Source organism: Topomyia yanbarensis, chromosome 2, assembly GCF_030247195.1.
Source record: "Topomyia yanbarensis strain Yona2022 chromosome 2, ASM3024719v1, whole genome shotgun sequence".
In the NCBI taxonomy this organism is placed as follows: domain Eukaryota; kingdom Metazoa; phylum Arthropoda; class Insecta; order Diptera; family Culicidae; genus Topomyia; species Topomyia yanbarensis.
In genome coordinates, this window is record NC_080671.1 from 350,637,142 (window position 1) to 350,781,320 (window position 144,179).

The following is a 144,179-nucleotide window of genomic DNA, read 5'->3' on the forward strand; positions in this document are numbered from 1 at the left end:
ATCATACATCATCATCAATTCTTGCCGAAGAAGACGCAAAGCAGTCTCGCCAAAGGTCACCCGACACTAATTATTTGTCCCATCTAGCGCGATTTTCATTTTCGCGTTAGTTTTTCACAAAAGTCTTGTCGCCAGTAACGTCATTTGTTTGCTTCAGACAAAATATTTACAATTTACTAAAGTCTGTTCAGGGTGTTACCACATGGTTGCCAATGTCCATTGCATTTACAGTAAATGTTACAAATTCTAAAAGGTTTGATGTTGTTGAGCGGCCTTTATAAAAGCCATGCTGCTTGCTTGTTATTTGATTTTTGATTTGCTAAAATATTTTGTCATTTACTATTTTTTCGAATGATTTTGGAATATATGAGATAATGGGAATTCCACGAAGGTTTCAGATGTCCGATTTATTGCCTAGTTTGAATATAGGCACTAAAAAGGATGATCCATTTTTCAGTGGCATGTTAAAAATACATAGTAATGTTAGAGTGAATTATTCTGCTAGATTATTAAAAATAAGGGTGCTATTCTACCAGATCTCTGTCTTTTGATGCGTCTAAGTTTTTTAGTGCAGTGGTAACTTCGTGTTCTAATAGTTCGTGGACGGAAATGTTATTTGAAAACTCAGATATAAATAAAAAGAAGTCGCGGTGGCGGTTTGTTTCGTAATATGACTTCTTGGAAGAATTTCCCAAATCAATTGAAGATTTGGGTATTGTTATTTCCTACATGCCCGTCAAAATGCATTTGGAATGGAAAGTTGCTACTTTTCAATTTTGTCTTCACGTAATTGAAGAAATTCTTTGGGCAAGTCTTGAGATCGTTTTCGATTTTACGATTATATTCTTCATGGACAGTGTTAATGGCTATGTCGAGTTGAGTGCAAATGTCCAAATAGTTTTGCCGATTTGTAATGCTGGGTTCTGTCTTGTACATTTTATGCGCCTTTTTTCTACTTTTTAAGTTTTTCAGATGTTGGTTGAACCACACAGGCTGTTAACTGTCATAAGTTTTTCTTTTTCTTTTTACTTGTACTGTTTCAGAGATTAAATTCTTACTTACCTTACCGTTCAGGCTAGAGTCTTGTGGTCTCTTGCTGTATGCAGAAACCGTCTCAACTCCACTCGGTCCATTGTTGCTTGTCGCCAGCCTCGCGGTCTTCAGAGGGTCCGCAGGTCTTCCTCTATCTGGTCGATCCACCGTGCTCGCTGTGCGCCCCGTCTTCTTGTTCCTGTAGGGTCGCCTTCAAGAACCATCTTCACCGGGTCGTCGTCGACGTGTCTATCCCTCCACAAATGTCCTATTTTTGCGGCATGCGCGATGGATGGTTCTTCCAGCAGCTGATGCAATTCATGGTTCATTCGCCTGCTCCACGTATCGTTTTCCATCCGTCGTTTCTAACGGTAAAGAGGGACAAGTCTGTCTTTGCCAAGAGACATGCTGGTGAATTCGAGTGAGTAGTTATGCAGCAGAAGACAAAAAATTAAGCCCGTAAGATATTAAGCCTGTTCTAATGACCCTGTCACTTCTAGTTTTCCGATCTGTATACTTCACATCCTTGCTCTCACTTAAGTACTATGGCTCTAATTTTCATAACATTCCCTACCCAGTAATCTCCAGCTAATTGAATGTCGTTAAAATGTAAAAAAGAAAATTTGAGTAACATAGTCGAAATAAAAAAGGAAAAAAAAATATAGATTGGCTTCACAACTTTTTGAAACAAACCGAAACTTCTCTAACATAGCTCAATCTCTTCGCCCCCCAAAATCTCCACCTAACGTCAGCCTTTCAGTAGACGTACACCCGTGCTTTCGAAATATGAAAATTATGTTGTGTCGATGGGCTCATTGCCCTACGTACCTACCAATTGAAAACATTTGACCATGCGAATTTCGCCTGTGTCAACCTAACGCACCGCACACATATCGCAAGCTGCAGCATTGAACTTAATCCAAACCCAGTCACTTTGCAAATCATCGACTTGAACCTATCGCAATTCCATACGCGCAGGGTAAAGAGCGCGCGATAAACTTTGCACGCCGCGGTGCAAGTTTTTCACAGTTTGACTGTGTGTGAGTGAATGCCACCACTGCCAAAAATCCATAGCGTCTACTATGGATTTTCAGCAGTGATGGCATTAACTCGCACACATTCAAACTGTATTAAACTTGCACCCATTTCCCTGCTATGTGCAAAGATTATTGTTTCACCCTGCTCGATTTGAAAATTTGCATGTATACTAAAGATTGTACCGTCCGATACGATATAGTAATAATGCTGCTCGTTTGGCAAGCGAGCGACGAATGATTGAACGGACACGCGGAACCTCTCTTTATAAACTCTCCGTATGTGATTTAGTCACATAGGTGCGAGTGTGTGCAAATGCAAGCGTTACTGATGTTGAACTTTTGGGCATATTAGTAACAACTGATTTAAACAGGCACGCGGCATCTCTATTTATAATTTTTGGTGTTTGATTGAGCCTTTTAGGTGCTTCCTGTTGACGGTTCTGATTCACGAATGGCAATTTTCTTTTTTTTTGTGAACAGTTCAATTTTATCGATTTTCACTAGACTACTTCCATTGCATAGATATTAAATTATTACCAAATATTTAAGTTAGACGTCTGAAACATTGTATAAATGATTAAATTCATTTAATAATAGCGGAGTTATAAGCGTACCAACATTCCACATTTACGTTACATAGGACATATTTTAGATTTGCCATTACAAACTCCTCGGAAAAAACCCATCTTCATAATATTGTGCGTGAAAAAAAACTATGCAATAAAAAATTAAAATCCTTAATAGACTTAAAAAATTAAAAATGATCTAAACACATTTGTTCGAGGTACGTTTTTAACCAGTTAAAAAAAGATTCCGAGGAACTGGAACTAGTAGAAGTCAAATCTTAAATCCGAAATATTATACATCTTACATGAAATGAAAAACTGGCTGGTTCCGATAGATGTCTTAGAAAGCAAGCATAGAAGTTAGGGTTTGCTGAGGAGAAAGCGAATTTCGAATAAATTTTTTGGAGATGCACTAGACAACAGAAAATTTTTGAATGCACCATTTATTTTGTATCATTTTGGGGCACAATAATTATCTTAAAAATATTTTCCAACGTTTTCAAAATTAAAAACGTTTCGGTTTTCGCTTTCAATTAACCAGAACTTCTATGCTTGCCTTCCGAGATATCACTCAGGGTTCAGTTCAGTTCAGTTCATGCAAGACGTATGACTTTATGATTTAGCGTCTAACTAGTGTCAATTTTAGTGCTAGTTTAGAATTATTGTATGACACCAAGATGGTGGTAGATACTGATGAGGAAAATCTGAAACGCTAAAAATTTATTTCATGTTAAGTATTGTGTCTCACACAAAAGAGAAAAAATGGAGCTTTAATTTTTTTGGGTGTATGGCCTATTGAATCAGTACCGTCCTAACGCATGAGCACACTGAGTCAGGGCCAGGGGCCCCGGGATTTTGGGAACCCCAAACTTAGGATGAATATAAAATCACTTTAAGGGTTATATTCCAAAAACTGTAGCACTCAATTGTTTATAAGACTGTAGCGTGTAGGTAAGAATAGATCGTTAACAGCTCGAATTCTCACTTTGAACCGTATCCGATGAGAACAAGGCGTTCAGATCAGCATCCGATAACCAAAAGGAGTGATAGTAGCGGCAGAAAACACGACATTGCATGCCCAGAACGGTATTGAACCAATTCAAACGTTAATCCAAATTGAAATTCACAAAATTTTACTATATTCTTTGTGTCATAATATTCGTTGCAACCAACATGTCCACTTTATGTTTTGTAAACATAATAATAATTATATTTATTCATTTGTTATTTTCATTATTTTAATTACATTGTATTTATTAAAGATTTTGTTAATTTCTCCTTTTTAACTAGGTATGTAGGCAATATTCATTCTTTTTCTTGATATTGAGTTATACGTTTACTATATGTAATATATTGCATCATATATACTAAATTTAATGCACTAAATACACTATATATCATTGAATACTGGGAGGGTCTGGGAGCACCAGGGTGTCATATGAATTAAGGACTAGAGGAAGGAACGTGGATAGCCAGCCTAAGTCACTTGAAGCAAACTTGTTTTCTTCAGAAGGTCTGATATGAGTGTGACGCACCCTTCTCAAAACAAACCATTATACGGGTAAAGCAGGTATAGCGAAATCCTTTGACTGGAGTATTATTGTTGGAATTCTTACTTTCCTGCGGGTGTTTCTGCTTACGGACCCGCTCAACCTTTTTGATTTCCCTTCATTTACAGCAATAATGTGAAGGTTTCACGATAAATTATTTTGGGGCTACCGTAAATCTACCCTCATACACTGGAAAAACCTTGAGCTGATGGTGGCTTCATATCACATCACACAATTCAAACGTCAATCCAACAATGCGATTTAAGTTTCAATTTATTTTCACCAAAAACAATGAAACGTTTAGGACAACACGTACATAAAGTTCGAAAGGCACCGAACAGGAGCGGCAAACAGAGTACGGTGTTAGAACGTGCACAAGGGAGGTGTACAGAAAGTGCAATATTTATATGAACATTCTTATATTGGAGGATGCTCCCACTCAAAAAAAATGTCTAAAACCTGTTTTTTGCCTGTATAAGTGAATTACCATATAAAAATTCAACATTTGAATAACATTTTCCTAATTTTTCATTGCGGAATGTTTGAAAATGGGCAAGATGCAAAATGCCTACCTTTTCTGCGGCTGTAATTCTTCTGCCTACATTCTCATTTCTCTTTCGACGCTGCTGTCGTTCGCTAGTGCAGGACGCCCAGCACTGTACAGCAGTCTGTAAGCAAAGCAGTAACATGACAAAAAATACTGCCCCCAGTACAATCACCAGACGCGAGCGGTTTGCTTCGTTTTCCTTATTTTAAACTTTTTAATATTTTTAATCTATTCAATATTTTTAATTATAAGCGCCATCTTCGAATCACCAATTTGTTGAATAGGTAAACTGCTATTTTTTGAGAGTTATCCTCCTGGAGCTGTGGAGCTGGGTTCTCGGAAGGGCTTCCTGTCAGAATCACTCACTACAATTGCAGACGAGACAGTAAATGTCACCCATTAAAACATTGCTTAAGGCCAATTGCTGCGGGCCATGATTCTGATTGTGATATTGAGCGTACGGTTTAGATGTGCAGGTGTAGGGACTGTACGATCGCATGGAAAAAGCCTTCATTTGTTTGCGCTTGAGGCCGCGCTGATCAGATTATAAGTTAGAGGGGGAGGGCAGGGTAGACATTTCCGGACAGACTGCCCTGAAGATTAATGAAAATTTCTGAATTCTGACGGTTAATTTTTAACTTTCTCTTATTATGTACAAAAGAAGCCTCAATTTATCCCTCAAAACTCTTGCGAAGTGGCCAAACAGTATAGATAAATGATTTAGACACATTAAGAGAAGATTAAAACAACATTGCGTATAATTGGACAACCAACAGCAGTGGTGCTAGAAAAATGAACATTTTATCAATCGTCGGAGCATCAATCGGTTTCTGCTCAATAACTGTTTTTCTCAAGCGTCAGATCGTTTCGTGGTTTTCGAGATTTTGTTTCTTTGTTAAATTTCCTATAAAAGCCACATAACGATTTATTTTTAGGAAGTAATGGGCGGAGAGTTAATTTTCCCATGCAAAATCCCATGTAAACTTTAAACAGTGGGCGCAAAAATATAGTTTCAGGGATCAAGCTAAGAATTTGCACAGTTATTCTAGGACCCAAATGGTACCTAAAAAGTATAGAATATATACAATTCAACAATATTGATATTTGTTACTACGTTTCCTTCTGCTGGTAGGAGTTGGGCTTTCCATCCAAGTCTACCGCATGGTCGTCGATAGAACATTACTCATCATCATGTTGTACTGCCGACGCCGGCGGTAAAATATGTCACGGTGTCTGTCGAACAACTTTATACACAAAAAATCGGCATCTGTGAAACTTCAGGATATGAAAGAGGGGCTGTTCCCTTTCATTTGCAATCAAACGCAAAATAATCGGTCGGGGGATCTAGCACATCTTTTTATTGCAAAGTTTTCTGTTTGAAAACTTAGTTTTTACAATGAACCTGGTTCACATTTTTGTCACTAGGTGCTGCCATAGACATTCAAATATTACTAAAAGTAAGTATTTGATGAAAAAATCTACTCTCTATGACTTTATAGAAAACTACAAATCATCCGAGGATGTTATTAAAACCTACTGGTTAAGATGTCGATTTACAAGAACTTGCAAAAAATTGAGTTTAGTTGGAAAGTGCATTCAGATGAATTTAAGTGTTTACAAATTCCCATTTTTAAACAGAAGAATTTTATTTTCAGATTCCACCGATTCTTGGGCACTAGGGTGGATGTACCAATAGTCGCATGCTTAAGGAAAACTTTTGTTAAAAAATCGACGTATTTAAAACCGCTTGTAAAACCACTTTAGGAACACATGTACCAATAGTGGTGCAATCGCTAATGTCGGTTCCCATTGTTGCAAATCCCACTGATTTCTTATGGGACTATAGGTACATTAGATAGGTGCAAGGGTGCCCAAATTTCGAAGAAAATCGATTTTTTCAATTGTTATTTGAGCAAATTTCAAGGATAACAGTTTTATTGTCGCATAATTTTAGTGTGATGAATCGATAAAAAATATTTGTTGATGGTTGGTACCTTAGTTAGGCGTATAACCCACTACTGCAACTATTGGTACACCTCAACTATAGGAGCACCCACCCTAATAATATTGTATCGACATGGAGGTATAGGTATAGTGTTGACGATACTCATATGATAATCTTACCTTTTTTGAGATGTTGATTAATATAGCAAACGGATCTTATTTTTTCTATCATATAATCAACATCTTCTTTTTAATTGTTTTTCTCATTCTGAAGGATGGCTAATGTAATCTAGAACTACCTTCCCTCCTGATCAGATCATGCTTGGTAAAATGCAGCTGGCTTGAATTGAAAACTTTCTATTTGAATGAGCTTAATTAAACAATTCGAGTCATTGTAATAAATGACAGATTTCATTGCCACTTTTAATTGAGAAACCTGTCTTTTCAACATTAAAACAAAGATGATTGAACATGAAGAAATTCTTTGAGTTGTAGGTTTGATTAATATCTGTTGAGGACGATTCAATTCAGCAGATGCCGAGTTTTTCTTGTGCTCAAGTCGTATTTTATTTCCAAAAATGACACATTTCACATAATCTTAGGAAAATGTATCAAAACCTAAATTCTCTTTAAAAAGGAATTCTGTAGTTGTTACTCGCTGAACACGGATCACATCAAAAAAACGAACTAGAAAACATCCCGCTAGGCCATACATTCAGTATATTCTCCAAGTAATTTATATCTGTCTATTGAATATTTCTCTCACAACAGAGGATAAAACAAAGACTATATATTAAGAAGACTTTCAACTATGTTCGAAATTTGGAGACAGTAACAGCCACACCTCTTTCGGGTAAAGGTGGCATTTCCTATATCTACTTCATTATAGAGCTCCCTACCCTCGTATAATAGACAAAACCTTCATTTCTCATTTAATATTACGATTTCTGTTCAGCATATAGCGATTCCGGTATTTCTTCTCAAAGAATATTAATACTTGTCAATGGCTTTGACGCCTTATTCCTAGATTATGTGAAATTTGTTTCTTTTGAATCCAAGGTGTGATTTGAGTACAAGAAAAACCTTGCATCTATATAGTTCGATGAAGTCCTCGAATTTATCCAAAAAGTTAATAAACTTTAACCCAAATCTCATAGAATTATTTTTCTATTCATCATCTTTATATTAATTTTGAAACGGTCCATCAGGATTCTCAATCGAAATCAAGTCAAAAGACTAAATATCTAATCAAGTTTGTTCAAATATTTAAATTGAAGCCAAATGTATCTTTCAAGATGCTGCAAGAACTGGGTTCAATTCCCAACCCTGCACATAGGGTTAGAGATTTTTCTAAAGAAATTTTTCTAACCCGCAAAAGAGCTGAATGACCCAAATGTTAAAACCAAATTAAAAAAAACGTTGCGTGTTTTTCAATTAAAGGAGTAAATCGTTCTATAAATTTCTTGCTGTTTGGTGGATCTACAGAATTTCGGATCAAGAAGAATTGATTTCTACAGTAATTATTTTAATTTATGATTTCTAATGACAAATATAAATTAAAGGTAATAAATTACATATTAGAAACTATTTTATGGCACTTGATTCTTTGGATTATTTTTTTTTGGTTACAGTTGAAGCAGTCTAGCGAGATACAGCATAGATTAATCACATTAAACGTCTATCCAAAATGTTAAGAACTATTTACACGGATCTGTGATAACAAATATTCTTATCTTTGCACATAATCTATGCAGCTATTATTCTGCCTCATCAACTGATGATGACTGGGACTAGGGGTGCCGTAGAATCCCTGATAATGACCACCGTATGCGGCTGTCGCTGCCACCGTGTGATTCGTATGATGCGGTGGCGTTGTCGGTACTATTTTGTATTTGTCGTATTTATCAAACGAACTCATATACGACCCATGGTGTGGGGAAAATGAACTGTGACCATGATGGTGATGGTGATAAATAGGTCCAAATCCGCTCGGTTCCGTCGCGTACGGTTGACCCAGCATTGCTGGGTTGTTGTGCGAACTTATGCTGTACGGGGAAAGACCGGTCGAGGGACTCACCAATGACGGCTGGAACATACTGGAACCGGTGTGACTGCTGGAGCTATTGGCCATAGGAGTGCCTCCGTTGCTACCGGTGGAGTTGGGGGATATCGCCGGGCCTGTCATCGCTGCTACCGACGTTGATGTCATCGTAGCAGAATTTGCTATTTCACTTTCCCCTGAAAATAAAGAAAAAATTGCAAAAGAAGTCATGCAGTTGCAGTTTCATTACCCATTAACCGACAGTAAAAGCAAGTCGCGTGCGTTAAACCGACCACATGGCGGCTTAAAAGATGAGAGAAATTCTCTTGAGTTGAAAAAATTACCATTTGTACAAAGTATTGTTGAATGATAGAAAGAAATAAAAATATGCATAGCTTTGAAACGGTTGGTGGTAGAGTGAGAATGAAGGTTTTATGTTTTCATCACAGAGGCACAAAAGAAGATGAAAAAGTATTCGAGAAAGCACTTAATAAAATCCTTACCACATTAAACGGATTATGGTCTGTCAACAAAGTGGTATAACATTAAATTTACGGTCTCCTTCAGTGACACGGCTCGCTGACTGCAGTAACTGTGAAAAGTAGCAGCAGTAGAGAACACTTCTAACAGTCTTTAAAATTCTCAATAAAAAGGTTCTACATATGTACTGTACAGTTTGTGGCGCTAATTTCGAAAATGTTTGAATCGAACTCCATGAACAGAGTAGTTTACTATGTCAATGAGGAGACCGTTAGTCACTGGAAACTTACTCTTGTAGTTCGTCCCACGATCACTTTTAATCCGTTCGTTCATGGAGGGAATCCGTTCCTGAGAGCTGGAAGGAGAGTAAAGAGAAAATGGAACCATTACTATTGTATCAATCTGTTTTGGTACTATTGTATTGTATGTTTCGGTCAAAATTTACCAACTAAACTGATATTATCTTTAATGAAGAATGCTATGCTAGATATAATCATGAACATACAAATTCAATTTATTACTGACATATTAACCCAGCCGAAAGCAATGTTTATTTTGTTTTGCTTTTGCATACTTACTAAAATCAGTGAGATTTTGCTGGCAAAAGATTTAGCTTTCGCTTTGCTTCTGGTATAATTACTCGTGTCATTTGCAATCGAATTAGAAATGTGATTATGTATATAGTGTTTTTAATTCATCATTAAGAATTTCATGGGTGGAAATAGAGGATTACATTTGGGGACAGAAACCCTTCTACACGTACCATAAAATCTCAATAATTATAGAGGTATAGGAATATTGCTTTTGTCTTGCTTGTTTTTGAGTGCCTCCAACTATAACATAACAACTATTGCTTTTATTTCACTTCTTTGAGAGACATTAGAATGTTGATAAACTTCCAACTGAACGATTTTTTATATCGTTCAGTTAAGGGACAGTGACAATGACTATCTTTAAGGTGTGAAGTAGCTTAGAAAACGGAAATCTTGATAAAGTTGTGCAGTGACGCCAATCGTGGTCCAAAATTAAATCGTTGATACAAACAATTTTCAACAGAAACTTAGGCAGAACTTGACAGCTATGCGTTTAGCAAGAACTAACCGACAAGAGAATACCAAAATTTCGATTCCTTGAGAAAGGTCCAATAAGGACCGAAACGTTGGAAGAAGATAACATACAGGAGTTCTTTATTAAAAACAGACTGAAACGCCGAATCCTAACCTAAAGAAATAAAACATAAACAGTCTAAAACACAGTAAACTGAGGTGAAAAGGAAATAACTAGTTCTGTTTTGGCGATACGGGGAGTGTTGGTTTGTTCGGTCGGTTTCCGTATAAAAGTGCAGCATTTCAAAAACATTTTTCTTGTTTTCGAAATGTTGGGGGTTGGGCGGATGATAGTGAGTCTTTGGGGGTACATCATAACTCAATAGGCGGACATAGTGCGGGTTGAAAGCAACCATGAGCATGAGTTGCAAGTTATGCGATTCTCCCGCCATTGGAATTGAGAGAATTGCATGCCGAGGCCGTTGCGGATCGCTTTACCACCGCAGTTGTATTCCTGGTATGCAGCGATCCGCACTAGACTTGTTGTTCAACTTCAACAAGAATCTGTACTGGTTGTGTGACGATTGTGTTTGCTGTTTCAACAAATGGGTGCAGTAATCCGATTCCGCTGCTCCTTGAGCTTGAGCTTGTGCGACCTCCCCTGGCTGCTACTCCGTTATCGATCTGGACTAGCTGAAGTTGAACAGAGAATAAGTAGGTAATTATGCTTGGGAATAGCGAAACATCTTTCAATGTGCAACTCCTGGTAGTCCTAAAATATTGATCAATACCGACGCCGGCCAGGCCCGAACGTAGATCGCGGAAGGAATGGTTAGTCCGATACATGCTTTTGCTAGAATCCGTATATACTACTGCGCACTCCACAAGTATCACAGGAGGATATTTTTGCTAGTAAGAGTATAGAAGTTGGATCACTTCTTCTGAGGCCACCTCAGAAAAATCTCAACGACCTCGGCTGGAACCCAGGCAAATTGGAATGAGTGGCGGTCACGCTTACCACTCAACCACCGGCGCCGTCTTGTTTTCTTTCTCGTTTCTTCTTGTTCTATTTTCTTTTCCCGTTCTTTCTTTTATTTATTTTATTTTTAACTTTTTTCCAATTTATTTTTTTCTATCTTTCCTTCCTCCTCTTCGTATTTTTTCACATTGAGACTCACTTTCTGACTAAATCTGGCTCTGTAGCTCAAAGGGTGCTGTTTGTCAAGCGGCTTCCGGGGGACCTGTCCACTCCAAAACGAAGTCGCGCGAATTATGCGCTACTTCCGCCGCTGTCTGTGGCACTAGAGCCATTTAACAAGAAATCAGACAAACAGAAACAGAAACAGTGTAGAAGATTGTTGCTGAGTAAAGCCATGTCAAGTGATCCTCGAATTTTTCGCAAAATCACCGATTTTCATGAGATACATTTTATTGTATAGGGATTATGGTAAATAGCTTTTGGTATAAATATTTCGTTAAAACTCCTTTTTTCCTTTGAGATATTAACCCTTAAACTTTATTGCATGATGAAATTGTAAAATTTATATCTCAAAACCTACTGAAGATAATTGAATGAATTTTTGTACACTTATGGAATGATATTTACACTATCTCATAAAAATAATTTTACAATATAATTATGTGAATAACGGTACTTTGCATCTACTTAAAAATTTCAATTGTATTTTTTCTTGTGTTCTTCACGCTAAAAAATTTCAAAAGGTATGTCAAATTACGCGTCAATCTCTCACCTTCAATAATCTGTATTGATAATTTTTCATTTTTGTTTCTATCGAGAGTTATGGATGATTTTGTAACGATGCGTACCTTCAACGCACGGCCCACTTTGATGCAGCCCGCGAGAACTTACATATTGGCAACGCCGCATGTAGCAACGTCCTACTGCGTATCGCTTTGGCAGAGCGTATCTTATGTCCAAAATTGCCATCTTCGATATTAGAGCAAAAAGATAAGCTTTTCTGTGCGGATGTTTAAAGGTGAACATATTCCGAGTAATTTGCATGATTTTTAGTGTTATATTTTTCAGGAATTATTTAATTTTCTGTCATTCAAACTCTCAAACCGGCGCGCTCGGATGTTGGCAGTTGCTGTGCAAACTTGAGCAATGGGCATTTTTGAATCTGCATGTATATGACTTTTTTTGCAAATTGACATATTTTACCACTCTTTATCGTCAGTTGGTTCTGTCTAGGTGTTAGCACAGTATATTTGCTCAAAAAACATTCTTTGTTTTTATGTTATAAATATGGTTCGACCAACCGAATACTGTATTTCGTTAAAAAAGTAATGAAGATTTTGAATTATAAATCGTTGATGATTTACTGAAATTTGATGAAGTAAATAATATCTTGCTAGAACTTGGAAAACCACTAATTAACAGAATTGACAGAAGCAATAGCGATAAAGAAAACACGCCAATGCGATTGAAAAACAGATTCAAAGTAATTTTTTTTTCGCAAGACACTTCGTAGTTTATAAGTAAGATCACTCAGTGGACATAAACAAGCGAAGTAAAATGCTGTTTTCATAAAATGTTCCATTTTCCTGTAAAATGCTGTAGACTAGTAATGAATTCGGACGAAACATCGACTAATAACGTTTTCGTTTTTAACCTGGTATACACCGGTATAGTGAAAAAAAGAGATAGACTGAAGTTTGAATGAGTATAGCCCCGACAATACTGGTGTACACTGTCAAAAACGAAAATGCCATAACAAAAGTGTCTTCGAAGATGGCAATAACATAAGCGTATTATATAAGTTATGTTTCTGTTCTTTGCGATACAGTTTAATTCCTAGTAACGTTAAATTATAATAAAAAAGTATTCATTAAACAAAATTGTTTTTGCTGTGCACTTCGGTCAAAAAAAATCTAAAAGTATCTCAAAATATCCAGAAAACATTAACCTTTGATAATCCGTATATAAAAGTTTGTTCTTTTGCACCAATCTAGAGATGTGATTTCATTTAGTCATGCGATGCACGTTTCCTACGCGATGCGCAGTAGGACGTTGGGACATGCGGCGTTGCCAATATGTAAGTTCTCGCGGGCTGCATCAAAGTGAGCCGTGCGTTGAAGGTACGCATCGTTACAAAATCATCCATAACTCTCGATAGAAACAAAAATGAAAAATTATCAATACAGATTATTGAAGGTGAGAGATTGACGCGTAATTTGACATACCTTTTGAAATTTTTTAGCGTGAAGAACACAAGAAAAAATACAATTGAAATTTTTAAGTAGATGCAAAGTACCGTTATTCACATAATTATATTGTAAAATTATTTTTATGAGATAGTGTAAATATCATTCCATAAGTGTACAAAAATTCATTCAATTATCTTCAGTAGGTTTTGAGATATAAATTTTACAATTTCATCATGCAATAAAGTTTAAGGGTTAATATCTCAAAGGAAAAAAGGAGTTTTAACGAAATATTTATACCAAAAGCTATTTACCATAATCCCTATACAATAAAATATATCTCATGAAAATCGGTGATTTTGCGAAAAATTCGAGGATCACTTGACATGGCTTTACTCTGCTATAACCCAAGAATGCCTGGAAATAAGCGACGTGCCCAAAGCAATTGTGTTGGTTAAAAAAGATTTCACGAAACTCAATTTCGTCTCGTTTCGAGTTGAGCTTCCGAGCTAACTAAAGGACACTACACTCAAAGCGTCTACTTGGCCGATTGGAGTACTCGTTCGGGAATTTGATTTCGACCAACCAAAGCTGGATAGATTTCTGCTAATAGGATACCAGGATGCACCACCGCTTGTATTATGGAAGCTTTCGATCCCCCCGTCACAGCCCAGCTACTGCAGCCAGTGTCCACCACTCGTCCCGGTCCTGTGTGAGGGAGCGGAAAAAGGGTCTTCCAAACTTCTTACCGCGGCAAGTATACATCCAGGACTGGTGGTATCCATTTCGAATAGGTTAAGCGCGGAAATGTTCACCGATTCCAGTTCACCATTAGTTGCTTCGTATCAGCACCAGATTCCGTTTTTCCTGCCAGCAACCCACAGCTGTTTACGAGAGGTACCTAGTCCAGCTGCATTGCATACATCCCACGAAATCTCGTCTCTTCGATCACCGGGACGCATATTTGCCACCAGTCGTGAGGAAGCCCTTAATTCCCCCATCACAGTCGAGCCCATCCAGCCAGCGACTAGCAGCCGTCCTGGTCCTGTGGTGGAGTAGGGACGAGGGGTCTTCTGCAAACCTGAAGCAGATACGTATAATGCATTTGTGAGCTATTGCTGACCTCAAAGCCCATCGATTTCCAGCCTTGGTCAACGACGGGTAAAGCTGCTGTTATACTACCAAAACGTTGGTGGTATTAATTCAACCATTGAGGAATTTCGACTTGCAGTCTCCGATAAGAGCTTTGACATTATCGTCTTCGTCGAAACGTGGTTAAACGATGACATGCTTTCTTGTCAAGTGTTCGGTATTCGATATGAGATTTTTCGTTGCGACCGGAACCATAAAATGGCTGAAAATCTACTGGAAGTAGTGCGTTAGTAGCAGTTAGTCGCAGTTTGAAGGCACGAGTTATCGAGAAAACTACCTGGGATTGTTCCGAGCAGGTCTGGACGATAATCGAGCTTGGCGACCGTAAGTTACACTTGCATGCGTTGTACGTTCCAGCCGATCGAGCCCGTGACATCAAATATGTGGACGCACACTGCAGCTCAGTTTTCATTATCCTCGAAGATGCTAAATCGGTTGACCAGATCATCATACTAGGAGATTTCAATCTTCCCAGTATTTCATGGAAATATTCCCACAATGGATGGATTCCGATCACTCCGTTCTTCACTCAGGGGCGGTGATGCTTCGTAACAGCTACAGTTCAGCAACTGCAAATTAATTTTATTGCCAACGAGAATAACCTTCATCTTGATCTTTATTTTGTCAGCGATCAGGTTTCTGCTACATCTGTAGTAATGGCTCCCTCTCCTCTAATGAAACCAGTTGCACATCATCCTCCATTGATCGCTACGATAGATCAAACCCTGGCGCACGATGTCGATGTTTCTCCGGTTCGTTTCATACGACTTCCATAAAGCTGATCATCGCAGTATCGATCCAGCCTCGATTGCCTAATATTCTGGACCCAGAAGATATTGATAGCGCAATTCAAGCATTTTCTAATGTTTTGAATGATGTAATTGACAGACACGTCCCAAAGAAAGTTAATCAACAAACCGGCCCTCCTTGGCAAACGAGCACGATTCGACGGCTGAAGTCTATTGATCGAGCTGCTTTGCGGAGGTTTACTTAGTATCGCACAATCCCACTTAGAAACTATTACGCCAGTCTCAACTGATATATATATATATATATGTGTACTAATACAGAACCCTATGATTATCTTGAAACAAAATGTTATATTATAAATTATTACTATTGTTAGTTGTTAAGTTGGTAGCGAACTAGTGTGTAAGGAAGTTTCCTGTAAACGATGCGTGAGTCAGTTCTCGAGAGACAGTCGTAGAATAAAGAGGTGGAAACTAAACTGTGCCTTTTAATTATTCGATACACAACAGATATTGGCGACGAGGTTAAGTAACCCACGTGTGTGCAAAAAAAACGTGATCGAGGAAAGTGTGGAAAATGTCCATCCCACAACATTCTAAAGCACAGACGTTGTTGGGAAGTAGTGAAACAAATTCCAGGATGACTTCGGTAGGAAGGATGGAGCCATTCAAACCAGGTGATGATTTCGAGGTGTACATTAAGCGTATTAAGATGTACTTCCTGGCCAACGGAATTCCAGAAAATCTGAAATCGGCTGTGTTCATAACGATCATGGGCAACGATACGTTCCAGATTTTGGACTCATTGTTTAGTCCAGAGGATCCCTGCGACAAGACTTTTGACGAAATCGTTGAAAAACTCCTTTACCAATTTAAACCTATGGTAATTGTTGGTGCTGAACGGTATAAGATGTACACGAGGAAACAGAAATTCAACGAGCCGGTTTCCGAATATGCAGTAGCACTTAAGCATTTAGCTCAAACCTGCAATTTTGGAAACTTCCTGTCGGATGCCCTCCGTGATGCATTCATCATAGGGATCAATAACGTCAAAATACGTAGGAGGCTTCTATCAGAAGATTTGAACTTCGACCAAGCTTTCAAAATTGCGGTAGGAATGGAATTAGCTGATACCGAAGAATCGCGCTTAAAAGGGAATCACAGTGTTAACTATGTGCAACCGAAAAGGCAGGGGGATAGTGAGCCCCTAGGGCACGCCTTATTGAATCGTAAAGCTAGCGGGAAGCAGCATACCAGAGAAATTGTTAAAAATTGTAACAAGTGCGGAAGATCTAACCATGTGCAAAATGAGTGTCCAGCGGCTCGAAGCACGTGCTATAAGTGTCAAAGGAAAGGCCATTTTGCAAACCAGTGTAGAACGAGAAGTGTTAACTTAGTAGAAGAGAGAGATAACGATGAGAGTAGTGAATATGACTCTAATTTGATTAGTAGCATTCATTGGGTAGGTGAAACTGAGACCCCTTTGACGCTATCGGTGCAAATTGAAGGCAAGAATGTGAGTATGGAAGTCGATAGTGGCGCATGTAAAACAATAATCGGGGAAGATGAATATCTTGAAAAATTTGGTTATATTGAGCTCAAACCTGAGTTGAGATCCTTTCAAGTGATTACTGGGCAAAAGTTTAGATCGTTGGGTGTGGGTAAATTCCGAGTGAACTTTCCTAACAGTGAGCGAATCGTTAGTTTAGAGATGAGTGTTATTAAATCAGAATACAAATTCAAAGCACTGTTTGGAAGATCTTGGTTAAATGTGTTATACCCAGGATGGAAGCAGAGATTGCTTAATATTGAAGAGGAACTCGGTTATGATAACGCAGTAAAGCAGAATAAGGTGGGATATACAAAATTGAATCTAGATTTCTTTACTGAACGCTTGGTAACTGAAAACACAAGTGAGTTCTTGAGAGCCTTAAGAGACTCATTTCCTAGGGCTTTAGATGAAGACATGAGTGCACCCATAAAAGACTTCAAAGTCGACATTGTAATGAAGGAGCATACTCCGGTATTTCATAAAGCTTACCAATTACCATTAAAAATGCGAGAGCCGGTTGAACAAGAAATTGATAAAATGGTAGCAGCGGGAATTTTGAAACAGGTTAAATATAGTAGGTATGCAAGCCCAATTGTGGTTGTTCCAAAATCGGATGGAAAGTCTGTGCGGGTCTGTGTCGATTGCAAAAGAACAATAAATGCATTTGTGGAGACTGAGCACTACCCCTTACCTCGGGTAGATGATATTTTAGCCAGCTTCTCGGGGTGTAAGGTATTCTGTGTTCTCGATCTTAGGGGTGCCTATCAGCAAATTGCATTGTCGGATAATTCGAAAAAGTATTTAACCATTAATACTCATAAGGGGTTGTACGAGTTTCAAAGATTGTGTTACGGTGTGAAAAGCGCACCATCCGCCTTTCAACAAGTCATTGATCAGGTATTAGGAGGATTAGAACATGTGAGATCATACATTGATGATACATTGATCGGAGGAAAAGATTTTCAAGAGTGTTTTGAGAATCTTAAAAAGGTATTACAACGACTGAATGATTACAACGTCCATGTGAATCTTAGCAAATGCAGTTTTTTTACGCCGAGTGTAAATTACCTCGGACACACGATGAGTGCAAACGGAGTTAGTCCATGTGCTGAGAAAGTGGAGGCTATTGTAAAAGCTCCTTCTCCATCTAATGTAACTCAACTACAATCATATTTGGGATTGCTGAATTACTATTCGAAGTTTTTACCAAATGTGAGCTCTCTTTTGAGACCACTATACGATCTCTTAAAGAAAGACGTTAAGTTCGAATGGTCAATTGAAGGTCAGCGTGCTTTTGAGCAGAGTAAAAAACTGCTGCTCTCTAATAAATTGCTTGAAATTTACGATCCTACGAAAAAGCTTATAGTATCATGTGACGCGTCTCCATACGGGGTAGGAGCAGTTCTCTCACATGAAGTAAACGGAGAGGAGAGGCCGATCATTTTTGCATCAAGCACTCTTTCTCCCTCAGAGAAAAACTACTCCCAATTGCATCGTGAAGCTTTAGCGATCATGTTTGCAATTAATCGATTCCATAAGTATATTTTTGGCTACTCTTTTGAGCTACACACCGATCATGAGCCACTCCAAGTGATTTTGAACCCAAGAAAATGTAAAAATGCAGTTGCGGCTGCACGACTGCAGCGATGGGCTGTTCAGTTAACTATGTACGATTACACTGTAAAATATAAGCCATCTTCCAGAATGAAGCATGCCGATGCATTATCTCGGTTACCTTTGGACGATACTACGGGAGTAGATCAAATTAAAACACTAAATTTAACAAATGAGTTACCCTTAGATATAGAAACGATAAAACAATGCTATCGAAGTGACGAGTTAACGAAAAAGCTTTTGGATTACTGCCAATCAGGGTGGCCCAAATTGAGCCGCTCGAATAACGAAATGAATTACTATATAAAACTTCAAACTAGCTTTTCAATTGAAAATGGCTGTTTAATGTACAGAGACAGATTAGTTGTTCCAGAAGTATTGCACGAAAGAGTACTAGAACTATTGCATGATGGTCACATTGGCATAGTTAGAATGAAAATATTAGCGAGACAGTATGTTTGGTGGAAAAAAGTTGATGATGATATTGAAACCTTTGTAAGCCGATGCTTAGCTTGCCAGCAAACGCAAAAGGCAAATTCTAAAACATTTGTTCCGTGGCCACAAACAAGGACCGTACTGGAACGGGTCCATCTTGATTTGTTTTACTTTGGAAAGTATACGTTTCTAATAATGGTTGATGCTTATAGTCGATGGATTGAAGTATGTCTATTAGCTTCATCTAAAGCTTTCACAGTGATAGAACATGTTCGAAGATTCATAATTACATTTGGGTTGCCACGAGAATTTGTTTCAGATAATGGGCCGCCATTTAATTCTGAAAACTTTATTCAATTTTGCTATAGACAGGGGATTAAAGTTACAAAAGCTCCTCCCTACCACCCGGAGTCAAATGGATTGGCGGAAAGAGGTGTCCAGACCGTCAAAAACTCATTGAAGCGTTTCTTACTGGATTCGAAATTCAACAAACTAACAATTCAAGAACAAATTGATAATTTTCTATTTAAATACCGTAATACCCCAAATGCTATATCTGGAATTTCTCCTTCCCATGCAGTGTTCCGGTTTACTCCAAACACCTTAATTGACAAACTTAAGGTTAGAAATGAAGTGCAAACATTTAGAACGAACGAAAATACAAAAAATATGTTTGACAGTGAGAAAACTACTTTAAACTCTGTAAGTATTTTTGAAAAAGGCGAGAAGGTATTATACAGAAATCACCACAAAACATTTTTTAAATGGATACCAGCCAGAATATTGGAGAAGATATCAAAAACGTTGTATAAAATTGAGATTAATGATTGTGTTAGAATAGTTCATATGTCAGCGCTAAGGAAATCTAATTTGAGTGATAAATTTCATCCTAATATAGCAGTTGTCCCCAGTACAGTGTTACCACCGAAAAACCAAGTCATCACGGGTGGAAATAGTCTTAATAGGAAAAGATACAATAGAAACAAATGGACCGGTTTCTCAAATTTAAGAAGATCGCAACGCAAACGTAAACAAACAGAATTTTTTAGCATGAGTCAAAAATCCAATCGAAGAAGAACAAATATCACTTATTAAATGTAAACAAATATTCAGCTAAAAGGGGAGAAATGATATATATGTGTACTAATACAGAACCCTATGATTATCTTGAAACAAAATGTTATATTATAAATTATTACTATTGTTAGTTGTTAAGTTGGTAGCGAACTAGTGTGTAAGGAAGTTTCCTGTAAACGATGCGTGAGTCAGTTCTCGAGAGACAGTCGTAGAATAAAGAGGTGGAAACTAAACTGTGCCTTTTAATTATTCGATACACAACACACAATGCTTATAAAAGAGCCAGTCAAGATTGTTTCTTTCGATATCAGGAAAACATTCAGCGAAATCTCAAGTCACATTGTTTCTGGAAATATGCGAATGAGCAGCGCAAGGAATCAGGATTGCCGTCGTCCATGACTTTCAATGGCCGGACAGCTACCACATTCCATGATATGTGCACACTATTTTCGGAAAAATTCGCGAATAGGTTTACAGATGAGACCTTGGCGGTTGATCAAATTAAACTTGCTGTTAGTCCAGTTCCGGCCGTGAGCCAAACTCTAAGTTGTTTTCGATGTCAATGAAATAATGATTACCAGAGCTTGTCGGCGGCTTAAATCGTCCTTCAATCCGGGACCCGACGGTTTCCCTTCAGTACTTTTGAAAAGGTACATCGACGTTTTAGTGGCTCCACTTGTTCACATCTTTAGAGCATCTATTACCAATGGCATTTTTCCATTTTGCTGGAAGTCCGCGAACATGTTACCAGTCCACAAAAAGGGAAATAAGCGAGACGCCAACAATAACCGCGGAATCACTTCATTGAGTGCTGTCTCGAAGTTGTTCGAGTTGGTGATTATGGAACCTCTTCAGGCTCACTGCAAGCAGTACCTAAGTGGCTTCACGTCTAGGCGTTCGACTGCGACTAACCTGTTATGCCTAACATCCTACATACAAGAGATATGGTATCAACGGTAGTTTTCTGCAGTTGTTTCGATCCTATCTTATAGATCGAGAAATTGTGATTGTCATAGGAGATTCTGAGGCACCCACATTTATTTCATCGTCCAGGGAAGTCACTTGGGACCGTTGATGTTTCTGCTTTACTTCAACGACGTTCATCTAGTTCAGAAGATTCCACGCCTGTCCTTCGCAGACGATCCCAAGATGTTTCTACTCATCCGCTCTACTGAACATTGCAGATTACTCCAACAAGAGTTTGAAACATTCGCTGATTGGTGTAGCACGAACCGCATGTGTGTAAATCTGAAGAAATGCTCGGTGATCTCATTCTTACGGAAAAAGACCCGATTTGTTTTAACTACCGTCTACTGGATACAGAAATTGAACCTTGTTAGTCACGTGAAGGATTTTGGCGTTAAATCAACGATTTTCATCAAACTCCCTCCTACACCAAATACTGTTTCAGGTAATCATTGAAAATATGCAAGCTTCGTTGCAGTCGACTGCAGATAATTCGACTCCTGTCTGTGGCAGAGATGCTAGTATCGTCATAGAAAAATGACTTTTTACAGTCTGCAGGTAGGTTTCAAAGATCAGAGGTAAAAATATTATATACGATTGGTTCGACGCTTGACCCTTGAGGGACGTCTTCTCTAACGGGTAGCTTATTAGGTTTACAATTCTGATAAGATACCTGTAGAGTACGGTTAGTAAGATAATTTTAATTTATCTTAGCTATGTAAATTGCAAAATTGAAATCCCACATATTGGCAATTAATTCTTTGTTCTAAACTCTGTCGAAAGCTCTTCCAATATCTAGAAGAGCAACTCTAGTGGAATAACCCTCTGAGATATTTGCCTTTATCATGTTAGTTACTCTAACAAGTTGATGAGTAGTTGAATGTCCAATATAAAATCCAAGCTGCTCGGGGAAAAATAGAATTCTCATTGACATATGACATCATTCTAGTTAGGATATTTTTTCGAAAAATTTACTGCTAGAAGAGAGTAAACTAATTGGTCGATAGCTAGATGCTTCTGCTGGATTTTTATCTGGCTTCAGAATAGGAATAACCTTGGCATTTTTCCGTCTCTCAGGGAAGTATGCTAATTCAAAACATTTGTTCAATATTTTGACCAAGTATCTCATGGTAATTTCGGGAAGGTTTTTAAGAAGAGTGTTAAAAGTTCTATCTTAACTATATTTAGTTTGAAACGTTTTTATATTTTTGTAAGACTTTGTTTTCAATAGGGTTCACAACGTTGAGATTAAAATTATGGACGCTCTCAAACTGCACATGCATTTTATGTATCCTCAAGAAGTTGAAAAATTCATATTTAATGAGCGAGCATTCCAATTTAAAAAATTAGATGATTATTTAAAGTCATTATTAAACTTTAAATTCATTAAAATTATGTTAGCTAATTCCCACCCAGTTTGAAAAGCTTCAACATGGAGGTAGAATTTAGCATTGCAGTTATCAATCGAAACATTGATTGCTGCAAGAAATTAAATTTTTCTTCCGTAATGCTACCCAGATCGGTTGAAGTAACGTGTGCGTTGTGTGAAAATGAAATTGGAGGCGTGTGTTAGTCATCGTTATTTTAACCGTGTTACCTGCACTTAAGCATAAAATGACACACCATTGTAGGTTGGTGTGACGGAGATAGAAAATTCTTTGTTTCTATTCATTCGGGAAAGTCGGATTGGACAAATTAGGGTACAATGAATTTACCGACACACGTGAGTCATCCATTCCCGGCCAGCATAGCATGATGAAAGTCTAACAGCATGCAATTGTCGTTAATGGTAAATACACAACATTTGTTGCATTTAGACGAGTTTGATTGCATGTTACATCGTCGCTGTTGTGCTATCTTATGACAAGCGCCATTTAGCACATTTCGAGAAAAACGATTTTTAAAGTTTGAGATTGAATATCTTGAGACTTGTAAATGCTATAAACAATCCAAAGAAGACAATTGATGCTTCTATCTATTCTGCATTAATCTCTCAAATATTACGAAGATCGGTTGACTATGTTGCGAGTTTTTACTATGAATGTAAACAAAAGTCGCACTCACACGTGTCATAGGCGTGTATTGATGACAAAAATTGTATGAGGTGTCATAATCGTGCATAGAAAATTTTCCATAGAAAAAAATCATCAATTTTTAACTTTTATTCATATTTTTGCGTTCATATGGTCTATAAACAATCGGTGAAATGCATTTTGAAGGAAATGAGTCAGGGAATCTAGAAAAAATTGTTATTTTTGGTTACAGTGTTGCCAAACATCCTTTATTTCCAATTTAAAACTAAAACTGTGTTTTTCTCACAACTCTTGTAATTTTCTTTTGAAAATGTTTATGCCATTGTGTTCCTCAGACATTTTCACACATAAAAACATCTAAAACTTCAATATAACTTGAGCAAATCCCTAGATACAGTGATTTGAAGCAAAAAACTCACAATTTCTCATTATGTTTCTCGCAATATCTAAGTAACCAAGTAGAATTTCAAAATTCTGAAATCGCCACTTTGTGGAGATTTTTCAAACAAGTAATGTGGCATATCTAACTCAGTTTACCCCAAAATGGCGTTTGTCATAAGATAGCACAACAGCGACGACATGTGTTTTTCTATTCTACTTCACTAGTCTGTTTCTTTTGCACGTCTATTAATTTGCTTTTCCATTGTTGATGTATACCAAAGTAGTATCGGTCAATTTATACACTTCTAATCAATCTCTGCATCTTTTTTCATTTATTCGGCATGTTATGATTCCTTTTATTAGTATATCTCTACTATACGCTATCTATACTCATATCGATAGAAACGCTCGTGGCCTTCGCGATAACACAAACCTGGTCACAAACGCGACCATGCAATTGCAATAATTCACACATACTTACGCCCGCGATTTCGCCTACATGAAAAAAACTCCGGTAATTAAGTAAACGTAGCATCTTTAAACTTCCAAACGCGGTCTCAAACATTAACCCACCACTCGCGCAATCATGAAACCGTCACGTCCGAAAGTCTTACCTCGGTCCTAGCAACACGTTCCATGGTGACATGACCTGGAACTCTAGTGATATGGGGAAACGGACTATCTTTTACCATCTGTACCATTTACTAAAAATTAGGCATCAGATTCACGGTGCTCTCGTGATCAAACAAGAATACATGCTGCATCATTATAAAATCGAAATTATACACGCGAAGTCACATACACGTGACAAGCACGTTAATATACAAATGCTTGAGCCCTTCACGACCATCCACGGCACCTACACCCGCGATCTCGTAAACATGATAACATCCCGGTGATAAAGTGAATGTCTCAGCTCCTATAAATTTTCAAACGCGGTCTCAAGCGTGAACCTAAAAACTCTCGCGGTCGCACGATCACGAATCGGTCACTTCCGGATGTTTCTATCCTTGATATCAGCAGACTAGGTCCATGCCTTCAATTGGATCAATTAAAAAAAGAAAGCTCATATCCACTGGACACCACGTTACATGGCGACATGACCGAGGACTCTAGTGATATGGGGTAACTCCCTCTCAGAATGTGAATTGTACACCGAAAACTAACTATCAGAACGAAGGTCCGCGTGACCATCCAAGAACGCACGCGTATATAGGAATGGCCACACGGTTACAAAATCCAGTCTTGTACATGCAAAGTCACATGAACGCGAGCACACGTGACGAACGCGTTAACATACGAACGCTTAAGCCCTTCGCGATTAACAACGCACTCCTACGTTCGCGATCGCGCAAACTTAATAGCACGCCGGTAATAAGGAGAACGATTTAGCACTTACGAAGTTTCAAACGCTCTCTCAAACGCAAATCTTCAAACATCCGTTTTCGCGCGCTCATGAATCGGTTACGTCCGGAAACCATTACTCTCTGTCCTAATAACTTAGGTCCATACATTCAGTAGGACCAATCAAAAAATAAAGCTCATATCCACTAGACAACACGTTCCATGGCGACATCACCGGGAACTCCAGTGATATGGAAGATCTCACTCTCTTTTAGCATTTTAGCCGTACACAAAAAATAAACTATTAGATCCGCGGTCCGCGCGAATATCCAAGAACACGCGAATATACGAAAGGCACACGGTTATAAAATAGAATTTATACACGCGAAGTTACATACACGTTAGCACACGCGACATTCAAACGCACAAGCGATCGAACACGTTAACACACAAATGCTCGAGCTCTTCGCGATGACACACGCGATCGCGAGTCCCTATGCCCGCATATACCTGAACCGTACAATGAATATCACATTCAGAATCACGGCCCGCTACAATTGGCCTAAAGCAGTGTTTTAGTGGGCGACACTGCCTGTCTCATCTGCAAATTGTAGTATGTGATTCTGACGGGGAGCTAATTTTTCGTCATTGTCCGAAAAACTAAATAATACACATTATTCCTGTGGTCGTTAAGAAGGGTGGTTTAATGATGTTTGACTATTTTCTGCACGATTTCCATATCTTTGCATTTGGCTTGAATGGGTTTTTCAATTTTTTATTTCTTATTTTTTTATTTCTATTTGTTATTTGACCTTTTTGACCCACATGAAGTGTTCAATGAGAAAAAGCCCATTTGATGATTTTGGAAGCGATTTTAAAATGCGCGTAGAAACTTCGTTAGCTGTTGACATCAGTGGTGCAAATTTTCATTTTCAAATGCCAACTTTTAGTTCAATCAAACCGAACCATGATTCAAATTCAAAGCCCCCCTTAATCATTCACTTTCAAGTAGGCGGGATTTTCATAACTAAACCGTACGTCTTCATTTCAAATTGATGCTTTTTCATTCACCAACCAAAGTTGTTATCTGCTCTGCAGAGGCCAGTTTAGGTTAAATGTTGGGGATGATCCATAAATGACGTAGCATTTTTTGAGTGATTTTTAACTCCCCCCTCCCCCATCGTAGCATTTCGTCACAAAATTCCATATACCCCCCTGATAATTACGTAGCTTGACGGTAACCCTCACCCCCCTCGTTGTCCCCGTAAACAATTTAAAAAAAATCAAAAACGATGTTAGTTAGATGAAACGGGTAAGATTGTCGTGACATCAGGTCAACCCCTATTCCCCTTTAAAAAAGCTACGTAGCATGACATGACCCCTTACCCCCCCCCCCATGTCGTCACACATCATCACAAAATACCAAACTTCCCCGTCCCCCATATAATGCTACGTCATTTATGGATGGTTCCCTTGACATGTTTTGCGTTTTCATGCTTACATAAACAGTTAGAAGTATGTTCAAAGTAGTTTTGCTTGAAAAACCTAGTCGATACCCTAGTAGAAAGATAGTCACGGGGCAATGAAATTGAAAATGAATGGAAAATGATTGAGCAGGTTGGCTGTTTGAATGAATGATGCAAACGAACAACTTCTAATTTAACATAATAGGGCATGATTTGAGATTTGTTTCTCCTTTAAGTTCAAAACAACCTGTTGAAAATTTGCAGCTCTGCTTGACATATCTACACGGTTCATAAAATTACGATGGCACATTATATTTCTTCGGTTATATATATATAGGGGAACCCGGGGCTATTCAGACCTACCTAAGCATATCGCCTTTAAGGTGGATAGATGTGAAAGAATTTATCGGTCAAAGGTCCTAATTGTTTGTTTGCAACCTCAGCTACATTTTGATGTCACAAAAGTTCATTTCCACCACTCCATGGCAGCTCTAAGCGATGTTTTGCAAAACTCTACGTTTTTCCATCCTTTTACAATGTAGGGGTAACTCGGACCTCCCTACGGGGCAATTCAGACCGTCATTTTTTTTATTTTATTTACGTTGGAATTAAGTTCAGCTATGAAATATTTTTTGAAGAAACTCCTTAGGAAGCACACAAAAAATAAATTGCGAACCAAAAACTTAATCTGGTTAGTCACAGCTGTCAATTGGCGCATAGTGTATTTTCTTTTCTATGGCATATGCAACCCGCAAACGGGCGCGATCATGAATCGGTCACGTCCGGACATCTTTACCCTCCATTCTAGCGACTTAGGTCCATATATTTAGTTATACTAATAAAAAATAAAGCTCATATCCACTAGATAACACGTTCCATGGCGACATGATTGGGAACTCTAGTGATGTGGAAGAACCCACTTTCTTCTAGAATCTGAACCGTACATGAAAAATTAAGTATCAGATTCCCGTTCCGCACGCATTCAATCTAGAACACACCCAAATATGCGAAAGGCGCACGGTTTTAATATAGAATTTAGACACGCGAAGTTACATACACGCTAAGGTTGCACAGAGAATGCGCAAAATTCGCAAACGAAAAAAGCAGTTTTTTTTCCACATTGTATGTCAGATCTTCATAAAAATCAATCAGCAGTACTGTAACAACATTCTACATACGCTGATTGATTTTTATGAAGATCTGACATACGGTGTGGAAAAAAACTGCTTTTTTCGTTTGCCAATTTTGCGCATTCTCGGTGCAACCTTAATACACGCGACATACAAACGCACACGCTATCGAACACGTTAACGTACAAATGCTCGATTTCTTCGCTATGATACAAGCGAACGCGAAGTCCTTACGCCCGCACATAGCTGAACCATACAATGAATATCACATTCAGAATCACGGCCCGCTGCACTAGGTCTAAAGCAGTGTTTTAGTGGGCGCCATTGCCTGTCTCGTTTGCGATTGTTGTATGTTATTCTGTCGGGGAGCCTTTCTGAGAACCTTCTACAGCTCCAGTATGACAACTCTAAAAAAATCTTGAAAATACAACGCCAACAATTCCCAGAAAAAAAATGATAGGATAAGCTTTACTCCCAAGACAAGAACTTAGCTAATTATTTTGGTTGATTTGCATAGGAATTATCATCAGAGACAACTGTTGACTTACTATAAGCTTTTTTGCCTATAGCAAAGCCAACAAGCTAGGATTGTTGTCTGTTTGTTGCTGTTACAACATAGCACAACTCGATCACTCGAGAAGTTGGCACTTGTCATAATCGTGTTTCGCTATATCAGAATTTAAAAATTCTGAAAACACTACATTGTAGAGTTTTTAAAATTCATTAACATGGCATATCTAACTCAGTTTACCCCAAAATGGAGTTTGTCATAAGAACGACGAATTATCAATTTTGAAGTGATTTCGCAATTTCTCCCAAGTTTGCACATTGATTTTTATATTTGTTTTTATTTTGTGAAATATACTGATTTAAGTAATTAGGACTCAAATTTTTCTCTTCTTAATTTTAATAATGCAAACAAATTTCGTGCAATTTATACATTGAAAATAAAAATCACGCTCACATCAAATGTGGAGCTTGGGTGAAGTGGGAAACTTTCTTTGGGGTTGAGGTGAAAATGTCAAAAATTTCTAATGATGTGTCATTATCGACGATTCTGGAAGCCCCTTCGGAAGTAACCATATACCAAATTAATGCCACTTCGGTTTCTCGGAGATGGCCGAATTGATTTGACCAAACTTTTACGTCTGGGGGTCACAAATAAAAGGTGCTACATCTCCCGCTATTCTATTAAATTACATTTCGATCCGACTTTCAGTTTCGGAGTTACGTCGACTTTCCCACTTTACTCTACGACTTTAAATTTTGGCAGTTTTGAACATAATGAGTCGGAACTCGGTAATTCTTAGGAAAATAAATAATTTTGGTTAGTTTCTGTGAAAAAAGATAACTTATTTGATTCTCTTCACTATACTACCCATGACAGTGAGTAGTGTAGGAAGTATGAACATGAAAAAATAATTAGTTATGTTCAGTTAAAAAGTTTTCCACTTTACCCCACCCACCCCTACATAGTGGAATTAAATGGAAGACATATGTGAGTTAAGCAAAAACATGATTTCGCGGTCTTGCTTTCGAAACAGAAAAGGTGACGTTTGGGAACATTTTTTCCGTCTATAGAAGAAATTATCTACTTGGAATCGATGTTCGAATTGCACCAAATCCATATTTCGTATATGTTGGAACTGAATAAGTCGAACTTTGTAATTGGTCATATACTTCTCGCACGGGTTAACGAATTTTAGAAGTTTTTAAGTCAATGACCTGTTAAATTATTGCCTGAGTGTACTCAGGCTGCGACATCTCGATCCACATAAAACACAAAATGCTCAATATAAGAATATCGACACTTTGTATATGGCTTCTATAGCTCAGTGCATTCAAACTAATCGCGCCGCGTAACTGTCTATTGTTCAACTTGATTCTTCGATTGCTTCGAACACTTCTCGTGACTGTCGTCAACGGTGGATGGGAGCAGACTGTATACCTTTGTTGTTTCGTGCTAGGAACAAAGGTTAATTTTTTATTTTAACGATGAAACTTTATTGTTCACTTTGATTCGGTTTAATTTCCCTGGTAAAGAAGGGGTTTTTGGTTCTCAGTTTTATTTCGTTCAAACATCATTTCTTAGGATTGAATTAAAAATATTTATATTAATTGATTTACATTTCGTCGATTGTAGGCCGAGTAATTATCGAAACAATGTGGCACTTTTGCCAAAATAGGCATAACACCGTAACTAGAACATTGAGTATATCGAATGACCATCTGTGATGTTAGTATAAATTCACGTTTTTAATTAAAATTATTTAAAACCAATCGGATCATTCACAGATAAAAATATTTTGTGATTTTAAATTTATTTTCATGCATATATTTGGAGCACGAATATAAATGTAAAATTAAATCCCACCACTAATACAAACAACTTGTGCTTTTTTCATCTAATTTTATTGTAACTTTACATGTTTATTAAAAATTACAGTTTCATTTAACCGAAAACCAATGCACTTTAATGTATTTTGAATCCAATATTGCTGTAAAATAAATGACATGTACCTACTATTACACGAATGAAAGTGTAAAATCATATGCTTCTTGATGCTCCAATTAAATGCATTGATTTTGATTTAATTTTTAGTCAATTTTTTGATTCAAGCTTTGTATGTATTTGTATTTCATTATTTTTGGCGTGGTTGTCAATTTTCCATCCATCCATCACGTGGACCAAGCGAGACAATTAAAGACAAACAATTGATGCTATTTACAACACAATGTTTACTCATCCTAACTGATACCAGAATTACCCGACAAAAACTCAAAACATGAAAAATAGAAACGCTATAAAAAAGGTATAAGGTGGTATAATTACGCAACGTACGATTGCCCATCGTTGCGATAATGATGATCGACCGAATTGAATACGGCAGATGGTGTGCATTCTGTAAGCTCTATACCATATCACCAATCCCGAGCGAACTTCAAAAACACTCCAAATCTTTAATTGGAAACATAAATAAACACTAGCATCCACCACTTGCAGAAGCCCCGGACATGAGCTCGATTGGCGCAAGAATATTCGATCGAACCATCCTGCACGAAGGCACCCAACCGAGAGGCTATCAACATTGCTTTCTCACATAAACAAACTGAATTCCATAATTGATGCCAAGCCGCGCCTGAAACCAAAAGTGCACCCCACCACATGAAAGCAACTCATAAAACCGTGTTTTTCTTTTCATTCGATCATCTTTTTTATTACAAACAGTATCACATTCAGTATGGACAAATCTAGATTCCCCAGAACAGCGTGATGATGTGGGGAACCTAGTTTCGTAGACTTAATGTCTAAAAGCGGTCGGTGAGTTTGTTTCACACAATAGTGTTGATATCACCTTCCTTCTTGTGGAAGATAACAACATCCTCGAAGAACGCATTTGGCACATGGAAATAGGTTTCATCAATCCTACGGTCAAATGGATAACCGAACGGCAGTTTATCGAAGTAACGTGCGCCGGAACCAACTCCGCAGGATACCACCGGATCGAATCCAGTGTATTGAGGTACCTTCGGTTCATAGTACGGTGAGATGATGAAGAAGAATTGGAACGCCATGCCACCCTTCTTGCCCTTTGGTAGCATCAGACGGTTCGGAAAACCGCAATGAGCTTCGGACATGTCCAGAGGGAACTTCTCGTCGGTGGTGTAGCCCAGCATGACCCGCTTGTACAGATCGTAGAATGAGGTACGATCTTTGACATAACCGTTGAAGCTCAGGGAATTGCGAGTGATTACGTTTTTGCCGGCTACCAAATCATACACGAAGTAATCCAGTTCGTAGAAGTTTTCCCGATTCTCGTTCAGGCGATAAATCGAACCAAACTCATCGTATTTTGGACCAATGAATGCACGAACGACAGCTTTGATGGATTTCTCGGAAGTTACACTCATTTTGTAGGAGAAAGGTTTGTGATTAAGCCGAATCGTGCGAGCTTTGAGGACAACTGGATCTGGTTTATACTCGATCTCCCCGAAACCGACGTACTTTCCTTCTTCATAGTGTTCCGGTTCGATATCGATGGCGTTGGTCACATCAATATCGAATTTATCAAAGTATGTAACTAGCTTATCAACAAAAACGTCATCGATTTTAACACCCGGGAAATACAGCTCTTCATAGGTGTACGGTGAAAGATGATCCTTGAACTGATAGTAGTAGTGAATAATGCGTTTATAAATTTGGTAGAACACAGGATCCCGCATTGATGTTTCGAAGTGTTCCAAAACGCTCGGGATTACCTCATGATGTTCAATAGGCTCCACTGCAACACCCATGATGATGCGTGAAAACATGCTGAGGTACTTGTAGAATCGACTGTCATAGCTATCAGGATTGCTTTGGATCAGATTGCCAAGATAATCTACGGCTTCAGGTATGCTGAAGTTGATTTTCTTGCCATCAGGCATCAGCAAGAAACCACGATCAATTACTTCACGGACACGTCGTTCATAGTCTTCGACCATCTGAATGTCGTGATAATAGGCTTCCTGGTTGACGATATGGTAATTGTCACGGTTCGGGAAGGTAAGACCGTTGTAATAGTGCAGATCTGGATAGTAACCAGTTTTCACGGGCCAGTACCATGAGAACTCAGGAATGTGACCAAGGTCATTTGACAGACGTTCGAGATAGTAGCGAGCCAGAATCTGCTGGTGTTCGTACAAATACAGCTCTCCGCGACGATCTTTGTAAAGGCCAAACTCTTTACCGCCCATCCAGAAAGGATAATCAATGTGGAAATAGTAGTAATAGGTATTAAGGCCAATATCTTCAGTGAAGTATGAGATCTTCTGCTCTGCATTAGTGTGAATATACCAGCCGGTGTAGTTGCTCGTAATGACACCTGTATACACGTCGCCAACCTTTTTCATCCCATAATATCCTTGCATCTTGTATTGTTGTGCTTGCTGAACCACCTCAGTATTGACGAAATAGAACGGATAAATTTCGTACGGTGCGGGCAGAATGAATCCAGCCATGTCAGAACGATGCGTAACAGCCACAGTCAGTGCATACACGAACATACCTTCATTCACGTAGTACCGAGCCCAGGCTGCAGTTTTGTAGAACGTATCCCAGTCCTTGGCATAGTAGAACAGATGGAAGAGAGCGATTGCCTGTTCACGATGCACCTCGTCGAAAATAGAGAATACTTCGCCCTTGGGCAGCAATCCGTGCTCGTAGTAGGTCCAGAATTCCTTCGTGGCATCCACGTTGTTGTACAGATGGAAACTACTCTTGAGTTCGAAATTTTTCGCATAGGATACCAGCTGAGGGTTCCAGTCTTTTTGGTACAGATGACGGAATAGGAGCAGCAAATCTTTCCTGCTTGTGCAGCCATTGTTTATCGGCGAACTTAACTTGACTGGTACTTGGTACGAAGGCGGCAGAAGCAACTGCTACGGCTGCCGCCAGAACTATAACCGTGAACGATCTCATCGTAGGGACTGATGCTGAGTTCTACTGGCCATCGAGTTTTTATGCTCGGCTGTAATCACTAAGCTTCAGATGATAACGGTATGCATACTGGGTGCAGCTGATCAGGTGCAGACTTTTGAATATTCGTCTATTTCTATTAATGTAATGCAAAAGCAACGGTATAGCGCACCTCTGTTGATAACGATGCCAAAATATTGCAAGGTGGGTAGGTATTGATTTTTCGGGGTGAACGTAATCGATGGAGTTCAACTATACATAGTCTGTGTCGGGATGTTCATATCGAATTAAATCATTGTCTGCTAGCAAAATAAATCAGTGTTCATTGCATGTAAAGAAGCATAATAATTTTTTTGCCTTTCTCCTACAGAAAGGCTATGCAATCATTCTGACTTTTTAACCGAGATCCGGAGGGCTGAGTCTCTTATACCATTTGACTCGGTTCGTCGAATTCGATAAATTGCTGTGATTGTATATGTACGTGTATATATGTGTGTGAACAACAATTGCCCATCGGTTACTCCACTGAAAATGTTAATTCGTAAATATAATGAAATTGATCGTACAATGCACGAGCTCATTCGTCGTTTTCTGCAACGAAGCATTTTCGTGTATTGTAAATAGTAGGTTTCGTTCATTTCATGTACTGAAGATTGGCCACTTGGTGAACGAGAGTTTTTGTACATTTTACATATTTAGTGTACATTGCACGAATAATATCGTTGAAAACGACATTATTTTGCGTGAATGAAACGAAATGATTCGTTTATTTTAATAAACGTGTGTGTATATTGCGAACGATTGCTTTGATCGCACGAATTCATTTCTCTCATCTTAGTGAAGTTTTTGTATTTAATAGCATATTATTTTGACATTGCTTCGGCAGAATACGAAATGAGTTCGGTTTCTTTGTAAATTATCCCGGAGGGAAAAAAATCAAACTTATTCATACAAAATCAACGAGCAGTTAGCGATGGCTCAACTAACTCCGACTGAATCCGTACTGCTACGGATTCTGGATCAACTGGAAGCGAAAAAGATTTAGGAAATCTTCCTGAAATCGGCGGACACGGATACGGTTACTAAATAGTTAGATCGAGATCGTCGTGATGATGAGCAATTGAATGGATGGCATCCAAAATTTGTATTTTTTAAGGGGATGGATCAAATTTCTATATTTCCAAATTAGTATTGTTTTTATTGAAAAAATACACATTTTTATTAGTATTTCATTGACTTATGTTGTCTAGAAAAAATAAGATCATTACATGTACTACTTTTCAATTCACGAGCATTTTCGTAGTTCGAGGGGGTAACCTCGGGGGTACCTAGCGTCCAAAAGGGGCTAGCCCACAATTCACATGTCCTTTCCTTATCGTTTTAGAGTTAAGGTGTCTTTGGAAAAGTTTTTGCATGGCATCTAGCACTTTAATTGATCATTTCATATTACTTCGGAATTCAGTCGCTGGGGCGGCGCTGTTATCAACTTTTTAATGGAACGAGATAGAAAGATGGTGTTTATGGCAAAGTTTTATGTCAGGTTTATAGGTATTATAAATATATCTTCTGAAGATACCAACTATGTAGGTCCTACAGGCAGCGTTGCCAACTTTATTTTCAAAAAAACTGGAACCTCTCTTTAAAAAGACCGGAAAAAACTGGATGACCGAATAACCAAATTTATCCTTGCAAACAGGAATGCAAAGTTTTTTTTTAAATAAAATGGATCTATTTTTAATAAAACAGGATTCTCAAATATGAAGACCAACAATATTCAAACGTTCAGCTATAAGAAAAAATAAGAAAACAACTTTCATGTAGCAGCGAATTTCTAGTTTAAGATAGTATAAAAGTGATCGCTACTAGTTAAATATAAATTTTGGATAAATTCACATGGCAAGTTTCAAGGAATTTGAAATGTTAAACGAACAAATTGGTAGCTTCAAGCTAACGCACTGTGCCATATGTAATAAACAGACTAAAAAAACCATCTGCATTTTAATTAACGATATCTGCTAATCTTGCACTCCATAGCACATCAATTTCGTATGTGTAGTGCAATATGACAGGGTGCAGCAAAATATGGTTACTGAAAAACAATTAACTTGTTCCCTAGAGAGGTTGTACTCTCCACAATTTCATTTATTTTATTTGATTATTTATTACTATTTTATATAGTAAACTACTATTGTTATGCAAATAATAAGGAAATAATTTTGGCACATACCTTTGGGAAAAAACTGGACAATATTTTAAAAAACTGGACGATTTACACATTTGACTGTTTGGCTGGATCGAGTAAAAAAAACTGGAAGAATCCAGTTTAAACTGGAAGGTTGGCATCGCTGCCTACAGGTATTGAAATATGGCGCAGTTTTAAAAACACAATCTGTAAGTAAATGTTTTTACTAAAACCTTCTCTATCTCGAAACATACAGGCCCTACAAAATTTGCATCTACAGACGATATGTTTAAAATGATTTCCCGAACTCAAAAATGTTAATTTCGGAAAAAATGCGTGTTAGCCCCTTTTGGGTGCCAGCCATGCAATTATCTAAAAAATAGCAACCAACGACACCATATTCTATCTCTATTGAAGCTCTTTTGAAGTTGGCGGTTTGACGAGTGGTGCTCGTAAATATTTTTACGTATATATCAGCGAACAATTCGATTGCCTAATGAAGCCCATTTGTATTAAATCAACGTAAATGTTTCGTTGTTTTTAGGAAAAACTCGTAATGAAAAATAAAAGTGTTTCAATAGAACTACCAACTACGAATAATTCATCATATGCACGAAAAATCGCATATTTTACGAAAATTGTCTGTACGAAACTAATTCAGAGTGATTTACGAATATAACCAGAACCAGCCTGAAATCCGGTTCATTTTCTGGCTGGATTTACTGGTTTATATTAACCGCTTGATGCATTCATTTTGAATATTTGTGTGTGCGTTGTGTTGATAAGATGAAAAAGTAGCGGGTGGAATTCTTATGTCATAAAATATTTTTGGCGGTTAGCAGCGGCTTATGATATATTTGCACACGTTTGATATTTCGGGTTATGTAGATATTTTTAAAGTATGGGCAGGCTTGGTTGGGTCTACGACTACTGATATGCGACTCATTCGAGTGGTAATTCGAGATTTTGATGGGTTAGCTAGTAGCAACGCCAATTGGATAAAATCAAGCATTTTAGCACAAAGTGAGGAGAACATTATTAGAATGCGGCCGCCTCCGTGGACTGAGTGCAGTATTTAGCCTGTTCAGCTCCGTGCTAGTAGTATCTCCCACTCAAAGAATTTATTCTTTCAGACAGAGACCGTACGTAGGCCAATCTCGTTTTAGAGTCTAACAAACTAATAATCAACTCTGAATACTTCAGAAAGTGTTCCGTTTTCGGGGAATAATTGCTCGGCACATTGGCTGAGGAACCACAAATGAATTTTTAATCTCGTAAGTTATCCTTATTCAGCATTGCTTACTGGTGTTTCCAGATCCGAACAGTTCCGCGAGTTGATCATCCGTCGATAGCCCATCTTTTCCCTCCGACAAACGCCAATGACAAAGCGTTACCAACAGTGGCGTAGCTAGAAATTTGGTTTTGGGAGGGGGTTGATGAAAATCGCAAATTTTTCGAAAAATGCTAAAATTTAATATGATCTTGATAAATTATTGAAAACTCAAAAACATAAGTAGTCCAACAGATGTCATTCCAGTCTACAAACAAGAAGAATCAACATGGAACAGTTTTCAAACCTCTATCGATTATTTTCTTGTATAATATGTCAATGAAGTCAAAAATTGCGATCTTTTAAAGTGGGACAAATGATCGAAAAAAATTTCAACGTTCAAGATCACTTAATTTAATAATCCTTGACTTTGAAGGTTTGACAACTTCGGGAAGTTATCAACATAAAACAGCGCATGCTTTGATATAGAAATTTTAGTGATTAGTTCTTATAGAGGTGGAGAATTAATTCTTCAAAAATATTAAGAGACATGGTGCCTTCAGCAAAGTTTTTGATAATGTAATTTTAAACAATTTTGTTGAAAATATAAAGGCTACATGAATGCAGCGTATAGGGATTTAAATGGACTGGGCATGCTATATTTTTCCTTAGTGAAGAAAAAATTAGGTGAAAACTATTTTTCTGCGCTACGGAGAAAATTGTTTGAAACAATCATTGCGAGTTGAGAACACAAAACCTATAACTAAATTATGGATGGATGGAACTGGAACTTGCGTTTCGACTTCATCTCATCAGAATCCAACACTAACTTGGTGGGCGGACTAAGCTAGCGCCGAATTAATGCTAGCTCCTAAAAATGGAATCACTTTTTGTGTTTTTGGGCAAACTGCTAGTCCTTTTAATATCTGGGATTTTTTTAAATCCAGTTCCCTTAAGTATTTTTTGTAAGCTTCGGAGGTACCTTGAACGCAATGTAAATTTATTGTTTAATTATCGCAGAAGAGATTTATCAAATACAGTAATTTCAGAATAGCTTGTTGTAAAGGTTTTCTACTACTATATTTAAATACTCTGAATATGTGGGATATTTATGTCTTTGACAAAGTTGTCTGAAATAGCACTTTTGAAAACTTTGTTGGAGACATTAAGTCTCGACCCAAATTTGCTTGAAGAGTAAATTCTCTATAATTACTTCTAGAAAGATTAACCGCCAAAATTATTTTATCAGCAGATGAACAGTTTTACGTTTTGAAATTCTTCAATGTTACTTAACATCGAAATTTGGCAGTTTCGAATGATTGTTATCGTGACCGTTAAAATTTGTCGATCATTAATTTTACTTTTCTTTATTAGTCAACATCACAACTTGCAAACGAGTACTAGTACCTAGCACACAAAATTTTAGTACGCCATTCATTGCATCCTGCTTGGAGGCTATTTATATAGTTGATAATACAACAAAAATCAAATGCTCATAAAACCGATCCTGACCTGCTAGAGACAAACTGTAAACGTCATTTATCATCAACTTTTAACTAGTTTCTGAAATGTTATTCTTGTTGTATACCATATTGAATTTTTGTCTAAACTCTACACAATCCAAAAAAAAAACATTATCAGCAAATGTTGAAATGTATGCAAGTTTTCGGTAAACAAGCTTATGTTTTATATGCAATCAACCTATTCAAATTTAGATTCTCATTCGAATAATTGATTCCAATCCATATTTTGGAGCATCTTTCCAAAAATGAGCTCATAAATATTCAGACAGTTATTTTATTTTATATTAAAGTAATTTGACAAGTATGGGATTTCGGCTAAGAGATTAGTTACAATATCCCCTTCCCACAATTTTCCAAAAGTTCTCATGACGCTTTAAACACGGTTCTCAATGTAGTGATCGGAGAATATTTTTCCAAAAATATTTTGTAGAATATTAAATTAAATTCGTCAGTATCAATTAATTTTTTTCAATCAAAATTAACCCCCAAAACCCCCCTGGTTACGCCACTGGTTACCAAGAAACCACCACACCCGTTCTACAGATAGGCATCCCCATACATTGATGAGCACTGAGTCACAAAACACATACGTGGTGCAGCTTCTTCACTTCAAACTCCAGAGAAGGTTCCAAAACCCGTTGACCAACTTTTCAAGCCCTAATTCACTTTGTTAGTCTTCACAATTAACACTAGATCATTTCGAAAAAAAATCAGACTAGCTTACAGTTGTAGCAATACTCCCACGGCCGGCTGTTTTGGAGTTCAAATTGCAGCAGTTTAGGGACAATCACTCTCGATGGCCCGCCATCCAGAGTTTAAACACAAGAAAAACGTAACTAAATATCCCTTTCCTCTGAGTATACTCCGAGACTAACCATCCCACCGCATAAAAATATATTCATTTCATTGTCACATTTCCTGCTTGTGGCGAATCCTAGACCTATACCTGTCCTTTAATCCAACTCCATAATACCTATGGAAGCGTCGCTGAGTCGGTGGCCTTCCTTAAGTAGGTCTTACATCAACATTTCCTACCCTATCCTAAGTATCGGTGAAGATGGTCGTGGCCGGAAAAAACGATTCTCATGCTATTGGTTTAATGAACTCAAAAGAGATAAAGTTCATTCCCGATCATTTATCTTACAAGCAAGATGAGTTGAACTACCTATAGGCAACATGATAAACGTTAGTATGCAATCTACGAATAGCACCGTGCTTCGCAACGCAACGCAAAAAACAAATCAAAATAGCCCTTATCAGCGCTAATAAAACAGTCAGAACTCAGAAGATTGAAAATTTGAAAATCTTTTCGTTTATTTTGATTTTTGAGGGTTGGTAATTATTTTGATTTTTGAGGTTTGGTAAGTAACATACACTAAGAAAATAACGATTTAGAAACATCCAACCGAAGTTCGTTCGTGATTGGTTCTCGCCAATTTCATGCATCTAGCTGCAAATAAATTGTGAAATTTGTCGAAGGTTGCTGTTCAAACCCGTCGTCGAACCCAAGCGCCCCCATTCTAGAGTTTTTGTTGATTTTTTAAGTTATCAAAGGACCAGTGCATCTACTATGGCTATTATTCATAAAATTGAACGAGCTGATGAAGAACATGACGAGAGTTTTTCTCTGGCGGGTAATAACGGTAATATTTGTGCAATAGAAATTGTGCTAAAAAGTCTTAAAACGTTTCAGATTGTTGTATAAATTTCGCAGGTTTTTTCCGTTCCGTTTATTTTTGGCTATGGACAAACATTGAAATTACTTGAAATACAATGATAACGGCCATTCCCAAGTCATGTAAACTGAAGTCAAGCTATACAGTTACCTAAACCAAATTGGACGGCAAGCGTATCTAATTTTGCCAGAACAATAAAGTAGACGACTTAAGTTCAGGATCTATGCCATTCATTAAGCAAAACGTTGTAGCGACTCACCTATCGCTTTCCGAGGCTTCCCATTGACACTCCCATTTCTTCGTCCATAATTCGTTCCATTTCTTTTCAAAAATCTACCCACCTTAGGGAAAAAATAAATAAATAAACAAAAACGTGTGAACGACGCTATTCGAACCATCAATGGGAACACCGACTGTACAACACCTCCCTAAACAATTTTTAAGTTATGATTGGCTTCATCTGGTTTTAGCGCACATAACCATAAAAAAATTAAATTCTTAAACCATATTGCAGTTGGCAGCGGAGGCAAAAAACTGCTCTAAATACGACTTTTAACCAGCATAGCCACAGCGATGAATGTAAACAAATGATAAATCAAACACAGCGATCGTTTATTTATGCACATCTTGAGGATCGATTTTTTTACTTTCTTCCAATCTTCTGCACAAATCTCTTTCTCCACGTGCGTTGGCCAGTTCTGTATTACGGCCAAACCTAAGATAACCTGAAGAGTTGCATATGTTTCGTATGGTATTGGGATTTTGAAAACAAAGTTTATTATTATGCTTCAACATTGCTCTCCGTTTTATTAGAACCTTATTATAGCTATACATTTCATATCAAGTATATTATAAAATTGCACAAAATATCTATCGGTTGAAAATTGCAAAGTAAACGGGAAAAGAGCTGTCCTTCGTCATACGAGTCAATGAATTTTAGACTGGCCAAAAAAGAAATTAAAGGATTTTTCTAAACCCACCTCTGAGTAGATTCACAACCTCAGCAGGAATGTCTTCTTCAAATTTGAACCAATTCAGACAAATCTAGCTATTGGACCACCGGAATTGAAGTTTGTATATGAGATTTTTAGAAACCATCAAAAGACCAACGACAGATAATTGTTTATAACAAAAACTTCGCCCAAATATCCAGTCAAAATTAATACGGCAAATACGATTATGGTTTAAATTATAATGATGAAGATTTTCGTGCATGAAGCAAACTCACTAGTTCGCATTTTTACCATTATGTGACACTGTATCCATCAGATTACTAGAACAAGTGAAAATAGAGAAGGTAATTTCATTGTCAACAATTTTGTCAAAGACTACAAGTTAATCCAAGTTTGTTAGGAGCAGTTATTAGACTTTTAATGAAGTGATGTATGATCCAGTTGTGCATGAGGCTTCAAAGCTTCTGGTGGTGAAGTAGTAAACGATTTTCACGAGCTTTATTTTTGGAAAAAGTGGATGGGTTCAGAAAAATAATATGTTTGATAGGATTTAAGTGTACATAATGTTTATTAAAGTAATCTCAAGTATGTAACTTAACCCGATTTTAATCGCACGTTCTAAATTATATCTCAATCAACTTATATTGGTAACATTAACATCTACCTTAATGAATACTGTGAAATGGTAGATCCATATATCATTTGATATATCACTTATTAAAATTCGTTGAAGCTTCTGCTGGCACTGAATCTAAGAAGATAATAACTCAAATCTCGCATGTTCCAATTTATAAGGGAAATAAATCATAAAATTTTCAAAACCTGTTACATAGTTTAGAAGTTTAAATTTATTTGAAGAATAAATTATAAAATTATGCATCTATCACAGGAACATTAACTACCAGCTATGATAATATTTCAGGCGTTTTATTTTTCTGGCGTCAAAAGTTGTCGGAAACAGCGTATAATAAATAGCATAAATAACATAAAGATATTAAAATCCGCCTTCCCATTCGGTCGTTCGTGACGGAAGACATGGAAGTGGAAATGCGATGGAAAAGAAAAATCTGCCTACCCATGTCGGATGGGGAAAAATTTCGTGTAATTTACTGCACACCCAGGAGTATGCAGTCAAGTCCCCGGAGTGCATTATTGCAACAAGTCTAGCAACAAGCCGAGTCAGAGCAGAGGTAAATTATAGAGCCCAAATCGTATGCGACGCGATCCGCTGACTTAATGCGCGGAATTATTATGTTTATCGAGCCAGTCATCCATAAAAACAAACACGGTGACAGCCGCTGTCAAACAGACGCGATCATGCGCGCACATTTCAAGTGGGCAACATTTTATGGTCCTTCGCTGTGCGCGCGACCGACGGCGGCGGCAACAGGCCGACTATGCAGGTCAGCTCATTGTAGAATGCAGAATTTTGTGTGAAAGATTCCGTGAATGAAAGGTAAATTTTCCTCACACCCACCGCTGGATGCTTATCCAGCCGGAGGAAAAAAAAGGAAAACCGCAACAAAAATATATTATTATCGTAAACTTCGTATACTGACCTGAAGAAAAATGAGTTTTTGAGCCGCGGGTAATGAGCTCCAATTAACACGCTTTATTGGCCAATTACGGGGCAGGTTTGTTTTGATAATAAACTTGGCAGTTTGTGGAAGCTGACGGTGCGTAGTAAACAGTTTTGACGAATTGATTTTGTTAATTGTTTATGAGGCAGGGCAGCGATCATATTACTTTCCGATCCCTTTTGTTCGTAATAGCAATGGGATGAGGCTCGGCTGGCTTTGTGCATTGTTTGTACATGTATCGTGTATCATAAATACTTACTCTTCGTTGGTTTCGTTGTCGCGGAAGCCTTTGGCGAATGGATTGCTCACGATTTTCAACTGGGTGACCTGTTTAGACGATACAAAAAGTTAATTATTCATTGAATGTAGTAATAAATTGATCTGAGTTATGTATTCAACTATGACAAATATATCAGACGTTTTCGTGACCTATTAATCAATTTTATGTAGGGGAACCCGGGGCTATTAAGACAGTGGGGGTAATTCGGACCTTCTCAGTTTCTCAGAAAATAGTAACACTTTCTGACTATTGTACATATTCGTGGAGCCGCTATTCTGAAACATTAATTTTGAGAGCTGAATTTGATTCTTTGTTCTTTGTAGAAAGGAGATACAAAGTGTTTCGTTTTTTTGCCATTCTCAAAACAAAAATCATTATAATGGAAAAACCGTGATTAAAGCAACGAATAAAAGTGAAAAAAATATAAGGTAAGTGTTTTGGAAAGCTTGAGGCTCCCATTTTATGGAATGATTTTTGTTTGGATGAAAACACAAATATTTTCGAGACACTCGCCGCATTTGTGCGAAATGAGCGAACGGGGCTATACGGACCCCCTATTACGTCAACCACTGTTCAGCGACTTGTGGCTGCGCACACCATTGCACACGCCACAGCAAAGAAAATACATGGGTCGCAAATCGACAGCTGTGATATACCAGATTAAGTTTTTGTAAAGGATTTTTTTTTGCTTCTTAAGGAGTCTCTCTTATAAATATTTTATAGGTAAACATAATTCCATTGCAAAAAATTAAAGAAAAATCACGGTCTGAAATGGCCCGTAGGGAGGTCCGAATTACCCCTACATTGTAAAAGGATGGAAAAACGTAGTGGTTTGCAAATCATCGCCTAGCGCTGCCATTGAGTGGTGAAAATGAACCTTTTATGGCATCAAAATGTATCTGAGACTTCATACTAACAATTAGGACCATTGGCCGGCAAATTTTCTCACATATATCCACCTAAAAGGGTGATTTGCTTAAGCAGGTCCGAATAGCCCCGGGTTCCCCTACAGAATGTAACATGTGAATTAGATGTTGAGTTGTTTCTTGCCTACTAGAAAATAGAAAAGGATGACGTGTTCCATTTGGAATTACAATTTCACGCCAATTTTAGTCCAAGCGAACATGAACACTATTATTCGGAGATTTGGGAGAGCTTTTAGGGTGCTATTTTCCGTTCTAATTTGTTTCAAAAAAATCAGTTATGTTTTTGATTCATTAGTTAGATATTCCTATTTTGATCCTATAAATGAGGGTATCGATCTACATGGATAAATACTTGGTCTGTAGTAAATAGAATTCGCATAAATTGGCATCCATCTTTTTGCCTCGGTTCCAAGAATCAGCTGGTCGGTGTTAGATTAGACCGGACTAAGTGACATTGTATTGATTTCGAAAAAAAAATCGAAATTCGAATCGTATCATTCCTCACATTATAATTCGAAAAGTTTTTTTGCTTTAATTTTTGCCTCTGGTAACATTTTCCAAACCTGGCTAAATGCCAACCTCACATTTTGAGAGTTTGTGACTTAATCTGCTCCGACTTAACACCGACCAGTTGAATGCCAAAAATGGCCTAAAAAATTTAAATTCTCAGATTTGAGCGCAACCCTACTACTACCCTACTACTACTACTAATACTACCCCACTTAAGCCAATAGATTAACAAAGTTGACAGACGCTTCTCAAACTAATGACTTCAAATGGGTAGGATGATAATTAGGATAAGGCGCAAATAGGCTCCCTACCCTTATGTATTACATGACATTCAAGCGAAACAAGATAATTTTCTCGAATACCTTCCAGATAGAGGAAAGCATTACGAGTGACCGATACGAGATGGCGATGACCTTCGCTTGTCTTCAGCCATTTGATGTTATCCTCAACGAACTTATTAAATAAATTCAACAATCGTCTCTTGACAGATTCTTCAACATGTTGCATTTTGTTTTATCTGGTCCTGGAGCTGTATTGATAAGAGAGGAAGTGAGAATTCCACCGTCGAAAACGGTGTATCGTTCGAAAGCTATCGTGGGGGGATGCGGTCTGGTAGATTTTCTGTGCCAGGGAGGAATGCGGAAAAACCTTCTTAGTGAAATCGAATATCCAACTGTTTGAATATTCCACGCTCTTACTAGTACTGTTTCGGTTTCGCATACGTTGGGCCGTTCCCAAAATAATGTTGCTATCGTTAATCCGTCAACGAATCGGCGCCAGTGGCAACGCTTCTTGGCTATCATCAAACTCTTCATTAATTTTTCTAACGTCGCGTACTGTCGATAGCTAGCGTATAACCCGTCGTCCCAGAGGGTCTTATATGCGGCGGTTTTCTCCGCGTATACGTCAGAGAATTCTTCGTCCCATCACGAATTGGAGGACTCATAGTTGACGACGCCTGTAATCTCGACCCTTACCGCTGGAATATACACATTTTAGTCTAGTGTAAAGTGCTCGCAGCAAGCAATATCGTTTGCGTGCTGTGAGTTGGCTAACAAGTCTCTTGTCTGGGTCAGCGTCCGCCAAGACGGGAAGCTGCAAAAACATGTTCAGAAAGATAAAAAATAACCGACCCAGCCTAATAGTCGGCGAGAAACCTTTGAAGAGCCGTCCGTGCTTCAAACCAGCACGCAGAAGTAGCTCTACACCGACAGATCAATCACAGCAACTAATAGATTTTTGTTGAGACCATGTGGCCAAAATCCTCCCGGGAGCGCTGCGCCTAATGGTTCGCTGATGTTTAATTGGCAGAATAACAGCACCGAGGCACAGTGGTTTATTTCGCCAAAAACGTGCGAAAAATTATTCACGTGAAAACGATAAAGCGTACATCAATGATGTCTTCTGGGATGTTTTATGATGATCCAAGATTTTTATTTCGGTGATATAGGTATAGTAACTAATCCCCCTTGAAGTGAGATAGTTGCTACAATTTTTTTCAAAACATTAAAAACAAGATGAATTCTTCAAAAATGTCAGAGAACTTGTTTTAACGAACATCTTTACTGAAGACCAAAAATTTATATTTATAGTACACTCGAATCTATTGACCATTTTTTGTGACTGATCCTTTAATCGCTTTTTTTACACATAACTTTTTAAATATCGCTGATAAAGCTTCAGCATGTTCAAGAAAGTTGTTCGTCTTATCAGGATGCGTATCTTTCCAGAAGTGACCACCGGTCAACCTTTTGTAACTTAGAAGTTATTGGGTAATTTTTTGGTAAAATTGTCAAAAGTTTTAAAAGCCATAACTTTTGAACGGGCAAAAACGGGCAGTCAGCTCTAATTGCAACTAGAAATGCTACATATCTTCGTAGAATATATGAAACCCGTAGGCATGATAATTGAGAAGATATTCACAAAAAATAATTTTGGGGGTCATCTAAACATAACGATATATAAATTCTTAAGCATTTAAAGGAGAGCCTTCATGTATTGAGCAAAGTTATTCGTGAAAGCAATCTCTATAACTTTTCAAAAACGCTAGATCATTTCTTCTATCAAAAAAAACAATTTCGTTGAAAAATATCACTTATAGGTATCACGACAATTATAGCTGCAAATGACAAATCTTACTATTTTCGAGGAGTAGTCCCAATACACTATTGACGTAAACTCAGTTGTTTCCCCGTTAACAATCAATCACCATTTGAAACACTTTATTTTTCAAAAATTGCCATGTTACTTTGAAAATACACGTAATAAGCCATTGTTATAATATGAAAAGTTTTACATTTTGATAATTCAAAGTTTTTTACTGAACATAATGAACTTGTCGGAATGATTTTGCAAAAGTTATATTAATGAATTGGCTTTAAACTGATCATCCACAAACAACCAGAAATAATGTTGTTGGCAAAAGCTTGTTCTATAACTTTGTAGAAGACATAATTTTAATATTTGCACTTGCAAGAAAGGTAGTAAATATGTCACTTTTAGGGAGATTGATCAGTAAAATAACAACACCATATGCAAGAGCTTATAGTGTCGACAAATTCCTCCGAAGACGTCATTGTCCCAAATTTAACAATTAATATATCACACGATATTAGCAAAAAATGTTCTATGTGTTGCTTAATTTAAACACGTTTAGAGCTGTGTTTTAAGTACCTAGGCAGTATTCAGCACAGACCCTCATATCTGATACTGAAGAAAGCAATCTCTAGTTTTGAAATTTTCAGTTTTATTTTATAGAACTGTCAAAATTATGAATCAAGAATTGGACCACCTGCAAACCGGTGATAAAAATAAAAACCAATCGATGTTTCCTCTTTTTCAGCTGGCATTACTTTTAAATTGACTTCCAATAGATGGCTCTAGTTTTTGTTTATGGAACATAATCTACACTGAATTTGCTCTAACATGACTTATACACCATCTGACCCACTAAAATCTACAGGTCACACCCGCATTTCAGTAGGCGCTGTCCCCGTTTATGTCTGGTCGTGCTTAAGGAATACCTACAGAAATATGTTGTCAGGTGCCTTAGTGATAAAAAAACGCATCACGTATATCCGAAATAGTAAACATGAGTGCCAATAAAACACGAGCAGTTACATTTGCTCATCACCCTAAATACCTACAAACATCCGAACACATGAAAATAAGAATTCCATCCAATGTGCAGTGTTTATCAGGTGAACGTGAGAAAAATGCCACACCTATATAAATTCACCAATATCGTCAACCCAACGCACACACGAGCATAAAACTGAAAAAAATAATTGAAGAATTGAAATTACAAAATAAAATCGATTTTTCTACATCGATCTTTTTAATTAGAAAAAATAGATCGATTGTGGAAAAAAATCACGTATTTTTCAATGGGAATTTTAGAAAAAAAACCGATTTAATCCACCTAGCAGTGAGATGAGACATTTCTTACACATTTCACTATTGGATTAGTTTGCAGAACTCACGAGAAGTAGGCACCCAACTAGAGGTGGGATGAAAACAGTTTCTAGTCTTGCACGAATAAAATCTCGAATAAACTGAATAAATTATAGAAATCAACAAAACGACCGAAATAAAAAAGTAAAGCAAAAAAATGAAATAATAAGTTTTTAAATTCATAAAATAAGTAGAAAAATTAATATAAATCAAAATTATAAAATACACGAATCAAATTAGATTAGGTTATTAAATAAAAATTAAGATTATATTTAGAAATAGTTAAAAGATTAATAAAATAAATTGACTTATACTAACAAATTGAATGAAATATAACGAATGACTGAACATGAAATGCATAAAATTAAATATATGAATAAAATGAATCAAAAGAATCAAATGAATCAAATGAATTAAATGAATCAAATGATTCAAATGAATCAAATGAATCAAATGAATCAAATGAATCAAATGAATCAAATGAATCAAATGAATCAAATGAATCAGATGAATCAAATGTATCAAATGAATCAAATGAATCAAATGAATCAAATGAATCAAATGAATCAAATGAATCAAATGAATCAAATAATTCAAATGAATCAAATGAATCAAATGAATCAAATGAATCAAATGAATCAAATGAATCAAATGAATCAAATGAATCAAATGAATCAAATGAATCAAATGAATCAAATGAATCAAATGAATCAAATGAATCAAATGAATCAAATGAATCAAATGAATCAAATGAATCAAATGAATCAAATGAATCAAATGAATCAAATGAATCAAATGAATCAAATGAATCAAATGAATCAAATGAATCAAATGAATCAAATGAATCAAATGAATCAAATGAATCAAATGAATCAAATGAATCAAATGAATCAAATGAATCAGATGAATCAAATGAATCAAATGAATCAAATGAATCAAATGAATCTAATGAATCAAATATATCAAATGAATCAAATGAATCAAATGAATCAAATGAATCTAATTTGTGGATATTTTTGGTCTTTGATCCTTTATTTCTCATGAAAGTTCGTACCAATATAACGAATGTGCAGCTGATACAACTCATGGTTTATTCGCCTGTGCCACGTTCCGTCTTCCATCTGAACTCCATCATAGATGGTACGCAACACCTTTCGTTCGAAAACTCCAAGGGCGCTTTTGTCCTCAACGAACATAGTTCAGGTCTCGTGGCCGCAGAGGACCACCGATCTAATCAGCGTCTTGTAGATAATCAACTTCGTGCGGCGGCGAATTTTGTTCGACCGGAGCGTCCTCCAAAGTCCAAAGTAAGCACGATTTCCCGCCAAGATCCGTCTCTGAATTTCTCTGCTGTTATCATTGTCGTCGGTTATCAGAGCCCAAATACATGAATTCGTCGACCATCTCGATTTCGTCACCGTCAATCCGCACTCGGGTGGGAGGTTCACATTGTCGTCTCTAGAACCTCTTTCTCTCATGTATTTTGTCTTCGAAACGTTGATGGCAAGTCCAATCCTGCTGGCTTCAGCTTTCAGTCTTTGAGCATATGTTTCATTCAAAATTCAATAGAGATACGAATAGTTTAAATATCGCACGTGGAATATCTCTTTTGAAAATTTTCATGTCGAACTTTCATATTACAAGCCAAATATTTTTCTGATATAGCCATGAATTTCCTTAATTATAGTGTAGATAAAGGCTTTGAATACAATTGAATTAAAGTTGAGTTGATGTAGCAGCAGTCAAAAAATAGTTTTGTTTTCTCAAACCTTCGCAATTACAATTAATAAATATTTCAGATTGGCAGAAGACCTTATCGCACAACTTAGAAATGGATACAGAAATAGCTAGATAGATGCGATAGAAGAGAAACAGAGAGAGAGAGAGAGAGAGAGAGAGAGAGAGAGAGAGATAGAGATGGGCGGGGGGCGTGTGAGGAATGGCAAATGTTGGTTAATGCAGTGACATTATTTTTATAGGTATATTATTATGATATATTGATTTCTTATATTCTTGTCATAAATAATGTAAGTAGTAATTTTTTCGCCATAACCAGTATAACTTAAATCTTACAAAAGAGCTAAATTTTTGCTAGATTTTTGGGCTTCAAACATACTTACTACTTTACTTTCGGTGACGCCACGAGTATAATTATATGAGAAATCTTTTATCTCACTATTAGGTGAATTACTTGTTGATCTGTGTATTGATATACCATCCAACATTTACCTCATGATTGAACGCAATGCCTAATCCAAGGGATAAATACTAGAACTCACTGTTTCTTTATCAACACATTATTTTGTCTTTGAAGTGAACTTGATTTTTGAGAAATAGTTAATTTACTATAAAGGTAATTCACAAAATGTTCTCAACATCGAATTCCTTGAATCACGTAGATGTGTTTTCATACCCCGATATTCAAAATCGGTTTAGTTTTGCCCCCAAAACACCAGTAAAGCAATACTCTGTATGAAACAATCTCATTTTTAGTTAGTGGAAATTGGTAAGCGAGGACCAGAAATACAAAATGTTTAATATCTTCGCCGCTCGTGCACGGATTTTGACAATCTGTAGCTTGTTAGAAAGGTATTTTTACAGGCTTTCTGTTTATGTGCAGTTTGTGGGACAATATTATATTGTTCGGAAATTATTTGCGAAAAACCTGCTGTGTTTTGACAAAATCGTCCATATCTCAGAAAGTAAACAACATATCGAAAATCAAAAATAATAGTGTCAAATGGCAACGTTAGGCCTTTCATTTGAAACTAGTTTCATTAAGATCGGCTCAGCCATTGTTGAGATAATTACATGACATTTTGTACATACATACATACACACATACACACACACACACACACACACACACACACATACAGACATTGTCTCAATTTGTCGAGCTGAGTCGATTGGTATATGAGACTCGGCCCTCCGGGCCTCGGAAAAAGTTTTCAAAGTTTGAGCGAATCCTATACATTTCTTTTGTAAGAAATGTAAAAATCGATTTTATTGAATTAATAAAATCGATGTACCGATGAACCGAAAAGATCGACTGTAAAAACTCGATTTTTACAACTAAAAAAATGGTTTTAAAACAATCGCATCGACATCGCCCATTCCGACTCCTGCTTACCCCACAGTCCGGACGATATAGACCAGATGTTGCTCGTTCGACAAACAAGCAACGAATGGCGCAAAAAGCTCCATTCTATATATCATGAGCTGATCTTTAAGGTAAATATTTACTGCCTTAAAAATTTCAATATTCATGAGTTTTATCCATACCTAAATACAAACGAGATTGATGTAAAATAAGAGTTTAGAGCCTATTTTAGTCAAGCTTCTATTGAGACCCTACCCATTTCAGCCTGTTGCTTTGGCTGAAATAATAGAGCGGCGGGCATTCGTTCGAAGTTTCTCTTCGCTTTTGCATATAAGTTCACAATTTCATCCGTACCTGTAAATATATTGTTTGCGAAATTTATCGATTGTATATATTGAATAATTAAGTAATGTGACTATGATCTCCTTTGTTTGTGAACAATGGTTTTCTCTAGTTTACAGAGCAAAATAAAGCGTTGATCGAGTTTGGTCAGTCTCCAGTGTAATTCTATAAGAAAAAAATAATAGGCGTTCAAGCCTATTATTGTTTTGAAGTACCCGACATCATAACCGCCGGAATAAAATAAGTTTAGTGATACATCAACATGATCATTTATGCCAATCGTCCATTATATCTAGCGTCCACTATGTCTAATAAATGTTATGCCAAATATCTCCATTCCTAACGTCCATTACGTCTAACCAGGGGCGGCGAAAAACTTTACGCCCGAGTGGGTAGAAAGCATAGGGTGAGGGGTCCATTAGTAACGATTTTTCCCTTTTCGCAATGCACACGCTTACATTAGATTCATATTAAATCACGTTCGTTTATGCAAATGGAATTGTGGTACATCGATGTTTTCAAACGTGTGTAGTGCGAGATACATGCGTTGCGCATCTAAATTTTTTGAAATGGTTCAAAATTTCGAGTGGGTAATTACCCACTCGGTTATTTTCGGTATGGGTAGTACTACCCATACTACCCACGCTTTCCGCCGGCCATGCGTCTAACGTACGTATGCCTAACGTCCGTATGCCAAACGTATTTATGCCTTATGGGGTACACCCTCACCAGATAGTGAGTTTAGTAAAACGAGTAAGACATTTTTAATGTCGAAAATATTAATCTTTTATGTAATAGCAAGTTCAATATTCAACGACATATAGGTGCGTCTGTGGAAATTTCGATCACTGTATTAGATCATTAGTAATAGCAGCTTACCCGCTGATTTTGGTAGGCCGTCACCGCAGTGAATGACGTCTCCGGAAAGATGAACGTCCGATGGCTCAACATGTCCTTCTCATCTTTTACCGATCCGTGACTGCTAGTTCGTGAAAAATGGCAGACATGAAGGCGCGGCTGATACCGATGCATCGAGTTGAGGATGATCTACTCGTTCCAAGAGTGGGTAAGAAGCGTATGCGAAGAGGTCCCGGGGTGTGAACAAAATAGAACCGATTAATGTGGTGTTAATGGTCTATCTTGACGAACTGTGAAGCGTTGTGGGTCAAGGAATACTTACGTGTCCGTTATCGTCCAGCTGATTGTTGGTCAGCTTCAGCTTGTCGAAGGAAATAGTCTGCTTCATCCAGGTGGCCCCGCTTGCCGGCGAGTCCGGGTGGACACTTATTCGGGGTGGAGAGACGGGATCTGCTTTGCCAGCTACTACCCAGCTGGAACTAAAATAGGAAAGGGGTGTTGAAAATTTTATAATTCAGCTCACGGTAAAATTAATTGATTGTGGAACTAAATATTGCACGGAATCGAAGAGATGAATTATAAGAGTCAAGATCGTAATTTTGCGTTGGTATGATCTACAACAAATCAAGTATGTTTTAAGAAGATTTAAAAACACTGACTTACAAGATAACTACAGAATAAACAGCCATTTTTAAAAACTTTTTGCCAATCTGTCGGCCACTACTTCTTTTCTTAAACCTAGTTTTCATGAATCGCAATCGTAGAGCAATTATTTCTAGTGGGTGCTGATCATCTAAACCAGGGACACATGTGAGTTATCGTTGGAACGATAACGGTCAATAAATCTCATATCAGTAACAATGTTATGCAATTTTTCTTTCCTCGGAAGTGACACCCATTTTAATCGTAACACTTACGTATGGAAAGCATATCGGTACCGCTTATCATCCAGCGGAACGAAATCCATTATCATGAGGTATTCCGCTGTCAGCTCTAGACCAACGACCTTTACCTGGAAGGTGGGAAACATCCGCCGGCCGGCCTTGGTAACAATCATCTCCGTACCCTGTTCGTGGAACTTGTCCCACAAATGTTTACCTTCGAGCATTACCATGACGGTAGCGAGCGATGAGTGATAAGGTTTTTCGTCCGTGAGGTTGGTTTTTTTGCTTACATTCGGGTGCGGTTTAGTGGCGGGTGCATTTGAATTGCCACCGGGACTTGTGCTGCTGGTTCCATTGGAAACACTGGAGCAGGTTTTGCTTGAGGGGCTACTTTCGGTGTCGTTAAGATTTTTATTGCTACTTAGCGTGTTGTTGTTGTTGTTGTTGTTATTGTTACTGTTTGTTAGAAGACTACCATTGCTATGCAGACTATCACTATCACAATTGATGCTGAGTTGTTCGACCTGTTCCAGAGGGTTGTACTGGCTTTTGTTTGCGTTCTGCAGACACGCTGGAATGAAAAACAAACAAAATAAAACAATGTGAGCAGTGGTTTATTAAACTAGTTTAATTTGTATATGTATATTTGCGTTTTAATTTTATGTGAATCAAAGGTTAGTTTTTTTATCTCAAAATTTACAAATAATCAGCTTTGCCAGATCAGCAATAATATTCTCTTTAGCTCTGCGGCTAAATTACCATAAGGAGTACTAAAGGGGTCAGAGAAGTGGGAACGTTTACCTTGACCGATCATACCGGGGTGACTTTGGTCATCGGGGTGACATCACTCGAAACTTTTTTCGTTGATTTAGCCAGAATAGTCTACCAAATCAAGAAAATTTGAAATAAGTTTTACTCTAAACTTATAAACTTATAAAATAATCATTAGGTTTTTGGACACGAAAACTATTTTTTTTAAATTTTTGTTATAGCGATTTTAACCTTCGGTTTCGGGTTAGAGAAAAACCTCTAACCCTATGTGCGTGGTTGGGAATCGAACCCAGGTAAGCTGCGTACTAGGTTATTGATTTGCCAACTACACTATGTCCGTTCTCAAAACCTATTAAAATCCGAAATTTTACTTCACCTTTTTTTGCGACACTTTGTAAAATATCTATTTTTTATAAAACGAATAAATCTTGGATTTTAGTAAAAGCAATAAATTCCAAGCTATTTTTTATATTTCTTTAGAGCCAGATGGATCAAATTTATTTTTAAGGAGTTTGCTTATTTTAAAAACAATTTTTTGTTAACCTAGTTGGCAATTATTTCAAGCTAAAATTCGCAATATTATTTTTTTTTCAATACTCCAACGTGCTAAATTGATGAATCTCTTTGTACATTGATAAACCACTGGAATAAAACAAATGTTACTGTTAAAAATGTTTTCAGATTTTTTTTATTCTGTTGGTCACTCGAATTTTACAGTATATTGAAATACTTTGTACAATACCAATTAATATCTATCCAACAATGAAGATCTTTTCAGAATTAGTTTAAACAAACATTTGAATGAAAAGCATTGACATCAAGAACTTAATGTGGGTGAACATGCAGATTATCATAGTCACCTCGGAATACCCGAGTGGACTTTAAATTGAAATCATTTTTGGAAAAATAGTAGTAAGCGGACAATTTCAGGTAAAACCAACCTAGTGACAAGTTGACAGATAGTGCTTGTTTCATATATTTACCACCAATTTGATGGTGGCGCTAGTATGCCTTCTCTGTACGAGTACCACGAACAACGAAACGAAAAAGTTTCAAGAGAAAAGCGTGTTTCGTTACGTGTGTTATGAACGCCGTCTATGCGGCTAGAACAACATTTAGAAAAAGCGTATTCCAAAATATGGATAAAGAAAATGATTATTAGAGAATAAATTTATCCCTAACTGGAAACCGTCAGCAAAGTTACATAAATCTTATTATAAATTTAGCTGGAAGTCGTTATTTTTAGCAAGCGGCTCGCTTCCTTCCTAACAATGTTTTGGTTTTCTTGTTGTGTGAAGTTTGTGGTCGGTAAATTATTGGTGCTTTTTTCTCGAGAAATATAAATGAAAAACATTTAAATAAAAGTAAATCACCAAGCTTAACATTTCCTGAACCTATGACATCTTGTTTGAAGTTCATTAAGAACAACAAGAATTCTAGTATTTATATGTAAGATTTTCTACCTTATTAGCAAAATTGGTTTTGAATAGAATTTGCGTGCTTTTATCAGAATTCTGGCATCAAACCGGTAGTGCTCGGTTTCAGCAAAAATGCTGCCAGGAATGTACAATTTTGGTCGACTCCTGTCAGAGGTTTGTTCGACTTTTGAAATTATTCTATATAGATAGGCAGATATTGCGGTGGTTTCAGTACGGATCGTTTCAGAATTATTCTGACATTTTACTGCAGTTTGATAGAAACCTAACGGAACGGCATCTACCGGATGATTTCATGCCTGGGGAAATGTTGATTCGATTCGGAAGATTTTCGGAAAGTTTAATATAAGTGGAAGTGGCTCGATTTCGAAAGTCATTTTCTTGAATTTCCGCAAATTGATTTTTTTTTATTTTGGATTTTTTAAATCAAAATGGAATCTATGTTTCTGTTTAGGTATGGCGGAATGAGAAAGCTTCTAATTTGAACAGCGAAATAAATTTGATAATAGAAATGCTTAAATTGTTTATTTTTTACAGATATGGAAAATAATAAGTGGGATGCGCCGGAACGACTGGTCGAACGTGATGTCCCGTCCGAGCCGAAGTTCTGTTCATGCCGATAAGACACAGTGAAACCGAAACTTGTCTTGGCTCAGCAGGCCTTCGAAAGCACTATGCTATATTTCACCCTAAAGCTACCAGTACACTGTTTGTCATAACGTCAAATATTTGATATCTTTCGTGAAATAAATTTGAACTGCTGTGTACTGGGTCTTCAAATATTTGATCAAACACAGTTTGCCAAACTTTTTATTCGTGTTTGTCAAGGCGATTATTTGTCGATTTGTCAAACAGTGTACTGACCAGTTTGTCAAAACTTCAAACAGCGTAACACTGCAGTTTGTCAAACTTGTTGAAGGAGAAGTTTGTCAAACTTGTTGATGGAGAAGTTTGTTAAACTCGTTGATGGAGAAGCTTGACAAACATGCTTTGCTCATTCAGGATAGCAAAATACGCCGTACGCGAAACTGATTCAGAATTTGTTGTCAAAACGAAAAAAAAACGTTAAGGTTTAAAACTCGGTGCTATTTTGATATTGTTGGTATTTTTTAGAGTGGCAGAACTTTAGGTTTTCCCCTAGCCAAATTTCGTGCGAAATCCCGTGACATGTTTCCTAAACTTTAAACTTGGTGTAACAGAGAATATTGATTGGTGTTTGTTTTGATTTAATTACAATCTGCATATTGTGCTTCCATAACGATAATGTTTAGGAGGGACTATTCATAAATGACGTAGCATTATATGGAGGAGGGGGAGTTTTGTATTTTGTGATGATGTGCGACGGCAGGGGGGTCATGTCATGCCACGTAGCTTTTTTAAAGGGGACACAGTTGATAGAGAACAGTTGCGCAAAGAGTGAAGTCAAAAAAAATCTATCTAACGAGCACAATTGGAATCCGTCTCTAATGCCTGTGCAGCAAAGCTGAATTCTAATTTTGCTCGATAGGTAGACTTTTTCTGGCTTCAAACTCTGCACAATATTTGCGTACCTTTGTACTAAGGCCTTTGGGGTTGAGCTGACGTCACGACAATCTTACCCGTTTCATCTAACATCGTTTTTTTAATTGCGTGGACAAGGCGGGAAGGGTTACCGTCAAGCTACGAAATTACCAGGGGGGGGGGGGGGGGGGTATTTAGAGGTTTGTGACGAAATGCTACGATGGGGGAGGGGGGTGTTAAAAATCACTCAAAAAATACTACGTCATTTATGGATAGTCTCTTAGAGGAGTACTGTCTTCAGTGAAGTTGCTCGAGAAATTAAAGACTACCAGATGGCGATAGATTAGTTTGGGATACTCTCACCAAATACAAATGTTTTTTTCCGTTTTCGAATTTTGCCCTTTCTCTGTTCAACCTTAATATAAATAAAATAAGTGGTGATTATATTGAACACGCTTCTTTTATCAGCCCACTCCTCCGTCTCTGCGTCGCTATTCTCACAGTATTTTGCTATTCTCCATCGGGTCCTGCGTTATGATAAAGTACGACGACCCATCGATGAACGAAGCGTTGATGTAGGTGCAATTGTCATGACCAGTAATCGGCGCCAATATTAACCGATTCTTGTCGTAAGGAGTACACGTGTCGGAACGGTTTTTCGGATTATTGTCCTCACTTCCACCGATGGCAGTCGTCCTTCGAGTATCCTCTTGGAGGGTTTTGATTCGCTGAAAAGATCAAATATCCCCGGTCAAATATTTCGCCTTGGTGAAGGAAATATTTCACCACCTACCTGGCATTGTGCTTCCAACTTGCAAATATCCGGATTATCCGCTGATGGCTGTTTCAGACTGTCTACTGCTGTGGCTAATGATTTTTAATCAATTTTTGTGTCTCCAAAGTACGCTAATTCGGTGAGGGCTCGATATAAAAATATGTATTGTTTCCGCGCGAGTGGAGAAAGTTTAATTCAGTGACCATTTTTGTTTACTGTCAGATTAAAACTTACCTATGACGAGAACGAGAAAATTTCTTTGATATCACATATCACAAATTGTGTTGACACTTGACCCTCCTCGTTCAGCTGCTGCGTTAGGGTATCCAACGCAACAGACGTACCCGTCCGGCCGACACCGCCACTGCAGTGAACTAGAATTGGGCCACGCTGCAATGAGTACATCAAAGTTAATTCGCTTGATGAATAGGGGATGCCCTGTGGGTGCTCAGGAGCCATAAAATCCTTCCAGGTGAGATAATGGCACAAATCTCCGATCAACATGGGGAATGTGCCATTTGAGCCAGACGCTACTGATAATGGTACTGGGAAATGAATCGTGTCTATTCGACTTCTTCACCGGCTGAATTGACGTTTCGTTTCGTGACCTACAATGTAGAATAATTTATTTAATCCATTTACTAAAAATCTATAGTTATTCGCAACCAACCTTCAAATTCCTAATGATATAATCCGCGTAATAGTTATCTGATATGAACGTTATCATAATGTCTCTGTACTGTGCAGAATCATTGATATTCTCCGGCCAATATTTGGCGCACTTCGTTTTATTGTACTCCTCCAGGTTAGTCAGCATCACAATGATCTCCGAATGCTGCTCCCAAATCATTTGCCAGAAATCCACAATAGTGCTATCCATTGGTCCCTGCACGCAGATAAACTTCTTACGCTCCTTATAACCAATGACGAATCTTGCATTGATATAATCCGACCCGGACAGTCCGTTCATCGTCGACAACTTTACGCGCGTCTGATCGTAAGACTTAATATTCGGGTAACGATTCTTGTGAATGTTCTCCTTCAGATCGGAATTCTTCGTCGTACGATCGGCAAACTTATCCGGCAAAAGTTCAAACTCGTGCTGTAAACCATAGTCGGAATCCTTGTGCTTGTCAAAGTAGGATTTCGATAAATCTTCTTTTGAAATCGGCGGAATTATTGGTGGTTTGACACACACCAATTCAGCAGCATATTGTTTTGTAAAATTACTCGACAGGATGTTGTAAGCTCAATTTTTTATTTTATTAATAAGAGCAAAAGGATACCAAGGATACCGATTGTTTATTAGTGATTCGGAAATGAACGAAAACAGCATACTTTGATTTGGTATCGTTGCAGTTTTATTTTTTTCGCCATATCGTACCTGTCAAAACGAAACAGACGAATTGGGTTGTGTAATTTTTTTGTTCGGTGAGCCAAAAATTGATGACTCGTTTGTATGGGACCTTGGCGTATTTAATTTGTATTTGCTCTCACTATGAGGCTCTAATGAGCGTACCACCTAAAAGTACATTATAGAATATGATACATCTCAAAAGTCTAATAACTTAGAAAGATGGTGTTTTCGGCAATGCTCTAGAGGAGGACAAGGGCTACGCGATTATGGGCAAATCAAGTTAAAGTGAGCATGTACTATTTTTCAAATTCTATATCTCGAGATCATGATAATTTAAAAGTGTGGTGTCTTCGGCAATATTCGTCAGCGGGTCGTGTGTTGGCGAATAGTTAATTTCAGAATTCAGCCACTAGGCGGCGCTAGGGAGAATACTACTTCCAGTACATGTTAGGTGATGTTTTGTCACGAAAGTTTAATAATTTAGGAAAATGATGTTTTCTGTAAAGTTTCTGAGGACGACAAGGGCTGTTTGATAATGTAATAATAAAATTAGATATCACCCACTAGGCGGAGCTAGTCAGCAAACATCTTTTTATTTCAATATCTTCTAAAGACGGTAATTTAGAAGGGTGATGTCTTCAGCAAAGTTGCTCGAGCTGTCAAGGACTGCCCGATGGTGGCAGATTAGTTTGGGATACTCTCACTATGCGGCCATAAACCAATTAATTTTCATCTGCCAACAACTTACCCTTCAATATAAAACTCATTCCCATTGTTCGGGTAGAACAAAGGACACTATTTTGAGAGCAATTATTCAAAAAGCTTCAAACTGTAAATACAGATTTGATTAGGAAAATTGTAGAAAATAAAGTATATAGGATAACTTACAAAGTAGTGTACAATTTCAATAAACCATGTGGTTTCTTTGGCCTTCAGTAGCCGATAATTTCTTTTTCTTCTGTTAGGATGATTATTAAATTATAATTCAATAGTATTCCTATAAATTAAACCTACAGTTGGAGAGCTAAACAACAGCTAGGAATTAGTTTTAAATTCACTGTAATTTATAAATATGATTTTTCGATACAGTTGTCTATGCAGTAGGCACTACGCTGTTCTATCTTCTGCCAACATTTCGTTTTCGGCTGACAGGGCAAAGGACAGATCACTGTCCACGGGATTTGTCAAGCAATGTTGCCGTTTGCGTTGTTCCTGTAGCAACACCCATGAAGTTGAAAAATTTTCCATTTTGGTACATCGACGGACTAACATGTGCATTGAGAATGTCCTAAACTATTGATTTAGATCTGCCAACAACTTGTCGTTCAATATAAAACTCACTCTCATAAAGTTGATTTTTTTTTCGTTTTGACACATTGGCGGAGCCCCTGTGCATTGAAAATGCCCAAAACTTTTGAAGCTCATGTACCAACAACTTACCATTAAAACTCACTCCCATAAAGTTGAAATATTTATATTTTGATTCATCGACGGATCCCCATGTGCATTGAAAATGTCCTAAACTATTGATTTACAACTGTCTACAACTAGCTTTCAATATAAAACTAACTACTCCTTGTGCATTGAGAATGTGCAAAATGATTGATTTTCATCTGACAAAAACTTGCCTTTCAATATAACACTCCCATAAAGTAAAAAAAAAAAAGGTTTTGCACATTGGCGGACCCTCATGTGCATTGAAAATGTTCAAAACTATTGGTTTTCAACTGCCAACAACTTGCCTTGCAATATGAAATTCATTCCCAAAATGTTGAAAAAATTTCTTTTTTGACACATTGGAACTCCCTGTGGATTGAAAATGTCCAAAACAATTGGTTTTCATCTGCCAAGAAATTGCCCTTCAAAATAAAACTTATTGCCATATTGTAGAAAAATTTCGATTATCAGAACCCATCATTCACATCACATCATTTCCCTAAATTATTAAACTTTCGTGACAAAACATCACCTAACATTTACTGGAAGTTGTATTCTCCCTAGCGCCTAGTGGCTGAATTCTGAAATTATCGATTCACCTTCGGACAGCACTTGACCCGCTGATGAATATTGCGAAGACACCACACTGCTAAATTATCGTGATCTCGAGGTATAAAATTTGAAACATAGTACATGCTCACTAGCTGCACCTGGCAGATCTATTTCAGTTTGATTTGCCCGTAATCGCGTAGCCGTTGATCTCCCCTAGAACTTTACCGGAAACACCATCTTTCTATGTTTCTAGACTTTTGAGATGTATCATATTCTATAATGTACTTTTAGGTGGTACGCTCACTAGTGCACCATAGTGAGAGTATCCCAAACTAATCTATCATCATCTGGTAGTCTTTGATTTCTCGAGCATCTTTACTGAAGATAATACCTCTCTAAATATTCTCGTTATTGAGACAAAGAATGATTTTGACATTAATTTAACATTTGCATTAGTATTAGCGCCGCCTGATGGGACAATTCTGATTTATTATTTCCACTATCCAGAAACTCTTGACTTCCTGGACAAATCTTCCTGAGACACCACCTTTCAAAATAATCAGTGTTTCGAAATATTCCATGTTAAACCTATTCAACGTTAGTCACATTCACAACGAGAGGTTCGATTTATTTACTCTCTTTTAAAGTACCCCTGGCGGCACAGTTCTCAACTAATTGGATATCCAGTCACTCTAAATTGTAGGTCTAAACAAGCACAAGAACTTTGCCAAAGAATACCATTTGCCGATTTTATTACATCCTTAATTTAATCCTCACATAATACCAATGGAGTATAGGGAAAAAACTGAGAGCCTAATTTGACTTCGAACGAATTCTCCGACATTTTGTCACTGAAATCTGTTACAAGAAATCGATGATGACTTTAATGATTTCCGAGGTGTTAAATTACACTCTGCATCAAGGAGCTTTTATTCTCAGGTGATACGATTATCTAAAACGCCGATCAGCCATGCTGGTTTTAAAAACAACAGCTAACAACATTGTTTACTAGTTACTAGTGATGAAACATTCGTCTCGATATATGATTGCTTGGATTTCAGTTCGCACACAAAGTTGTTTGCTGTCATTTTTCACCACCGCAGCCAGTTGCACGCTTACCTCGCTTCTCACCTAGCTACTGCCAAAGACGAATCACCATAGAACTCTAAACACCTTGCTCTGCATAATCACGAACAAAGGAAAGCGATATAGTTGCTTTGTCAATTCCAGTTTTTTATAAAAATAAAACAAATTTTCTGAAAAATCATTTGGCATCCCTGCGCTAACACAAATATTTCATGTGTTTGCACTCTTGAAAATTCATGAAGTTCAAACAGAACAATTTTTTTTTCGCATGGCGATTTGTTTGACGTACATGCCGGTTTGACTACATTTGACAAACAGTGTACTGATCCATCAAACTTGTTTTATTATGTTTGTCAAACAATATTAGGCGTAACGTCCGGTAACGCATAAATGCAAATATTTGATGAATAAAGTTTGTTAAACAGTTGATCTCGTGTACTGGCCTTGTCAAAATTGTTTGTCAAACACGTTTATTTGAACAAATTTTGCTTCATCAAATGTTTTACGTTATGACAAACAGTGTACTGGTAGCTTAAGGCTAACTAGCTCATTCAGTGAGGTTCAACGTCGCAAATGTTTAGTGTAGAAGTTTACCTTGACATAACTTTTTGTCAGTTGATTCGCATTTCTAATGCCAAAAGATCCTGACTCCTGCAGTAGCAGACAAAGTCGCCGGTACACTCTAAGCTTGATCATATGACCCTTTCCACGCTTTTCAAAACTTTCTTCCTTCAACTCCTTGCTCTCCCTTGAGTACCATGGCTCTTAATATTGACTTACTATACTTACGGGGATTTTTTAATTTACCCGGTTTTCATTTACGCGGTTTTTCAAATTTACACGGTTTTCATTTACATTTATATTTTTTAATTTACGCGGTATCTATTAACGAGGTTTCCATCAATGCGGATTCTTAAATTTACGCGGTTTTCATTTGGGTAAAAACATCGATTTTTTGTTTATTTACATAATTGTTACATCGAACCTCTAGAATAGTCTCATGCAATCTCGGTGACCTTTTTTCATTTTAAACAGCCATGCGTTCCTCGCGCGTGTTTGCTGTTACACCTGCAGATTTCAATCTATCGGCAACTTTAAAAGTTTTACCAAAAAATTTCACCCTCGTGAGAAATTTTGGTGTTTATCCAATTTTTCTCCTTAGGGGGAAATATAGCAGAGAATTTTACAACCGTTTTAATGTAGAAAACATTTAAGCTTTCAATGTTGGGGTCCTGTTTCAAATATCGGCTGCGGCAGTCAGTTATTCTATTATACTTAACAGAATGATGGGATGGGTCAGATTATTTTGTCGAAAATATGTTCAGCAATGGATTATTAAAATTTTGATTATGTGTAGCATTCATATATAACGAATAAACTGTGTCTTTCGAAAACTACTCGAAAATAATGAAAATTTTCAGCTCATCTCGGTCAGAGCCGCTAATATGGTGTACCAACCGAACACTTAAATTTGGAAAAAATGATTTATTTCTATTATCATTCATATTTGCCTGCATGGGGCGAACGAGACCGAGAAAGAAATTTTTTCAGCTATACACGGCTGGTGGATGAATCCAGTGGCGGATCCAAAAAAAAAATTCGGGCGTGGTCTGAAATTTCTATTGTAAAATGAACATTTTACAATGCGTAATACGTAATAACCTTATTCAATGCATCTTAGCTTAGTTGGCCAAGTTTGGTTTGGAATGATTTCGAGTTTGCAACGAATATAAAGTTGTGACTAATTTAAAATTTCTCAACAATGGCCCCCAGGACCTTCACCCTGGATCCGCCACTGGATGAATCAGTTAGTGTCGTTACATGCTACTAGCAGAGGTCAATATTTTCATTTCCGAGAAGTGTAAGGTAGCATTTACACACAAAAATCGATTTTAAAACATCTGACCGAAGCTCATTCTTGATTGGTTCCCGCTAATTTGATGCACCGAGTCGCAAATCTTGAACAGAAAAAATGTGATTTTGGTCGGTTTCTATTAGTTAACCTTGTTGGATAACTGGAGACATCTCAACATCGGGGGAGAAGGTGATTATTTGGATTCAACCGGCTCCGTGGACTGACTGTAATAAATAGCTTGACCGTGCTAGTAACGAGGGCTAATTGGAACAAAAATCTCCCACCCAGAGAACATACTCTTTGCAAACAAATTAGCCCTTATCAGCACTATCAAACCGTCTCAACAGCAAAAAATGGTATTGATCGGCAGTTAGGATGAGTAATAATAATCCTAAAACTGCGTCCGAATTTTGCTGGCCTTTAATTTCAAGTTGTCTTTGAACAAGAGAGTGAAAAATTTAATTTCCATGTTAACCTCGGTAGAAAAAGTTATCGCCACACTGTGTTAAGAAAACAAATGAAAAACATGGTTGAATTCGGTTTACAGAGGTATATTTAAAAAAATGTGTTCGATTTCTAGAATGCTTGAAATGCATTCCATTTGGTTAGTTTATCAGAACTCTGTCATACTTCGCAAGTCCGCACAATTCAGCAAGCATTAATATCGATCATGTCGGAAAAATTGAAGAGTATACGAGGTCACCCAAAAACCTACTATATCAGCTTGATCATGGTAAATACAGAGTACACATGTAGGATTGTACGATATCTTAAAACGTTTCACACATTGGAAACGAATCTGCCAACAAATGTAACGAAGAAAAACAATATTTCATTCCTGGTTGTAATCTTTTAGAGCTCATGAGAAGCAGTAACGACTGCGTTTTTACGACAATTTACTCTCATCAGTCAGTCAAGTACACGCAGGCACCTCTTTTAATTGCAATCTACCGAAGCAAAACGCATATATAAACGAGCTCTTCGTTCTAAGTCATGAATATAGCCGCCGCCGCTGCATGCGCCTCGTTGGTGATGAGACGAGATTTATTTCTTGTTAAATTAAAATTATCGTCATTTCATTTGAGTACGACAGCCGACATAAATTGAGCTGAACTAATTGTTTAATTCTGGTTCGCATAGCTCCTTTTGTAAACTGTATCGAGCAGACTCGTTTTCCGCTCGAGTGCAATTTTCATTCACAGTTCTCGTACGGCATGGTGCGATTTTCTCGAAGATTTGCCACCAATTAGAAGTACTTCAATGATGCCTTCAAGTACCTATTTCGTATCGGTCGTAATTTTGACTCGTTCGATCAGAATAGACGAAACTGCTTTGGGCAGATGTAAAAATAGCACTTTAAATTCGACTGCTTTCGATCTGAATGAAACTTGCTGACGGATCGGTAGCACCTTATGCATTCCCTTTTATGCGAAATGAGTGCAACATAGGCCACTTCCTTTACTGCGCCGAACGGGGGTCCCAAAAGCAGCTGGAATGCGTGTTTCCTCCAAGTTTTATTTTTTCCACATGTTCATCGTTCGCTTCCCTGCGCTTCGACTGCCAGCATTCCATGAATCATCCGAGTGTCGCGTTTTACTTTTCACTCATGCCCTGCCCCAGTTTGATAAATTACTGGCAGCAAGACAAGAACTAATTCGACAAAATTGTTTTCATTCCAGAGTAGGATTTTTGTTCACGCTGTGAGCGAAGGAACAAGCGAACAGTAACTCTCGGAACAAGTCTAGCACATTGTCAACGTTAAACGCGATTATTTCCTCCTAGCGGGTCAATCACGTATTGTACTTATACTAATCGAGCGCCCCGGAAATTCCTCCTACGTACCCCTGCGAGGAATACACAATAATTAATCTTCATTTGTAGCAGATACCTTAGAAGAAGAATGAAAAATGGTGGACAACTCAGGGGTATCAGAAGTAGGATACGCTGGTGTATCAAAGATCTTTCTCCATGTGCATGGCTGCTCAAAATAATGATGTGTTGACGTAGATATTGAATATGTTTAGCAATTAGGTAGTTGAACAAAATAGTACGAACGAAAAGAAATCGGAAAGACAAATTTTTCATCTAAGATTGTTCATGAGACATTTCTGAGAAAAGATCGTAAGATGACCGAAGGTGAAAACTAGATTATTTGGAAGTGAGGTACTTAATTGTGTCAATAGCATAGCTTGTACAGATCTGTAAGGTTTTAAAAGCATTTTGTTGTTTGTAAACAGTTACACTGTTTATTTTTTACAATTTGAAACTAACATGGTACCAAAATATTTCCCGATATGACTGTAAATGTTACCGAGCAAGAAACCAACTCAATCGAAGCCTCCAACAACAAACAATGGTCAGAAACTGGATCCGTAAAGCTATATGATCAGGTGCTAACGAAGATCCGATCACTGAGCGCTTCTTCGGATTTTCACACACACGGTTCTTGCTACACCACAATCAGCGAAGATTTCCAGCTATTGCCGGAGAAATCTGGAATCCTGCAATTGTGCGGATAGGATAAAATATTTTGAGACCATCTGCGAGAGCAGGCGAGGAGTCTTCAGTACTAAATACATGTCATTGAAGAGAAGTAGAAACATCAACGGTTCCAAGTAGCTTCTCTGTGCTATTCCTGGCGTGGAAGTAAATGTGGGTACCTGACAATTTCGAATGACAGCTATTATCTCTCAATCTGTAAGCTAGGATCTATACAACTGAAAATAGAAGCGTTTCTCCATTTTACTCTATGTTATGTAGGATGTTAGACACGGCAGGGTGGTCGCTGTTCAATGTCCTACTTAGAGATGGACGGGTACGGGTATTTTTACCCGATACCCGACCCGAACCCGTACCCGTAGGAATCGGGGCGGGTTCGGGTTTTGTTATCACCGGGTACCGGTCGGGTCGGGTACATTAAAAAAATATTTATTCCGGGTACGGGTCGGGTCGGGTTTTTACGAAATATTTCGCATTTACCCGTATAAATATTTTTGAATGTTTGGGTGAACTTTTCCCGCCAATATCAAAAAGTGATAACTTATCCTCGTAGAAAAATATTAAAACAAGCGTTATATTCACATTTTGACATACAGTCGCCCTATAGGTCAGCGTGTATTGAATGAATGGGACTATCCATAGGTTTTGAACTGGAAGTCCATAATCTAAGTTTTACTGTACCATTAAACATTGTTTTTTGTGAAGTTCCTCGAGCATTTTTGAAGTATTAATGTTGTAAATTTCCTTCATCTTTCCAACATTCAAAAAGAAAAACAAGTGTATGGGAAAGATATGACTTCTATCGACCTGTTTAAGGAAAATAGTTTAAATTAACCACCAAACATAAAAATGTAGATTTTTCATGGTTTTATTAACAAAAACGTTTAGCGTTACTACAAAATTTATTGAGACACAAGATTATTTCGATTAATCAAAGTTTTCAATTGTAATATCACTTAATAAATAAATGTTTAGAATAAAATTGATGTTTGTTTAGATGTTTTTTGGAAGAATTTATCTTATCGAAAATTTACTAAAAGAAGCCCATATAAACTGAAATATACCCTGATTTTAAGGTAAAATAGTTTCGTAAAAAATATCCACGCATCTCACTAACTACACCGTGATTAGTGGCAGCTTCTATGTCAAATGCTGTTGCCGAGAGGAATCTGGAAGTGTGGCATATGTGGTTTCGTTCACATGTAAAGATTTATGCCGAAAGATAAGCATTTCTGAACTCAATAAATTGATGGTCATTTTCAATGTAAAATCGTATACTGAATCCAGAATCCAAAAAGTCCAAAAAATTTACCGTAGAACAGTTTTCGACTTAGAATGAAGAAATAAATTTCATCTTTAGAATAAAATGTACGTTTAGTAAAGCACAAATATCTACGGTTAAAGTGTATCGACATGGAATATTATTATGTTAAGCTTATGGTAATTGCATGTATTTTTGGTTGTCCGAGCATTATGTTTTAATGCGACTAATAGTTCTGACCTTTTTAACGAGTTTTTTTTTAACTTTTTCTTATTTATTCCTCGTTCCTTTAGAAAAATGAGCGCTTGGTCAGAATTTTGGGCAAGATAAAGCAACTCAAAAAAAAAAATTTTTTTTTGAGGGAAGCTGAAAGCTTGCTAACATCCAAGGAAAATAAACACTTGTTTGTTTGAATCAGATGAAAATTGCGAAAGTTATTTTTTTTGTAAAATAGAACTTTTTTGAGTTTCTCTGGGTCAATTTATTGAACCGTCGCGAATTTTTCTAGGACTCATAAAATATGAAGCATTCTCTTTTAGAACTCTGTTAAAAATAAAATGAAGAATTTTGAGAGATTTTGAGCTGTGGTAATATTAAACAATAACAATAATTTCAGGATCATTGAAGTGATAAGTCATCGAATGATTGGTATACAATACTGCGTGTAATATTTACACGTGTTATACAGAAAATAACACTCTTATGATACAAAATTTGTTGTAAAATTCAACCCTCACACGACATAAACTTCATAACTTTAAAATATAAGCTGCAGGACTATGTTTTGTGCAATGATAAAACAAAATATTACTACATACTACTGCATACGTCAAGTATTGTAAAACTAATTATTTGTAAAACTATTTTTTTCTTTCCTAGAAAATCTAGCAGTTCGTATAAGACTCATTTTAGTTTTTAAACCTGAAAATGTGAAGTTCAAAATAATTTGAAGAACCTAAAATATTTTGTAGCTTACTCACGCACGTAACACTTCTGCAATGTATTTTAATATAGAAGTTCTGTGAATCAGTGCAGTGAAATCGATACGTCGTAAAAGCCTATGTGAATCTAGTATAATTTCAAATTACTAACTTCTACCCGTTTTATTAAAACTGTTCTACTATAAATTTTTTGAACGTCTTGTTCGGATTCAGCACACAAATCTACATCGAAAATGGAGGTGACCCTATTGAAGTTCAGAATTTTATTTTTATTTTGTTTACTAGTGTAATAATAGGAGATCCTTGGCCTAGTTCGCGGAAGGCGAAAGTTGGCGGAGTTCCTTTTTCTTCGTTTGAATTAGGCACACGACACTGTCTCTCATGTCATGTTTTCATCTAATATTATATTATAATTTTTTTAATGGGGGTGCGGGTCGAGTTTGGGTCGCGTTCGGGTCGGGTACGGGTCGGGTTCGGGTTCGGATTCTTTTTCATGCCCGGGTACGGGTCGGGTTTGGGTTTTGTATTTTTATAAAATCCGGGTACGGGTCGGGTTCGGGTAAGCTTACAAAAATAATATTCGGGTTCGGGACGGGTCCCGCTACGAAAAATCCCATACCCGCCCATCTCTAGTCCTACTTGCTTGCATTGGGCCTGAAGTGGTTTCATAACTAGCAGTTCGGGACAGAACTCAACGAAGTTATTCAACGATAGTTATTTATCTTCTGCTTATTTCTCTTTTCGTGAACTGGAAACATGTGTGCGAATTTCAAGTAAGATGGAGAAGTGTCACAAGCAAGAGCTGCCCGAAAGGAGTCTGTCCGTCAAGTTCCGAATTTGTGTCGAGAAGATAATCATTGTTTCATCGATATCGATAGAGCCTAGAGTTTGGCCCACAACTGGAACAGTTTCGATTTGCTCTTAAATTGTTTCTGTTGTTAAATGTTAAAAACACACCTTTAGTAACTAGAAACATAAATTACGTACTCCTTACCATATTCCACCAAACGCAATTACAATTGCATAAGTGACACAATTTCACATTATATACGATATCCATAACTCGTATATGATTCCGGAACATTATATACGATTAACTCTGATTCGTCGATAAAGAAGATCAAATTATAAGAACAGTAATTGGGCACATCAATCATCCCCAGCATATCAAAATACGTTAATTTGCGGGGTCCGGGAAGAAAAAAACGAATGCTGATGTGAACCCGATACTAAAACCAACCATATAGAATCTTTGATATTAGGATGGGGTTTTCGAACTTGCGATATTTGGATTGTAGAACAGGACTGACTACTCGGAATTATTTTAACTATTACAAGTGTGGCAATATTTCGTAATCATATGTTGTCTTCAAGCAGAGAAACTCTATTCCGATAAACATTCATATAACATATATGCAGCGCTCTCATTTCAAAAATATGAGATAAGTCGTAAGTAATTTCACTAAATCGTTTTTCTTATATGTTTTGATAAATTAAGTCGCATCTCACTTTTTGAAGTCATTGTGATGTATATTGAAGTCGTAGATATGTTTATATTGATTACTGATTATTCCCAGACATAGGAACGATCACAATTACTTTATTAAGTTATTAATCCGACATTGATCGAAGTAAAATAGGATCAAATGTGAGCAAAAATTTTGATGAATCAAATATTTGTATTTATATGAATATAAATTCTCAGTACTTTACGACCAACTCCGATCGAACACGATTTAACTAGAACATCAATACGATTTTGAATATATGGTCGTATTCAAATCATGGTTTTAGTAATATGCGATTACAAATCAATTTCTAAACACTAAAATCGACGATCATAAAGATTTTGACTCTTTGTGGACATCATTGCGAGTCTTTTTCTACATTGTTATACGATTGATGGTTTGCTGGGAATATTTATTTAAGTCAAACATTGAACTACAATGTAAAAAATAAATAAAATTGATCAATTCAGACTAGAGATATTTGACTTTAAATTTCACGCCGGATCAAAAATGACCCATTGAAGCTGCAATGGGAAATTTTGGGGTTATAGCGTTTAAGGGTTAAAACTAAATCCAATTGTCTCCTTGAGTTTTTCTAATAAGAGTGAAACAAGCGGATATGAATGAACAATGAAAATAAACTTTTACGCGCAGAGGATCAAAACCAGAACAAACCAAACATCCTCCTCGCATTTCCGAACACCAGGACAGCCACGTAAAAACCAAGACATTGCCTGGGAAACCAGGCCGTATGGTCACCTTCCCCGATCAGAAACGCATAGAAATAAGATTTCAAAACTATATTTCGCTTTGTTACTTGATACAAGCTTCTGTTATTTTAACTATTACGCGACCAAATTTATTATTCAATATGTTACGAAATTTGCATTCTGCTATAATCTTATTTTCTCCTTTGTATTTCGACTAAATATGTAGTCTCATATTCTTTTTTACTTTTAAACGACATACAATTAGCTAGAGATTACTGAGTAGGGAAAGTTATGCAGATTTAGAGCCATAGTACTCAAGTGAGAGCAAGGATATGAAATATACAGATCGGTAAACTAGAAGGGTCTTTAGAAACAGGCCTAAAATCTTACTGACTAATCTTTTGTCTTCTGCTGGTAGGAGTCGAGCTTAGGCAGCATTACTACGAATCGCTCAAGTTTACTAACATATCTCAAAGGCAAAGACAGGCTTCCCGAGCAAATTGTCATGGGCTCAAATACCATACAATCTCTTAAAAAGACCATGAATGTGGTCCGTTACAAGCGTTGCAACCACAAAAACATCATAAAATAGTATCAACCCATAGATACATCAAAATATGGTTTTGCATGGGATCTACCATACCATGGCGATGGTGATTTCAAGGGATGATCCCATAACAAACACTATCAAAATACCATATAATGGGGATGAATCTGGACCTTAAGCATGGTATTCTGGTTGCAGTTGAAAATCGAAAAATTGACTTGCCCCTTTCGTTTTTTTCCTATTTACAGAGTGGGCAAATAAAGCGCATCTTGTGTACATGTTAGAGAATCACCTTGCGCATCATCTACACCAGTTGCGCTTTAGTTCCGCACGCTGAAAATAGAAAAATCGAAAGGCGCAAGTTCACTATTTCAATTTTCAACTGCAACCAGAATATTATGGCCTTATCGTTTGCTCGGGTTGTCCCTCTTTACCGTGAGAACCGACAAAAGAGAAGTCAAGTAAGATCACCACTGAAAACCTGTCGACGATTACAGCATCAATGAAATGCTGCTGTTCATCTCTGTTTGCATTTCGAATACCTGCCTTCATAACCTTCCCTACTTAGTAATCTCTAGCTAATTGAATGTCGTTAAAAAGTAAAAAAAGTAATAATCTTATTTCATTCTGATCGGCCAAATTGAGCCTATCCTGGGATACTCTGTTTTGAAGCAAAAAAATCGCAATTTCCCATATAAAATCGCAAACGCACAACAATAAGAAACCAACTTAAGTATTTCATACGATGAGTCTCAAAGTGCTGGCGGGCGTTCTTCCGCTAAAAAATCGATTTTGGGAACTCTCATATCGATTGCTCATCCGATGCGACATTCTGAACCCGTTGGTGATTGAAAACTTCGAGAGGCTCGTCGAGCTTAATTCTCAAACCCGATTTATATGCTTGTACTTCGACTACATGGCACAGAGCATTAATCCTTCTTCATATACTCCCAACCGTGTTCGTTTCCTAGACACTTCTGATTCTACTGTATTCTTCGACACATCCATGAAGGAAGAGATTCTAGGAATCCCGGACCATATACGCCCTCAAGTGATCCCCAATATATTTTATAATAAATTCCGAGAAGTCGACTGTGACAAAATGTTCTACACTGACGGATCAAATCTCGATGGGTCTACTGGCTTCGGCATCTTCAACAATACTATCACCGCTTCATTCAAGCTCAATGATCCCGCTTCAGTTTACGTCGCAGAGTTAGCTGTAATTCAGTACACCCTTGGGATCATCGACACTCTGCCCACAGATCACTACTTCATCGTTTCGGACAGCCTCAGCTCTATCCAGGCTCTTCGTGCGGTGAAGCCTAAAAAGCAACTCCCGTATTTTCTGGGGATGATACAGGAGTCCTTGTGTACGTTATCTGAAAAATCTTATCAGATTACATTTGTTTGGGTCCCCTCTCATTGTTCTATCCCGGGCAATGAAAAGGCCGACTCATTAGCAAAGGCGGGCGCATTAAATGGTGACATATACGAAAGACCAATCTGCTTCAACGAATTTTTTAGTATTTGTTGTCAAAGGACGCTCAACACTTGGCAGACCTCGTGGAGCAATGGGGAACTTGGACGATGGCTACATTCGATTATCCCAAAGGTATCAACGAAGCCTTGGTTCAGGGGGATGGATGTGGGTCGGGATTTTATTCGTGTAATGTCCCGACTTATGTCCAATCACTACACCATGGATGCGCATTTGCGGCGTATTGGGCTTGCAGAAAGTAGTCTGTGCGCTTGTGACGAGGGCTATCACGTCATCGAGCGCGTTGTCTGGGTATGCGCCGGGTATTGTGACGCCAGGTCTCAGTTAAAGGATTCCCTTCGGGCCCGAGGTAGACCACCCAATGTACCAGTCCGAGATATGCTGGCAACTCGTGATTTCCCCTATATGTCCCTTATTTATACTTTCATAAAAACGATAAATATCCTAATTTAGCCCCTCTCTTTTTATTTCTCGTTTTTAGAAGTTTCCTCTTGCCGTGTGGAACCGATAAGCTCCAGACTGCCACTATGTAACCGCCGTCGCCCTTATCACTACGGAAACTGAAGCGAGAGCGACTCGAGGTCCGAAGGATTCCCTTTGAAGGATTCCCCGCGGGTCCGAAGAATACCATCCGCCAATCCGACCTACTAGACTGAGGCGCTAATTTGTTTCGCTGATCTCCCGTTTGCCCGAAAGTTGCAAGTTTTGCTCTTCTCTATCGGTCACCATCTACGCCTTCTCTCCCCTGTCCTTGATACAACTACTTCTACACCGATTTTGGAAATGACCAAGCATAAGTATCCGATAAAAAAATCAAATTTATATTCCGTATTCCTAGTTTTAAGATAGTTGTAATTTTTACTCTTTGTTAAAACTATTGTCCCCCATCTTGTAAATAGAATTGTATCCCTAGTTTTAAAACACCTGTGAAATTTTTCATAAATATTTGTTCCCCCTTTTGTGTACCAAACTATATTGTTAGTTTTAAGATAACTGTAAATATTTCCTAAAAAACTATTACTATTGAATTCCTTGTTTTAAAATTTTTCATAAAAAAATCTTTTGCCCCCTCCCTTATATATAGAATCTTTTTTCTAGTCTTAAGATAGCTGTAATTTTTTTCTCTTTTATAAAAAAAATATTTCAACATTGTAACCTCCTAGTTTTAAGATATTCAAAATGTAAAAACAAAATAATTCGGCACCGCCAAGCTAACGCATTTGTGCCTATCAAATAAACGAAATGAATAAAAAAAACTTAAGTATTCTGAGAATTTTCAAAATTAAAATATTTGTATTGAGAGAAACATTAACTTTTAACCCCAGAACGGTTTTGTGGGGTACATTTGTACCCCAGAGCTATTTGCAATCCCTGTTATTCCGTTATGGTTTATTTTAACTACAAGCAAACTTTATCATAAATCAATTTTTGTTCAATTTGTTTCACTTGACCAACCTAACAGTGCCCGCTTAAAGTTTGTCTGGGATACAAATGTACCCCACATAACCGTTTACGTTAGTGTTTTGTCAGGTGTATATAATTCGGAAAATTTATTATATCTTTTTTATAAGCAAAATATCGATCCATAGTAAGCGAGAAACTATATATAATATGTACTACGCAGCACTCAATTCCTCATCTTCTGTAGCCCAGGCTCTGGAACGTACAGTGCACTGACCTGTCCCTTCGACGCCATCCTGCCCAAGTAACAAATTTAGTTTTATGGTACACTCGAAGATATCTTCAAAATTAGCTCCATAAAACCGAACATAAAACCAATTACTCTACAACACTGCTTCAAGAAAACCATAAACCCCTTTTAAGATGAAAAAGGCCCATTCTTAAGATGGTTCTCAAGAGTATTTTCCAAGGTTTTCTTAAAACTTTTAGGTCTTATCAGTACATTCTTATAGTGGTGTTCAAGAGCTGCTTAAAACTAATATAAGACTACCATAAGTCTTGATAGTTTTATGATATTCTTCAAGAACACTTCTAGTGCGCTATGAAACTGCTTTGTTAGATAGAGAGGTTGGTGTATAGATGAAAAGAATAACTTTGGGAAAAAATATTTCCATCATATGATATTCCATTACCAAAATGGATACAAATAAAAATCGATAATATAAGTGGCCAGCTCATAATTGAGAAAATTTGCATGCGATTGCCAGTTTTCCGATAATATGCAGCATAAAGGTGCGAAAAATTCAACGCGCCGTCAAAAAATCTCTAAAACATTGATTTTTATAGGAAATATTAAATCGATTCGAAAATTCAATAGTATGTGTAATTGTTCATAATTGTCATATTTTGGAATAAACGCGTGCATAAACATTTTTCTAGTTCAGGAATGCATTTCAATCAGTGACAATCAGTTCAGTATATGAAAAACAAAGTTATTATTTTGATTATTATGCAAATGGCTACCAGTTCGAATCGTTCAAAAATATCCACGACGCCATTACTTGTCATTGGATTTAACTGAAACCGCCATAATATCTTATTAAAACTAATTATTCTTGCTCAAGAGTAATAGAAGTTTTTCAAGATCGTGATAAATTCATTTTTATTTATGATACACTTGAAGAAGAGCTGTTGGACTTGAATAAAACTAATAGGAATTTTTCAAGACAGAAAGGTCAGATGGAAGATCACCATAAATCCAGTATATTTAACATTGAAAATGTTAAAATGTTATATTTAACATTGAAAATGTTAAGGTTGAAATAAAAATTATTATGGTAATTACAATTCCATCTAAAAGTTGTTGATTTATTTCAACAACGCATGTAAAATAGAGCTATATGAACAACTAACGACATCTCTCTATATGTGCAGTACCTACAGATTTGCAAAGTTAAATGAATAATTTATAATTATCGAGTTTGCTGTTTATACATGATTGAGGTACAGGTCACGTCTTCTCCGTTGGGATAGTTCACATATCCCGTCAGTCGTTACAGTTTGTTTGTTTGTTATAGAACGCTCTTATGCAAGAGTATTTTCACTTCGTTTAAAGATTTAAGGAGATTTTATGGTAGCATTCTTAAGATGCTATGCTTCAACAAGAATGTCATAAAGCTATCTTTTGGTTTTAAGGAGGTTGGAAAGCGATGTCTTAAGAAGGGGCTCAAGATTCTCTTAAAAGTGCTCATAAGACTAATTACTCTTATGGAAAATGTAGTTTTATGGATATTTCTTCAAGAGTTCTTGAAGCACTCTTAAACCTCGTTAAGCATATAAAACTAAATGCCCTTTCCAAAGGCAATGTTAAAACCAGATTCACTATTTAGTGCCTTGATAAAACTACCATAAAACCTAAATAAAACCAATTAGCATTTGGATTGTTACTTGGGTGTTTTAACTTCGTTACTGCATCTTGCTGTTTATTTACTGTTTGTATTGGCGTTTGTTGTTCAAACAAGCATCGGAATAAATACACTTTTAGTAGGTTTTTTTAAATTATTTACTATTTGTTCAAAAGGCAATTTATTAATCTTTACAACACCGTATAGATTGTCAAAATTGGTTATCAACTTCAAAAGTTATAGCAATATTAAGGAAAAAGAGGATTTTGACGTATTTTAAAGACCTGTTCTATAAAAAATGAAATATTGCATAAATAAAATTACAAAACGCGAATATTTTTTAAAAGACTGCTTTGCTTGGCTTATTTTTGAATAAAACTATCCAATTTAATTATAAATTCAATAAACACTAGACATATTAGAGCTCTGGGGTACGAAAACCGTTTAAGTATAGAAAAATTCACGAAACCGTTGTAGGGTTAATATTTAACTGAAAAAATATCGTAGTTGGCAGCACTGCCACCAAAAGGTTATATTTTATCTAGATTCCTTGAACATTTTTCTTCAAAAGCCATCTTGCGGTTTGATTCTAGAGTAAATAGAACCGGATATATAATCAAAAGAAAATCGAAGGTTTTGGCAATTTGTCAAAATGTATGTATTGTTTAATACTTGAAATTAAAGACATTATTTCACAGAGGAGCTTCCCTTCGATCGAGAAGTTGATTTGATGTGTATCGATTTCAATGATTACAGTTTGTGTTGGTACATATGTTATAAGAACATTGGTCTAATATCTGCTTCTTACTGCAATGGTAAGTGAGATAAAACTGACTTTGTAAATTAACCTTCCAAAATTGATTGGAATTTTGAATACCTCTTTGCGAATTTGTGATTTTTGAATTTGCGATCAATATACTAAAATATTATCAAATTTTATCGTAAAAATACTACTGTAGAGAAAACGTCACAATCAACAAATGAGTTTTGGAGCCAACCTAGGGCTAAAGACCTTTTACTTTAGACTTTTTAGAATTTCTTCTAATCCGAGAAACAATACGCTTTTGTTTATATTTTATGTTATTGGAGCTTTTCGGCACGGAATTTTTTCCGACCCTTTTGTTTTGTAGACTAATCAAATCGCAATACATTTGTTTTAAAAAGCGCACTTTAAAATATTGTCTCGCAGACTACTAAACAGATAACATGACATGATTTTGCGGAAAATATAATTTTCTTATAAAATGTGGCTTTATGTTTTTAAAGCGAACGTCTATCGATCGTGTTAAAACTCGAAGTTTTCAAAGAAAGTAAAAACTAAAACAAATCAAAGTTATACTTATATGAAAGAGGAGCGTCTAAACTTTCAATTAGTGAGTACTTTAGCGATACTGATTTTTTTTGCATAACTATGTTCTACCAGAGACACCATGACGTCAATATCTCTGCACTGCCAATAGGCTCAACACCTATTGGGTTCTTCCCGGAATATAAATTTTCTTGATGGATCCTGGTTGTTGATGGAATATTCGAAATGTATCTGGTTACGTTCTTCTAAAGGAAAGACTATGTCTGAAAATGGAACCTGTTCGGTTTGTTGTTAACTGGTTTTGTCATGAGCTAAAATATTAATTATCTTCTAAATAAATCGTTCAGCTCACACCTTTGTAGGGGTATGAGGTGGGACCATCATCATCATCATACGATATATTCGCCCATCATGAATAAATTGAAAAGTTCCATACTTGATTCTTGACCGAAAATTACGCGGTCTTGGGGTTGTAAATATTTACTAAGCATAATGGCTAACTTTTGGCGTTCAAAACGAGAAGTACAATATAAAAATTTGACGAAGAACAAGCTTTGATATTTTGATCATTCGGTCATTTCCAGAACAATAACATCATTAGCTTTATCTGCTGTGGAACCAAGCCCAACCGGTCCGATAGCTGACTAAGTAGCCAGACAAAAAAAAACACATTGGGAATGACGATTGTATACTGCCGACAACAAGAAAACCCTGAGTGCACATCGAGACATACCGTGATGTTGTCCCTAAGTTTCATCGCCTAGAGCAAATGATTATCGAGAAATTGATTATTTTGTTTTCTAATTAAAGCAACATCGGTACAAAAACATTGACCGGGAAGTGTTGTAGGAAATGTAAGCACAGACGGAGCCCACTGGCTATTCACATTTGAAACAAGTTGAACTCTGTTTCAAAGACAAATTTACTTTGGAGCATTTATTATAAATTGAAAATGTGAATTAAGGGGACCACTTTGTTTATTACCATAATAAATGGTAGTACTTTCGAAATTATTTTGGAGATAAAAACAACACACCCTATTGTTTTTGGTTGCTTACATTTAGACTTATGCTTGATCTTATCAAAAAACTAACAACTCAAATATGCGGCGAATAACCGAGACAAAAATAGATTACCAATTAGCAGGCTTAATTGAAGTGTATGGATCATCGCATATTAAGAAAAGTTAAGCAGTAAAAACATATAAACAGTTTATGGTTAAAAAATATTTTTGGACATCAAAAAAACTTCTGGTTCTAAGCCAAAGATTATGTTCTAGAGATAGATTGCTAACCGAAGACCTTTTCAATGAAAACACGCTATTTGGAAAATGCTGCACCACTGCAATCTTGTGATTAAATTACTGTGTTCTGCACAATTTTCTATATTTATTTTTTTCTTCACATTTTATATTATAAATCCCATTAGCAGTATTTCGAATCATCACGTTATTGCGTCAAGGAAGATGTACGATATATCTATACATTTTTTCGAGCTCTACAGTGGTGTTTCCCCTTACTATTCGACAAAATAACAGCCTACTTTAGTTAACAGGCTTGAGACTTCTCTTGCAATCTCCACTGATTTAAAAATTGTGGTTTTGAGAAAACGCGTTCCAAAGTTCACAGGTTCAATCGGCTTAATTCAGTGCATGTTCTGCTATAACTATCTCCGAAAAAAAATCGATGTCCATCTTTTAAACTTAATCATACTATAAGGTATTATGGCTATTAGGCCGGTAACAATTTTTACATTTTTTCGGAACACTGTTTAATCAAACGGTAATTGGTTTCACATACCATTTGTCAAATATTAGCTTTTTCCGAAATCTCTTGTTAGCTCACAAGAGTTTTCAAGTTTGTATGTAAAAACATATGCAAAATAGACAAAGGAAACAAAAAATTCAGTAAAAATAATGGCAGTGTCATCTTGTGCATGCCGTAAACCGCAGATATATAGCTTAAGGTGTAAGGAACAAACTTTGTTGAAGACTGCGAATTGATCCGATTTTTCAGTAAAATGATATGCCCATATAAAGTTATGGGTTTGCTTCTTTTTCTCGCACATGCTTAGAATAGGAAATTTTAAAAAAATCGGTTGGTCCGCTTCTCTCGGGGAACCTCCAATCAATATGCAACCTTCAACAAAGTTGTTTGTTATAAAATTAGTTATGTGGCCATAAGTTTTGAGATATTCAGAGTTACTGTGCAATTTTTTATCTGATTTTAAGTTTTTGCATCCGAGTGTCCATATAGGGCAACATGGGGAGACTTGACCATGCGCAAAATTCTATTTTTGGCTATGGCGTCTTCTATTCGATTCTTAAATTTTTTTCAAAAATATTTTTATACTTGTTGCGATCCCTTAAGGTAATTTTAAAAGTTTGGAATGAAAAATTCTTTCTTTACAGAAAATATTACGTGATTAATAAATTTGCATTAAATGTTGTAATGGACTACTAATGGCTATTAATGCACTAATATACCATCTTAATCCTTGTGAAGCAGTGAAATGATTTTACATAAATTGGAACATTGGAATAGTTATTACTAGAATTTGCATGACATTGAACGCAATAACTAATGTTGGGGAGACTTGACCAGGATTTTATGGGGAGATTTGACCAAGTGGCAATTAGCTGAAAGATGCAAAATTCTTGATATTTATTATGCTTTGGTATCTACTGTTAATGTTAATCACGCCATAAAAAAATCCACCACAAACATAAGTCTTTTTATTTTAGTATTAATAAACAAAGTTAGCAACAGTAGGACTGATTTCGAGGCGTGTGAACACGCAATGCAAGCAGTACAGTTAATCCTTAAAAAGAAATGCATTGAAAAAATTTATCGAATGCAACCGTTTTCTATTTTTTACTGCTACCTAAGGACCTTGACAATATAGAAAAAATAATTACAGTATGTTTTATGTCATTAGTTTTTGTTATGATTTTTCAAAATTCTCTTGGTCAAGTCTCCCCACGCCTTAGTCAAGTCTCCTCGCAGTGCCACGAATACTTTTTAATGTACACTATATTGAACTGTAGTGATATCTGTGATCCATTTTCCATCACGTTCGAAATTGAAACAAAAATCCAGTTGATATAAGTTTACATTTAAACACAATAATTAAGTTGATATAAGTTTACATTTAAATCAATAATAATCAACATCGCCAAGATAGACTTTTTGGCCGCCTTGCCTTTCTGCGATATGCAAAATAATATCCCCTCCTGCGTACGAATCGTTCACACTCAGGTAAATCACTAAATAATCGAAATCTGTTTGATTTGCTATATTCTACACCACAAATCTTCAATCTATCCTCCCGATAGCGTACCGATCGTTGATTCAGTGTTTACATATTTTCCATCACGCCAGACGTGAAGTCTTACGTGTGAAAGCAGTCATGCTGCGTGGTACACTGCTGCCACCAGGGCATCTCAAGTATGTCGATAACATCATTAAGGTCGCCGGTATCATTGGCAGCATCAGCCAGCACACCACAAGTGTATACAATTATACATGGGTCCAACCTTGCACCAACAGTCACCAGAGAAAATCTTGTTCTAGTTTTGTGCGTTCTTCTCTCATGCTACACGCTTTCGTCTCCTTTCTACCGGGGTATCATAATTTACAGTGTCATGTCTCGGGCAAATATTTATGTTGTAATTAGAGAATTTTCCTCTGACTCTTTTTTTCCCTGAGCGATTTTGTCTTGTCTGCCTTGTGGGTTGGCTCTCACACTCTTTGTATATGTTGAAGTCGTTCACGAAAATAAACAGTCCTCGGCAGCAGTAAATACCAGTAGCAGATAGCCGCAGCACAGAAAGACACAGGCAGTTCAAACGGGAGATTTGCTTTACCAGATCGAATAGTTGATCCACGTTCCAGGAAGCTTCCCAAAATCACAAAGTAGGGCTGCGATTTCGATACAAACAATCATTAATTAGACGCTGCTTGAATTATCTAATTGATTGTCCAGCTGATGCAATAAAGCGGTGATGGAGTGTTTGTATTAAAAACAGTTAGCGAGCACATTGAGTCGTTTACAGGAGTTCGTCGCGAGAGATAGATTTCACGATCAGAATAGAACACCTGACCTCTATGGTAGAGATAGACTCAATCAGATGTAGTTTGCCCATATGTAGTTCACTCATAGTATTATATGAGCATGCGAGTAGATTATTACCTGATTTTGTTCAATTGAGGAAGTGTATGTTGCCGGCAAGATCCTTTTATACGAATAGAATTTGTAATAGGTACATAGGGGGTTCACCGATTATGCGACACGACTGCTAATGGGACAGTCGCCCTGTCAATCATATTCAAGTTGTATGTGTAAAACATTGTCACAATATTTATAGATATGGCTTAACCGTTTGCACAAATTTAGAGTCCAACGAACGGTACATGACTCCCATAGGCTGCTTTTATTTCTTTTTTTTTCGATTGGAGCTTGGGGTTACCTATATAAAATGTCAGCACCATGATATCCAGATGATGCAAAGTTTATTAAAACGAGTGCAAAACTATTTGGATGTGCAAATCTAGATCCCTAATGGCCAAATAAAGTCGCGGAAGGTCTGGGTAGATGGACATTAGACTGCCCAAAAATAGTAAATAGTCAATCGGCCCACCCCTGAGTCGATTCCTAGTCTCACCAGGAGTACTTGCTTCAAATTTGAAGCAAATCGGACAAGTCTAACTACCGGACCAACGTGCCTTAATTGGATTTTTCGACAATGTACATGGAGAAAATCCACTAGCTTTGCTTGGCGGTAGGCATCGTTTCATCACTGTGAGTGAAAATGAGAAAGACAATTAAATTGTTTAAAACTTTGTCGAAGACTGCTAGTCAATCTGGCTTTGTTAAAAGAAGTTATTAAACTTTTAACAAAGTGATATCTGAGTCAGTTTTGCATGGGACCTAGCAGCGCATGGTTGTGTATCAGTACTTGATTCTCACGAACTACAGTGAAGATCCGATTTTATCAGCCTCCGATTTTAGCTACCACCGTTTTTATCAGCTTTTTGATCCGATTTTATCGGCTTCATATGAAAATTGATAGGTGGTAGTTTCATGGGCTCTAGCAGACGAACCAAATTGAATTCGAACAAATTCTTTCTTGAACATATTTTTCTTATTTTAGAGATCCGAAAAAAAACATGCAAAAAAAACTTATTTTTCTTTAAAATTTGCACTGTCAGACTCCTTTAAAGGAAGTTTAAGCCAAATAATCAGGAAAGATTATGAGTCTATATTTAGGGACTAAAGAAGAATATTTTAAGAGATTCGGTTTCTTAAAAAGAAAGAAAAATATATGTCCCGGTTTTATCAGCTTAAAATTCACCAAGGGGCTGATAAAACGGGTCTTTACTGTATACATTTTTGTGAAATAATGGTTAGGTTTAGCTCAATAGTATGTTCAGAAGAACTGTCATATAACTCTTCTGAAGCAGCACACATATTCTCGGAAAGGTTTTAAAACCACTTTAAGGACAACATTAAATTTGTTTAGAATCATTGATTTTTATATAATTATAAATCTTATTTATATAATCTATAAATCTTATTTCTCGTTGCTTTTGAAGGCAGCAATGTAAGCAAATAATATAATCATCGTCTTCGTTTCGAATCTATTCGTGAAAAGAAAGAAAAAAGTGTGCATGTAATTTTAATGTAACTAGGGAAATCTAATATTGAGGTTTAAATCTTTCCCAGTCATGAAGAACATGCGGTTAAAATTTTGTCGTAAATGTAGCAATAAAATTTAGAATCGCATACCTTCGCTTTAACTTTATTGCTGTTTTATCAAAAAAGTGCGCAAAGCTAAATAAATTAAAATAACTAATTCGTAACGATTTGCATATCATCTAATTTCGCCAGGTTCTTTAATTATTTCTACAGTATAAGGTAGGTACTTATTCACTCATTTAGAAAAGTTTCAAAAAATCATATTTCAAGACAAAAAGTTTATACAAATGGCGTCTATGTGACAATCATAATAGAAACATCTAGCGAATTACTCTTCACCAGTAAAGCCATAAATCAAACTGTTCACAACAAATACGTTATAAAACTGCGGGTATTTATAACTGAGTCAAACCACGTCAACCGGGCCTCGAAATTTCCACAAAATCACCGATTTTCATGACAAATATTTGTTTGTGTAGGGGATATGGAGTGTAACTTTTGGTATAAATATTTTTTATAAATTGCTTTTTTGTTTAAATTATCGGCTTTTAAACTTTTGAAAACAATAGAATTGTATTTTTTTCAATTTCTTATATCTCAAAAACTGCTCAGATAATTGAATGAAATTTTGCACACTTATAGAATGATGTTTACACTGTCTTATAAATATATTTGAGGAATATTTGTTTTAATAGCAGTATTTTACATACATTTTTAATGAACAATTTAAAATATGTTCATGTTCTCGGCGCTACAAAAAATCAAAAAAATACAGGAAAAAAAAATTCTCAATAGTCGCAATCTATTCTTAGTAACTTCTTGGTGAAATGAAAAGTTCGAACAGTACATTGGCCAAGACGTTTGTAAGTTGGTTGCTAATATGAAACATTCAAGCTTACAATAAGTGCACTAAAGCATAAATACCGCAAGGTACTGAACGCAAGTTTGAATATGGCCGTTGGTCTAGTGCGCATGGGCTGTGGCTAGTGCGTTATCATGGGCATCGTCAAAATGCGCCGCATGTTGGAAGAGCGCGGCGGGTGACAAAAAACTTCTTATCTCTGGATAGGAACAAAAGGGCAAAAATATCATAATACATATTACACGCTGCTACAAAATAAAAAAATAATTTAATGTACTTATAAAGTGATATAGTAAAGGTTGTAGGTCTAGTCAAATCTTGATTTATATCAAAAAACAATTTTTCGGAACTTTACGCACTAAATTTTTTTTGCGTGGTCATTTTTCAACCGATTTCAAATTTTTAATGTTTTGGAAAGAAGAAGAAATGACCTTTGCAACGATATGCTGTGTTATGTTTTTTTGTTTAAAGTACTACGCGGTTTTGGACAACAATATGAACATTATCATTATTTTGCTATTTTTCCATTAAAAACTTGCTCGCATGAACTTTTCAGAGGACGGTCTCAAATAAAATTTTCAAAAAAAACGATTGTTTTTTGCTCGATTACGTATACATTCAAAAGTATGTGTGTGAACTTTAAACATGAAATTGAATAAAATAACGGAAGATATAATTATAGTATCTTATAGTGCGAGACAATACCTCAATAACCCCTCAAGAGTTCATGCGAGCCGGTTTCCAATTTGGAAAAAAATAATAACTCAACCATTTTTCAACCGATTTTGATCAAAAATGGGTCATTAGATGCGAAATTAAATGCTCTCTTTAAATTTTTATTAAAACAAAGACATTTTCTAACAAAAAAATTGAGCAATTTTTATATTTTTAATGAAAAATTAGCAAAATAATGGTAAGTACTTTTAACAAAAGAACATAACACTGTTGGAATGGAAATTTCTTCTTCTTTCCAAAACACTCAAAAAATCTGAAATCTGTTGAAAAATGATAAAGCAAAAAAATTTTTAGTGCCGAATGTTTCGAAAAATCGTTTTTTTTGCTCTAAATCAAGATTTTGAGGGTACACTTTTTACGCAGGGGATACAGGCCGCGTAAATGAAAACCGCGTAAATTTCAAAATCAGCGCAAATGAAAACCGCGTAAATTTCAAAATCCGCGTAAATGAAAACCGCGTAAATTTCAAAATCCGCTTAAATAAAAACCGCGTAAATTTCAAAATCCGCGTAAATGAACACCACTTAAATTTAAGAATCCGCGTTAAAGGGAACCTCGTTGATGGATACCGCGTAAATTCCAAAATCCGCGTAAATGAAAACCGCGTAAATTTCAAAATCCGCGTAAAAAAAACCGCGTAAAAAATACCGCGCAAAAAAAACGCGTAAAAAAAAACTTGAGTGTATACAATATTTTTCATACATAGATTTGTGTTGCATTAGCTGAGATCTACAACCTATACTAGGTCTTATTGAAGGTGAACGTTTTCCGCATCATTTGACATATTTTTTGATTTTTTGTAGCGCCGAGAACATGAAAATATTTTAAATTGTTTATTAACCTTCCGGCAGTCGCGCTAGTGCACTTAGTGCACGCTGCTCTGAAAATCTAACGAAATCGTCTTACGGCACCAGCGGCTACTCATTCAGTGGGCCATAAGCGCGACTTCCGGAGGGTTAAAAATGTATGTCAAATATAGCTATTAAAACAAATATTCCGTAAATATATATTTATATTTCAGTATAAGATTATTCTATAGTGTGCAAAATTTCATTCAAATATCTGGAGTAGTTTTTGAGATAAAAGAAATTGAAAAAATACAATTCTATTGTTTTCAATTGTTTAAAAGCCGATAATTTAAACGAAAAAAGCAATTTTAAAAAATATGAATACCAAAAGTTACACTCCATATCCCCATATATTTCATGAAAATCGGTGATTTTGTGGAAATTTCGAGTCCCACTTGACGAGGTTTGATCTGCAACGGCGGAAGCTTGATTATAAGAGATTATAAGAGACGCTTTTCGTCGACTATCTTAAAGCTGCCATGAAGCAATTAATAAGGCAAAAAGGAGTTTTTATTATTGTTCTAAATTACACAGTTTATTGATGATTTGAAGATAGCTTTGAGCTTTTAGTAAAACCTGAATTTTCTAGGCAATGTTTATTACTTTTATAAAACCTATAGAAATGGTGGTGACAGCAATAAAACCTTTATAAATTCAGTTAAAACCGATAAGCATTAGATTTGTTGCTTGGGTTACTTGTTTTCGTTTGCTATTTGAGTTCTCAAAAAATAGTAGATATTGGAATTTTTACTATTGCATTGGATGCTATAGCGATTTTAGAACACGTACCTCAAAATAGCACTTGGTCCTCTTTGGCTTAGCATAGGCCATTTGCTGTCGTTTGAGCATCTCAATATAGTCTGGTAAAATATGACAGCATTTATGATTATTTTCGATGCTCTCTCTCATCAGTTTCAATTTTGACAGTAGCTGCGGGTGAAACTGCGTTTGATGTTTTTCTTGTGTTTATTTTTGTTTGAAAATTGAGCATCATTGTTTTTGTGTAACTGTATTTGGATAGTTGTTGTGATTTTTATTTAAAATAACTCGTAACTGTGTTGTAGGTAACAGTAAGTCGTTTTAAAGGACGTGGAGAGTTTGTTTCTTCCGTTTTCCAGCTGTGAAATGCCTACTTCCAGCATTAGTTAGAAAACGACGAGAAAAATTGAAATACGTATCCTTACATTTATATACCATTACAATCCAACGAATACGTACATATGTAGTTTGCATTTTGTTACCGATGAGTTATATGTAATTAAACCATGAATTTGAATGAATGTAGTGTTAATTGCAGCTGTAGATAAAGCAGCGAAACTCGCGGATGTGACATACATCGATTGCGTACCCTCACATTAGCTAAACGCACAGCTCACAGAAACGAGGCTTGCTACTCCGCGAATTGACAGTTTTCGGTGACGTCAGAGAAATCGTTGAGATAAACAAACGAATTTCTCGAAAGTTGTTAATTGACAATATTTGAGCTCTTGCGGTGAAAACATATAATGTGTAACGGATTATTGACGTAAATTACGCCATAATTACACTGGACACAGTAGATAATCAGTGCATCTTTGTGATTATTAGCGAAAATCGGGAATTTGGCTGCATGCCATAGAAAACATATCCCACCGTAATTTCCTGTTCCCAGCAAAGGTTTTGGACATCGGCATAGCTTCCTTGTGATTTATCAGGTGCCGATCATTCGTTAGTAGCAAACAATATATGAATTTTATTTTATTGTTTTCGCCGACGCGTCACAGAGCGCTCGTTAAATTTTTACACTCTAACGAGCTAAGCCGTGAGCTAAACGATTCTCAGAGCAACGGTGGTCCTGAAAATATGAAAAAGTAGAATCGACGTATAGAAGGATGTAGTGAATTCCATCAAATCCTCAAAGATCGCTTCGAGTTGTTTGCTAGCAGACAGTACATATTAAGATTCTGTATTGAACCATTTGTAACTTATCTAAAAAATCAACATCACAGAGAACCTGGGATCAAACCAAACAGCATCCCGAGAAAATTCGAAGTATTTACAATTTTGTAGAAAGTAGCTTATTCAAACAAATTTATTATTTATGCAATGACAAAGGATGAAATCTTCATAATGATATTGCGAAATCTGCGAATTGCTTAGTGTGTGCTGCAACAATTTCGCAGCATTTTCACCGACTAGTATTCGCAATGTATTATTCGCATACAGGCGTTCAAACTACTATAGTTTGAACGTCTGTATGGAGATATCAATATATTTATTATTAGCTGTTTCAAAGTTAGTACAGAGAGACGGTCTAATCCTGAAGCTGAATGTTCATCAAAGCGTTTACAAACTTATGCAAACTACAAAATTTCTAATCGGCCTGAGAGCAAATTGAACGGGACGATGCTCTGATCTGTTCATCACCAAAAAAGTCCGAACTTCTCGATATTCTCGAATACAGCCGATGTAGTTCTTGCTATCTTGTATCCCCAATATAATCACATCCTAGGAACATGCTTTGTAAAACCCGTTTCAAATATATTAGCATTTAAAAATCGGAAATAAACTTCGAGCTTAAGAATCGGACAGAGTTCCTTCAGCACAAGAATCGCTTAAAAAAGCTCTCACAATTCTTAAACTCGACAAGGTTGAACCTCCAGCATAAAAACCGTTTAACGCTGGAATGTTGCACTGGGGTACAAATGTACCCCAGGCCTTCGTTGGAGCCGTGTGAAGATGAGAATTCGGCATTTACTCACCTGGGACCCTAACCATATTTCAATTTCGAGTTCCTAGTAAGAGTAGGAAAAGGTAGTATAGCCAGTTTGCTTATAATCTTCGTGGAAGCAGGTGTCAAAGTTGGCGTGGGGTACATTTGTACCCCAGTGTATGGTTGGCGTTAGCGTTTTGTCAGGTTTCGTGCTGTCAGTGGAAATGTGACTCGAGACAATACCAGCTTAAATACTACTTGTTTTACTACGTTAGTACAGTAATTTTGAAGTAGAAAAAATCGTTCTCATTTTTGCTGACTTTTATTGTTTTGTTGTTTATTTTTTATAGTTTTTCAAAACAATGGCTCGCAAGTATAATTTGCAGACAGTAACTGCTGTAACTGGTCAGAAATAATTTTTTCATTTCAATTTCCACCCCATTTGGTAGTATTTTCCAAAACCCGATTTTTAAATTTTTACCCTTCCAAATAATTGCACTTTTTAAAAAATATTAGAATTCCATTTTACACCGTTTCTAAACTAGTTTTAGAATCATTTGATATTTTTAAATAGGTTGAAAATTTGCAAGGTTATAGTAATTTTTGTGAAAAAAGACAAAAACGCGATTTTTTCTTTTTTTTTTGTTCAAGCCAATTCATGTATCATTGATTAAATAAATTCCGTACCTTCACTTAAAAAGCTGTTTTCGCACTTAAAAAACGAAGAACGTTTGTACCCCAGTGCAACGTTCTAGGGTAGAAAATGCAAGTGCAACGTTCTAGGGTTAAAATTAATTAAATCGTACGCAGGATCATCCGTATATCGTGATGTTCAAGATTAAAAGTCGGCTAAAAAAATAAGAATCGGATAATTTTTTTCTGGTTTTTATACTGAATGGATCATATCAACAAATTTGGATTTTGAATGTTTTCTATAGCTATAGAAATGGAAACTATTCTATTGGTTAAACTTACCTTTCCCATAACCACGTACTTTCCCGCTATTTTCATGTCTTCGGCTGTATGTACAAAGCCGTTTTAATTTGTTTTTGTAGTTATCCAAACTACCTTTTTTTTATTTTATTGCCAGTATACGAAGAAAATTCATTAAAAGTCAATAACACTTCCAATCGTCACGGATGTTGATAGCTCGCACAGTGGAAATATAACACAGTACGGATCAATGTTTCCAATAACTTTTATTTTATGGATGTACCATGAATCGATAGATAAACTTCCTGTTAGCTTTCACACATCGAAGGACAAGGTGGTAAAATTACAAAATTTATTTTTTTTATGAAAAATAACTACTACAAATCGTTTTGATCAAAAGTAAACAATCAATCAAAACACTGGTCGAAATGCAAAATGTACCCAACAAGCAAAAACACCAGCTGTCATTCCACCCGCAGCAACTGTCAAACCGGCCTAAAAGTTGAAATCGTGGATTGGACTATATATATTTTTTTTTAAACTTTTCCTAAAGCGAATTGATCACAACTTCTGCACATTATAGTGAATCATTCAAATAACATTCTGTTATTTTTCTATTCAAAAATATCGTTAAACGACTCGATGACGAATCTTTTTGTAGAACGTCTCTGGAAAGAAACATGATTTTCAGTGTTACCTGCCATTCAAAAACTACTTAACTGATGTCTTTCAAACTTTGCATACAGATTCTATGTAAAAAAAAATCTAACCCCTACGTTGACTGTTCGAGATAAATTTTCAGCTGATGGTATTCGACAGAATTTTCATGTTCCTTAAACTGATTTCTTTTGGAACAAGTACGCGTTTGAAAGCTTACTTAACTGTGTAGAAATATCATAGAACATATATTTTATTAGAACATATATTATTATCCGCAATGTTTTTTTTCACAAACGTAAATACTCGCGATTTGATACTAGACCGTGTAAAATGAATCTTAAAATAGAGACATTGTTAATAGTGCATCAAATGATTCAACCGTTTATTAACAACGCTGATTCAAATAGTTTTTCTGTTTTCGATATTACGTGGACGACCGATTCAGTATCTGGATTCTAGACAGTAATTATTCCTATGAAACACAAATTATTGTGAATCGAATTACATTTTGTACAATCTTTATATGCTAACAATTGATAGTTGTCATGTTTACGACGCTTCAAAAGACACTGGTTATTCAAATATCGCGCTGTCAATTTGACAGTGAACCAGAGTCATCGAGGGGACACATTTGAGTGTTACATGACGTAGTCTTGACAATTCCATCTTGAGTTTACCTTTGGCCGCATCTAACAATTGGATCAAATTAGAGTTGCTCTTCAATTTAAGTTTCGGTCACAACGACAATATGCCACATGTACTACCAAGAAGTTGAAAATACATTTTCCGCGTTTTTGATGAACAAGCATTTTGATTTAATAACTTTAAATGATTATTTAAAGTTATTATTGAACTTTCGATTCTTGACAATTTTATTTGCAAACTCTCACCCAATTTGAAAAGCTTCAAACATGTAGGTAGAACTTAGCATTGCAGGCATGTATTGTAACATTGATTGCTGCAAAAAATTCATTTTTTTCCGCAATAATTTGGCTGAACATGAAATTGGAGGCGTGTTAGTCATCGTTCTTTTATCGGCGTTCCCTGCCACTGAAGTATAACATGATGCACCATTTTAATATGATGTTATTGAAATAGAAAATCATTGCAAGGTATAGTAGTTGTGTTTCTATTTTGAAGCGGATTAACTCATTTAAATATGTTTCGTTGAGTTACCTGAAGAAAGAGGAAAATTTTTTATGTTTTTTTGTTACTTTTGTTGCTTTGTACAAGAATTTATATTTTTCTCGACTAGGACATGCCAAGAAATTATAGTTTATTTTCTGTGATTTCTTTCACCGGACAAGCGTCTTGAATTATCACCACAAATCATACATTTGGAATCTAAATGGCAATGTTTAGTGCCGTGCCAAAGGCGTTTTACTTTACTTTACTTTACTCGCACGAGGAACATAACCGTGCTTTTTCTAATACTTTCAAATTATTATTCTCATTACGGCTTAAAGGAGTTAAATAAAACTCCTGGATACTTTTAGCTTTTCTTTCCATATGCAGAATTTGCGAAGAAATAAAATCCAGTATTTTTATTATTTCGTGGATGTCTCGTCGAAACTTTGACCCTCGATAATCTTTACAAGACAACGCTGAAAGCTTATTTAGAAAAACTCTGAAGTGGGAGATCATCACTGTTATCGGCGGAGGAGTTTCTTCTCATTGGAATTACGTACAATGCGAGAAAATTTACAAATTTCTTCAATTTCACATTCGGATAAAACATCGAATGAGTTGCTACAATCAATAGGTTTTTCTGGTGTAAAAGTTGTCCTTTTCCGTTTCTCTTGAATATTTGGCACAAGGCCTTTCTGGCAGAAGCCAGACGCGTTGGAAAAATTCTCGAAAACCGTTTTAGCTCTGAAAAAGATTCTTGGTGTTGAAATATGCTAGGTGAACCAGCAGGTATTAGTTTTGTGATCGGACCGAATGAAGTTTCAAGCCGTACTCTTCAGTCAAGACTCTTTATTCAATATTCAAAGACGACGACTGCAAAAGTCATCGTTATATGTAAACCAGAACTAAGTGTGGTCACTGACCTCATACGACACAAAGGTTCTTTAGGAGACCCAACAAAACGGAACTTTAAACATTGCCTAATGCGTTTTTCTCCTTTGTGAAGAAAATTTGGGGAAAAAACTATTTTTTCTCCACTAAGGAGCGTTTGTTTTAATTATTCCGACTATAGAAGTTTTAACCTTAGGCTCATTCACCTCTTTATTCGGATTAGAAAAATCGCTAACCGTAAGTGTTGGGTTGGGAATGGAACCCAGATGAGCTGCGTAGAAGGCAATCGATTTGCCAACTACGCTATGCCCGTCACTAAGGAGAAAATTGTTTTAAACCACGTACGTTTGCGCAAAAAAGGCACAAAACCTAGCTTAGCATAGTCTTGTAGCTAATTTAGTGCTATTTAGTCAGCTATATGACATTATTTTTATTTGACATGCGGATAACGAATCGAACATTCAATTATTTATTTACATCTATTTTCATGGGGATTATTGTAATACATTACGATCACGTTAATTCATTGCATGGAATTCACTTATATGTAAATAATAATCTTCTCCGAAACAAACTAAGACAATGGTATATATCGATCACTGATCCCCAACAAAGCGAAGAATAAGTAACCAGACGTTAGTTCAATATCAAAAGACTACTTAGTAGTATCGCAAGGTTCCCATGCCTTAGCAATCTGTTCATTCACCTTCTATCTCCTTCATGGGGGTGGATCCATTTTTGTATGGCGTTGCGTTCCAGTACTCCGTCGGGGTGTAGTGATGATGAAAATCAACCGGCATTTCTGCAGCAGAACTAGTGGCCACGGCATGTAGCGCGTCGTACGGCGAGGTGATACCCATATTGGAACTACCATGAATGCCAAGAGCAGTGGCAATGCCACCACCTCCACCGGCGCCGTCGGAATGTCTAATGCTGCCAAAGTCCAAATGATGCATTACGGCTATGGGGCAGCAAGGTCTCCTTTTAGTTTGTTTCGGCGCCGGAATAAATCAATCGACAACCGTGTCACAAATTTCGCACACTTTTAACACTTCTCAACACATACTCCGTTGACACTTCACTCACGCCCTCAGGGGGTGTTTTATATTTGTTATCAAAACGATTATTTTTTGGCAGCGATGACTGCGAACAATATTTGCCTGGGCGCTAGGAGTTGACTAGGAAGCACCCAAACAAACCATTTGGTCAGGTCTAGCTACTAGTATTACAACGAATCATAAGCCAGGGTGCAAAGAAGATCACATTTTTCACGGCTACCAGTGATCAACACCTAATTGTCTCGCACTTTCACAAAAATTTTCACACCTCAAACGCGCGGTCTATAGCGTACGACCAGCATAAAGTATTGAAAACCGAGGATCCCGGGGGGCTCCGTTTGATGATCCCGGTCCAAGCACCGATATATCAGCAAGTAAACACACTATCGCCGGCCAAACAATAATAATAATTAAACTTTCAACCGGTAGCGAAGATTTTCCCCTTTCCGACCCAATCGAAGAGATGGGTCCATAAAGCAACACCGCGGGCGCGAACCGTTGATCGTACAATAAAATTATCAAGAATATTCGACCGGTTTTGAATATTGCCGCACGCGCGCTCGTTCGACGGTCCACCGATTGCGGAGCGTCCGGGTCCGGGTCCGAAGCGAAAGAGAGAAAATGATCCGGGTCCGTTCTACCCGATGGGAAAATCGCTTTTCATTCGAGTGGTAGCACTCGCACTAATGTTACTACTACTTCTACTGTGTGATGATCGTGCAGGATCAAAAAATGGAAATAAGATTGGTGCGGGCGAGAAAGTGCGAGACAGAAGACAGCTCGAAGCAGAGTGTTAAAACGGGAGCATGGTACGGTTTTTGGGCACAGCGAGATTGACTAGCTTGTTTGTTGATAATTGAGGTAAATGTTATCACTAAGTATTTTTCGCATCAACTACAGATCAGCATTTGTTAGATCAACAATACTATTTTTCACATATTGTATAAGAATATAATATGTAAAATATATTTTTTAGTTAGTTTCAAAATAGATGGAACAGCAGTTATTTTTATTTTTCAAATACCAACAAGTTGATTCTACTTTTTTTTTGGAATGCAACAATCGTTCACATTCAATCCTAATTATTAGACTTTCAAATGGCATGAACTAATTTTACTAAATCAGTGCTTTCTGTAAAAATCTTCCAAAACATTTATTGCTTTAAAATTTTTGAACATCGATGAATCTTTCCCAGTGTGCAGTGAAGATCATTTTACGCAGCGACTCCTGCGCAAGACAAAGCGAAGAAGATGCGAAGGGGGCGCATGATCACAAGGAAAACAAATGTGTGAAAAAGAGTGAAAGTGGGAAATTTTCGTGTGAACGTCTTCTGGCAGTGTTTCTTTCCCGTTGCACATGAGGTAAATCAGAGCGATCGAGCGAGACAACTGGTGGTTCGTCTTGTCACACCTAAATAACACGAGCGTCGGTTCTTTTATTCGTCAGCGATCTTGCGTCGGGTGAAATTCGATTTTGGCTGTAGAGTATGACACTACTGGTGTATTTCTATCGAAAATACAATGCTAGAGTATTTCAACCTATATTGTACTCTGGGTTAATAGAACTGAAAATTGAATCGATTAGTCACCTTGACTAGTTTGCTGTATGTGGGCATTAACCGATCCTTCTGACCTACGGTAGACGCTCCCTTTTTCATTTCTTTATAGCAGGTTTGCGGAAAAGTTCGATTATTCTGTCATATATTAAACAACTAATGAAAGGTTTAGGCAAACATTGATTGCTATATGTAGATACTCGAGCTTCAAAGTTTTAAAACTAAAACTTCGACACCACCGATTTCATTAGAATTTTTTTTATAGTTGTGTTTATCGCGCCCCGAATTTCAACTTGATGCTCCTAAGTGATCGTCCTGCAATTAAAAGAGGGGTGAGGAGGGGGGGGGGGGGTGGAAATAGGGTTTCAGCGTAAATTTTTTTACAGATTTGGGTGAAACGGATTGATCGAAATTTTTGTACAGTCGGGTCTCCTACTACGCGATTAACTGGGGGCGTGAAAAAGGAATCCGCGTTGTAGGATACCCAATGGTTTTAAATTTTTTTCAAATTTTATTTCTCGGGATCAGGATAATTTGGATGATGATATCATTGGCAAAATTCATCGACAGGTTGAGTTTTATCTTACGGTGATCAGATTAGTTCAGGACTCACTCATTGCTAGGGAGAATACAACTTCTACTGTATAGTAGATTAAGTCAAAAGTTTGATATTTCATGAAAATTGTGTTATCAGATTAACGTGGATCTCAGTTACTAGGTGGTATTAGAGATAAAAAAAATTTCATGAATTTCAGCACCTCAAAATCATGACAGTTTAGAAGAAGGTTTTCTTCGGTGAAATTCATCAGTAGATCTAGAGCTGTCTGATGATGGCAGATTGGTTTTGAATACTCTCATTATGCGCCAGAGAATGGGTTGATGAATTTATCCTCATATCCGTTTTGAGGCTACTTCAGAAATTTGGATAAAATTAACAAGAATCAGAGCAGTAAATTCATAATTATTCATAATAAGTATTCATAATCAGGAAGCCCTTATTCTTCCTCAAAAACTTTTCCGAAAACACCATCTTTCTAATTTATGAGACTTCTGAGATAACTCATAATCTACCATATGCTGAAAGCTTCCACGCCCACTAACACTGCGTAGTGAGAGTATACCAAACTAATCGGTCACCACTGGGTAGTCCTTGATCTATCAAAAAAATTTGTTGAAGACACCACCTTACTAAACTGCCTTAATATTGAAATGCTGAAATTAAAAAAAAAAAATGCGTGCTTACTAGTGTCACCCAGAACCCGTGCTTACTAGCGTCACCTAGTAATTACCAGAATTTAAAAATAAATCTACAATATTCTGAATGTTTTATCCTTCTTAGCGCCCTCTAATGGGTGAGTTCTAAACTAAACTGTTCACCGTAAGGCAGATCTCGACCTGCCAATGAATATTACTAAAGACGTCACCGTTGCAAATTATCATGACCTCGAGATACAGAATCTAAAATATATACTTGCTCAGTATCGTAACCTTGCGGGTCCATTCCAATTTAATCTATCCATAATCGAGTAGTTCTTGAGCTCTTCAAGAACTTCGCCGAAAGCGCAATCATTAGACATTTGAGATATATCACAATCTACCACATGCTGAAAGCATGTACGCTCACTAGCGCCACATAGTGAGAATATTCTAAACTAATCTGTTACCATTGGGTAGTCCTCGACCTCTCGAGCAACTTTGATGAGACACCACCCTTTTAAACTGCCTTTTTATTGAGATGCAGAAATTGAAAGGAAAAATTCGTGCTCACTAGCATTAAAATTGAAATTTTTCTATACATTGTCAAACAGCACTTGTCCCCCTGAAGAACTTTACCAAAAACAGCGTTTCCCTAAATTATCAGACTTTAGAAATATATCTACAATGTTAAAAATGTTTCATTCTCATTAGCGCCATCGAGTGAGCGAGTTCTGAACTAGTATGTTTGCCGTAGGACAGAGCACGACCTGCCTATGAATATTGCCAAAGACACCAGCCTTCCAAATGATCATGATGTAGAGATACATGCTTTAAAAAAATGCTCACTAGCGCCGCCTGGCGGGTCCATTGCAGTTTAATCTATCCATAATCGAGTAGCCTTTAACCTCCTCGAGAACTTTGCCGAAAACACAATTTCTCCAAGTTTTTACACTTTTGAGATATATCATAATCTACCGTGTGCTGAAAGTTTCTACGCTCACTAGCGCCGCATAGTAAGAGTATTCGAAACTAATCTGTTACCGTTGGATAGTCCTCAACCTCTCGAGCAACTTTGCTGAAGACAGTACTACTTTATCTAATCACGATGTTAAGATATAGAATTATTTAAACATGTGGTGAATATTTGCATTAGTACTAGTGCCACCTGGTGGGGTAATTGCGAGTTATACTTTCTACCATCCAGAAGCTCTGGGCTTCTTTTATAAATTCCCCGAAGACACCACCTTTCAAAATAATCAGGATATTGATATATTTGAAATTGAATCCATTTGATGATAGTCGAATTCACGACGAGAAGTTCGATTTATTTACTCTTTCTTCATAGTATCCCTGGTGGCATAATTCTCAACTAATTGGATACCCAATTACTCTAAGTTGTAGGCCCAAGTGAGTACAACAACTTTGCCAAAGAAAGTATGGCGCTAAATGTTGACACGGACGAAATAATCGGCCACAGTCCCAGTTAGGCGAAATCTCATAAGCTATGGGTATTAGACCTCTCCACATTTTGAAAAAGTTTTGAAATATACATTGGTCAGCTCAAATTTTTGTTCTAGGTGTGAATTTAAGAATTTTCGCCAAAAATGGCTTAATTTGGTCATGATTTAGAGGTGTCTCCAATCAAAAATCGTGTTTTTGCTATGTTTCCGTAGGAAGATCACTAACACTCTGATTTAATAGGCCCTACATGCCCACATATCATCAAAAATTGTTCCTTAGACATATCTAACAGGTGAAAATAGCTCTAATCGCAATATAAAATTTGTTAACTGGATTTTTTTATAGAAAAGAATACCAAAACCAAGAAAAATACTACTAATTTTCCTAGGTTTTGATATACTTTTCTATATAAAAATCCAGTATACAAATTTTCTATTTCGATTAGAGCTATATTCACCTGTTAAAACATGTTAAGATATGTCTGAGGATCAATCAAAGGCGAAGCCGAAACGCAACTAAGTATGAAATAAGGATTTGTGCCCTCCTGTACAAAGACTGGTTTTTACCAACAAATTTTCACCCTAGTGAGAAATTTTGGCTTTTACCAAATTTTCCTCCTTAGGATGAAATATAGCATAATGGCAAAGTTCCTGAAATCATGAACATAAATCACATTACTTGTGATAAAAATATCAAAAATCGTGACTAATATCCTGAGATCATGAACATGAATCACTCTACTCATGACTAAAATATTACGATAACGTGAATAGAAATTACGAAATGTGCGACAATGATCCTGATATCATGAACGTAAATCCCGCCAGTCTGACAGAAAAATCCGATAGCAAACTCATGAATCAAATAGCACGGTAATGTGATGAGAAATCACAAAAATCGCGAATAAACTCCTGAAATCATGAACATCGTTTGACTGTCGGCTGTGTATTCCCAAATTATGAACAAGAATCATAGCAAAAACTAAACATGTCTAGGGAACAACAACAGTAACCCAAGCAAACATTCGAATCTAACGCCATGTATGTACTTGGGGCGCACTAGTTTTTTAGAAACACAAATAGTTTCATGCATACGAGGTTTATTATTCACAATTTCAGGAATTTGGTCACGATTTTCGTAAATCGTTCAGTTCACGAATTCATGATCTTTTGTTCATGAATTTATGAACGGATTTTTTTCCGTGTATGGAAAGGTTGTGCAATCACTCTGAAAGTAGTCAACCTAATCCCGGCCCTGAGGACCGTGTGTTATATGCCATTCGACTAGGTTCGTCGAGATCGGAAAATGTCTCTGTGTGCATATGTAAGTGTTATTGTTTAGAGTAAGATTTAAAAGGCTTTAAAAGCCTGGCCTGCAGTGTATTGGCACTGTGTAGGACTTACGACTCACGTTCGTGCCTAACCACTAAAAACAATCCTTACTTTTCACGCTCTTCTTCCTCGCGGAACTATGGCAAGGTATTACTTCGTAAGTGTGTGTAAGTATGTGTTTTTTTACGCCGAACCAGCACCAGGGTTACTATATTCACAGATTTTTCTGTAATATCTCAGATTTTTTTTCACAATTTTTGACACAGTTTCTTTTTTGCAGATGGCAGATTTTTAACATTCTCATGTAAAATTTTACAGATTTTCAAAGATTTTTGTAAATTTTGTGATTTTTCAGGGATCTTTTGAAAATTTATCACAGATGGTAAAAAGATACTTTTGAACGAAACACAGATTTCAACGTGGCATCCCTGTCCAGCAGACGTTCAGTAGTTAGACCATACTACCGATATTGTCCATTGTGTGCCAGAGTGAGGGACTCTGAACAGTGAAGATAACTCTGAACCCTACTCCTTTAAACTCCACCAATAAGTCCGACATTTGCCTGCCTGAAAATTGACTTTTTTAGACTTTGACACATTTTTGTCTTTTGCATATAGAAAGGTTATGCAATCACTCTGAAAATAGTCAACCTAATCCCGGCCAATTTGTTTGCCTTTATATGTTGTCTGTATTTTAACAGGGGCGTAGTTAGGGGTATGCAGTGAGGGGTTGCCCCCTCCCCCTCTTGCTCCGTTGCACACTCTTATTTTGTGTTAACTTTGTGCGTGGAAGAACGCGCTGCAAACGGCTGTAATTAATTACTTTCAGAATATTCAATAAATTTTTTTCGATTTTTTTAGCTTCAACTTTGTATATAATCCCCTAATTCACTGCAATATAATGTGATAAACAAATGTACATAACCAGTAGACCCGCAACAAGAGTGAGCGAAAAAGAGAGGCAACACATAACTTTATATGAGAATATCTTTTTACTGCAAAATCGGATCGATTTGTAGCCTTCGGCAATGTTGATTCTTACACCTTAATCTATATATCTACAGATTTTGGAATGCACAAGATGATACTGGCATTTTGTTCTGAGTTTATTGTTTCTGTTGCCTATTTTTCATATATTTATACATGCAAACATGAAAACTGGTGTGAGTGAACTGAAGTTATCGGAAAAAGCTCATATTTGGCCAATTACCGTTTGATATAACAGGGTTCCGTAAAAAAGTCAAAATTGCTGCCGATCTAATAACCATATAATATATAAATATATAAATGAGAAATATACCAATATTTTTTTCCAATTTGTCCACATATATTATTTCTTTATTTACTAGGAAAAGACTACATTTGTACTTCTTAGAGGAAAAAATGTTTACCAAAAAGAGCACTAGTTTCATGGGTATTCCTAACCAAAAATTTCGCAATGCTATCGTGCGCGCATAAAATTATTCAAAGGCCGATCCTTCCGATATCGTTCTTTGAACAAATGCCGCCGCGTTGGCTGACGGGTAGTTATGTGTTCGCTGCGTTTCTCGGTCCTGGTTCTAACAGATAAATATTTATTTATATTCTATCGCGATATGTACTCTTTATTTTGCCGCAGAAGACCGCTCTTGGTGTGTACTTAATTTCTGGTTTTCCTGGACTGGTTGGTATAGACAAACCAGCCAGCAAGCCAAAGTCGGCCAATAAAAACTCGCGTGCCCCGATCATGAGACATTAGAGTTTCTTCAAAGAACATTCGGTAGCATCTTTGCACGGCGGGCTAAGCAACCAACCAACCAACGGTTGAACGCACGCGAACAGAGGAAGGAGATCGTTTTCTCAAACGAACGAAAATATTCCTAAGTAGAAATGCATGAAATGAAAAGTGTGAAAATAAGCCATCTTTCAGCAGGTCGTACTAGCCTTCCTGTGACGTAGTTTCAATGAGCGGAGTTTCTTGCCGGAGTGCTTAAGCACTTTCAGCGCGAGCGCACAACAGGAGCAGGAAATTTTAGATGTAACATTTTGGATGGCACACCGTCGCGAAGGTTTGCCTCTGGGTGCAAGCACAGACGAGTGGGTAATAGGAAGCGCAGATATAGACTCCCGAAATGGCTGGCCGTGAAGCTGTGAACCCGAGCTGTGACCGAGTCCCGGACCGGGATGCGCACACGAGAGAGCACTCAAATGGTAACTGATGAGTAATAATCAACAGAGTGGCAGAGGGGCCCCCTATCCCGTGGCGTGAATCCGGCGGGTGTTGAGTGAGTGACGAGGGAAAGGGAAGCGAGTTTGTAAAAGTCATAATGGAAGTAATATTTTATATTTCACAATAAAAATTTAAAACCATCAGTAACGAGCTGGATGTTATTTTTGGACTGCTGGGAGGAATATTAAATATTTACACCAAATGGTAGTTAATTTTATCTTTTTTCGACGAATATTTGTGTGAGAGCTGCTTAGCGGCATTACCTTCACGTGGTGTTTTATCGTAAGTAGCAATTGCGGCTTTTTCAATCATTTCAGTAGATCATACCTGAATTATTATGTTTAGATATATACACATACCGTATCATTGGGATTGATTTTTCGGGGGCTTACGAGCTTTAATTTGCGTTAGTCGATAGCGAGTATGACATTGTAGACAGACGAAGTGTCTCCTTGTAGGAGGAAAAAAATATATTTCGACGTGTTTGATGGCACACTGTGTTGGTATCTATATTTTAATCAACTGTAAATGTAGTGGATACTGACAATGAGTACTCGGTTAAATCACATAATTGTAATGTATTACTGATATATTGATTATTGTATTATTGTAAACATTCATGTTCAAGCATTGAAGATGAATCACAATGTTACCTGTCGAAAGAGAAACAGAAATCTTCTAAGCATTGAAAAGAATTCAACCAATAGACTCGCTATAACTGCTTCTAAAAATCAATCGATTTCATAAGCTCCTAAATTTTGAAGATAGGAAGATGCTTCTTTTTTGAATTGTCAAATAGTAAATTAATTATTAATTAATTAATTGATCAAATAAAAGATTTTTATCACTATTTTCAAAATGGTTAAGCTTCACACAAAAAATCGTTGACGACAATTGTTTTTTTTAATATGGTAGCGTATGACATGCAATTTAACGATTTAAAATTATATCAGACAAAATATCAACCGCGACTGCGGTTTTGAGAATCTTCTAGGTTGGTCGCGAGTTCGACTAAATCGAATCCACTTAAGCACTTCCTCCGGAGGAAGAGAACAGGTTTTTGGCTGGTTAGATCTTACCACCGCGAAGCAAGCTCAGACTAAACCAGTACCCAGTATAGTTACTATATTCATAGTTAGGCGGACACAAAAGCCCGAAAATATTCTTTATTTTAGCTTCTCTACGCTCGGTAACACAAGAAAAGACAAATATCTATAAGCATAATCACAATACCTTATCCATATACATCCAAAGAGGAAATGCTATATTTCACCCTAAGGAGAAAAAAAACTGCTATACACCAAAATTTCTCACCAGGACGAAAATTTTTGGTAAAACTAGTCTTTGCACTTGAAGGGCACAGATCCTTACTTATTACATGGGTGCGTTTCGACTTCGTCTCATCAAAAACCGACACTAACTTTTTGTCGGAGTTGATTAGCGCCGGTTTAAGGTTGGACAGAGAAAGGGTAAAATTCGCAAACGAAAAAAGCAGTTTTTTTCCACACCGTATGTCAGATCTTCATAAAAATCAATCAGCAGTACTGTAACAACATTCTACATACGCTGATTGATTTTTATGAAGATCTGACATACGGTGTGGAAAAAAACTGCTTTTTTCGTTTGCGAATTTTGCGCATTCTCTGTCCAACCTTAACGCAAACCCCTAAAATTAAAACACACTTTGTGTTTAAATTAAACGACTGGTCAAACGTGATGTCCCGTCCGAGCAGAAGTTCTGTTTATGCCGATAAGACACAGTGAAGTCGAAACTTGTCTTGGCTTAGCAGGCCTATGCGAAAGCACTATGCTATATTTCACCCTAATGAGAAAAAAATTGGTAAACAATTCTCATTTCTCACGAGGACGAAAATTTTTGCAAAGACTGTTGCACTTGAAGGACACAAATGCTTACTTATAACTTGGGTGCTTTAGTTTTAGGAATTTGCGTCAAGCCGGCGCTAATCTATTCCGACAAAAAGCTACTGTCGGTTTCTGTTGAGACGAAGTCGAAACGCACCCGTGTAACATGGAACTGTTATATGACGTCATGCTCGATTGGCTCCGGCATTTGACATGTTTAATTGGTTCCACTCAGTGTCTCCGGCTAACTATGAATATTGTAATTATAGTACCAAGCGCGAATACTTACGGATGGTCTCCTACCCCATGGTGGAACAAGACGTGTACGCAGAAAAGTCCAGTGGCCTTCCGGGACGATGGACCTGCTAGCTATCGAGAGTACGCGTTAGAAACACGAGAGCTTAACAAAATAAAAAAATCACAGTTATTGGCGCCAGTTCATCGCAAGGCCAATGAAAGAAACAACGAAGAGCGCTCTTTGGAGTATGGTTTGACGAATGCGTAATTGAACCAGCATCAACGAGACCGCAGAATATTCAAATCGCTGGATATTTCGCTTTCGCCAAGATTTGTCCGGGCTCTGTCCCGGTACAGAAAACGTACCGCGCCGCATCTTGTAACGGTACCGCGAACGTAACCCTGACACTTGCTCTCTTGTCATGCAACAATAAACAGAAACCTATTCAACTTTTTGAAGAATCAGCCTGACTCTGCGAAAAGGTGACAGTTGGATTAATTTAACAAGTAACATAGTTCCTCCAGATTGGAGGCAAGTGAAGGTCATCGCCATCTCAAAAACAGAATAACCAGCCACCAACCACAACTCGTATTGTCCAATTAGGGTTACTGCGCCCTAATTCATCTTAGCACCTCTATTCATCCCACCCATTTGAACACACTAGTTAGAGCAGTATCTGCTATCTCTATTCAACGCATTAGCTCAAATGGTGAGAAGAATAAGAGTGCGTTGGACTCGACTTTTCGCTTCGCTCTAACGCGAGTATTTTACATTTTCCAAGCCAGATTTTTTATTGATCTGCTTCTTCAGAACAAAGCAAAAATGTTGATACCAATTTAAGCGCAATCCAATCAGTGTAAGCCGAGTTATCAGCGAAATAGTGTGACATCGTGAATAATGAGATGAATAAGGGAACGTTAACCCTACGATGATTACCTGTATCTGGAAGTTATTTGAGAAAACGACTTTGTTCTGCCTAGCTCCAAATGGCTTACTGTCATATGCACATTTTGGCTTCCGCAAAGGGTCGAACGATTGCCTTGTATTGCATTCAACCGAAATTCAAATGGCCTATGCTAGCAATAAGCAGTTTACAGAAGTTTTCTTGAATATTAAGGGGGCTTTTGACTCAGATTCTATCAACGTTCTTTAGCAGAGAAGCTGCATCATCATGGTCTTTCACCGATTTTAAATAACTTTTTGCTAAACTGCTGTCCGAAAAGCACACGCATTTTTCGCATGGCGACCTTGCAATTTAGCTACATAAGTCTTCTCCACGGCTCATTAAGTTATCGATGTCTTATAATGCCCTTTGGTGGTCGTTATTGTCGCTCGTATACGCACAATCTACTAACAATCCGATATAAAGAATAGAAAATACGTTCTATGATATAAAAAATTTCACTCTTTCATAACTATTTGTTTATACTGCATGACGTCGTTCGGTGGCTTCATCACAATAAATATATCGTAAAGTTGAACTAATCAAATCTTTAGTAATAACGTTACAATATATGGTGATACCGTCAATTACACAGATAATTTTAGGACTTCTAGGCAATACTCCCACGGCCAACAGTTTGGAATGTAAAATATCTTTGTTTAGAAAATGTTGGCTACTTTCGGTAGCCTAGAATACAAACTAGACAACAAACTATATTTTACAGGTTGTATCGCTTGCTTAGAGCGAATTCTAGACCTTATTATTATAGGGTATAATACCCTTCTAAACCTCCAACTCCGGTACACCTATGGAAGAGTTTGATGTGTCATCGTTCTTCTGTTTAGTCCGCGAGGCATCAACATCGTCTACTCAATCCTTTATCCTTCCCCGTGAACAATGGAGATGAAGACAGCCGACAATGGTGGCTATCATGTTGTTAAGTTTCTAATATGGGTCGGATTGGTATTATTTCCTACTTACCATTTCCTGAGTAACTTTCATTAGATAACACTGCGAAACAAATTTTTTTTTTTGAGCAGAACGAAAAAAATGGCGAAAGTTTTGGGTCCCGGGAAATCCATGATGAAGAAATTTTTGAATAAAACTGGAACAAGGCTTCACAGTTTAAAACCAAAGTTTGTATGGAGAAGTAGGGTGGTTCTAAATTGTAGTTGTTTATTGAGGGCTTTAACCAAATGGTCTATAGGAAAGATATGAATGAAAACGGTCATCTTAAATTTTCGAGTAAAGTCTAAATGCTACTACATCAAAAAAGGAATCTCTGCAATTTAGCTCAATCGAACATCATTAAGGAGCGCAGCGATTTTTCGATACGCAATAAAACACAAAAAACATGAAATATAGAAAATCGAAAAATAAATTCGTGCAAATACGTCTAAAAATAGCACGAAACATGAACATCTAGTGTCAAAATAACAGGAAACCCACTAAAAAGAAATTAGAAAAAAATTAGTACCAAGAACTTTTTGAAAAAAAATTCGGAAATCGAAAATTTTATTGTAATGCCAAAAGATTGCAAAATGCCGTCGAGATCTGATATCGAAGCAAAAAAGTAAGATCTGACAAAGAAAAAAAGTAAGGAATCGCAATTTTTTTTAAGATAATTTAAAAAAAGTTTTTCTTTGGAGTTGTAAAAACTTTTGATCATCGAATTTTCTTTACGCAGTGGTCTTGGGAGCAGAACAAATCCAAAAGATGGTAGCGGTTTAGGGTTCCAACTAAATTATTGTAAAGAAATTTTTGAAACAAATTGAAGAGAAATTCACAGTTTAAAGCCAAAGTTTGTAATTTTAAATATATCTTCCAGGTGAAAATGAACATTTTTGTCCATCGAATTTTCCTAACGAACTGGGTTTGGGAGCAGAACAAATCCACATGACATCAGACGTTTAGGGTTCCAACTGAAACATTGTGAAGACATTTTTGAAAAACCGACATTGGCTATACGAGTACATTACTGATACTAAGGTCATTCAAATATCGAATAGTGACATTTTGTCATATTTGATATGACATGCAGTATGCAGAGCTACCACGTGGAACTTCGGATTTAAACTGTGAAATTCCGTTGCGTTTTTTTTTCCAAAATTTCTTCAAAGATTTATTTAGAACCCTAAATCCCTGCCATCCTTTGGACTTGTCCTGCTCCTAAGCCTGACAGTTCGTTAGGATAATTCGATGGTCAAAAATGTTCACGTTCGCACACAAAGCAAAATGCGAACATTCATCGATCTGCCTGTCGGTTCGCCATGCAGCATTGACACCATGTTTGCTTTGCTTGGTTTCACGGCGATAGGCGATGTCTAATGTAATTGGAGTATTGCGCGGCCTTCATCGGGAATCATCATGAAGTGGTCCGCCGGGTGGTCATCCTCGATCCGGCAGGGGGTTCCTCCAAACGATTTCGTAGTATGGCTCAGATGCGGATTGGCAACACACCGAGTTGCACTTGTGATGTTTGTGCAGTAGGTCGCGTGCTTGTTAACTCATACGACGGAGATGTTTCGTTTTGCCTTGAAATCGCAATCAAACCTTCTATTGTGTGCGGTACAGGTAGAAGAGGGCACTTCTGAGATTAGTAAGAATATAAAATGGTCAGTTAAATCGATTTCTTAATGATTTTTAGAAAGCTGTATATGAGGGACATATAAGGGAGATCGCGGCTTGCTAGTACATCACGAACGGGGACATCGGGTTATTTTCCTCGGGCACGAAGGGGACCCACTAGTTGAAATCTGGCGAAACAATACTCGTTACCTGCCCAGACAATATGTTCGATAACCGATAATTCACGAGCCTAATACGTCGGAGATGACCGTCTGATGTATAGTGATTGGGCATGAGGGATACATCACACGAATGAAATCCCGACCCACATCCATTTCTCTAAACCAAGGTTTCGTTGATACCTTCGGAATAATAGAATGTAGTCACCGTCTTAACTCTCTATTGCCTCAAGATCTCTGCCAACTTTCTAGCGTACTCTGACGAGAGGTATTGATAAATTCATTGAAGCCGATTGGTCTTTCGTAGATGTCACCTTCTAATGTGCCCGCCTTAGCTACAGAGTTCGCTTCTTCATTACCAGGAATGGAGCAATGCGAGAGGACCCAAATTAAGGTAATCTTGTACGATCTTACAGATTAGACACGCAAGAGCTCTCATTTTTTCTACAGGAAATACGGAATGTGCTTTCTAGGTTTCGCCGAACGGAGCGCCTCTATTGAGTTGAGACTATCCGAAACAATAAAGTACCTACTGATCGGTGGGCAAAGTATCAATAATACCAAGGGTATACTGAATAGCAGCAAGTTCTGTGACGTAAACTGAAGCGGGCTCATTGAGTTTGAATGAGACGGTAAGGTTTTGATTGAATATAGCGAAGCCAGTGGAACCGTCGGGACTTGACCCGTCGGTGCAAAATATTTTGTCGCAGTCGAATTCTCGAAATTAACCATGAAAGATGCTTGGGATCACTTGCGGACGTATATGATCCGCGATTGCACGAATCTCGTCTTTCATGGATGTGCCGAAGAATACAGTTGAATCAGAAGCATTGGTGATATTGACACGATTGAGATAATACGAAGAAGTATTGTTCTTTTGTGCCATGAAATCAAATCGGGTATGGGAGTAATGTTTGACAAACCTCTTGAAATCTGCTATTACTAGCTTGTTCAAGATATCGCATCGAATGAGCAATCGATGTGGGAGGTTCCAAAATTCATTTTCCATCGGAAGGACACCCGTCACTTCATTTCCAGACTCAACGTATGGGTCGAGTGCATGCAACCCAAAGCAATACACAAACAGCAATGCTGAATTCACTCCAGTTTAATATGTTAGCAGCAGGTCGAAAACAGAAACTTCCGTACTCCATCACCAACAATATCGTGGTTTGGCACAACCTGATCAGGTATCCTGGGTGGGTGCCCAACAATGTTCCGGTTATAACAAAAAGAAAGTTAATCCATTGTTGGCACCTCTGTTTCAGATACCTAATATGACATCTCCAGAAAGTCTTTTAGAGTCGAAGCTTGTCCCGAGATATGTCAATAATAAAACCTGAGCAATAGTTTGACTCATTATTTGAAGCTTAGTTTGCGCTGGTTCACGCTTCCTTCAAAATACGACTAGCTCAGTTTTCTCAGTGGACAAATTGTCCAAGGCATACTGATCTTTGCTAATTGGCAGCTGTGGTCTATATTACAGGTGTTATTAATATGCTCATAAGTCATTCGTACCCTGCCAATCATCTTCTTCGTCATTGGATGAACAAGTTATTAATACAACCGAAAAAATCTAAGCAGCGAAATACCTTGTTCATCCAATGGCGAAGAAGATGATTTACAGGACACTGATGACTAATGAGCATGTTACTAACAATAAAATTAACTTTGAATATTGGAATGTATGGAATGGACTATAATATTTCAAATGTTTATTAATTTCGCATAATGGTTTATTTTCCATGCTTCATAATACAAATAATTTATTGAAGCGCTCGTCTATTTTACCCCACATTATTCCAAGGATCCCTTTAGATCGCCCTATGATTTATACATGTATTGATACATGGGCATTTCTTGCTGAACAACAATTATATAAATTAGCAACTAAATTTATTTCATTGTTGTTCAGCTACCTGTTACTCTACAAACCATAGCCCCTTAAAGTTAGTCCAAAACAACCAAAAAAAAACAGGCATGCATCCTAAAAACGAACAGATAGCGAGGAGATCTATTCCCTAAAAAGGTAGGTTTTGAAATCATCAACAACTTTCTAGAACATTGAAAAACTGTAAAAAGTCAAATAAAAAAGTTACAGTGAAAAACACACTTTTTAAGGGAGTATTCCGACATATACTTCAATTTCACCCAATAACTTTTTCCGCTTAATAGATAGCAATTTTGCTACTTCTGTAAAGTTTCATAAAATCATTTCATCTACAAACTTTCCATACATGACTTTCAATTTTTGCAACAACTTGCAAAGTTATTTTTTTATCCCTTAAATCAAAATTTTCCAACATTATATTAAACTACTTAAAAAATAAAGAAACCTTTCCAAATACATCAAAGTGTCATAACCAATGGTTTCATCGCAAATTTTTTGATTCCGTCCCAAATTCCCAAACAAATTTTTTGATTCCGGCTTTTTTTTTGATTCCGTCCCACTGTGCGCCGTGACGTGTTCCATAAACAAAACTTATTATTAAACTTTTTCCATGTTTATTTCATTTACTTTCATAGCCATATGTCCAATGTATGCATCTTAGTCTTAAAGGGAGAAAAATTTTGTTAAAAACTATGTTTTCATTAAAGAGAAAATTGTTTAGAACCATCTTTGCGCATGAAGAGTACAAAACCTATAACTAAAATAGTTGTGGAATTTGCGTTTCAGTGTCGTCTCATCAGAATCCGACACTAACTTAGTGACAGGACTAAGCTAGCACCGGATTAACGCTAGTTAAAAAAAACAAAAACAATATTTGTGTTTCTGAGCAGCCCCTAGTCCAGCTCAGGGTTGTTAATACGATACATTTTTCACGATAATTTATCGGCGTTACTCGTTAACGATAATGTATCGTCATCGGAAACTCCGTTAACGATAATGTATCGTCGCCTTCATCGTCATCGTCGATAATTGTATCGTCGTTTTCATCGTCATCGTCGGTTCATCGGTTATCGCGATACATTTTGCGTTACTTTCCCATTTATTGGAGTTGAAGTTGATCCGGTTAATTTTCAATTGTTTAGAAATAAATACCTATTGAAGAACATGTTGTTGGCAGTTGAAAATCAATAGTTTTGGACATTTTCTATGCACAGGGGGGTCCAACGATGCGTCAAAATGAAATAATTTAAACTTTTCGGGAAAGTGTATTATATTGAAGGGAAAGTTGTTGGCAATTGGAAATCAATAATTTTGGACATTTCAATGCGCAGAAGGGTCCGACGATGTGTCAAAATTGAATTTTTCAACTTTTCGAGTAAGTTTGTGTACAGAAGAGTCCCAGGTGCACAGTGTTTCCAAGCGGCAAAAAGGTGATCAAAATTGTTTTGACCATGAAGAAAACAAATTTTGAGCTATTGTGTAATAAGTAATTTACAGCACGCAAAATTGTAGTGTATTGGAAAAAAACTTCTAAACCACTATTATTAGGCCATTCACAAATTACACTACACATTTTAGTGGTGTGGTGATTAACAGATTTTATTATAATTTTAATTTAAACTAGAAGATTCCGGATTTAAAAAAAAGAGAATATACATACACATTTCCAATGTTTGATTACATTTTCTAGTTAGGAAGCTTTTAGCCCCCTCCTCGGTTTCTTCTCTACACTATGTAACAAGATGCTTCATTCTTTCTTCTTTTACCCTTAAATATGTAGTGTAATTTATGAACGGCCTCATAATAGAGTTTTAGTCGGTTTTTTGAATACAGTGAAGACCCGTTTTTATCAGCCCCTTGGCGAATTTTAGGCTGATAAAACGATGACATTGGCAAAATCGGCACATATTTTTTCTGGTTCTGAAGAGACGAAGTCGAAACGCAAACACCTGGACTAACATATTTTTTCTTTCTTTTTAATAAATCGGAGCGGTTAAAATATTCTTTTTTAGTCCCTCGACAAAGCCTCATAACCCGTTCTGATCATTTAGTAAAAATTTCCCTTAAGGAGGTCTTACAGTACAGTATTATTATTTTTGTATATTTTGCATCTCTAAGATAAGAAAAATATGCTAAAGAAGGAATTTACTCGAATTTGACTTGAACGTAGGTTGGAGCCCACCAAACGATTTTGATAGTGTTTGTTTTGCTTTTTGGACACAACATTCGATAACTTCTAAGTTGTAAGAGATACAAATAAACTTACATTATTAAAATTCTGTATTTTCTTATGCTGAACAAAATCTTGGAACATTTTGAAATTCTACAAAATTACCAGGAAAAGTATTTTTAAAAAAGCAATTTTCAGGGGTATATCAAAGAAATCTCCACAAATGTAATTTAAAATCAGCGACAGATAGACACATAGTCTCTTCAGCGAAGTTAATACTTAAGATATTCTCAACAACTTTGCCAAAGAAAGTTTTTTTTTATTTTCATAAATGACCAAACAAAAACTTGCTGCTCAGCTTTAGAGGGATTAATCACCCAACTAATACTTTTTAAATGCAAAAAAATATAAATAAACTTTGCTGAAGACACTATAGCTAAAAAATGTTTTTCGTGGTTCAAAGAATTTATTTCACCTTTTTGCCACTTTGGAAACACTGTGCACTGGTGGATCCTCCTGTGAATTGAAAATGTCCAAAACTATCGATTTTCAACTGCCAACAACCTGCCATTCAATATAAAAAGTTCGCGAAAAGTTGCCAATAACTTTCCCTTCAATATAAAACTCTCCCGAAAAGTTGACAAAAAATTCCATTTTGACTCATCGTCGGCCCCCCTGTGCATAGAAAATGTCCAAAACTATTCATTTTCAACTGCAAACAACATGTCCTTTAATAGTTATTTATTTCTAAACAATTGAAAGTTAACCGTATCAACTTCAACTCCAATAAACGGGAAAGTAACGCAAAATGTATCGCGATAACCACCGATGAATTATCGACGATGACGATGATTCCGACGATAAATTATCGTTAACGGAGTTTCCGATGACGTTGACGTGGTTAACGTTATCGACGATGACGATTAATTATCGATTAACAACCCTGGTCCAGCTTCAGTGTGATGTTCCACAAGAAAAGGAATTTTGATTAAGCTAACTTAGAAGCTAGCACCAATCCAGCGCTAGATTAGTCCTGGCCCCATGATAGTGTCAAATTCTGATGAGACGTGTTTTATTATAATTTTACACGTTGATTTAAGATTACAATTTCATTAAACGGGGTACAAATGCACTTTAATGTATTTTTACACCAATATTGCTGTGAAATAAATGACATGTAATATTACACGAACGAAAGTGTAAAATCATATGTTTTTGTATGCTCTCATTGAGTGCATCGAATTCGACTTAATTTTCAATCAAATTTTTGATTCACGCTCTGTATGTTTACATTCGTTTTGAGTTACATGTCGTTTAAATTTCATTGTTTTTTGGTGTGTTGATACAAGTTTGCTTGCCTTGCTGATTGGGATATCACAAGGATGGCACAGTGAGTAACAGATATGAACATGAGATATAAATTTGATAGCTTTCTGTTATGTCGTTCTGATCGGGATCCTTAGCATTGTATCACTTCGAAACATCGTACGAGGCTAAATACGTTTCTAAAAGTATAGAGCCATCGTAGAACCTCAAAAGTGGAAGTCGACGCTGTTGCAACATGTTGGAGGCATTCTTCCAAGTACATCTGCTCACTGACAATTTCGGTTGAAAGGAACGGGGTGCGCAAATCTGTGGAGTAGCCAATCGCCCAGAAAAATTACACGGTCGTTTGGGACCACAAAATGAATTTAAAAAGTGCTGTGCTTGCTAATTATGATCATTTTTAATTTTCCATAACAAATCGAGCCAACTTAATGAACACAAGAGTTGCACAATGTAGTGTGAAATGTTCTTGGAAGTCATAGGTGGTTTCAAAACGTGGCAATGGGCATGAACATTATTTGCCAACCATTTCAGTTTGATATGTAATAGGGTTACTATTCTCTAATCAATCCTACATCTTTTGAATACATTAGTTAGAGCAGCGTCTGTTCTCTCTGTGCAACGCATTGGCACAAAGAAAAAGGATAGAAAAGCGCTCGATTCGCATTTCCATTTCACCTCGACCAATAAGATGAATATGGGATATCTGCCCTATACACCAAATGTAAAAGCTTGAATTTACGTAAAGGCATAAAGCAATGATTTCTTTACATCAAATTTATAGTATTTTGGTAGCACATTTTTCAGTAAAATAAATAAGCATAAGTTTATAAAAATATACAAGCATAAGTTTATTTACGTTGGTTATCTATTCGATTTGAACATTGAATATAAGCCCAACCTTGACAACTAAAATATTCATGTATGAGAAAGAAATCATTATACCAGTAGGTGAATTACAATAAGTTTTTCTAATCTTGTTCGCATCTCTGTAAGAAAGATCGAATTGAGATCCAATTAAATTTGAACTATACCCGAATTCTCGATTAGTTTAAAATGTGTTAGAAGTGTGTATAATGTGCCTCTATGTAGCGTGCGACAATCGAATGACAGATTCAAGCACTAAATTTAGATGACTCCAATTAGTTAGATCCTCTGCCAAAGATTAACGGAGGGCGGAGTCCTGTAGTGGCAAACCCATAATGTGCACATGTGCGACAATCGATATCTCTTTTTCTCTTACTACTGGCACAATGCCGATGGGATCATCATTACCCGCTAGCCATACAGAGCATAACGCAAGCAGATGATGTACGATGAACCAATGACGGGTTGGATGATGCTGATTAGTGACGGAAACGTGCATGCATGTATAAACAGTACATTATTCAAGCTCAAGCAGCTCCTGGTTCAATCTGAGTATGGTCTATAAATAGTGCCAGTGTTGCCTTCAGTAATCTAGTGATTTTTGTTCCCGTGAGATAAAGGAATGGAAGTCATATTCGGCACCTTTTTGAAGTGTTTTAGTGGGATGTTTGATAAGCACATCATTGAAAAGAGGAAAACTTTATTCATTAATTTTATTATCACTTCCACTTCATAAGGGGCCATCTATATATCACGTGAACAATTTAGAGGAGGAAAGGGGGTACGAAGTCATCCACACTTGTTCTTGAAGAGGGGGTAAGGGTTAAAAACTGTACACTCTTATATTTTTTCCTGAATAAGATTGTAAAACAAATTTGCTTCATAATTGACATTGACAACACTTAAGGGGTTACATACCGTTTTATTTTCGAAAATATTGAAAATTTTCTTATTGCTTTATCTGAAAGTACAACTCCTTGAGAATATTTTCTTAAATTTTTGTAGAGATCCAAGAAATATATCGAAAATTACAGCGCTTCCAAGCGTACTTCGTCTACCAAGAGCAGTGATAACTTGAAATTTTATTCCAAAAATCACTAAACCGCTTTTCTTCTTTTTGAGAATTTTTTAATACAATTTTTAAAGCTTAAAACAGCGATTTTTTTAGAAAAAACGTTCCCGAATGCAGGAAAAAATATTATTTATTCAACTAATCGTTAAGGTACGAGGAACATTCATATACTAATGAAATTTTTGAGTTTTAGGATTTTGGTTGATCAATAGACCTTTCTCGTCCGACCTAACCCCCTTTTTTCTTATTTTTATTCAAAAGACTACACATTTTTAAGAATATTTCCGCTGAAATGAGACTTTTTAGAGCTATCGTGATTTTTTAATGATTTTTTTAAATTTGAAAAATGCAAGAATGTTGAGTATTTTTTTCACCTTTGCAAGAATGGTGGGACTCAAAATATGTGTTTGGGCAGCACTGTTTTGTATATTTTTGCTTGGCTTCCTGGCAACGCGGCAAATGAAGTGGTGAGTCGCGGTACAAAGTTCATTGGTTATGTAAACAAACTAAAGTGAACCTCTCGGTGGAGAACGTTGCATGGTAATGTTTAACCTCACTTTTTTGACAGTTCAAAGAGATTGTTTACATGATCTTGGAATTTTTGTTGATTCGATCATAGTATGAGAAACTTGGTTTGGTTCGCTGCCAAATGTTAACACTTTCCCAACAAGGTCGCTCAGCTGTATTTTTTAATTGATGTCGGCATCATACATTGTTCCGTTAAATTTAACATTTTTACTTTTCTTGTACATGATTCATTGAAGAAGCAAGGAATTTCTAGCCAAACATTTGAAAAAGGCCTACTGCCAAATGCAAACAAATCGAATTTTGATGTTCTCTATTAAAATCCTGGGACAGAACCTGTGGATAGATGTTTTCTTTTTCTTTTTTCTGTTCATTTTATCTCTTGTCTTGCATAGCCACTCTTTCTTCCTCACATATTTTAAATGGACTAGCTACATTTGACAGTCCCCCCTGACTGCATTTGACGGTTCCCTTTGGCTGCATTGACAGCTCCCCTGGCTACAATTGACATTAGGTTTTTTCGTATCCACACGTTCCGTCCCACTTAAAAACTATCTATCTGGCCATGTACATAAACATAACGCAACAATGGATTATGAAGAATTTTGATAATGATTTTATAACAAATTATAAAAACCCGGCTGATATAAAAGTCCTAACTAGCAATACACTTATTATAAAATGATTATAAAGGATTATTGTAACTGATTCCAAAAGGATTATAAAGGCAGTGAAATACGTACTCAATGAATAAAGGGGTGTGTCTGATGTAAACAATATGCGCAATCAAACTAAATAAAACAGTATTCAATTTTTAAATAGAATTATAATGAATTCGACCAAAACTTCTTTTGCCTTTTTCTCATTTTCAAATGTTTGGGTAGAATTTAGATTATTTTATCGTTGTTGCGATCAATTTCGTTTGGTTTGTTTTGTTCACAATGTTAGTCGCAGAGCATTTTGGTGATCTATGGCAATTGATGACCTTTACACCCCATACTAGATCCGCTCCTGTTGCAGCTGTTTCGCCCTGTCCGGCACCGAGTCAACCGATGGTCCAACCTGCGCCGCACTCGTCTGTCGCTATGTCAATGGCAGGGACTTGGATTAAAGGCCAAAATTTCAGCTACAATTGGTGGTGTTGCTGCAATCGGTTTGCCTTCGGCCACGTTGGGCTAACGGGAATATTCAGCGATTCCGATTCGAAGGAAGCAGCGCCAGTAGCAGACTGCTTCGGTTCAGCAATACGCTCCGGTATCGGACGAAGCAAACACTCCGACAGGACGAAGGTTTCAACGAGGGGCTCAGGCATAAGTAGCAGAGTCCTTGCACTTCTTGCTTGTCGAGTGAACAATTCCGACGAAACCACTGCCGCTCTCGCCAAGTTTGATCACCGTAATAAGTGCGACGTCAGCGGTATAGTGCCAGGATTAGTCGAGAACAGTGCCAGGACTGACTTGCCAACAGCTACAAGATTAAATAGCAATGCGTTTTTAAAGTGACCATAGTATAACTTAGAGGCTTTAGCCAGATGATTTATTCAGCAGAATAAGATAGCAAAATTACCCAAAACATAAGACCTGGCTGCCGAAGTGAATACACACACATCATCACGTACAGAGGTAAGCAATATTGGAACGCAGAGAAATTCCTCACAATGAATTGATCTCGTTAGGTGAAATTCCAGGAAATACAATTTTCATAGCACAATTTAGTCGACCGAAATTGTAGTCCTCAGTCGAGAGAAAGACTGATAGAGTAGCAGCAGCTAGGAATTTTCTTTCGAAAGCTAGCAGCGGTTTCGCGTATCCTGCGCTAAGTAGAGAGCGTTAAGACAGATCTCCGAAACATGTCAAGTGCTATCAGATGAGAAAAAACGTCGCATCTATGACCAGTACTACAAGGACGGTTTGCTGACCAACGGTTCCGTCCGGTACCACCATAACACACGACACCGGTGACACATACATATTCACAACATACTAATTACTTATCCTTCCGAAAAAGTAAATAAATTGACTATGCAATTTATCATTCGCTGCCTAGTTATTTCCTGCCAATTTGAACAAGACAGCAGTTGCAGAAAGCTTTATTGCGGGGCAAAAATGATGGCAACTCGGGATATAATATAAATTTACATATAATTCCTCCTCCCTGATATTCTTCCAGAATGTATAATGCTCTGCATTCTTATCACTCCTATCAAATCCTTCTTACTCCTTATCGTCAGTGCCGAGCACTGTTTTGCATTTGCCGGCTAAATCAACGACAATGCGATAATCGTCAATCGACGAAACTTTTGCTGTAATGGAACTTGAACACGAATAATAAATAATTGTTCCATTCGAAAGCGATAACCTTGTTGTCCTCATGTTTGCAGCTATCATGCGCTGGTAGGCATTCTGACCAATGGAAACGTTTTTCGGTATGGGCATTGAACGATCATTTCAACAACTTATCATCGACCGAATTCGTTACCTATAAAGTTCAGGTAAACTTCACCACCTAAAAATGAGTAATAAATCGGATCATCTTGTTAGGACTTAACCCACGAGCAAACAAACAAATGTGTACAAATCCTTATCCATCATCCAGAAATCGTTTTATAGCCCAATGCTTGATCTTACGATTCAGCATATGCCACCGGGTTTTGCATCCAGCGCCGATTGGTCAATGTATGAACCAGGGGTGACATTACGCATCTCGAAACGAAAGGTTTATTGTATTCAAGCTTGTGTGAAAAGGTCGATTCGAATTGGTTGCATAATGTGGCACCAGGTTCCCATTGTTCCAATCCTCATCCCTCTTGAGTTGATAGTCTTTCAAAGAGCATCGAAAGTATTCAAGTAATGTAAATTTTAAAAGTTCATGTAAACAAGTCTTAGGTAAACAAGCACACTGAACTGTCAGAAAAGTGAGGTTATACATTTTCATGCAATGCTCTATGTTTTTGACAGGTATATGAATGAATCATTTCAGCATCAGTGATGCCAGGTCTATTTAAACAATAGCCTGCAGTGAAAATATAAAAGTCTGCAGATTGCTACAAAAATCTTCAATAAATTTGACATAGAAATGAAGTATGTATATATTTTAAATGATCAAAAATGTTGAAGGCTTGTGTATAAATTGGCTGGCATAGGATTTGTTCTGCTAAATATTTGTAATCTGCAAAACATCTGCAGTGAAAATGCAAAATCTGCAGATCTGGCATCCTTTTAGTATTCCCCACAGGAAATTCATCCAAATGGTGTAAAAATACGGGGAAACAAGGCAAGATAGGTATTCAGAATATGGGGTTAAATGAGCAGCTTGCACTATTTTTGATTTTTTCAATAGTTAGAGGTGCCAAATCATCGCGGCAATCAGCAGTAACGAATTGGGGATAAAAAAGTGAGCATCCTATCATATAAAATTTTTTGACGAGAAAGGTCTATTGGTCTTCAATCATGATCACCACATACCTCTTAAATAAAAAGGGCCCATTATCAATATATTTTTATAAACTTAAGCTTGTTTATTTCACTGAAGAATCTGCTACCAAAACACTATAATGTAATTAAATCATTGCTTTATGCCTTTACGTAAATGCAAACTTGTTTGACATTTCAAAACATCCCATCTGGTTTAATAGAGAAATCAAAAATTTAAAAAATCGTGAGCAGAAAGCACACAAAATCTACAAAAAATACAACAGCGAAGATAACTTCACAAACTTCTTTAATTACGTAAAAACTAATATAAAATCGGATTATTTCCCAACAGAAATGCATCTTGATGGAAAGGTAGGCGATAACTCAGAGGAAATCTGCAATCTTTTTGCAACATTCTTCCAGGAAGTTTACACTACATTTTCAGAGAAGGATCGAGAGCGTGAATACTTTTCATTCCTCCATTAACATTAAACAGATAAAAGTACATACAATCATGGATGCCTTAAAAAACTTGGATAGCTCTAAAAGCCCTGGACCTGATGGCGTTCCACCGGTGTTTTTAAAAACTTTGCCAATAGAACTAACCGCTCCTTTATTTTGGCTTTTTAACATGTCTCTAGAATCAGGTTGTTTTCCTAAAATATGGAAAAGCTCTTTCCTAGTTCCAATTTTTTAAAATGGTAAAAAATCCGATGTGCGTAACTATCGTGGAATAGCTATCACCTCGTGCATTCCCAAGATTTTCGAGGCGATTGTTAATGAAAATTTATTCCACCAAATCAAGAACAGAATTACCCATGTGCAACATGGTTTTTTCAAAGGGCGTTCTACAAGTACAAATCTACTCGAATTCATTAACTACACATTAACAGCAATGGATAACGGAAACCACGTTAAAGCTCTTTATACAGATTTTAGCAAAGCATTTGATCGCATCGACATACCCATGCTACTTTTTAAATTAGAAAAAATAGGGTTTGAGCCAGGACTTCTTACATGGGTACAATCATATCTTACAAATCGTGAACAAGCTGTTAGATTTAAAGGGATAAAATCAATCCCAATTCAAGTTACATCAGGAGTCCCTCAAGGGTCTCATTTGGGCCCGCTATTCTTTATTTCATTTGTTAACGACATTTCCTTCATTCTAAAAATGTAAAAGTTTTTATATATGCTGATGATATGAAACTATTTCTAGAAATAAGAAATGGTGAAGATTTTCAGACATTTCAAAACGAAGTAAATATATGTTATACATGGTGTAATAAAAGCCTTCTGAAACTGAATGTAATAAAATGTAATTCCATAACATTGATTAGAAAGAATAATATACAGAACAATAGAATCTTATTGGGAAATCAACAAGTAGAAAAGTGTGACAGAATAAGAAATCTAGGAGTTATTATAGATTCCAAAATAACATTCATAGATCATTATAACACAATAATTAACAAAGCAAACAGCACACTAGGTTTTATTAAACGCTTCAGCTATAATTTCCAAGATCCCTACATAATAAAAACATTATATGTAGCCTATGTGCGTTCAACACTAGAATATTGTAGTATAGTTTGGAGGCCTTTTTCAGCAACGCATGCAAACCGGATAGAATCAGTACAAAAGCTGTTTTTGATGTTCGCTCTTCGTAAACTAGGTTGGACTGGACTACATTTGCCATCTTATGAAGCACGGTGCATGCTAATTGACATTCAAACCTTGAAAGATCGTCGTGAATTTTCTATGGTATCATTTGTAAACGACATTGTATCACATCGTATTGATTCAATCGAACTTTTATCGAAACTAAATTTTTATGCTCCTTCACGACAACTACGTAACCGCAGCATCTTTTGTACAATTCGCCATCGCACTAATTATGCCAAGTTAGGCCCTTTAAACCAAATGATGAATATTTACAACAAACATTGCGAAAGCATTGACATCACTATGTCGAAAACAAAACTTAAGCAGCAGTTTAAAGTAAACCAAAATTTTAACTAGTGTTAAGTTAGTTTAATAATTATTGTAAAAAACCGGTCTACATCTGATTGACGACTTGAAATAAATAAATAAATAAATAAATAAATAAATAAATAAATAAACAAATAAATAAATAAATAAATAAATAAATAAATAAATAAATAAATAAATAAATAAATAAATAAATAAATAAATAAATAAATAAATAAATAAATAAATAAATAAATAAATAAATAAATAAATAAATAAATAAATAAATAAATAAATAAATAAATAAACATAGAAAGGTTTTGCCATTACTCTGAAAATCGCAGATCTAATCCAAGCCATTTATTTTGACTTAATATTCTGAATTTTAACAGGGGTGTGTGGCGAGGGGTTACTCCTCCACATATCTCACAACCGCAACAGCGCTCCTCCCTCCGCCCATCAAACACCCTCCGATCCCTCTTCATCACTCCCCCCCCCCCCTCAGTCAGAAACCGAACCAACCAGTCAAGTGCCGAGGTCAGTTCGGCGATTCCGGTGGAACAGGGCGTTCCGTTCGCTGGTGCCCCGACGACCCGCGATTGGTGGTGTCTCATCGCAGTCTACTCAGTCTAGTACCCGATGGTGTGCACGCCGACCGAGAGTTCCCCGGATAAGTTCTCCCGATACCGATTCTTCTTTAGTTTTCGCTATATTTATATCGGGCAAACCGGTGGGGTGCTGTAGTCGGTTCGACGATTACGGGTAAAGCGTAGCGTCCGATTCGCTAGCGCCCCGGCGACCCAAACCTGCTTCTCTGTCGCTGTCTACTCGACTAGTCCCCGGCGGTGGATCTAGTCTACTCCGGCGGTAAGTTTCCCAGCTGAGTTTCATGAAGTTTGATTGCACCTATAAATTGGCTAGCACCTTCACTTTTCTTAAGGGGGAGTACATTTCCAGAATCATTTTTTATTCAATATTTTAAAAATGTTTTTCTTTCTCAATCTTGTGTAACGGTTAAGTTGGAGTAACTTAATTCAGGGCACTATTTATCTATATGCTTGTACGATATACATATCTATGTGTTAGTAGCAGTTCCTTAAAAGCACTGTTTGGCTGTTTCTCCTAATGAATTTATTCAACTTAGATATGTTCTTGAAAGATTCATTTTGAAAAAGCATCAATTCGTTCAAATTTTCGCTTTTATCTCAATATTGACATCACTACAAATCAATGCGTTCACGAAAATTAGTGCCTGAAATTTTAAAGAATAAACCGAAGTAACTAATACTTAGATACATGTCGCCCATTTAAATATATAGATAAATAGACTCATAATCCTATATGTCACTGTGTTAGGTCCGTTAGTTTGTGGATATACCTTATTAAGAACCTATACCTGACGCAAATGATCATTTAATGACATTCCGAGGTGAAAAAAATACATTTTAGCTATGCATCCTCTTCCATTGAGTGCGGCATCTCACCCGCAATTTTGATGCGGCATCTCCTCCAATTGTAGGGGAGAGAAGCCGCTCGACGCCATTTTCCTCTAAAATTATGGATGATCGTGCTCATGATCAGAATGCCTTCTAAAAGGTCCCAGCTATTCAACCGATACATGTTTTACCAAAAAAATATTCGAACAATTTAAAAAAAACGAAATTTTAATGTGGTGCTGAAAAATTTTCGGCACTCCGTGATGCAACTGAACGCACAAAATCATTAATAAAATTTTCGTGAGTAATTAAAAAGGATTATTTTACATCTCTAGAGTTATAATTCTTCGGAAGACAAACTCACAATATCATATTACCGTATAAAAGTGACCCCATATACGAGATATAGAGAGTGCGGCATCTCTCCTGACGCGGCATCTCTCCCGAAATTACCCTCTTTCGTAAAAAATAATTTTTTTTCCGATGTATTCATAAAACTACTTCCAAATTTCGTGCAAGGTAGATAGTTGGTTTCGTTCATTTCACGCACTGAAAAAATGGCGACTTGACGAACGAAAAGTATCGTAATTTTAAATATTTTGTGCACGAAATTTATCGTCGAAGACGAAACTATGTTTCGTGATTGAAACGAAATGTTTCATTATTTCACTCAAATTTGTATATAGGACGAATATTTCGTCAATCGCATGATTTCATTTTTGCTCACCGAACAAAATTTTCGTATACTTTTTCATCCGATCTTTTAGCATCGATGTTTCATTTTTTATATTAAAGAGATCGATCTCTTTCGCGCTTTTTTGCACTCTGGCACCATTGATATCAGTATGGGACAGTTTGATTAGTTCCGATTTTACCATATCAAAACTAACCAAAACGGTATTTTTCCCTGGTTCTCTTGTACTGTGAGTTATATTACCGGTATCGCTGCCCTTACCTCAAATTCATCAATTCAGCAAAACCGCCAACACTGATGGTTAGAGTATTGTCTAATTATACTTCCCCTTTCTCAAAATCTAGCAAATCTCGAAACTAACCGAGGTGCTTTCGCAGTTCCCCATCGATCCTCTTACAGGTCAAGCGTCGGATCAGAGCACGATCCAACAACTACCGACTGGCCATCTCCTTCATCTCGGCATCGTCGGCAATACGATTTGGCGGTTTCGCTCGCACAAGCCGGCTCAAACATGGGTTAAGTCATAGTTAAGGTTTACCGGTGCATTCGTTGGAACGGTAACCGTGTATCGTCGCGTCGTCTGGGCGATCGGTGATGCGATAGGTGTTGCGTGTTTTCTAGTTTTACATAAGCATGTACTATACTAAATGCCGGCGAATGTTGTGCACGATGGGGAAGGGTTGTAGCGTAATAATTTCCGTAAACCGTGAACTTCAAACCAGATGCATCAAGTGTTGGGTGAAATATCGAAACAATGCAAGCCTGTGAGTAAATATGAAGAACGCGGCGTCAATTACGCGGTGAATTTGACGGTCACTCGAACACCTTATGGAGTAAATTAATTGTGGTTGTACGACAGCACCTTTTATATGCTGTGTTTAAAACTCATTATTTATCTAGTACACTCATTTTGCTATGGGATCAAATTGTTTAGCTTGAATAATTCTTATTGTTTGCTTGTCATTTCATGTTAACAGTCGGTCGGTATTCTGAGGTACAAATAAGGGGGTGCATAATGGTATAGAATGCAAATTTACCGGAAATGTTTCTTTTCTGCGTTTGTTTGTTCGGGTTTTAACCAGATCGGTAATTCACCAGTTTAAGGAGGTCTTCTACTCTCACGGGTTAAAAAAATCGATTTTTTTCTTTGTTTAATTTCGATCTATACGTATCTAAGAATACGTCACAGAAAGAATTTGGCGAAAATCATATTCATTTGCATGTTTTAGGAACCGAAAGGTACACATCTCCGTTTCTGAGGTACCAGGCGCGGCGCACCACGATGGCACTTGCCTATGGAAAATCATTGTTTAAAGAATTCAGCGGTCTATTCTTGACGGTTTATGTAGATGTGAGCGTCTGTGAATGGTTCCTCGTTTTTTGACGAGATTATAGTACGGAAAAAAGAATTCGTCGGATATGTTGAGAAGCGTATGGGAACGAGATTATGAAAACTGAAGAAAGAATATAAAGGTATCGGTGGGAAAGAAAAATGAAAATTGACGGACAAATCGAGCTAACAAAATTTTATAGGCTGATGATTCGGAGAAACTCAAATTCTGTAGAACATACAGTGTGTCCCACATTAATACGTTCACCCTGTTTTTTCAGTATTCCTTTTTTTCGTTCGAGCTAACTGCACCAAATTTTCCTTGTTTATTTTAAAATTTAATCAACGATGTTTCTCGAAATTTCGAAACCCTTGTGCGTTTCGTTCGTTTGTTATGGCAGTTTAAGTGAATAAAGTGGTGTCCCACATTTATATGTTCATCCTACTATTATTTGTATAACTTTTTTTTTCTATTCACACAAACTGCTCCTGCAATCCTGCTGATCTATCCTGATATTTCCAAATCCATTTCTAAGATGTGTCATAAGATCTTCGACTAATCTGAAATATTTGTTAGTATCCAAGCTAATTTAAGCTTGCGATGTATTTGTTCAGATTAAAAAAACAAACCTATTTTTGTCCTCTGTTTCCCTATAAATAGTTTTCCATTTTAGTGTAGAGCAGAGCCACTTTCGGAAACAAACTAAATATTACATTCTATTTGAAAAAAAAATATGGCAAAATTTGCAAAATATTTGTATTATGAGAAAACTATAACTAATTTTTGTACAAACCCTGCTTTCCTCTGAAGATGAGGTGCTATTCCTTCGAAACATTGCACTAAGGAGAGTCATATGACCAAAAACAGAAAACTACATCAATTCCAATTTAATTGAATTCTATACTGAGCGTTTGTATATACTACAATTACGGAAATCCTTGGGTATTTTAAATTGTGTAATATGGTTGTTTGAAGACAAAAATGTTGAAAAGAGACATCCTACGTGCACTTTTTTAAACTTTTCGAATCTTTACTGAATTTTGAATTAAACATATGCTCATTTGAAAATTAGGAGCACCTATTTTGGGTTGATATTTTGAAAATGCAGATTCATTGTATTGGAATGCACTTTTATGAAAAATAACGGATCAAATTCCAAAAATTTCCACAAATTAGATCCTTAAAAAATGGCACCCAAGGACCTCTAAACTATCGAAGTATACTTTCAGATCAGTAAAAGGATGCTTTTAACTTATAGCAACGGTTTCAATTGCCCAAATTTGCCTTATGCTGAGAACGCTTCAATTGAAGCATCAATTCCAGAATTAGTACAGGCATTGGACAATTCAATAGACGTTTCGTTTGAGTGCTCCGTATTCTACACGTAAATTAGCGAGAATTACAATCACAGTTTATACATTGAACAGATAGTTGATCTCACTGAATTTTTGTCATACATATTACAATGTAACTACAACTGATACTGAGTTGTACTGAAAACCACAATATACATTTTTCATGATCAATGTGACTGAAAGCATATTTATTTGCGAAAATAGAGTGACGAGCCCATTTTTGCCATGTTTCTATTGTCACCATACCCATTTAAAGCCGTTGGTTAGAGCAGTGTATGCCAGCTTTGTTTAACGCATTGAGTCAAATGGTAGCGCAACAATAAGGACACTCGTTCCGAGTTTTTGTTGCGCTCAAACACGAGAATTTCACTGTTTTCAGCGGATTTGTGTTATTATATTGGTTCTTAACAACGAAGCAAAGCTGTTGATGACAATTTTTAGGCATTTCACTGATTGTAGGCCTAGGAATTAATGAACTTATTCTGGAAGTTTGAACCATTCCTTTGTCATGTTATTGTTTTGTGTAGGACTCATAAACCCATATCTCCAGAACGAGAATTCCGAACGAAACAATTGGTAAGTGATAATGATAGGTGGAAAGAGACTGCATTGTAATCGACTGAATATACGGCTTCTGGCCAAAAACAATAATATAATTGCCAACATAACCTAGACACTTGACACTCTTTTCTATACACTTCAATGCAAATGAATAGTATTTACAGGTGGCCTTATCTCAGTGTACTATTTCCAATTGCGCGTTAAAATACTGGACCTGAAAATACAATTCTGTGCAAAAATCATTTTTAGATACCTGCGACCAAAAACACATTTTTTAATTCAAACACAAATTTCTGGTTTCTAGATTTCCTGATGACTAATTAAGGCCCATCAATATAGTAGAAACAACATATAATCCTAAAACGCCCTCAAGAAAAGAAGCACGAAAACGTGCTCTTTGCAATAGGATTTTCATAAACACTTTGCAATAGGATTTTCATAAACAGAATATTCTGAAACAATGGTTTTGGAATTCGTGAAATTCGTTTTATTCATTTACTTCATTTAACTAACATTTTAAAATTTTATTCCATATACTCATTTTTACAGATCATTCATTTCATGGATTATATTCAATATGTTCATTTTTTCATTTTAAATATTTTAATTTTTTTTAAAATGTATGATCTATTCATTTTAATGCTTTTTTGAAGTTTATTTTAAAGTTTTATCAACGATTTTTCTCGATGTTTGGAAACCCTGGTCCATCTTGTTTATTTGTAATAGCAATTTAAGTGAAAAATGTGTCCTTTGTTTATCTAAAGGTTTCAGCGTGAAAAAAAACACTTTTTTGCGAATTTTCTTAGAACTTTACGTGAAGAATTTATCAAAACTTTTGTATATGTATAATAAATATCGACAAACGACTCGGTGACGGAGCTTTTTGTACAACGTATCTGGAAAAAAGATTTGCGATGTTACCTGCCATTCAAAAACTAGCTATCAGATTTTTTCAAACTTCGTACGCACATTCTATGTTGAAAATACTTTACCCCTACTTAGAGTTTTTTAGATAACTTTTCATTTAAGGGGGTGTTCACACATAAAAAGACGGAATTTTTCATGAACAATAGTAATTTTTATTTAAAATGAGGATGAAACCCCCTTAATTGAATATTTATCTCAAAAATACAACGTAAAGGTTAGATGTTTTTAACATAGAATGTGTATGCAAAGTTTGAAAGAAATCGGTTAAGTAGTTTTGGAATGGCAGATAACATCGCAAATCATGTTTTTCTACAGACGTTGTACAAAAAGCTCTGTCACCGAGTCATTTGTTGATATTTTTGCATAGAAAAATTACAGCATGTTATTGAAATGATATACTATAATGTACAAAGGTTTTGATAAAATCGCTAGTTCTAAAAAAATCGCAGAAAAAGTGTTTTTTTTTCACGCTGAAATCCTTAACCCCCCTTAATCTTGTATTTATTCAGGACGTATAGGCCGACATTTTGATGTTCTCCCCTATTGCTGGTATAAAAATGTATACACGCTTAACTCAATGTGACAGCTCCCGTATTTAGTTTTGATGCCGAAAAGATTGAATCGTATAACATTTCCATGGTGACAAGGCCCAACGCTCGAATTGTGATATACCTAATACGACAGGTATTACTCACTTCGGAAAGCATTAGTAACTAACACAGGAAGCAGAAGGGCACATGAACGTAAAAACGTCATATATACTTTGCTACACAATTTTACGTCTTTGCAACACATACTTGTTCACATGAATATATTTGTTCATAATTCATTTTGTTCTTGATGAACGATGTTGCAATGTTTGTGTTGAATCATTTACACTTATTCTTCGAATCAAAATTATCAGCTATATATGTGCAACACGTCACATTCCGTTCGGTATGAATTGTATATATATATATAGAGTTTATCAACTTTCTACCATGGAAAGGTCTCAAAAGTGTTGGCGTTGTTTAAATGAATAGAATTTTTGTGTTTCAACTTCCTATCATCAGCAGCCAATAGAACGGTCTGTCAACTGCACACCAAATCCAATAATGTTCGACAACTTGTATGCAAGGTTAAAACGATTACTGATCAGGACTGACGTCACAGAAGTGGAGAATGTCTGATTTGCCGATAAGGAAACAGCTAAATAGCAACTTATTAGGGGTAACAAGTCAATATGGCAATATGCTGATTCTCCCCAGGGAGCAAATTGAAGCAATTGCAAATGCATAATAGTTAACTTTTAGGTGTCAGTTTTATTGCTGCTCTAGAATTCTCAAAAACAATAAATTCGGTAACTTTATATTTCGGAATCCTCCGATAGTTGTTTTGGCCCTGATCGATGTAAACTTTCCCTGGAATTTATCTACTGTCTATTAAACTTTAAAAAAAAATGAGTCATCGTCCAAATTGAATATCGGGGATTGTCCCGGAATGGTTATTGCTTGGAGCAAAGGCTGAAATTTACTCTCCACAATACGTCACTGGCATGGGTAGAAAAATGCTTGAATTCGTAAATCTAGATAACTGTTGGCCATGTAAGGAACCAATAGCGAAAGATAAATTTACTGGTAAATACATAATGAATAATTGGATACAATTGGGAAACGAGTGAATCTTATCAGCGAAATATTGGCATAACTTCCACACTGTAATAGACCTATTAAAAATGGTAGTCATCTGGGTTTGTTTTGCAATCCTCGGGAAAATGACTGAAACGTGATTTACTACGAGCAAAACGTTATCTAGACCTGTTATTTCAAAAACGTCGTTCTTCATATTATTATCGTTTTGTAGATAGTGGATTCCAGTTATTCTTCCATTGATTATGGATCATTCCGTAATTTCCAGATCAGGCATAAAAAAATCTTTGGCTTATTATACCTGTTATCTTTCCAGGCAGCTACGTTTAATAAGATGGAATGAAAATTAGACTTATCTATCACTGTATTCTGTATCTAGGTTCATTTTATCATTTACAATTTGTTGTCTCGAAAGAAAACTCAGTTCTTGATTTTGTTCCCCAAATCTCACTTGAAAGGTACACCCAAAACTAATGTTTGGGAGCGGAAATGCATCTGTCTTTTTCGCTCTTGAACTGTGAGCTAAATGCTCCCAAATGATACGTTAGTGTTCAATCAAATTGATATTTGTGCAATGCAATATCTTTCCCCATAGCTACACGCTGTTGGCTACACGGTGCAGAGATAACTTGAATAACACATACTAATGTCCCCCTTCTGTCTCATTTGTGATCACTGCTGCAATAATAAGAAGTTTATATAGCTAATTCGAACGACTACCCATCATGTGTCGTTATGGTCAAGGGAGCACTGTGCGCGAACAGCTCAATGTTCAAAAAACTATTGGGAATGAGATTGTTAGCCCAAAACAGAAAATCTGAGAGCGCCGTTTTGGGTATACTGAAAAATTTTCAGCACTGCATGGACAATGAACTTGTTTTTTTAATCGGATATATTTACTACCACTAGAAATTCCACCTTAATAATTCTGTCTGTTTCAACTTCGTCCCATCAGTAATTTACATACTGTCTTGGCCATCAACTAAACACTAAAGCCTTGGTTTTAGACAGAAATTCATGTAAGAGTAAGTAAGAGTTCTTACAAAATAATTTCTCATACATTCTGGATAATTTATTGTTGCATATGGAGAACCACGACCAAATTTCGAAAAAGGTAATTTTTGAAAAAATAATCGATTGTAACGAGTAACTTGAATGATCATAATTTATTATGTAAATTCACATATTTACTGGAAAACACCTAATTTCGAAAACATACGAAAAGATTCTCTTTAGGAAACTTTTTTATCCAATGTTGCTCTATCTTTATCAGGCCATCATTTGTCTTTGGCTACTAATCCAACATTCTCCTAAATTTCATGGTTTCTTTAAAACTTTTTCTCAGAAATGATTTCAATACAAACGTATATGCGCAGGAGTCAAGGGGGGAGTCGTTTAGAACATTATACCATACACACTATATCAGCTTCAATAACACGATATAAGAATACGATCCACAGCAAAACACAATCATCACAATGTAAGACACATTAAGGCATACTTCTGCAACTCACTCTTACGAAGATATACGCTGGAACAAGTGATTTTTTCGATTTTATGTAGCAGGCAACTCCTTAAGACAAATATTTTAAACATCTGCAATAACAACATGTATTTATCAACCGTCCCGCAACTTGACGTTTAGCCCAAGTTGCATGAAACCACCGTGTTTAGGATGATGTCGCCACCATAGAATGCCGTCCACGAATTGTGATACTGCAAGTTTCTACGCGAGAGAATAATTTCGTGACGCCGTTTACGAGCTTTTTTTATTTACATTCGGACGGTATAATCAAGATAATAATTTCAAAACAGCGTAATAATTTAATGTAAACGCAAACAAGTTAATTCGTCATTTTGTTGTTTCATAAAATGATGACAAATAGTGCCGAATGTAAAATGCAAAATGCATGGTTTGATTTGAGTGCGCTTCTAGTGTGTTTTTTCTTTCCCTTCCCGCCGCCATTGAAATATCTTTCGCATATGACAATTCACGAAAGTCGTCGATAATCCTTAAATACATTTAATTTCTATGCTATATTTCACCCTAAGGAGGAAAATTTGGTAAAAACCAAAATTTCTCACTAGGGTGAAAATTTGTTGGTATTTAATTTTGTGATTGTCATTTTTTACTTTACATTTAACAAAGCCGGTATTTGCGTAATTTGTTTCTTTTTGACAGCATATCATCTAACTATCCTATCAAGTGTAACATTTACGGTGCAAAGATTACCATGAATTTCAGGAGTGATGATAGCTCGTTTTTTACCGGAGAGGGAACAAAGAGTCCAGTATCATTATGTGCTATGTTTACATTACATTGCAATACAAATAGCGCTACCATAATATCTAAATAATAACAAAATGAAGGTATTCACAAATTAGCATGTGCGCCGCTTGTTTGTATGCCGATGATTCCAAAAAATGATCGGTTTACAGATGAATTATTTTTATAAAACAAAAACACCAAACCCCTAAAATATATTCAAAAATGAATTACCGAAATTAAAAAAAATCTGAATGAGAAAATTTTCACTGTAAACAAATTTTCGCTTTTTTTAGAAATTGGTCTTGTATAGAGATTGATCCGCCATTTTAGACCCACAGACCCAAAAAAAGTAGTATCAATGATTTGTATAGGAGCTGTGAAGTTGTTCCCCCTCTGGTATTTATGTAAGATCGCATCAATATTATTGCGATATCCGTAACTTCTAAGAATAATTACCATCGATTCGAAACCAAAAGTATGTTAAGCCTATTTAAGTTCTTCGAGATCGAAAAATGTCTCTGTGTGTGGATGTGTATCTGAGTGTGTGATGATTTCACGCACTTTCCTCAGAGATGGGTGGGCCGATTTTAATAAAGTTATACTCAAATAAAAGGTGTTATATCCCTACAGGCTGCTACTCAATTCCATTTTGATCGGAGCTCTGGTTCCGGAGTTACGGGTTGAAGTTTGACCGTACATCCATCAAATTCTCATATAAACCGGTAATACACCGACAAAGTCCCTATAGTCAATACACATCTCTAGCTCCGGAATGGTTCGATTTTCACTAACTTAGTCTCCAAAGAAAGTTATGGCAGCCTTATTAATTGTTAATTGCAGGAGGATGTCACTCCTGTCATCCACTATGGAGATATACAGACAGGCACGTAGCCAGAGGGGGGGCTAGGGGGCTAAAGCCCCCCCCGAAAATTTTCAAAAATAAATTTAAGAAACAACATGTTTTTCGGTGACTCTTAAAAAAATTGTATCTTGTTTGGTTTCAACAAATTAATGCGAGAATTGTGAGGAAGATTGCTATTTCGAACCACCGAAGACAGCGGTCAGGATATCTACTCAGTATGCTGAGTGTGATAAAACAGTTCCCTTCATATTGTGTGACTCGTCGGAAGACAAACGAAACTGTTACTTTAATTCTTGCTGTGGGGATCTGTCGAATGATTGAGTCGCAGAAGCAAGAAGTAGTGCTCCAGCCAAATACGATCTTATGCGAAAAGACCTGAAGTCAATAGCCTCCGTATTTGGCTGGAGCAACATTAATGATGTGAAATATTTGCTGAAGGTGATTATGGTGGTTATGCTTACGAACATCGCCTTTAACGAGTTTAACCATGTCAGGCGTTCAGTGCTGATGCCATTTAACAAATTAGCCCAGGCGAAACCAGTCATTTTGCATAACAATTTGTAACATGTGGTTGATCCTCATATATATGGACGATGAGAAAATCAATGCTCGGCTACAAGATCTGATACCACTTACTTGCACCGTGGCTATTAAAAGATTCCTGTCACATTTGGAAAAAATGGTATTCATTATAAAGGACACATCTAGGAAGTATATTAAATGGTGTTTTTGTGGTGAAAATCTAGGTGAACAGACATATTTCCTCCAACCTGACCCTGCACGTAAAAACTGAATGCGATAGTATTATTTTACACATTATATCTTTGCATATACATAGTCTCCAAAACCATTTCCTGAAAAACAAACATTTGCCAAATTTTGGCTGCTGTTCGGATAATATTGACGGCAAAAACTGCGTCTAGTATCTCAAAATCAACGGTCGGCACCATCATTGAGGAAGTCGACACTCGTGACCCGTCAGAAATTCGCGAACATGGACATGGCAGTAACCACTATGATGATAAGGAAGTGTACGAGATAGAAATGAACACCACCGCGACACTGTTGGTTAGGAAAAATATTTCTCAGCCTAGTAAATAGTTCTCCACATGCAATCGCTAGTTGTTCGCACGAGATCTGTAGGACAACCATTTACGTTTTATCACTTTCATTGTTCACATCATGGAAATATATTGAAGACACAAGGCTTCATTTAGCTAATGCATTGAACCGAATAAAATAAACGAAATATATAATAAAATTGCAGAAGTTTTATAGAAAAGTGAGCTCAAAAACTGTCCCAAAATGAGAACTTTATCGCTAGTGGTTGTGTCTAACAAAACTCAGATATTATGTTATATATTAGCCAGAATAAAGTTAGTTAAAGCATAAGCAGATTGAATTTCTGTAATAGGTTAGTGCACTGTACGCTTAGTAGAAACATCAGGCATCTCACTCAAGCGTGCTAGACAACAACATTTCCGTTAGTTGATGACAATATAGTCGAGAAGACAGTTTTTGTTTTCGCGTCATTTTAATGCAATAGTATTTCTGTTGACACTCAATTTCATTTTATGCGGAGAATGCGGTCCGTATTTAAACATTATTAGTCCGCAAAGTAGTGATATTTTAAACAATCGAACAATAAGCAAGAAAAATGCCAAAAAATAAACAAGCCAAAAAGTGGTAAAACAGCGGTTTTTCTGAGGTGTTCATCAACCCAAGAATTGTATATCGTCGTATATTACTAATGTTGTTCACATACAGAAACGTACATAGTAGCGGTAGGACTATCTGTTGTGATTTTATCCTTACTTTTCAACGGATGTCAATAGATGCTAAACCACATATTAGTCAATCAATCATAATAAACTTAATGTTGTAAGCAGCAGCATTTCTGTCTCTTTCGATGGTTTCCAATTAATGTCCATGTAAGTCTAAAAACGACGTGACGATACAGTGAACAAACATCAGTAGCCTATCACGGAGAGCGACTAAAATGTTGTAACTAGTTGAGTCTACAGTCAATAAATTGGGATTAATGTTTCGATTTCATGTTTTCGTTTTATTTGTGTTCGTTATGGAATAAAATGAGAGAGATGAGCAGAGATCACGAAGAAAAAGAGAGAAAAAATAATAAATAAATTGAAATCGACCCAAGAGCAGCTGTTCTATATTTTCTGGGCACTCAACTACAGAACAACAGAAATCATCAAAGAAAGTTGGCCTTACACCTACGTTACTCTTCGACAGAGGTGAAGTAAGTGCGATGTATACCCGTCCATATGTCGGAATAAAGAGATGCTGAAATTATTGAGCTTGTTCATATTTATAATATTTCTTTTTTTTTCAATCTAAAATTTTATTTGAAACGGCTCAATGCGTTAGCACAACTGATCCGTGGGTCTTTTAATTTTTTTTACAATAAGTAAAAATAAAAAAATTCTAAGAATGTCGGTCTGCCAGATCTTGTTGACGCAGTTTGCTGCTGCGTGTTGAGATCTTTTTCCTTGGCGGTGAGGCCGCTTGGTGGTCATTCAGTCTGCCTTCTCTCGCGTTATCGTTCCCGTCCATGTCGTCGTCGGTACTGCTTTCTTCCTGTTCACGATCAGAGGTTCTTATTTGTTTCTTGTTCTTATGGGTCGCTGTTGTATATCCGTCTTCATCGGTATTTGCTTCTTTATTGGCGATGCTAGTTGTTGGTTTGGGAGCGGTTGTCGTGGTCGTTGTACCTGCATTATTGGGTAATTGGATCGTTGTTTTAGGTTTATCTGAAGGTATCGGTGGCTGCTTGTTAGAGTTGGCTGTAGTAGATGAGTTTTGACTAGTTGCTTCGGCGCATGTTTTTCCGTAGTAGGCTGTATAGTTACAGAATTGGCATGTTGGGGTCTGCCCGGGATATGTAATTAGCGTTGTTTGCTTATAGGTCACGCCATCCTTCGGTGATTTGCATTCGATAGTCATGTAAGAAGGTATTGGTTTAGTCACTCGCATTCTCACAATACGAACGCCATTGGGAATGCCGGAGAAAAAATTTCTCCAGGTGTCATTCGTAATAGATTCTACTTCTCCATATTGCGACATGATTTGTTTGATGAAATCCTCCTTCGTGCGCGGGGCCAAATCATGGATACGCACGTCCACCATGTCGTTTTCTATATGCACGGAGATCTTGATTCTGGTGTTATTAAATTCGACCTCGTGTTGTATGTTGTTCTTTGCAATAAAGTTTTCGGCCTGTGCTAAGCTTCTAAACGTGATCAAAACACAGTTTTTACGTGATGTAGCTGAATGTAGGTAACTTCAGCGAGATTAAGCTCCATTTTCACTTTAACTAATTGTTCCACTTCCTTAACTGTTCGTGTTATCCCGTAGCACAGGCACTTTTGCGTCCTTTGGCAAACTCATTTTACTCCGCAGCCGGGGGCAACGATACAATTTGTATGTGCACTGATATAGAACAATAGCTAGCTTGATTCACTGGTGCCTGTAGCCTGCTATAGCGTAGCAATTTTTTTTGCTTCTGCTTTTTGCGACATCAGAAGGTAGACCTTCTAGTTCTTTTGGTAATACATTTAACAAATTTCACGTACCGTCAAGTCCCCAGTTACCGTGCGTTTAGGTGGATTTGACGTGACTTCAAATCCTGTTTTTTCATCAAAATGAAAACCGCCCTCATAGTCACCGTAAAAATACCTATCTAAATACGTCACAATTTAGAAATAATATAAAACTATTACCAACAAAACGAGAATAAGTAGTTGAGGACATTTGTTTGGCACCAGTGCACGTTATATGATCAACTTACGGTGTATTTAAAATTTTGATTCAACTTTAGTTGGAATGTTTCAATAAAACGATGAAACGAAAGGATTTGGGATCTGGATCTCTCCGATGGATTTAGGGAGCTAGTTCTTTAAATTTCGTGATTTTGAAACTGCACGGTGAACGACACATGCACGGCGACTGGCGATTTGAAGGAAAATTAGAAGATATTAGTAATCAGTGTTTTCATTCGATTTGTAGACAATTTTCTTTAATCAATTAAAATGTGGGCAGTTTCCTTCAGTTGATTTAATCATTTAAATTTATATTTTGATCCTATTGATTACCAAAAATCCTTCCTAACTGGGGTTCTAATCTACCCGACCAAGGCTAGTCTTGAAAATAGTTTCATTTAAATAGAATATATCAAAAAATTGTGTTAGCATGATGCCTGTTTTCCAGCACCGTCAAGCATTGTCATATTCGGTTAACGCATAAATACTGTGAACTCTAGAATATACTTTGTTGTAACGAGAGTAAGTACTATAACCTTTCTTGTGACAACATATTTTTAGGATTGTCTTTGATTTGGAATTGATTTCATTATGAACTTTTCAAAATTTAATTTAGTTTCTAGTGACTATATCAAATTGTCAGAATTAAAAGCTTTATGCAAATTTTTTTAAGCCCCTCCCGAAACAAAATCCTGGCTACGGGCCTGTATACAGACTTTGACAGTAGTCAACATATAGTGGGCCTAGCCACCTCTAGGCCCATGCCACCCGTGCAATAGCATTGGGTTGTTTTGATTTTAACAAAGGAAGATGTTGGCTAGGACAAAATGGTTGCCTAGCAGGGGGCTGGTTAATTGCGATCACACATAAACATTTTATGTTTTCAAAAAATGACATTCATAAACATATTAGGGGAGAGAGGGTAACAGTGGATCAGCAGGAACTATGAAACATTCGCAATAAAATTATAATGCATGATCAGAATCGTCTCATTCTCTCATATTTCACGATTTCTAATTCTTTACACGTGTTGCTATATTTTGGAAGAGATCTGATAACTGTATCTCTTTTAATGGATATTTGTTTGTTTTGTGATAGCCAGAGTAAATTTGCAATGAAAAACATTATTCCATCTTTATGAGTTACCATTCATTGAATAAATGTTTAGTCTATTGCTATTTATAGCAAATTTTATGCTCAACATATGCCGCGAACAAAGTTTTTTGGTAACTTCTCATGGTTCTGTGTAATTTCACAATTTTCATGAAAAGACCCATTGGGTAACTGTGGAACGAAGGCGTATGGGGAACAGTGATTATTTTTTGTTTTTGTGGTCGGTCTCAAAATGTGAATGGGTTCCGATTTTCAACAGTAAATACTACTCGTATAGTGCAAAATTAGTAAATTTGGGCAAGTTTTGTAGAAATTGTCTCTTATTTCAGGATTGCAGCTGATATGCATATATGGTGGTTCAATGTTACGCGATGTTATAGTGGATTCTTTCGAAAGCAAACGATTTTCGCCCCAATATAACTTAAATTCAAAGCGTTAGGATCATTCTTCGTCAAAACAAAAGAATAAAATTTATAAGTAAAATATTTCACTATAGACGACATCGTGTTTCATAGTTCCTACCCATGGGGCACACTGATACATTTTACCACCGACTGTTTATTATCCAAAAAATGTTATTTCCCGTGAATTTTACGAGCTGGAAAAAATATATGTATTAGTTAACAACAGAGTGGAACTATGTATCACCTTTGGTTACACAAATAACAAGTATTATCATCAAAATTAAATTGTAGAAAAAATGTGTTTCATTGTTACCCTCTCTCCCCTACTCATTCCGCTCTGCTCTGGCTATTGTTGGTGCTACTGCTGCTGTTGCTGCTACATCTCCTCCTCCTGCTGTTGCTGAATAACTTCAGCTGCTGCTGGCGGTGGTGACCTCACCAAACCACCTTTGACCGCGCCTACTCCATATCTGCGGGTTTCTTGTTCTTTTTCCATTTTGTTGGATCCTAAATCCGGGACGCTATCTCCACTAATTGTACGTAGTCGCCTCTTGTGATCCCATGGTTAACTATGCAAGCAGGAGGGTCATACTAGGGCTACCACTATCTTTTTTGCGGACTAGTGTTTAGAGCTGGATCAGGAATGTTCCATCCGAACCTAGTACCGCCAACTATTCGAAACTAGTTTTAGACATAACCGGAGACTTACTAAGATTTTAGCGGGACAGAGGCAGTCGTACTGTTAGCACACTCACCATTTCAGGTCGGTGTCATCCTATCTTACTCAGGGAGTAAGACAGCATGCCTGTCACGATGTTACTGGCGTGGATCGTGATGTGTCGGTTGGCCCTCCGGTTAAGATAGTGTGCTTTCATTGCTAAGTTCATTGATTACTATTTACTGAAATCATATCAGTAGTAGGATCTTCGCGGAAGCAGCACAGACTCGCTTCGTCGGAGTTGCTTCCGCTATTATGGCTGGACCGACTTCAACAAATTTACACTCAAATGAAAGGTGTAACACACCATAGGTTGCTATTGACTTTTATTTCGATCGGAGTTCTGGTTTTGTAATTACCGGTTAAATAGTGAGGGCACACATCAAAATCCCATATTTACCGGCAGTATATTGACCAAATCAGTGAATTGAATACAAAGAAAGAGTTCTTTGGAATGACTAACTCGATTTTCACAAAATCAGTCTCAAATGAAGGGTATAGCATCTGATGGGGCAACTTACATGGGGTTCCGGGTTCGAAGGATTTTCCTCTGTCTCACTTCGAGACGGCCCAGGATGGTCGTTTTATTAAATTGCACCTTGCACTACTACGGTCTGTTTTTCACCCTTCTTCGACTGGTTATGCCGCCTTGCAGCGTTTTTCTAACTGCACTTGGGGTTCTCTTCTTTTCTTCGCCTCTACTGGGCCACACCTTGCAGACTTAATACTGCCTTAGATTCACTGGGTACATACGCCTTACAGTTCGCACAAAACTGCAGTTGCAGTTTCCCGGGAGTATAATTTGCGGTGAAATATTCGCTATTTTGTACACTCGCGACGACTAACCTTACAGGAGTACACACGCACCGTACCGTCTTGATGGAGATATTGTTGTTCACTGCCGTTGTCAGCTACTTTGCCTATTCCGTCTCACACGGGGCAGCGATCATTTTTTCTGTGTACTGGTGTGGTGTCTGATCGATCGGTACGGTCTTGCTATCGCAGTTTATGCTGCATTGCGGGATTTTGTGCACATTAGGAGAATGGCGCACCTTTCTGTTTAGCGGTTGATTATTTTAGGTATTTATTTATTTCTATTAGGCTTAGGTTAGCTTAAATTTAGATTTAGGGTTTTTTTTAGTATTTCTCGGTACGTTCAGGCATCAACATTCCGGCCACCTTGAAGGAGCTTGGATACTTCAAATATACTTTTTTTTTCTTTATGGAAACGAGTGTGGCACATGTGGCGAACGGAGTAAAGTTCTGACACCACCCAGAACTTCTGACCCATAGTGGTTTGCGTAGTTTGCTGTCTTGTATGCAGCAGATGCTTGCGATAGTGCTCGGACAACAGTATGGATAGCGGATGTTTCGCAAGCACTATCGGGTACTTAACGGCGACGTGCTTGAGTCTCCCACCGACTCTGGTGATGCCGTTTTCGTATAGCTTCGGATGCTGCCACTTCAACGACACTAGAAGGGGATCAAGGCGGGCAACTTCGATGAGCTCTCTGGGCAATATCTCTCGTTGAGCTACGATAGGGATCAGGTGTATGCGAAACCTCGCAATGATCGACAGCAGGTCTTCCTTCGTTGTTGTGCTGGATTCCTTGAAGACTAGATGGTACCGAAGGTAGCAGTGCGGGTTCAGATCGTCAACTGGATCGACAAGCTTCAACTTCAGGTGCGTCCTCTTTGCGAATTCGTCCATTGATTTGCAGTTCTTGGTGGGTGGATCTCGCTCTAGTTGCTTCTCAAGGCTCAAAAAACGACATTCGTCGATAGCTTTGGATTCGCCGAAGTTGACTAGGGGATCGCGGGTGAGTGGTAAACGAACGAGAAAACGACCGGACGAATCGCGAGTGGTGGTAGTAGTGTTAAGTTCCTCACACTGTTTTTCTTCATAGGTATCAACGGAACACGGCTCAACAGCTTCTAGCTCCCAGAATTTCTGCAACACTTGCTCTGAACTTCGATCGACAGTGGTCAGATGGCAGACGCGGGAAACGGTGGGATGATCGATGGATATCTTCCCGGAAACAGTCCATCCAAACACCGTTTCTATTAGCAACGGTAATCCCTCTCCCAGGGAACGCTTGCTGCCAGGATGGAGCTCGTGGTACGCTTCACCACCGACAACCATGTCAATGTCGGATGGAATATGGAATCTTGGATCTGCCAACGACAACTTAGGAAGATTCCACGTGGAAATGTCGATCGGAGCGGTCGGAAGGTTGACCGTCGGTCTCTTGAGGATCAGGAACTCAAGCTTGGTGGAGTACGGTGTCGACTTCGACTTGATCTTAGCAGTCAATTGGCACTTGATTTGCTTGGTGGATTCACCTATACCAGCTACTGCGATATCCACTTTGGTGCGTCGGAGATTCAGGGAATTTGCAAGCTTGTTGGTGATTAAGTTGCACATGGATCCTGAATCTAACAGTGCACGTACGGGTATTTCCTTGCCGTTCTGGTCTACGACGAGGAGGCAAACCGTTTCCAGCAAAACTGTGCTGTGCTCAGCCTGGGCCGACAGGCTCACTTGGCTGTTCGGATTCATCGAGCTGGAAGGGCCAGCGATGGCGGACGTCGAGGGAAGAGGCTGGCTTGCTGCCACGACAGGAGTAGATTGCATGTTCGATGGTACTGGCTCGTGCAGCAGGGAGTGGTGTTTTTCATGGCAGTTACGGCAGGAGAACACGGAGGTACAATTCCTGGCTTGGTGTCCAGTACGGAAGCAATTCCAGCATAGGCGTTTCTGGGAAACCAGCTCACGACGCTGGCAGATGGACATCTCGGAAAATGCTGGACATTGAAAGAGCAAATGCTTCTCCGGACAGGCGAGACACGGAGCACTGGAGCTCGATTCAACGGTGGCTGCCTTGTATGCCACCTTGAACGGTTGCGGGGTTGGAATGGAACCGGCCACCTTGGCTGTAACCGGTTGTTGGGACCGATATCGCAGATCGGTTATAACGGACGTCAGCATACGGGCACGTTGGTAGAGGAATTCGATCAGCATTTCATAGGTCACATCGTCGTTATTGCTGGTTTTCTCCTCCCAAGCACGTAGTGTAGTTGAATCCAGCTTGTAACAAAGGAGGTTGACCAACGGGGTGTCCCAATAATGGACTGGCTCGCCTAACTTTGCCAAAGCCCTTACATGTCGGTGGAAATCGTCAGCCAAAGCGTGAATTTCTTGGGGACTTTCTTGATTAATTGGAGAAAGGTCGTACAGAGCTCGGAAGAGCTGACGCTTCAAGAACCGCTTGTTGTCGTACCGTTTCAGCAATGCCTCCCAAGTCGATGCGTAGTTGTCCGCTTCTATGTCTACGGACTCGAATGGTTTTCGGGCTTCTTCCTCTAGTGACTGCAACAGGTACTGCAGCTTCGCAACCGTCGGAATATCTGTGTTGCTATGAATCATCGACGTGTACGTGTCACGGAATGCGAGCCATCGCGAGAAATCACCGTTAAACTTAGGTAGGTCGATCTTGGGCAAGCGTAGGTGGAAAGAAGACGAAACGTAAGCAGGGGTCGCCATTGTGTTGTTCAGCATGGTTTGGTTTGTAACTAATTACTTACGTTTGCCCGGCGGGGGCAATTTGCTACGGAGGAATTGCGGACTTTCTTCCCTGACTGCAAAAACCAATGACAAAACTAGCAAAAAGGGCTCTTGCAATTAAGATAAAAAAATAGTTTTAAACATGCACAATTAGAGGCCATTTTATTTAATAGAATTTAATAGACTTTAAGAAATATTTTATTTAAATGTGGGAAAGGATGAAATAGCACTAGCTTACGGTAATCCATGCGTTTGTTCTTCCATGGCGGCGGCGTTGGTAGCAGTCTTGAAGATTTCGAGGCCGGCCACTTCAACGCTTGGTGGCAGCAGCAACCAGTCCAACAACAACAGAAGCGCGCATTCGGTTCCGACGAAGGGTAGCGCCGAGTCGGTTCGTTCAAATATCTTGACGACGACGAACCTCGGAGAGATGGCGGGTGGATTGGTTCCGCAGTCCGCACAATCGAGTTGGGCCAACTTTTGTCGGCGACCCTTATTACGGTGCGATGAATTTTCACCACAGGGTTGCTTAGTTCACTGAACACAATGGCTGACTGACAGCCGACACACGCCTAACACAAATAAGAGACCGATCGTCTGCTCCCAGTTGTTTTTATTCCCGTTGATGTCTTGCCTGGGAAACTGTCACCGGCAGTTGACGGAAGACCATCAAGATAGTGCGAGATTATAGGGATTATGGTGTCAAGGGGTATGGGAACATTTTATAGCAAATTCAAATTCAAATCGAAATCTAATAATAGGGTATAGCTGAAGATAAATATAATTCATTTGCGTAAATTCATTTGTTTTTATTTATTTACTGGGATAAATTCAGACACCTTTAGGAATAGGGAATTTGTATTTAAAGTTTAAGCTAGTTTAATATTATAATAATGTTATTTAAATGATTTTATTTTAGCTTATAAATAAAGGATAAGGAATATTTACAATAAATTTATTTACAGGTAGTTTTTATACAAATTGGGCATGTACATATGAAAACAGTCAGGGTAACCGAACTTGGAGGTTACAATCCTCCCGGAGTCGGGATAAAAAAAGCAAAGATTTTTTTTTGTTTTAATAGCAATCATCAGCATGGGCCTACTTCCTCTAAAGTTTCCAATTAATCTGAAACAATGATTTTTCCGTAGCCCGGAGCTCTTTTCTTCCAGATCATTATGAGAATCTTGTGCGGTGAGACTCGCCATGCCGAAGCAATTATTGTTTTGTGAGTTTAGCAATAAAGTAATAACTAGATTTCAAAGCAAGTATAAATAATGATATTTCCATGGGCCTACTTCCTTCGGAGATGCCAGTTAATTTAGAACAATGATTTTTCCCCTAAGGGAGCTCTTTTCTTCTAATTTATGCGAATCTCCAACGGTGAGACTCGCCATGTCTGAGTCCCTTTTTGTGGTTTAACGTCATACTTGGAAGTGTGAATTGGCTATCTCAGGGTCCGTCAGAAAAAATAAGCATTTGCCATCCCCATGCTCCTCCAGAATAAAAAGTCAACAGCTGCCGCCCAGACAAAACAGGTTGCGCAATTCGTAGAAGACAAGACAAAACTCTAATACCGTCTTCATTCTATTCCGATACTGTCTAAAGCCATTCGCCAAAGACAAAAACCAAATTTAATAACAATTGTTTCTCTTCCTTTCCTTCCCTTTACATACTATCATTCATTCCTTTCACTTTCATACCCTTTCTCATTCTTCCTCGATCATTCTACCCACTAATCATTTGCTCCTCTCTTACATAGACTATCATTCATACAAGCACTCCCTTCTGATTTATGATTCCCACTCACACACTTATGCGTAAATATCTTAATAATTCTCAATCTTAATCTAGGGCGCCCTAATTTATAAGTCAGGTTCAGTTTGTGGTTTCATGTTGCACAATCTGATAAATATATGGTACCGCTATTAACTGCTTTACCCTATTTCATTTGGAAGAAAACATAGAAAATATTCGAGGGTAAATTATACCAACTGGGTGTTTATGGGAACACTTTTGTATCACCCGTTAGGTCAACTGCTTGAGCTGTCAACGAGCTGAGATGTCAACAATCATATTTTCTTCAAAGCGTGAATCGAGGATGGTTGTTTATTTCACAGGTAAGCTGTTTACTGTTTGGTACTAAAAAGTCATTAATATAAAGTGCTACTATTAATTAATTTTTCGCACAGTGTTAGGCGTGTGTCGGCTGTCAGTCAGCCATTGTGTTCAGTGAACTAAGCAACCCTGTGGTGAAAATTCATCGCACCGTAATAAGGGTCGCCGACAAAAGTTGGCCCAACTCGGATGTGCGGACTGCGGAACCAATCCACCCGCCATCTCTCCGAGGTTCGTCGTCGTCAAGATATTTGAACGAACCGACTCGGCGCTACCCTTCGTCGGAACCGAATGCGCGCTTCTGTTGTTGTTGGACTGGTTGCTGCTGCCACCAAGCGTTGAAGCGGCCGGCCTCGAAATCTTCAAGACTGCTACCAACGCCGCCGCCATGGAAGAACAAACGCATGGATTACCGTAAGCTAGTGCTATTTCATCCTTTCCCACATTTAAATAAAATATTTCTTAAAGTCTATTAAATTCTATTAAATAAAATGGCCTCTAATTGTGCATGTTTAAAACTATTTTTTTATCTTAATTGCAAGAGCCCTTTTTGCTAGTTTTGTCATTGGTTTTTGCAGTCAGGGAAGAAAGTCCGCAATTCCTCCGTAGCAAATTGCCCCCGCCGGGCAAACGTAAGTAATTAGTTACAGGTTGGGATCAGTAGCGCGATTGGACAGTAGAAAACCTTTAACCCTGCAATAACGCGTCTCGAAATCCATGCGTTCTTCCAAGTGGGTATCTAGCATCTCCGACTTATCGTACAGCTCGATCTGTCCTTGTACCTCCAGGAACTCCTTGTAGATTCGGTCCAGTGAATCGAGGCGAATTGGTATTTGGCAGGCATCCCGATCGCAATCGAAATCCTCCGCAAACTTCTCCACTGCCTTCTGCACTACGAGGATCCCCTTCCGCTGTATCACGTACTCTGACAGCTTCTTTTCTGTTTTAGTCGCCATTATTGGATCACTTCACTGATCTTCACTACCACCACTTTAAGTATCGGAAACGGGAAAACGGTACAACTCGAAAATTCGGACTCCTTCCCGGCGCGGGTACCGTTCCTACACGACCCGAAATCGGAAATGGCACAATTCGAACGAAAAATTCCTTCCCGGCGCGAAATGCCACTTTTTCGCGGAAAGACCGAGAATGGCACGCAAATCGAACGAATTTATCCTTCCCGTCGCGAGCGTACCACTCTACGCGAATTTACCACTCACCACCACCTTATTAATAAAATGCAAATTTTTTCGCAACCAGAAAATTTTCAAAAAATTCTGTTCCGAGTTGGCGCAAATCAGCTGCGATTACAAAAGTTCGCAATGAACTGCAGCGATAGCGTCCAAAATGGCTCTAACGGTAGGCACCTTCGGGGGGCTGGGACGGGCAATGTCTTTGCCGTAGCGTCGCGTCAGCAGCAATTTGCAATGGTGTACTCACCGCACCGATCCTTCCTGGTTGGGGTTTCCTCCGATCCGGCTCGAAGGACCAAATGATGGGGCAACTTACATGGGGTTCCGGGTTCGAAGGATTTTCCTCTGTCTCACTTCGAGACGGCCCAGGATGGTCGTTTTATTAAATTGCACCTTGCACTACTACGGTCTGTTTTTCACCCTTCTTCGACTGGTTATGCCGCCTTGCAGCGTTTTTCTAACTGCACTTGGGGTTCTCTTCTTTTCTTCGCCTCTACTGGGCCACACCTTGCAGACTTAATACTGCCTTAGATTCACTGGGTACATACGCCTTACAGTTCGCACAAAACTGCAGTTGCAGTTTCCCGGGAGTATAATTTGCGGTGAAATATTCGCTATTTTGTACACTCGCGACGACTAACCTTACAGGAGTACACACGCACCGTACCGTCTTGATGGAGATATTGTTGTTCACTGCCGTTGTCAGCTACTTTGCCTATTCCGTCTCACACGGGGCAGCGATCATTTTTTCTGTGTACTGGTGTGGTGTCTGATCGATCGGTACGGTCTTGCTATCGCAGTTTATGCTGCATTGCGGGATTTTGTGCACATTAGGAGAATGGCGCACCTTTCTGTTTAGCGGTTGATTATTTTAGGTATTTATTTATTTCTATTAGGCTTAGGTTAGCTTAAATTTAGATTTAGGGTTTTTTTTTAGTATTTCTCGGTACGTTCAGGCATCAACAGCATCTTTACTAACTGCTGCCAAGCTAAAGTGTAATGGGTGTTATGGTTCCAGTTATGAGTTGAAGAGTGCAAACACACATAAAATTATCTGAACCGTTTTGCCTTTCTCGTTCGAAATTTCGACGTTTTAATCGTAGCCCGTAGCTCATTTTCGGATTCAGCACGCAATTTTACATTAGAAATGGTGTTCGAATATTGAAGTTCAGATTTTTATTTTTATTTTGTAAACTAGTGTAATCTCTCTCATTTTTGTAGAGATGGTTGGTCCGATTGCATTATTGATTATTATATTCAATTGAAAAGTGAAACATTGCCATAGGCAA

The 144,179-nt window shown here is 37.2% G+C and overlaps 3 protein-coding genes across 3 annotated transcripts; 1 reads left to right on the top strand and 2 right to left on the bottom strand.

Annotated features, from left to right (window-relative positions):
* Positions 1–8,274: 8,274 nt before the first annotated feature.
* Positions 8,275–92,753, bottom strand: LOC131684235 (T-box transcription factor TBX10). Its single transcript, XM_058966927.1, has 7 exons — positions 91,808–92,753; positions 52,339–52,876; positions 51,744–51,900; positions 51,443–51,610; positions 42,209–42,276; positions 9,488–9,552; positions 8,275–8,914 (listed from the first exon to the last, which is right to left on the bottom strand). Exons 1-7 carry the CDS (start codon positions 92,055–92,057, stop codon positions 8,406–8,408), a joined length of 1,755 nt encoding a protein of 584 aa, XP_058822910.1. The 5' UTR covers positions 92,058–92,753; the 3' UTR covers positions 8,275–8,405.
* On the bottom strand, positions 29,901–32,768 carry LOC131684234 (hexamerin-1.1-like). Its single transcript, XM_058966926.1, is given in 2 exon segments — positions 29,901–32,650; positions 32,652–32,768. Coding segments are annotated over 2 exon segments (2,127 nt in total). The 3' UTR covers positions 29,901–30,640.
* Positions 92,754–137,878: 45,125 nt separating the features above from the next.
* Positions 137,879–142,964, top strand: LOC131684238 (uncharacterized). The gene is made up of 2 exons (XM_058966929.1): positions 137,879–139,579; positions 142,348–142,964. Exon 1 carries the CDS (start codon positions 138,036–138,038, stop codon positions 138,828–138,830), a length of 795 nt encoding a protein of 264 aa, XP_058822912.1. The 5' UTR covers positions 137,879–138,035; the 3' UTR covers positions 138,831–139,579; positions 142,348–142,964.
* The last annotated feature ends 1,215 nt before the right edge of the window (positions 142,965–144,179 follow it).

Bases quoted from the DNA above. Each gene is read 5' to 3' on its own strand.
- LOC131684238 (XM_058966929.1), top strand. From the start codon at position 138,036: ATGGATATCTTCCCGGAAACAGTCCATCCAAACACCGTTTCTATTAGC.
- LOC131684235 (XM_058966927.1), bottom strand. From the start codon at position 92,057: ATGCATCATTTGGACTTTGGCAGCATTAGACATTCCGACGGCGCCGGT. The intron at 52,877-91,807 runs GTGAATGAACAG...TTTTCATTCCAG, and splicing joins CCCCATGAAGGAGATAGAAG to CGTGTCTGCAGAACGCAAAC. The intron at 8,915-9,487 runs GTAAGTTTCCAG...CTTTATTTTCAG, and splicing joins TCGTGGGACGAACTACAAGA to GGGAAAGTGAAATAGCAAAT.